This window comes from Corythoichthys intestinalis, chromosome 14 (genome assembly GCF_030265065.1).
Source record: "Corythoichthys intestinalis isolate RoL2023-P3 chromosome 14, ASM3026506v1, whole genome shotgun sequence".
Lineage (NCBI taxonomy): Eukaryota > Metazoa > Chordata > Actinopteri > Syngnathiformes > Syngnathidae > Corythoichthys > Corythoichthys intestinalis.
Window position 1 is genome coordinate 8,623,143 of NC_080408.1, and position 124,001 is coordinate 8,747,143.

General features: G+C 39.2%; 5 protein-coding genes across 7 annotated transcripts in view; 1 reads left to right on the forward strand and 4 right to left on the reverse strand.

Moving 5' to 3' along the window:
* Positions 1-12,961, reverse strand: part of LOC130929904 (E3 ubiquitin/ISG15 ligase TRIM25-like) — a 42,404-nt gene extending 29,443 nt beyond the window's left edge. The window contains exons 1-6 of the mRNA XM_057857523.1: positions 12,289-12,961; positions 9,284-9,379; positions 8,989-9,222; positions 5,991-6,153; positions 5,767-5,868; positions 2,363-2,461 (exon numbers count right to left, since the gene is read on the reverse strand). Coding sequence (XP_057713506.1) covers positions 2,363-2,461; positions 5,767-5,868; positions 5,991-6,153; positions 8,989-9,222; positions 9,284-9,379; positions 12,289-12,885 — 1,291 coding nt within the window. The 5' untranslated portion in view covers positions 12,886-12,961. The remainder of the gene's footprint in view (positions 1-2,362; positions 2,462-5,766; positions 5,869-5,990; positions 6,154-8,988; positions 9,223-9,283; positions 9,380-12,288) is intronic.
* Positions 12,962-14,534: 1,573 nt separating this feature from the next.
* si:ch73-52e5.2 (protein THEM6) lies at positions 14,535-24,563 on the reverse strand. Its single transcript, XM_057856854.1, has 3 exons — positions 24,415-24,563; positions 18,186-18,690; positions 14,535-15,675 (listed from the first exon to the last, which is right to left on the reverse strand). Exons 2-3 carry the CDS (start codon positions 18,684-18,686, stop codon positions 15,565-15,567), a joined length of 612 nt encoding a protein of 203 aa, XP_057712837.1. The 5' UTR covers positions 18,687-18,690; positions 24,415-24,563; the 3' UTR covers positions 14,535-15,564.
* A 500-nt stretch (positions 24,564-25,063) lies between these two features.
* Positions 25,064-32,456, reverse strand: LOC130929926 (protein THEM6-like). The gene is made up of 3 exons (XM_057857567.1): positions 32,012-32,456; positions 28,336-28,840; positions 25,064-28,270 (listed from the first exon to the last, which is right to left on the reverse strand). The coding sequence occupies exons 2-3, from the start codon at positions 28,834-28,836 to the stop codon at positions 28,163-28,165; spliced, it is 609 nt and encodes a 202-aa protein (XP_057713550.1). The 5' UTR covers positions 28,837-28,840; positions 32,012-32,456; the 3' UTR covers positions 25,064-28,162.
* Positions 32,457-39,122: 6,666 nt separating this feature from the next.
* Positions 39,123-113,391, reverse strand: ccdc24 (coiled-coil domain containing 24). 3 transcript variants are annotated; one of them, XM_057856591.1, is made up of 9 exons: positions 113,367-113,391; positions 105,849-106,016; positions 80,966-81,129; positions 64,964-65,059; positions 64,793-64,885; positions 52,897-52,951; positions 52,125-52,188; positions 47,190-47,286; positions 39,123-40,859 (listed from the first exon to the last, which is right to left on the reverse strand). In XM_057856591.1, exons 2-9 carry the CDS (start codon positions 105,996-105,998, stop codon positions 40,499-40,501), a joined length of 1,080 nt encoding a protein of 359 aa, XP_057712574.1. In that variant the 5' UTR covers positions 105,999-106,016; positions 113,367-113,391; the 3' UTR covers positions 39,123-40,498. The 3 variants fall into 3 exon arrangements, with proteins under 3 accessions (XP_057712574.1, XP_057712576.1, XP_057712575.1); XM_057856593.1 differs by lacking the exon at positions 113,367-113,391 and adding an exon at positions 84,401-84,441 and having other exon boundaries at positions 105,849-105,926; XM_057856592.1 differs by lacking the exons at positions 105,849-106,016; positions 113,367-113,391 and adding an exon at positions 83,359-83,439.
* A 251-nt stretch (positions 113,392-113,642) lies between these two features.
* zgc:113531 (uncharacterized protein LOC541359 homolog) lies at positions 113,643-118,467 on the forward strand. Its single transcript, XM_057858009.1, has 3 exons — positions 113,643-114,176; positions 115,259-115,388; positions 117,710-118,467. Exons 1-3 carry the CDS (start codon positions 113,832-113,834, stop codon positions 117,895-117,897), a joined length of 663 nt encoding a protein of 220 aa, XP_057713992.1. The 5' UTR covers positions 113,643-113,831; the 3' UTR covers positions 117,898-118,467.
* Positions 118,468-124,001: the final 5,534 nt, after the last annotated feature.

Consider the following 124,001-nt stretch of genomic DNA (forward strand, 5'->3'; position numbering starts at 1 on the left):
TAACAGAAAAGGTGTGACGATTGCAGGAGTGCCTAAATGTAAAAATTTATTGTTTTTCAGAAAGCCACAATCTGATAACCCTCTCTGGATTCTCAACGGAACAAAAGTAAATAGAATAAAATATATATAATATAATATAATCAGGGCTGTCAAACGATTAAAATTTTTAATCGAGTTAATTACAGCTTAAAAATAAATAAATCATAATTAATCGCAATTCAAACCATCTATAAAATATGCCATATTTTTCTGTAAATTATTGTCGGAATGGAACGATAAGACAAGATGGACATTCAACATACGCTACATAAGTACTGTATTTGTTTATTATAACAATAAATCAACAAGATGGCATTAACATTAACATTCTGTTAAAGCGATCCATGGATAGAAAGACTTGTAGTTCTTAAAAGATAAATGTTAGTACAAGTTATAGAAATTTTATATTAAAACCCCTCTTAATGTTTTCGTTTTAATAAAATTTGTAAAATTTACAATCAAAAAATAAACTAGTAGCCCGCCATTGTTGATGTCAATAATTACTTACACAATGCTCATGGGTGCCGAATCCTATAAAATCAGTCGCACCCAAGCGCCAGCAGAGGGCGACAAAACTCCCAAAAACACAATTAACAAGATGCCAGTTCACTGTGCTGTCATTTTAATCTGTTTGAGCAGGGCATGTGCATTAATTGCGTCAAATATTTTAACTAGGGCTGTCAAACGATTAAAATTTTTAATCGAGTTAATTACAGCTTAAAAATTAATTAATCGTAATTAATCGCAATTAATCGCAATTCAAACCATCTATAAAATATGCCATATTTTTCTGTAAATTATATATATATTCTGTAAAATAAATTGTTGGAATGGAAAGATAAGACACAAGATGGATATATACATTCAACATACGGTACATAAAGACTGTAGTGGGCATTTCACTCTACTGTCATTTAAATCTGTCTATGCTGTCCTCACTCCGAAGCGTCTACTTTTTCCAAAGCTAGACAGCTAGTGAACGACGCCTTAATAATTGGACTTCTTCCTTTTTCATCTGATTTATTAATAAAATGGCCTCAAACCATTGTCCTCTTTAGACCGTCGTAAAACTACAAAAAGTACACAAGCATTGCATTAGCAACAACGTTAGCTTAGCATGCTATACAGATTCACTAAACATAAACAAAAAGCGTCTCATACAAAAAATATAACATTTCGCTTACTAACATAATATGTACATTCTTTACAACAACCATACTTACGGACAAATCTTGTCCAAGGATCATATAAGCACAACATTATCAGCCCGAGACGTCGTGCAGCCATAATGAACTGACAAGAAAACAATAAACCATGTCGCAAAGCGACCACAAGAGTTCGCTATTGGACAGCACAAAAACCCTTGCTGTAAAACTTACCAAAAGGCAGAATACTTTCTGAGCGGGACATGTGCGTTAATTGCGTCAAATATTTTAACGTGATTAATTAAAAAAATTAATTACTGCGCGTTAACGCGATAATTTGACAGCCCTAATTTTAACGTGATTTATTAAAAAAATTTAATTGCCGCCCGTTAACACAATAATTTTGACAGCCCTAATTATTACAGGTATTATTATTATTATTATTATTATATTATTCAGATTTTTGTTTACAATTTATTTGTTTTGTTGTTTGTAATTGCCATCTGTAATAGTACCAGCAGTATTTATTAAGGATTCAGTGTAGGTTTTCGGGCTGTGGAATGAATTAATGGAATTATAATGTATTCTTATGGGAAAATCCTACTCGACATATGACCATTTCGACTTAAAATCAAGGTCCTGGAACAAATTAACTTAGTAGGTAGAAGTACCATTGTTCTACATCTTAAGGCCCATAACTTAGTATGTAGAAGTACCATTGTTCTACATCTTAAGGCCCATGTCCACATGTCTCTGTCTGTTGGCATGAAGAGCCTTTGTTCCCCATTAAAAGGAAGTATTTTTTTCAGGGACTTATAGAGCCACAGAGTGTAGCACACTTGGTCGAATAGGCCCAATTAGAAGATTCATTTTGGTTTTGAGTAAGGGCGTGGCTGCACAGCTCAGTAACGCCTCCTTTTTTGTAGGACCCTCTTCTATAGGGGGTTTTCCTCCTATGTGTGTGAGTGTATTTTTAATCCCCAAAAAGAGGCGAGTTTCTAGCATGTTAGGTTGTCATGAGATGATTAGAGGGGGACGATCGGTCACCACCCTGACCTGCCTGCCTTCCGAGTTTGCGTGATGTCTGAGGTGAGCCAAATTGCGAGGGCCCGTTCAGTCCTGCTTGCAGGCCTAGTTTAATATATAAGTCAAATCTCTGGAGCAAAACAGTTACCAACCAAGAGGCGAGAAGACAAATGTGGGGACAACAGGTCCTGGGCTCAGGAAAGGATTGAGGGGGCTCACGGGACTTTGGTCCAGGCCGGTTGACGGGATCCCTGTATCATGTACAGGAAGAGGATAGAAAGGAAGAGGATAGGACATGTGTTACCAGTTCAGTGTATGAGTGCTAAGTCTTCAAACTGTGGCAGTGAATTCAGAGGCAAAGTTAATGCAACAAAAAAACTGCTAAATATACCGTATTGGCCCGAATAAAAGACGGCCCTGATTATAAGACGACCCCCTCTTTTTCAAGACTCAAGTTTGAAAAACGACTTTTTGAACACAAATTAATTTTTATACAGAAAATAATTACAGTACATCTGAAACGATTATAACAATACATTTGAGAGAAAAAGCATGTTATTTTGCCTCATTCAAATCTTAATATCTGAAGATTTAAATATGTAAACTAAAGTGCAATCACATTTGTAAATGAATGGCTTCTGGTTTTTGAAATGTAAATAAACCAATCTATTGTGATAAAACAACAAAATTGCAATAACTGCATTCAATTAAGTCTAACTGTAACTGTAGTCTTGAAAAATCTGAATAAGGAAAAACATTGCAATTAAAGATGTCCTGATCGATCGGCGTCTCGATCGATCGCGTTCGATCACGTCATTTTCAAAGTATTGGAATCGGCAAAAAAATATCGGACATGCCTTTTTTTAATTTTTTTTTTTAAATTAAATCGTTTTCTAATTGTATTTAACGTTACAGACAAAATGTCTTAAACTCATCCAGAGTCTTTAGTTTTGGCTTAAAGTAGGGCTATCAAATTTATCGCGTTAACGGCAGTAATTAATTTTTTAAAATTAATCACGTTAAAATATTTAACGCAATTAACGCATGCGCTTCATGACCCACTCACGCATTGTCGCGTTCAATCTATAATGGCACCGTTTTACCTATATATAGAGCTAAAAGGCAGTGTGAAATGAGTAGAATGAATTTTGGCAGTCTTTGGAGCCTTTTTTTAAATGGCTAAAGCCTTACAATCCCTCCCTCAACAATTAGAAATATTGTGGGAAGCAATGTGGGAAGAAAGGTAGTAGTTGATCTTTTTCTTCACACCCTATGTTATTTCCCAACGCAGAGAAGATATATCAATTGGTGCCACTGCGCACAGTCATGGTTGCACTTCCCATCATGCATTTGGGCAGAACAGTTAAATGGCTACAGTATCATTTACTGAAAGCTCAACAAATACACTAGATGGCAATATTTAGTCACAATATACAAAGTCACATTTATCCTTTAAGAATTACAAGTCTTTCTATCCGTGGATCCCTCTCACAGAAAGAATGTTAATAATATAAATGCCATCTTGAGGATTTATTGTCATAATAAACAAATACAGTACTTATGTACTGTATGTTGAATGTATACCGTATATTCATCCGAGTTTTACTCATTTTTTTTCTTAAAGCATTGCCAAAATGTATATGATCGGGAAAAAATATCGGGAATGATTGGAATTGAATCGGGAGCAAAAAAAAAAAAGCAATCAGATCGGGAAATATCGGGATCGGCAGATACTCAAACTAAAACGAATCGGGAGCAGAAAAACATGATCAGAACAACACTAATAGCAATAAAATAATGCAAACTGGTTAAACTTGAGAGTAGCTTAGATCTGTCATGACAGACCATCGCTTCAATGATATCTGGCGCCATCTAGCGTCATGAATGGGTATAACATCTAGACCGCGAATATAAGACGACCAGTGGCGCCACCTGGGGGTGGCCAGGGGTGGCCACGGCCACCCCTATAAATTGGTTGGCCACCCCACTGGCCACCCCGCTTGCCAGTATATCGTTAGATTGTTGTAGCATCAGTTATGCATTTCTTCCCAAATGAATGAATTTATTTTGTTAAATGTAGGGCTGTCAAATTTATCACGTTAACGGGCGCTAATTAATTTTTTAAAATTAATCACGTGATAATATTTATCGCAATTAACGCATTCGCGGTACGACTCATTCACGCATTGCCGCAAACAGCCTATAATGGCGCCGTTTTACTTATATACAGAGATAAGAGGCAGAGTGGAGTAGATACAAGCATTCATTGGAGCCGTGCTTTTAATGAGCAAAAGCTTTGTCATCTCTCCCACAGCAACTATAAATATTGTGGGAAGCGACGTGGGGAAGAATGACAGGAGTTGATCTTTTTCTTAACACCCTGTAGTGTACCCAACGCAGAGAAGATATAGCATTTGCAGCCACCACACACAGTCATGGTTGCACCACTTCCCAATATGCATTTGGGCATAACAGTTATGTCGCTACAGTATCATTTACTGAAAGCTCAACAAATACACTAGATGGCAATATTTAGTCACAATATACAAAGTCACATTTATCCTTTAAGAATTACAAGTCTTTCTATCCGTGGATCCCTTTCACAGAAAGAATGTTAATAAAGTTAATGCTATCTTGTGGATTTATTGTTATAATAAACAAATACAGTACTTATGTACAGTATGTTGAATATATATATCCGTCTTGTCTTATCTTTCTATTCCAACAATAATTAACAGAAAAATATAGCATATTTTAGAGATGGTTTGAATTACGATTAATTAATTTTTAAGCTGTGATTAACTCGATTAAAAATTTTAATCGTTTGACAGCCCTAGTTAAATGTACACCTTATACCTAATGTATACATAACACAATAAAACAGAATTGTTGTGGAACTCAAAATGTTGACTGGACAGTTATGGACTATGCACATTAAATCATTAGTAACATCAAATATTACACACTACACCAAAGTATATCAGTAGCCGTGTCCTTAAGTCTTTCTTATAGTTTTCCCCTGACCTTTTTACTGCAATATAATAATGAAAACCTGAAATTATGGCTTTTAGTTTTGGCCACCCCAAGATTTTAAGTGGCCCCATCTGGCCACCCCAATGAAAAATTTCTGGAGGCGCCACTGAAGATGACCCCCACTTTTTCCAGTCTTATTTCAATACAAAAAACACTGTCTTATATTCGGGCCAATATGGTACTTCTAAACTAAATAAGGATTACATAAACATATGAGCTCAAACAAACTCGTACCTTATGTTGGTCTCAACTGGGAGCAGCTGGATTCAGCCATGTTGGACGCGTTATGGCATATTCACTGTTGCCACTAGAGGGTAGTGTATCCACCCAAATCAATAAAACTAAATGCAAAACACTTCCAAAACAAACCATTACAACGCCATTAAACGAATCTTCGAAGCAGCTAAATTTGATTCAAAGCTTTTTTCTGAACAAATTACTTGGGTTAATTGAATAATCGTTGCAGCACTAATTTCAACCTTATTTTTGTAGTTGAAAAGGTGAGGCGTTCATGGTGACCTACCTGTCTCCTCCAGTTGAACAGGAGGCTGGACGACGCTCATGGGTGTCGTTACGTCAGTGTGGACAGGTGTATTGGGAGGAGCAAGGATGGCCACTTCTCTCACTGATGGAAGAACATCGCAATTAAAGTCCATCATAGACACATTGGTCAACAGCGCAAAAATGCCAAATGTATCACCTGTGTACCATTCAGTCACGTATTGGCAGTCTAAAATAAATGTGCACCTTTCTCATAGATGCTAACGAATCCTCCCTGGCAGACCTCTTGCAGCACCGCTTTAAAGTCGCACACGGCTTTGGTTGCGGGGTCAAAGGTCAAGCCGGGGTCCACGGCGACGGCTGGCAGAATCGATGACACGGGCGCGACGGTGTTCAGCGTCTGACAACTCTGTCACCACAGAAGCAGCAAATGAAATGGCACCTCATTTTGGGCCGTTTGCTGTGCTAAATCTCAATCTTAAGACCTTGCAACCTTTATAGGGCATGTGCCAATTTTTGGTCATTATATATATATGTATATATATATATATATATATATATATATATATGTATATATAGTAAAATATCGAAATGACCAGACATTTCACGCGTTAGTTAAATTTTTCGAATGACCCCTCAAAATTTTCCGTTCGCCTGTAAATGCAGGTTTTTTAGAGAAAAAAATAAACAAACGCGACCTGTCCTACAATTTTTGACCGAATCACAAAATTTACGCATTAAAAATTCCGGGAAGGTAATAGGTATAAAAGTTGCATGCAGAATTTGGCAAAAACCCATAGTCCCCCAAAATTCGTCAAACACTTGCCCATTCATTTTTAATAGGCTGCAATTGACAGCCATGTACGTCCAAATTTTCAATTGCAGGAAAGCATACATTCTCGCAATTTTTGACCACTTACCACAACAGCCAACTGCCGCGCAAGTAAGTCGATGCCATTGAAAGCTATATACATCCAAATTTCCCGAACATTTTCAATGGCAGAAAAACCTGTGTGGTTGTGATTTTTGACCAAAAACTTACCATTATACCCCACTGATAACTGAAACCCAAGTGGATCGATGCCATTGACAGCCATATACAGTGATACCTCAGCTCACGAACATAATTGGTTCCCAGAAAGTGTGTGTAAGGCGAAAAGTTCATCTTCCGAACATTTATTTCCCATAAGAAACCATTAAAATGAGAATAATCCGTTCCCAGTTCCCCATAAAACATAATTTTCTATTAAATAAGCCTTAAAACGACACAAAAATATACAGTGCCTTGCAAAAGTATTCGGCCCCCTTGAACCTTGCAACCTTTCGCCACATTTCAGGCTTCAAACATAAAGATATAAAATTTTAATTTTTTGTCAAGAATCAACAACAAGTGGGACACAATCGTGAAGTGGAACAAAATTTATTGGATAATTTAAACTTTTTTAACAAATAAAAAACTGAAAAGTGGGGCGTGAAATATTATTCGGCCCCCTTGAGTTAATACTTTGTAGCGCCACCTTTTGCTCCAATTACAGCTGCAAGTCGCTTGGGGGATGTTTCTATCAGTTTTGCACATCGAGAGACTGACATTCTTGCCCATTCTTCCTTGGAGCTCAGTGAGGTTGGATGGAGAGTGTTTGTGAACAGCAGTCTTCAGCTCTTTCCACAGTTTCTCGATTGGATTCAGGTCTGGACTTTGACTTGGCCATTCTAACACCTGGATACGTTTATTTTTGAACCATTCCATTGTAGATTTGGCTTTATGTTTTGGATCATTGTCCTGTTGGAAGATAAATCTCCGTCCCAGTCTCAGGTCTTGTGCAGATACCAACAGGTTTTCTTCCAGAATGTTCCTGTATTTGGCTGCATCCATCTTCCCATCAATTTTAACCATCTTCCCTGTCCCTGCTGAAGAAAAGCAGGCCCAAACCATGATGCTGCCACCACCATGTTTGACAGTGGGGATGGTGTGTTCAGGGTGATGAGCTGTGTTGCTTTTACGCCAAACATATCGTTTTGCATTGTGGCCAAAAAGTTCAATTTTGGTTTCATCTGACCAGAGCACCTTCTTCCACATGTTTGGTGGCTTGTGGCAAACTTTAGACGAGACTTTTTATGGATATCTTTGAGAAATGGCTTTCTTCTTGCCACTCTTCCATAAAGGCCAGATTTGTGCAGTGTTCGACTGATTGTTGTCCTATGGACAGACTCTCCCACCTCAGCTGTAGATCTCTGCATTTCATCCAGAGTGATCATGGGCCTCTTGGCTGCATCTCTGATCAGTTTTCTCCTTGTTTGAGAAGAAAGTTTGGAAGGACGGCCGGGTCTTGGTAGAGTTGCAGTGGTCTGATGCTCCTTCCATTTCAATATGATGGCTTGCACAGTGCTCCTTGAGATGTTTAAAGCTTGGGAAATCTTTTTGTATCCAAATCCGGCTTTAAACTTCTCCACAACAGTATCTCGGACCTGCCTGGTGTGTTCCTTGGTTTTCATAATGCTCTCTGCACTTTAAACAGAACCCTGAGACTATCACAGAGCAGGTGCATTTATACGGAGACTTGATTACACACAGGTGGATTCTATTTATCATCATTGGTCATTTAGGACAACATTGGATCATTCAGAGATCCTCACTGAACTTCTGGAGTGAGTTTGCTGCACTGAAAGTAAAGGGGCCGAATAATATTGCACGCCCCACTTTTCAGTTTTTTATTTGTTAAAAAAGTTTAAATTATCCAATAAATGTTGTTCCACTTTACAATTGTGTCCCCCTTCTTGTTGATTCTTGACAAAAAAATTAAATTTCATATCTTTATGTTTGAAGCCTGAAATGTGGCGAAAGGTTGCAACATTCAAGGGGGCCGGATACTTTTGCAAGGCAATGTTTATATATATATATATTTTTAATAAGATCAAAACGTTTTTTGAGTGAAAGCAGTGAATTAGTCTTTTTTTTATTCTAGTTACATCTGAGATGCAATTGTTGGCTGTTTTCAACAATATACATCGAAAATAAAGACATTGATTGACTGAAAATGGTTCAAGATTAGATGAAATGTCTTGTTTTCTCATGTATATTTATAATTGCTCTTCACCTAAAAATATATTTGTTTGATCCGATTACTCGATTAATCGATAGAATTTTCAGTCGATTACTAAAATATTCGATAGCTGCAGCCCGAGTATGATGACAATCAAAGCATGAAAAAACACCAAAAATCCCTCTGAAGTGTGATGCTCTCACCTGGAGGAAATGCAGATGGTCGTCAGAGAGCACCAGCCGGTCCAGCTCGGTCTCACGCTTCTTATGCTCGGCGACCTCCTTATTGATACTCTCCAACAACTGCTGGCCCTGACTCACCGCCAGCTTCTGCTGGGCCTTGATCAGTTCGCGCAGTTCGAAGCGCTTCAGCTCCATGCCGCTAATTAGGTCCGCGAATACGCTGTCGCTCGTCTCCGCCGCCAGCCGAGCCGAACGCTAGGGGAGCGCAAGGGCGTGAGCCGCGATTTGTGACGATTGGCGAGCAAGTTTGACTCACGTTGAGGGAGAAGATGGTTTGTCTTAGCTCCTGAGATTCCTTCTCTAGTTTCTGGATGCTGCGCTGAAAGTTCAACTTCATCTCACCGAGTTGTCTCTTTGGACCATAACAATAAGACAAAAATATAAGGCCACATACCTAATATACAGTGAGGAGCACAGACATTTTATTATGTAGACCAAACTCTGATAAAAAGATGATGAATTAGTTCAAAAGTTCAACTCTTTAGCATTCAGAAACACTAAAAGAGATGAATAAAAACTAGGGCTGTCAAAATTATCGCGTTAACGGGCGGTAATTAATTTTTTAAATTAATCACATTAAAATATTTGACGCAATTAACGCACATGCCCCGCTCAAACACAATAAAATGACAGAACAGTGCAATGTACACTTCTTACTTGTGTTTTTGGGAGTTTTGTCGCCCTTGGTGCGACTGATTTCATGGGCTTCAGGACCCATGAGCATTGTGTAATTACTGACATCAACAATGGCGGGCTATTAGTTTATTTTTTGATTGAAAATTTTACAAATTTTATTAAAACGAAAACATTATGAGAGGTTTTAATATTACATTTCTATAACTTGTAGTTCATAAAAGACAAATGTTAGTACAAGTTTTTCTATCCACGGATCGCTTTAACGGAATGTTAATAATGTTAATGCCATCTTGTTGATTTATTGTTATAATAAACAAATACAGCACTTATGTACCGTATGTTGAATGTATATATCCATCTTGTGTCTTACCTTTCCATTCCAACAATAATTTACAGAAAAATATGGCATATTTTATAGATGGTTTGAATTGCGATTAATTACGATTAATTAATTTTTAAGCTGTAATTAACTCGATTAAAAATTTTAAACGTTTGACAGCCCTAATAAAAACCATTGTTGTGGTGTGGTTTTTGGATCGAAACAAGGTAAGTACACGATAATATCTCCTTAAAGATAGGGTTTTGCTGTTTATTTATTTATTTTTTTTTTTTTAAATGCCCTCCTGTTCAAAATTTTTCTTCCCCCAGAAAATAAGTTTCCAACGATATATCACACATGCGTATAGGACTATTTTGAAATTTGGCCAAATTGGGGGTCTCAGAGCGGAACTTAAAGTCACCTGAGTGTTTTCTGCCATATACAAATGATTAAAAAAATAGTCCCTTGCCCTTTATTGTTGCCTTTGATTTTTGTGAATACTACATGAACAAGACGAAATCCTAGTTTAGATCAAAATGACCCCATTTTAGGAGTTTTTCTTGTTCAAAATGCACATACCCTTGGATACATCATCTTTTAAATACTCACATTTCCTTCAGTATTTCTGTGAAAACTAGAGATGATGCCGATCGATCGGGTCCGATCACGTCATTTTCAAAGTATCGGAATCGGCAAAACAATATCGGACATGCCTTTTTTTTTAAATATATACTGTATATTTTTTATTAATATTGTTTTCTAATTGTATTTAACGTTACAGACATAATATGTTACACTCATCCAGAGTCTTTAGTTTAGGCATAAGGTAGGGTTATCAAATTAATCCCAATATCAGCGGTAATAAGTTTTTTTTAAAAAATGTATCACGTAAAAATATTTAACGCAATTAATGCATGCGTTGCACGAACCACTCACACATTGTCGCGCTCAATCTGTAATGGCGCCATTTTACCTATTTAAAGAGATATAAGGCAGCGTGAAATGAGTAGAGTGAATTTTGGCAGCTTTTGGAGCCTTTTTTTAATTGGCTAAAGCCTTACAATCCCTCTTCCTACGATTAGAAATATCGTGGTAAGCAATGTGGGGAAGCAAGGTAGTAATTGATCTTTTTCTTAACACCCTATGTTATTACCCAACACAGAGAAGATATAGACCCTACCCACCGACGTCACAAAATCACGTGATCGCTGTATTGTTCCGCCCCATTGTCCGTCATTTTGTGTGTATCAATGGTCTCAATTGATCGAGCAATTTATAATGCATTTCATGGAAGACCCGGTGCTTTCGGATGCCGTAAACTCACGGGATGTGTTGCATAAAAGGCGTTACGTGGAAAAGCTTCGTTCTATACAGTCGCTAGATCGATATTTGATGCCCAAATCGATATTTTTGCTACCCTGATATCTACAATTATCTTATCCACACAAAATCAGCATATTCTCACGAAAGTTTGAAAAACTTTAAGAGCTTGGAGGCTTATGAATACTTCGTTGCCGGTTGGGTGAAACAGGTCCTCGTCCACGAAAATTCGGCAGGAATCTATCTTGTGCTTGGACAGGTGAGTTAAGAAATTTTCAATTCAAAATCTTTTGTTCTTGCTAACATCCACTGTCAAGTCTAATGTATTTCATGTCATTTGTCAATGGAGCTAGGGCTTTTAATGTTTATATGGTTTAGCGATAGCACTCTCATTACATACATACGTGTATGTTGTCGGCGATTAGACTAGCAATGATCTTAATTGTGGTTGTCAGCCCAAAACCCTCTAAATATATATTAAATGCATCTTACCAGATATAAAATGACTACTACATAATCTGTGGTAGTCGTTTGGAGCCCAGTTTTCTCGTCGAATTGCCGCAGTCAATCTCGCTCTCCTCTCCGGGTCTCTCGGAATACGGTAAAACTTCAAGTCTCTCCGTCTATCTACTGTTTTCGCAACCGACCGCCACACACGACTTCACCATTTTGATTATTAATGTTAACGAGCAGAAAAACACGCCATAATAGGAGGAATTTACGAAGCGCTAATGCATTAACATGACGAGTATACGGACAACATGGCGCGGGGGCGTGGCTGTGACGTCACGTGAGTAGGGTCTATATGATCCGGAAAAATTATTGGGAAGGATTGGAATTGAATCGGGAGCAAAGAAAAAAAAAAAAAAAAAAAAGCAATCGGATCGGTAAGTATCGCGATCGGCAGATACTCAAACTAAAACGATCGGGATCGGATCGGGAGCAAAAAAAAAACATGATCGGAACAACCCTAGTGAAAACCATACCTGCTGCAGCTGTATCTCCACCTCTGTCAGTACAGTGTCGTGTCCCTTGTGTTCGTCTGTGAGACACATGGAGCAGATGCACTGCTTGTCCGTACGGCAGAAGACCTCGAGGAGCTTATCGTGGCGCGCGCAGAGGCTCTCCTGGAGCCTCTTGGAGGCCGAGACCAGTTTGTGCTTCATGAACACGGCCGAGTCGTGGTGCGGTCGGACGTGCAGTTCGCAGTATGACGCCAAGCAAACCAGGCAAGAGTTGACCGCCTTGTTCTTCCTACCGATGCATACGTCGCACTCGACGTCGTCGCCCTGCGCCAGCGCCGGGCTCGGTTGCTGCCCCCCCGACACCTCCTGTAGTCCGCTCCGCTTGAATCGGTCCACCACGTCGGCTAGCAAGGTGCTCCGGGCGAGGGCCGGCCTCGGGTTGAAGCTCTGCCGGCACTGAGGGCACATAAACACCCCGATGTAGTCGGCCTGGTCCCAGTAGTTGCGAATGCAGTCGGAGCAGTAGCTGTGGCCGCACGGGATGGTCACCGGGTCCCGCAGGACGTCCAGACATACCGAGCAGGTGAACTGGTCCTTGTCCAGGACTACCCCAGCCATTCTTTACTCTAGCTGGAACCTGACGTGGGTAGCAAAAACACGACGACCCTAGTGAAAGACGCTTTGTTTGGCGGAAATGGCCTCACACCATGAGCGGAAGTTGACACGGTTTTTAATGAAAACGTTTTTCTTTTTTTTTCTAAAGAGCGTGTAAAATTATTTTCTGTTGAAATGAATGCAAAAATAATCTGTTATATAACATTTAACTGTAAATAACGACAAATTTAGTGGAGACTAGAAAAAAAAAGAGGACTCTCATCTGGCAGGCGGAAACAGGTATCACACATAAACCTAGATGCAAAAAAGATGGAATACGCGGCGTTAGTAACTTGCGGCCATCTTGAAACAGTACTTTTTTTAAGTAGACGCTACTGCAGGGAATGTGAGTTTGATTTTTTGGGGGGGAGAGATTATGTCTATTTATTTAAGTGTGCAGTTAATTTCAGAGGTGGGTAGAGTAGCCAAAAATGTTACTCTAGTAAGTGTAGCTTTACTTCTGAATAATATTACTCAAGTAAAAGTCCCAAAATTTACTCAAGTAAAATGTATTTGTTGAAAAGAATACTCAAGTAATGAGTGACATTGTGAGTAACTGCTTACAATGTCATATATTTTTAAAGTAATAAAAAGTAATTTTTTTTTTTTTTCAGCACTTCATTTACAGGGGTTGGACAAAATAATGGAAACGTCTATCATTTTGGCATCATAATCATTGAACATAACTGTCAAAGAATGGCATGAGAGACATTCTAATGAAGTTGAGCATCTCATATGGCCAGCACAAACCCCAGACCTCAACATTATTGAAAATTTATGGTCAGTTTTAGAGAATCAATTAAGACGTCGATTTCCACCGCCATCGTCTCTTCAAAGAATTAGAAGGCACTCTAAATGAAGAATGGCTTAAAATTCCTTCAGAAACAATTCACATGTTGTATGAATCAATACCTCGAAGAATTGAGGCTGTAATTGCCGCAAAAGGCAGACCTACACTATATTAAATTAGTTTTTGTTGATTTTTTTAAGGTGTTTCCATTATTTTGTCCAACCCCAGTATATGAACTGTTATTATACTGTACCATAACCTATTACATGACCATATTAGGCCAAAAAGTTGATACAAAAATCATCAAATTCAGAGCACAACAACACTCAAACATCACCCGTCCAAAGAGCACACGTGCCCTCTAGTGGAGGAAAAGCATTGTTACCTTTAATTGGTATAATGGAGTCATGTGGTTATTGTTTCAACGTCTCATTAGTGAAACTGAGACAGCCACTGTCGGCATCGCTGGCAAAAATAAATATGTAGCATAAAGAGGAAAAATGTAACGACTCTAGTGTAGCCCAAAATAGCGAAGTAAGAGTTGTGTTTCTTCACAAATCTACTCAACTAAAAAGTATTGCGTGGTAAAGCTACCCTAAGAAGTATTTTTTTTCTCAAAAAACTTAGTAAATACTATAACGGCGTAAATGTAACATGTTACTACACACCTCTGGTTAATTTACCGCATTCGACGTTAATGAAAAACCAAGCCCTTTTTAAATAATTTCAAAGTTGTTTTTATTGAATACCACTGACACAATATAACCGAAAAGTGATGGCAGCATAAGTAACTAGCGGCCATCTTGAAGCAGTGGATTTTTTCAGCAGAAGCTGCTGCAGAGAATGTGAGATTGATTTTTTTTTTTTTGGAGAGGGCAGGGGTGGGGTTCTGTATTTACATATAGGTATGCAATGAATTTACTGCATTCGACATTAATAAAAAACCAAGCCGTTTTAAAATAATTTCAAAGTTAAAGTTGTGTTTATTGAATACCACTGACACAAAATCTCCAACAAGTGATGGCGGCTGCCCGGTTGGCTCATAGCGCGCATTTCGCATCTAGTTCTATATATATACATATATATATGTCATATCTATAGCTGGAAAGTGGTTGAGTGACAGTTGCCAAAACAATACATAAAAATGTCGACCATTCACGGATTGAAGGTGCATTCTATTTCTAATGGTATTAAATACAACCTATTGCTGTACATGATTCATTCCATAAATAATTTAAAAGAAGCCTACCAGTGTAATGACAACTAACCTCCCATGCCTGGACCACCATTCAATAAGTGCATTGATAACATTACATCAAACCCATACATCAAATCCCCCCCAAAAAATACATTAATTTGGTCATAATTAAATGCAAGGTTTCAAAATCATTCATATCTATCATTTATTGTTTCACAAAGTTGCCCGCAACATTATATTATACAAACCCCTTCACTCAAATCAGCCTTAACTCATTGGCTGCAACTGACGACAATATAAGTCAAATCTTCCCTCCCGGTTAAATGGCTTTGACTTCTCTCGCCGTTATCGAGATAAATAAATTGACAACAACAAAAATGTTTATCCCTTTGAGATAACACAAGAAAGCTGCTTTTGTGCACATTTTTTTTATCAAGTATTGTCAAACTAACATAAAAAAAATATAAAATCCAACATTGTCCTTTTTCAAACATACACAGATCTACATGCCTGTATGACCGCATCTTATGGTACGATCGCATCTCGTAAGTATGATATATACACAAATGAGGAGAAAAAAAAATACAGCAGTAATGAGGTGAATGTAATATCATCAGACCTAATGGGGGCTACAGTGTTGGTGATTTGAGCGCATTCACTGCTCTTTCTTCTGCTCCAGTCCGCTCTCAGCCCTCAGCGCTCGGCTGTTGGCTGAAATAAAGTTGATCCAGTGCTTCACGTCTTCGCCCAGCGGAGGACATTCAATCTGGTGACACACAAAACCCAAGTCTTTATTGACAAAAACATAACTTAGAGCAAAACTAGTTAACTTTTTAGTTTTGGTCGATTTTAGTCACTCAGGCAGGGGTGGACTGGTAATCTGTAGCTTCGGGAGGATCACAGAACGGCCGCTGGCTGTCCATCGGGCCGGCGGCTGCCATATACACTTGCCGGCCACTTTATTAGGTACACCAGTCCAACTGCTTGTTAACATTTAATTTCTAATCAGCCAATCACATGGCGGCAACTCAATGCATTTAGGCATGTAGACATGGTTTAAGACAATCTCCTGCAGTTCAAACCGAGCATCAGTATGGGGAAGAAAGGTGATTTGAGTGACTTTGAACGTGGCATGGTTGCTGGTGCCAGAAAGGCTGGTCTGACTATTTCAGAAACTGCTGATCTACTGGGATTTTCAGGGTTTCCAGAGAATGGTCCGAAAAAGAAAAAATATCCAGTGAGCGGCAGTTCTGTGGGCGGAAATGCCTTGTTGATGCCAGAGATCAGAGGAGACTGGCCAGACTGGTTCGAGCTGATAGAAAGGCAACAGTGACTCAAATAACCACACATTACAACCAAGGTAGGCAGAAGAGCATCTCTGAACGCACAGTACGGCGAACTTTGAGGCAGATGGGCTACAGCAGCAGAAGACCACGCCAGGTGCTACTCCTTTCAGCTAAGAACAGGAAACTGAGGCTACAATTTGCACGAGCTCATCAAAATTGGACATTAGAAGATTGGAAAAACGTTGCCTGGTCTGATGAGTCTCGATTTCTGCTGCGACGTTCGGATGGTAGGGTCAGAATTTGGCATCACAACATGAAACCATGGATCCATCCTGCCTTGTATCAAGGGTTCAGGCTGGTGGGGGTGGTGTAATGGTGTAGGGAATATTTTCTTGACACGCTTTGGGCCCCTTGGTACCAATTGAGCATCGTTGGAATGCCACAGCCTACCTGAGTATTGTTGCTGACCATGTCCATCCCCTTATGACCACAATGTACCCAACTTCTGATGGCTACATTCAGCAGGATAATGCGCCATGTCATAAAGCTGGAATCATCTCAGACTGGTTTCTTGAACATGTCAATGAGTTCACTGTACTCAAATGGCCTCCACAGTCATCAGATCTAAATCCAATAGAGCATCTTTGGGATGTGGTGGAACGGGAGATTCGCATCATGGATGTGCAGCCGACAAATCTGCACCAACTGTGTGATGCCATCATGTCAATATGGACCAAACTCTCTGAGGAATGCTTCCAGCACCTTGTTGAATCTATGCCACAAAGAATTGAGGCAGTTCTGAAGGCAAAAGGGGGTCCAACCCATTACTAGCATGTTGTACCTAATAAAGTGGCCGATGAGTGTATACACTATCCTCTATGATTATCTACAGTTCGCATCCAATCCGACAGGTGGCAGCAATGCGCCTGGCTGTTAACCGCCAATCTGATAGGAGAAGAACGAAGAAAGCACAGAGTAGCCTACTTTGGTAAAGCCTTACTCCTTGTGGAAGCAAAATAGCGACGAGCGTGGATAAACAATATGGATAAGGGTGGCGCGTAGAAGGTTAGAACAACCGAGAGGATGCCCGGGATGCCAGGCGCTGGACGACCGAGCAGAACAACCGAGAGGACGCCCGGGATGCCAGGCACTGGACAACCGGGCAGAACGACCGGGACCACCAGTGCAGCGGACGATGTCATTGAGTCTGTGCTGCTCGCCGAGCAGACCCCACAGAGGCTTAAAAAAAAATCCATCTTTATGAGACAGGCGGCAATGAGGGAAAAGTTTACCCGGCTGTCGCGGCCACAACAGCGCCATCTCAGTTAGTTATGTGTAAATAAATTGTTACTTTGCTATCCAAAGCTCTACTTGTCTTGTTGTTTCTTTTATTTTGTAAAAGGAAAACATTATTCAGATGTTTGGGATGTAACTAAAGCAAAAAAAATAGCTGTGTTAAAGCCAAAGTTATGTTTGAAATGTATGCTTTCACAAAAAGCTCAATTTCTCCGTTTTTTCATGAGAAATTGGAAAATTGCTCAAACTAAGCTATTTTCTAATGCTGATTTCTAAAGAATGGAAAAATATATGAACTAACTTTTTTCTCTGCTGAAAAACGCGAGTCTAATCTTTCTTTTGGTGGGTTCCATGTTTATATAGCAATAGAACAGAATTTTCTGTGGGCTTTGCAAAATCTGTCAAAATCCAGTAAAACGGGCCGGTGAAAATGGCTGGGAGTGAATGTGTTAACAGGCACTAAGCCAATATTTACAGGAAGTGAACCCGAAATGCCGCCAAATCGAAAGGAAGGGACCCCGAAATCCCACCATACCTACCGGAAGTGACCCAATGTGAACAGAAAGTGAACCCAAAATGCCTCAAAATCAACAGGATGTGACCCGATAGACTATCCTGTACATCGATGCTACGATTGCATGTTCTCCTCCTATCTAACAGTTCGTGTTTAACTCCAGCAGCAAATGACAATCACCTTCTTTTTGCAGACAAACTCGACGATCTTCTCAGGGCTGCTGTGCACCACGTTCTGCCGACAGAGCAACACGGCTGACACGAAGCCGTCCTTCTTGGACACGAAGCGCTGCTCCAAGTAAAAAGCCTTGTCGTCCCAGCCCAGCACTCTGGTGTGGATCTCGAACGTCTCGCCGAATGCTAAAGAGCGCCGGTAGCGGATGGTGGAGGCCCCCACCACCATCTTGGCCCCCATTCTACACAGGGCAATGAAGAGCCCGTTGCGCACGTAGTGGTGAAAGCGGGCAAAGTCACACTCGCGCAAGTATCGAGAGTTGTTCATATGGCCCTTGAAGTCCACGTCGTGCGGGAGGACCACGCCGTCCACTCGCTGCTCTGCCAGTACGTCCCCTATTCGCGGCTGGAACAGGGTCTGGATCAACACTTGCACCCCCCGAAGAAAGTACCACACGTCCACAGTGCAGAAGAGCACCAGGAGGCCTCCCAGCACCATCAGTAGCATGTCTCTGGAACAACAAAACAACAAGAAATTTCTAAATTATAATAACCTAGTAAGAGAGTTAACGGTAGGGTTGTTCCGATCATGTTTTTTTGCTCCCGATCCGATCGTTTTAGTTTGAGTATCTGCCGATCCCGATATTTCCCGATCCAATTGCTTTTCTTTTGCTCCCGATTCAATTCCAATCATTCCCGATAATTTTTCCCGATCATATACATTTTGGCAACGCATTAAGAAAAAAAATGAATAAAACTCGGACGACTATATACATCCAACATACAGTACATAAGTACTGTATTTGTTTATTATAACAATAAATCCTCAAGATGGCATTTACATGATTAACGTTCTTTCTGTGAGAGGGATCCACGGATAGAAAGACTTGTAATTCTTAAAGGATAAATGTGACTTTGTATATTGTGACTAAATATTGCCATCTAGTGTATTTGTTGAGATTTCAGTAAATGATACTGTAGCCATTTAACTATTCTGCCCAAATGCATGATGGGAAGTTGCAAGATGTGCTTGATATGCTTTTGCACACTAACAGTATTTACAATAATTAAACCAATTATGTGTGTTTAAAACTAGGTGTTATGATTATGTTTTCTCATGTAACAGTCTATTCGCTTGTGCTTTAGTGCTTACACAATGAAAAGAGTAAGGTTTTTGTTTTTAGTAAACGTCACCATAATGTTTCATTCTGGTTTCTGTTCTCAGTCAATGATACCATAACAGCTAAACGAAACTCACGCATGTGCATTGTCAATAAAACACGCGACCCCCAGGGAGGGGGCTGAGAGGGGCTTGTTTTGAGCAAGCGTGCTGCACTGTCAACCCTCTCCCTGGTGGCCACCGGTGAAACTCAGGATTCCGTCTCCTGTCTGATCCTTGTCTTTGTCCTCCTCTAGGTCTTTATTATTTTGCTAGATACAAGTAAGTTTAGACCTAACAGAAGTGCAACCATGACTGTGCGTAGTGGTACCAATTGATATATCTTCTCTGCGTTGGGAAATACATAGGGTGTTAAGAAAAGATCAATTACTACCTTTCTTCCCCACATTGCTTCCCACGATATTTCTAACCGTAGGGAGAGGGATTGTAAGGCTTTAGCCAATTAAGAAAAGGCTCCAAAGGCTGCCAAAATTCACTCTACTCATTTTACGCTGCCTTTTAGCTCTATATATTAGGTCAAATGGCGCCATTACAGATTGAACGCGACAATGCGTGAGTGGGTCGTGCAGCGCATGCGTTAATTGTGTTAAATAATTTAACGTGAATTTTTTTTTTTTAAATTAATTACCGCTGTTAACGGGATAAATTTGATAACCCTACCTTAAGCCTAAACTAAACTAAACTCTGGATGAGTGTAACATATGTCTGTAACGTTAAATACAATTAGAAAACGATTTAATTAAAAATATATATATATATGCGTTAAAAAAAGGCATGTCCGATATTTTTTTGCCGATTCCGATACTTTGAAAATGACGTGATCGGACCCGATCGATCATCTCTAGTTAACGGTATTTGTATTCAACCCATTACATCACGGTACGAGCATCTCGGTTCGGTGCAAGCAGTCAGTCTTTTATCATTACTAGAAAAGTTAAAGTGCCTATGACAGCAAAGAGCATGCTGTCAGGGAAATTCAATTTGAACTCCGAGACAAGTGTTAACTCGACAGCTCGATGAGAGAAATTAATCAGACCCAGCCGAGGATTGCCTGCTTCGAAGACTATATAAAAACTTGATATGCAGTGGGGCAAATAAGTATTTAGTCAACCACTAATTTGTCAAGTTCTCCCACTTGAAAATATTAGAGAGGCCTGTAATTGTCAACATGGGTAAACCTCAACGGGCTCGAAAGAGAATAGAAATGCTTCTGGGTAATTTATTTTTCAGATGGCTTACAGTGGGGAGAACAAGTATTTGATACACTGCCGATTTTGCTGGTTTTCCCACTTGCAAAGCATGTAGAGGTCTGTAATTTGTATCATAAGTTCTCTTCAACTGTGAGGGACGGAATCTAATACAAAAATCCAGAAAATCGCATTGTATAATTTTTAAATAATAAATTTGTATTTAACTGCATGAAGTATTTGATACATTACCAACTAGTAAATATTTCGGCTCTTAGTTCTTTTTTAAGAACCCCTCCTGTTCTCCACTCATTACCGGAAGTAACTGCACCTGTTTGAACTTGTTACCTGTATAAAAGACACCTGCTCACATGCTCAAACAAACAAACTCCAACCTCTCCACAATGGCCAAGACCAAAGAGCTGTGTAAGGACATCAGGGATAAAATAATAGACCTGCACAAGGCTGGGATGGGCTACAGGAAAATAAGCAAGCAGCTTGGTGAGAAGGTAACAACTGTTCGAGCGATTATTAGAAAAAACTTGTTCTCCCCACTGTACATGTTCATTCCATGTTAATAAATCATCAATTACTACTCCTTGTGTTCTCTAACTCGCTGGATTGTCACATGGTTTATTTGTATCCTTGAGACCTTTTTTTGCCAAATAGCATATATTTTGCTTTTTCAAGATTTAGAGATAATTTATTAGCATTGAACCATTGCTGCAGCGTATTTAGTTCCACGTTTATTTGCATATGTATCGTAATTTTTGCACTATTAGGCGCACCTGACTATAAGCCACCACCCAAGAAATTTGACATGAAAACAGCATTTGTTCATAGATAAGCTGCACTGGACTATAAGCCGCAGCTGTCCTCACTGTATTATGGGATATTTACACCAAAAGATGACGTTAACACTTTATTTGACAGTGGCATTGTAGGATGTCATAAGACCAAATGAACCACCATGAAGCTTTGAACATTGCTTCAAGAACCTGCATTTGGCCATCACTGCTCCCTTGGAGGAGACAGTCAACCTATGCTGCCACCTGCTGTCAACACTGTTGTTATCCAACATGCCTCTTAGCATGCATGCATTGCAGCGCTACACATGTAAATAACAATCAAAATTCATGTTCTGTTTTAATTATTTCTTCAGTTACTGTTCCAGTTTTATTAATTGCTAGTTATGGTATTTGGTAACACTTTATTTGACAGTGGTGCCTTAGGACTCATTATATAATTATAATTATGACACTGTCATAAGCATTAATAAATGCATATAACAGATGTCATTTAGTGTTATCCAGCAAATTATCTCACTTCTGAATGGTTGTAAAAGATCTGAACTGGACATAAATTGAGTTAGTGACATGATTTGCTGGGTGACACTTCATAAGCATTCAGCAATGCCCATGATAATGTCATGTCATAATTATGACGGTCTTGTGACGCCGTTGTCAAAAATGTTACCTATTAACACAAATAAATCAACAAATAAGCTGCACTGGACCATAAGGAGCAGGATTCGAAATGAAGGAAAAAAGTAGCGGCTTATAGTCCAAAAATTACGGAAGTTCCACATTTATTTGCATAGTCAGACCTTTCAGGTCATTCCCTGAACAAAAGATATTGGTGTCGTCCACAAAAAGTACCCTCTTTAGTCGTTCAGAGACCTCAGAGACCTTGTATATATCATTTATATATAGAATAAACAGTTTTGGTCCCAGGACAGAGCCTTGAGGTACGCCGCATGTGATTTCAAGAGTATTTGACCTGTAGCCATCAAATGTTACTAGAGATGTCGGGATGCCGATCGAACGGGTCCGATCACGTCATTTTCAAAGTATCGGAATCGGCAAAAAAATATCAGCCATGCCTTTTTTAAATTTATTTTTATTTTTTTCATTAAATCGTTTTCTAATTGTTCTTAACGTTACAGACATAATATGTTACACTCATCCAGAGTCTTTAGTTTAGGCTTAAGGTAGGGTTATCAAATTTATCCCGATAACGGCGGTAATTAATTATTTTTAAAAAATGTATCACGTTAAAATATTTAACACAATTAATGCATGCGCTGCACGATCCACTCACGCATTGCCGCGCTCAATCTGTAATGATGCCGTTTTACCTATATAGAGAGATAAAAGGCAGCGTAAAATGAGTAGAGTGAATTTTGGCAGCCTTGAGCCTTTTTTTTAATTGGCTAAAGCCTTACAATCCCTCTTCCCACGATTAGAAAATACCCTGGGAAGCAATGTGGGGAAGCAAGGTAGCAATCGATCTTTTTCTTAACACCTTATGTTATTTCCCAACGAAGATAAGATATATCAATTGGTAGCACTACGCAGTCATGGTTCCACTTCCCATCATGCATTTGGGCATGGCTACAGTATCATTTACTGAAAGCTCAACAAATACACTAGATGGCAATATTTAGTCACAATATACAAAGTCACATTTATCCTTTAAGAATTACAAGTCTTTCTATCCGTGGATCCCTCTCACAGAAAGAATGTTAATAATGTAAATGCCATCTTGAGGATTTATTGTCATAATAAACAAATACAGTACTTATGTACTGTATGTTGAATGTATATATTCGTCCGAGTTTTATTCATTTTTTTCTTAATGCATTGCCAAAATGTATATGATCGTGAAAATTATCGGGAATGATTGGAATTGAATCGGGAGCAAAAAATAAAAGCATTCAGTTCGGGAAATATCGGGATCGGCAGATACTCAAACTAAAACGATCGGGATCGGATGGGGAGCAAAAAAACATGATCGGAACAACCCTAAATGTTACATATTGAGATCGTGTCTCCCTTTGAGGTCATGGGTTTTCCAGCAGGACCTTGACCCATAACACACTTCAAAAAGCACTAGAAAATGGTTTGAGAGAAAGCACGTAAGACTTCTAAAGTAGCCAGCAATGAGTCCAGACCTGAATCCCATTCATTCATTCATTCTGAAAATGGCAGTTTGGAGAAGGCACCCTTCAAATCTCAGAGACCTGGAACAGTTGGCCAAAGAATGGTTAAAAATTCCAGCAGAGCATTGCAAAAAACTCATTGATGGATACCGGAAGCGGTTGTTCGCAGTTATTTTGTCTAAAAGTTGTCCTACCAAGTATTAGGCTTAGGGCGCCAATACTTTTGTCTGTCCCATTTTTAAAGTTTTGTGTAAAATGATCTCTTTTTTGTGTGTGTTTTTTCATTGCAAGCAAAGAAATGATGATATTACTACCAAAGCATTTGTAATTGCAATCATTTTCTGGGAGAAATTGAGCATTATCTGACAGAATTGCATTGGGCACTGTCAGGATAAAGATATCTGGCCAATACATCATATTTGTGGAAAACTGGGCCACTATTAAAACCTTTAAATAGCTTCTTTGTAGTGTCCTTTTCGCGCATCTCATATGAACTGTTTGTATACGACTATGTATTGTATACTTTGAATGATGTGTGAATAAACCGAAACTGAAACATTAGCTATACATAAACATACATTGAAAACAATTAATATATTTTTTTTTAAACCAAAGCTACAGGAAATGCATCGTAATGGACTGCCTGTGTACTTGAGTCCTGTAGACAACTTTTTGACCTAATAATGTCTCGAAAACATTTTTTTTAAGTGTATTATCAACGTAAGGTTTAACACATATTCGCTCTAAACCTTGGGCATGGACCACCAGCACGATGCGGCTGGCTTCAGCTAGTTTGCAGCAACCTTCACAGGCGGAATACCGGCCCGTCCTTTGTAAAGCCAACCATGCATGCTCTACCAAATGAATCATTTTGGTTTTTACACTCCAAATGGTTATCGTGGTCTTTTTAGGCCGTCACGAAACTCACCATGCGTTGAGAAGGGAGCGCTAACATCGACTGCGACAGTGCAGAGACGAGAGAAGCCGGTTCAGCCTTGACAGCCAACCTATCGGCATTACTTCCGGGTATGTATGCGTCAGCACCAGGGTTGCCAGATTGGAAAGACAGTGACAGTATTTGCTAATCACATCGGAAAACCTGCCCGGGTCAATAAAAACCACACGTAAATTCAAGAGAATAAAAAAATACGCTTCAAAACAAACAAAAGACACATTGCATGTAGCGCCTTTAAACGTTGTCAGTTTTAGAAGTATTTTGTTGAATACGTCAAAAATGACATGCAGTTCACAACTCATACGTTCCGAGGCGCTAAAATGCCAGTTCAGCTCATCAAAATGAAGACGCTGCTGTAAGCAATAAATATATTTTAAAATCATGTAGGCATACGAGTTTGTTTTCGCTAATCAAAACGGTTGATTTTGATAGCGTCATATTTTGTGAAGAAAAAAAAAAAAGTATATCAATAAATTTATCTCCCGCCCAGTCTTTGAAAATAGCCAACGCCTGTCATTACCTCGAGTAAAGGAAACTAAAGCGGTACTGTAAATGAAAATAAAATTTCCCTTTCTTTTGGTCAGTGTTTCTTAATTGTTGTATTTATTCATTTAATGTTTGCCCTTTAATGGTGACATTTTTCGTTTTCGGGGCTCTGTGTTCACGGCTCATTTGGCTGTAAAACATACGCCAACAACAATTTGCATTACTCAGCAGTCATATTACAATTCACTTCCGCATTCTCGACCAATCATACAGGTGTAATAATCTTCACGGAACCCCGAAATTCCAAAACACCACATCATAGATCAATTTAACGTACCTTTATAGACATGGCTGAACCGCGCTTAAAAAGTCCGTTACACTATTATTGTGACACGATAATTTTAAACTTTACGCTCTTTCTTATTACTTACACTTCAGACCCTTCAACAATATTAATTCTCTCCGCGCCCATTACACGTGAACAAGTCCTCAGGTGTCATTTACATGCGCCTTTTGGGACAAACTAGTGATTACATTTTTATCACGCAACGTTTAGCTATAATAAGAAACGCACGACTTTGAATTGTTTGGTCGTTTTGTCACTTCTTCGAGTTGTGATGACAGACCAGTTGGATGATTACATGTTCTTACAAAGAAAACAATGATGTCATTCGTTTGGGCTACAAATTCATTCCATGGCAAATTTCTTGGCTGTGTTAACATTACGGTTGATGATTTAGGGAGCTTGTGTTCCGTTACGTTTTTATATACTTACGGCAATACAAAAATGAAATGACAAAAACAAATGGCAGAAATTGGGAGTAAATCCCGTGTAGTTTAACAATCAAATTTTAACATTCAAATGTTACAGAGTCCCAACATAAATTAAAGAAAAACAGTTCCCCTCTAAAATTCAAGCATACTTTCGGTACAACATATATAAAAAAGCCCAAAATTATTATTTTTTTAAATTCATAAACTCTTTCATTGCCATGGACTAAACTAAAACAACACTAGGTAACTTTTCAACCTTTATAAAATGTTTTCATATACAGTGGTATGAAAAAGGATCAACCTTTTGGAATTTCTCACATTTCTGCATAAAATCACCAACAAATGTAATATGATCTTTGTCAAAATCACACAGATGAAAATACAGTATTTCCTTTAACTAAAACAACCCAAACATGAATAGGTTTTCATATTTTAATGGGGATAGCATGCAAACAATGACAGAAGGGGGAAAATAAGTAAGTGAACCCTCTGCCTAAGGAGACTTAAGAGCAATTGAAACCAATTTTTACCAAACATTTTAAGTCAGGTGTGTGCTCAATCACTGATGAGTGGTTTAACCCTTCAATGCCTGCAATATGAAGCAATTGTCAGAGAATCACAACATTTGAAAAATAAGGTCTTCATGAAACCTTTTTTTCAAATTTGTAAAAAGTCAAAATGAATATGTGTAATAAGCGCTCTAATATCTATAACCCTTGCTAAATCTGGTTTCTTTTTCTCATGGAACCTGCAGTTGCATATGTTGACTTGCATTCATCATTTTTTTTCTACAAAAAGAAACGTCAAAATTCTTAACTAGTCTCAAAAATTTTGAAATTTTAGGTGTATCAAATGTGATACATTTGGGAATAAAGGGTTAAAGCTGCCTTGCCCACTATAAAACACACACCTGGTAAGACTAGTCTTGATCATAAGCATTGTCTGATGTGCATTATGGCTCGGTCAAAAGAGTTGTCTAAAGACTTGCGATCAAGGATTGTTGATTTGTATAAAGCTGGGATACAAAACCATCTCTAAAAGTCTGGATGTTCAACAATCGACAGTCAGAGAAGTTGTCTACAAATGGAAAGAGTTTGGCACTGTTGCTTCTCTCTCAAGGAGTGGCCGTCCACCAAAGATAACGTCAAGAGTTCAGCGCAGAATACTCAGACATAAAAAAGAACCCTAGAGTGTCTGCTAAAGACTTACAGAAATCACTGGCACAGTCTAATACCTCTGTGCACACATCAGCTACATGTAAAACTATTGCCAAGAATGGTGTTCATGAGAGGACTCCACGGAGGAAGCCATTGGGTTCTAAAAAAATATTGTTGCTCGGTTAATGTTTGCAAAAAGGCACTTGGAACTCTACAGAAGTTTGGGCAAATATTTTGTGGACTGATGAAGCCAAAGTTGAATTGTTTGGGAGTAACACACAACGTCATGTGTGGAGGAAAAATGGAACAGCTCACCAACATCAACACCTCATCTCCACCGTGAAGCATGGTGGAGGGAGCATCATGATTTGGGGCTGTTTTGCTACCTCAGGGCCTGGACAACTTGCAATCATTAATAAAAGAATGAATTCCAAAGTTCATCAGGATGTTTCGCTGGAAAACCTGAGGCCGTCTGTCAGACAGTTGAAACTAAAAATTAGATGGATGCTGCAACAAGACAATGATCCAAAACACAGAAGTAAATCAACTTCAGAATGGTTCCAGAAGAACAAAATACACGTTCTAGAGTGGCCAAGTCAAAGTCCAGACTTGAACCCAATTGAGATGCTGTGGCATGACCTAAATACAGTGATTCATGCCAGACATACCTAGAATCTGATTGAACTACAGCAGTTTTGTAGAGAAGAATGGGCCAAGATTAGTCCTGATCGATGTTCAGCTACAGGAAGCGTCTGGTTAAAGTTATTGCCGCCAAATGGGGGAGCACAAAATACTAAATGTGACGGTTAACTTATTTTTCCCCTTTTGTCGTTGTTTGCATACTATCCTCATTACAAAATGAAAAGCTATAAATGTTTGGGTGGTTTTAGTTAACCGTTTTTTCATCTGTGTGATTTTGACAAAGACCAGCTCACATCTGATGGTGATTTTATGCAGAAATGTGAGAAATTCCAAGGGTTCAGATACTTTTTCATACCTCTGTAACATTTATGATATGTCGACTGATCATTATTTGAATGAAAAACAGGCCAAATCTGGTGCATTTTTCATATTAGCTTGAATTAATTCATTGTTTTTGAGATTTACATTATGCCAAATGCACCTTATAATGAAGTCTTTATGAAACAACATGGATTCATGATTGTTTGCCTTAGGTGCCTTTATTACGATCCTGTCCATTTAAAGTATTTTGCCACCATCATGTAGCATCTATATGCAATTATAATCCTCTTTGTTGATCTCATTTATCGAGGTGTCACTGTAAGAAAAAATAAAGTCCTTTCTTATTTGTCCTTCTCCGGGAGGCCGCTTTCTGCTCTTAGGCTCTGACTGCTGGCTGAGATGAAGCTGATCCAGTGCTGAAGGTCCTCTGGGAATTCGGGACATTCCACCTGCATAGATGGAACCCTCAAGTTAACGTTTTCTTGGCGAATAAGCAACCCTGATGTCATCTTACCTTCCGCTTGCAGAGATACTGCATGATACTGTCCGGGCTGCTACGGAGGACAGTCTGCTTACAGTACATGATGGCGCACACCAGTCCGTCCTTGCTCGACACGAACCTCTGCTCCAGGAAGAAGGCTTTGTCGTCCCACGTCACTACCCGACTCCGAAGCTCATACGCTTCACCGATGTAAAGTGGCCTGCGGAAGCGGATGGTGGTCGCCCCGACCACCATGGAGGCCTTGAGGGCCCGCAGCGCCTTGAACATGCCGTTCCGAATGTACAGCGAGAAGCGGGCAAAGTCACACTCGCGCAGGTAGCGGGCGTTGTTCATGTGACACATGTCGATGTCGCGGGGGGCCACCCGGCCCGTCATGACCAGTTCGCCCGTCACGTCGCGCATCGGAGGCTGCAGCCAGGCGCGGACCACCACGACGGCTGCCCGCAAAAAGTACCACGCGTCCAAGCTGCAGAAGAGAGCCAGGAGGCCGGCGAGCAGCAGCAACAGCCACATCTCTCTGGAGATCAAATTAGGTAATGAGTGCAAGTCATGGGTGTCCAAAATACGGTCCATGGGCCAACTGTGGCCCAGTGCCCAGTTTTTATTGGCCGTCGACAAATTATCAAAATATCATTGAAAATAGTCCGCACAAGAAGCTTGACTTCGGACGACATTCTGTTGCACTTCTCAGCTTCAACAGTAGATGGAGCGAGTCACTTAACCAGTGCCTCTCCGTTAGCTCAAGGCTGAAAATCTGACATGTTGAAAACAATGTAGGAAAACTAGAATTTCAGTATTTTGTTTTACATAAATAATTCCATGTGATAAATTGAGCTTTCTTGGTGGTAATTTAATTCTCTTTGTTCTGCAGTTTCAATAATGTTTTTTTTTTTTCTTCAATATCCTTTAGGGCTTCAGCTATTGATTATTTTAGTAGTCAATTAATCGATGAACTAGTTAGTTCGAATAATCGGATAAGGAACATAAAAAATTAAAATACTGTTTGATACGTGGCAGTGTATCAAATACTTGTTCTCCCCACTGTACACACACACACACACACACATATACATACATACATACATACATATACATATTAGGGCTGTCAAACGATTAAAATTTTTAATCGAGTTAATTACAGCTTAAAAAATTAATTAATCGTAATTAATCACAATTCAAACCATCTATAAAATATGCCATATTTTTCTATAAATTATTGTTGGAATGGAAAGATAAGACACAAGACATTCAACATACAATACATAAGGACTGTATTTGTTTATTATAACAAGATGGCATTAACATTAGTAACATTATGTTAAAGCGATCCATGGATAGAAAGACTTGTAGTTCTAAAAGATAAATGTTAGGACAAGTTATAGAAATTTTATATTAAAACCCCTCTTAATGTTTTCGTTTTAATAAAATTTGTAAAATTTTCAATCAAAAAATAAACTAGTAGCCCGCCATTGTTGATGTCAATAATTACTTACACAATGCTCATGGGTGCTGAAGCCTATAAAATCAGTTGCACCCAAGCGCCAGCAGAGGGCGGCAAAACTCCATAAAACACAATTAACAAGTGGGCATTTCACTATACTGTCATTTAAATCTGTCTGAGCGGGACATGTGCGTTAATTGTGTCAAATATTTTAACGTGATTAATTTAAAAAATTAATTACCGGCCGTTAACGCGATAATTTTGACAGCCCTAATACATATATATACACATACACACATTTATATATACATGTGTATATATATATATATATATATATACATGTGTATATATATATATATATATACATATATATATATACACATACATATATATATACATATACATATATATATACACAGTGCCCTCCATAATTATTGGCACCCCTGAAAAAGATGTGTTTTTTAGCTTCTAATATATGTATATTTTTATTCAAATAATATGGGACTTTAATGGAAAAAAAGGAAAAAAATCCAACCTTCAATACAAGTGCATTCATTCAGTGGGGAGAAAAAATCCCACATAAAGAAAAAAATATTTGACATCAAATAATGTGTATTAGAAGCTAAAAAAACATCTTTTTCAGGGGTGCCAATAATTATGGAGGGCACTGTATGTACATATATATATATATATATACACACACACATAGACGTAACGCAATAAAACTGCAACAAAAATAAATGACATGAACAAAAATATATATTTTAATAATGGGTCAAAATTATTTTTCGAGCACCTTAGACGGTCATTTGCTTTGCATATGATTAAAAAAAATATTTTAAAAATATTTTAAAAAATGATTTTTTTCTTTGATTGAAAATATTTTTTTTTTTTGATTGAAGCAACTTTTTTGGGATTGAATTATTTAGACACAAATGTCCTAATGATAACATGGCCCCAACACAAAAAGGATTGCTTCAATCAAAAAAACTTTTTCAATGAAAAATTAAGTGTTCAAATGCAAAATTTTCAATATCAAATATTTTATCGCATTCCAAAACTTTTTTTTTAATTAAAATTTTTCATTTTTTGATTGAAGTGATTTTCTTTTTGAAAATCTATATTTTTTGAAGCCACTTATTTTTCGATTGAATAATAAAGACAAAAATGTCCTTGCCAAAATGTGGCCCAAACACAGATCAACATTACTTCCAAAAAAAAAAAAAAAAAAAAAAAAAATCAATCAAAAATAGCTTTCACATGCATTTTTTGAGTTTCAAACTTATTTTTGCATTCAAACAATTTTTTTCTTGATTGAAGCGACATTTTTTCGGTTAAAAATATATATTTTGATTGAAGCAACTCTTTTTTTTTTTTTTTTAATTAAAGCAACTTTTGTAAACTTTTTGATTGAATAATAAAGACACAAATCTACCTCCGAATGGCTCCGCCCAGGGGATACAATTTTTGACTGGGGTAACTACATTGGCACGTCACCGGCGGTCGTACCATATTCAATGGATGACGATCTTGGCGAAAATTTAAAATTCCCCTCAAGAATGATGGGAAACAAAAAACGCTCATTGTCAACTTATTATTATAAATATTTTCTTGTAAGTTAATTTTATTGCTGACACTGCGTTTCGGGGTCATCAACATGCCCCAAAATTCAAACTCTGCCTGTGCCCAAATGCCTAAGTTTTTTTGTTTGTATTGCAAGCCTCTTTCAATTTGCATTGGGATAAATATTGGAAACTGTTTCGAAGAGTCTCACTGAAAAATTGCGGAATCTTCTTCAAATCATTTCTTTTTAATGGGGAAATATTAGGGATTTTTTTTTTTTTTTTGACATAATGACTCGAACACTAATAGCTTTTCCCATGATATAGGCAACTCATGCGGAACTACTTCAAAACAGGTCTTGCAAGACGAACAAGCTATAATGTGATGTGAACACACCTCAACACGGCACACATATTCTACAACATTATAAATGACGTTTCTTGATAAACAGTTTGACTGGTTCGCTGATTGACGGCGCCACTATAGAGTACTAGAAATGCACTTCCACATGATTATGAGATGAGATCGTCATGTGGATTGGCTGTGGCTTTGGCAAACGATACTAATGCGGTAACCCATTACAACAATTTAGGAAATGTTTACCTATCCCAAAAGTTGCTCGCTCTGCGAATAACCCGAGTGCACAACATAAAACGTCATTGGTTGCATGAAGCATGAACTCACCAAACAAGTGTCTTTTGCGTAGTAAACTTCAGAAAGCCATACTTTTAAGTGAGGTGTCAGGATAGGGGGTCCGCTGGCAAAAACTACTTCCGTTGCTACCCTTCAACAAAATGCCGTGGAGAATAAGACGATGACGTTCATTATCATATTTAAGCGTCGAGCAACTCCACATAGAGAAGAAAACTGAATATAGTGTGGTTAAACGTGTTAATTCTTATTAGTTATTAGTACGGCAGCGCCATTTTTTATGTGTAAAGACCACTTATTTGACCTAAAACCACACTTCCGGTGTTCGGCCATTCCTTACTACGCGGCGAAACGTCCAACACAATGCTCAGCGCGCATGCGCACATCGGTTAGAAGCGGGGAGTACTCACTATTTTTGTTTTTATTTAGTTATTTAGAACCTTATCACTGCGTCAAAGATACTTTTTGCATGTATTACTCTCTCATACTTTTAACTATTGTGTTTTTTTTTTGTGTTAGCTTTGAAGGAGTTGACCACATTAGTCACGTAGCGTTTTTAAACCGTCCTTATTTGATATAACTTTTTCTGCAGGCATTTTTTTAGTACGTTAATCCTGTATGCATCTAAACAAAGCAAGTTTAGAGCGCACGGTAGTAATTTGGGTGTCAAATTCGACTAATATGTAGTTGGACGTTTTGCCGATGTAAGAGATTTTGGCAGAACACCGGTCTTACCAACCCCGGGTATGATGCCAGAGAATGGCAAGGAAGTTAATTGGCAAAAAATGTCAAGTCATTAAAATGAATGCACTAATGCAATTTTACTTTCGGAAAACAAATAGGGCACTCACATCTCGCTGTCAATTAACATTTCATAATTATCCCATTCAAAACAATGTAAAGTACAAGGGAACGTCCGTTTTTTTTTTCCCCCAGCTATTCTGGGTGTGACATGACAACCGCAAGTGATGATCATGCAGAGTTTTCAAATACTGCACGAGTTAGAGCATGTTGACACATGACATGGCAACAAAGAAAATCTATGGATAACATGCAGGGCCGGCCCAGCCTATACGCAAACTATGCAGCTGCGTAGGGCCCCTGACCACTAGGGGCCCCCCAATCTGGCAATTGTTTAATTTATATTCTATTTTGTTTACTGCAGTTTGCTTTATTTGACTTTTGTGAGTTTTGATACTTGATTACAAGCTTAAAAAACAAGTTCTTCCTTAACTTCTTTCTTTCCTCTTTTAGAAAAAGGTTTGGCGCTGTCTACTGTAAGTACTGACAATCATTTGGGGTGAGAAGTTTGAAGTATGCAGTGCAACAAAATCTGATTAATATACAAAATATGGACGTATGGGTTGGATTGCATGTATGGGTTTCACAGTACACTGTGACGAAATGATGGGCCAAAAATATGGGCCCCTTTGCATTTTTTTTGCTTAGGGCCCCCAAACGGCCTGGGCCGGCCCTGATAACATGCTAGCACCATAGGCGGAATTTGACTTTTGGGCCAGGGGGGCACAACCAAGGACGTAGGTTTGCATAGGGACGGTAGGGACAAAACACTAGCAACGTTTTAGGATGCTGACATTGTCCCCTCCAACTTCCACCACTTCCCATATGTTTTAATTGACCCCATCATTATTAAGTGAATTATTTTCATTATGTTCAGACTTACATGTACCTCTTTTCACTTGCTGAATGTGCCGGTCCATTTTTTTCCTCCAAAACGCACATTTGAATGGCTAATGAATTGGACCCCACAGACACCACACATTAGATATTAAAGGGATCCTCTATTTTTAAGACAAGTAATTCTTAAAAGATAAATGTTAGTATGAGTTATAATAATTTGATATTAAAACCCCTCTTAATGTTTTTGTTTTAATACAGTTTGTAAAATTATTTTAAGTGATAGGTCGCCATTCTTGTTACGTCGCAGTGCGTGACGTCACTGGTCCCGTTGCCGAAATTCCAGCGTGTCACTCGTTAGCTTTCCCAACATGCCGTCAGTTCTACCCTTCCTATTTGAACCAGATCTGAAAAGTAAAGAGCAGGACAGCACTGTCGGTCGTTCACAAGACGAGCTTCAGGGAAAAATGCGTGCAGCAAATACCTGATAAGACAAAAGTTGGGCAAAACTGGTGATGCGAGAGACTGCGGTTGGGAGCGAGAACGCTGTACGCTGTCCAGTTTTATTAGCAGATATTCAAGGTAAGCATATTGCGTTTTCAAACTTATCCCAATATAATTATGTAGATTGTTAGCATCCAGAGCTGTCGTGTGCTTTACATACAGTACAGGCCAAAGAGCACACCTTGTGTAATCCATGTCTTGTACATTGTAACACGTGATAGCTAGGATACGTGTATAAAAGTACCAAAAAGGGGAGAAGCTTCCACTATGCACATTTATTCACAAAAAATAATATTTACATCTTGACCACTCTTCACTCGGGAGCTCAGCAGTAATCAAACACGCGTTCCCTGACGAACTCCAACATTGTTGTGAGGTCCACGTCAGAGTCACTGTCGTCACTGTAGCGTGCCATAGTGCTTTAATTATTTAGTATGATTTGGGGAAAACTCCCACGAAGAATAGTCAACATAAAAGATAGCAATAGTAATCCAAATCCGTGTGAATCTCTTATGAATGTAAGCCCATTGGTGACCATTGATAGCCCTAGAAAAAAATACAATTAAGCGATGGTTATGAGTTACGTATTTATCCGTGACTTTTTTACAGACCCCATTTTTTTTATTGTGATGTCATTTGTTTGAACGTTTAAAATATGCGGGTGAATTTTTTAAAGTCGTTTTTTTCCCTAAACGAAATATTAGACATCAATTAATGATTCTAAGCTAAAAATGACAGACCTTTTGAATGATAAATATAATTAATTACCTTCGTTTTATGCCCGGGTTGAAACAAAAGCGGTTGTGCGACATCTGTAAACGGGGGTTTCCAGTGTAAAATGGACAAATTAAAAATAGTTCGGGGGCTTAATGCGCCATGAATCTGCTATGGCAGCATAAAGACATTGTTCTATCAAACACAACAGTTGTTTTGGCTTTAAATACAGCACTTTCTTTTAAACAGGAGTGCAAGAGCTGCTTATTGCTTATTAACTGCTTTTTCAGCCTTGTCTGTGTTTTCCGCCATATGCATTCGCTGCTATTGTGAAGAAGTGGCTCCACTATGCCCCAGACATAGACAGCGAATCATGCCAGACAGCCCAGGAATCTACAGATCTACAGCAGTTTTGTAGAGAGGTATGGGCCAAGACCAGTCCTGATCGATGTGCCAGACTGATCTGCAGCTACAGGAAGCATCTGGTTGAAGTTATTGCTGCCAAAGGGGGGGGGAGGGTGCACAAAATATTAAATGTGATGGTTCACTTACATATTTTTCCTCCTTTTGTCATCGTTTGCATACTATCCTCATTAAAATATGAAAACCTATAAATGTTTGGGTGGTTTTAGTGAAAGCAGACACTGTTTTTTCATCTGTGTGATTTGGACAAAGTTAAGCTCACATTTGATGGTGATTTTATGCAGAAACGTGAGAAATTCCAAAAGGTTCAGTTACTGTTTCATACCACTGTAGTGATGCCTAGCCCCACCTCCCCTCGAAAGACAATTACCTGAAAAAAATGGATTCTAGGTTGAGAATAACGATAGATTACTTCTACGGAAATGCAAAATACCGAATTGGCCCGAATATAAGACGCCCCTGATTATAAGACGACCACTTCTTTTTCAAGACTCAAGTAGTGATGCACGATAATGCATTTTTCAACCGATACCGATAACCCATAATTTCCTCATCGTTCCAACCGATAATGTCAAGCCATAATTCTATTAAAAGTCACAAGCCCCATAGTTTAGCTTAGTTCATGTGTGTTTAGCTTCAGCATTCGCGCGAGCAGCAGCCTCGTATTCGTTCCAAAAATATTTGTGATGCAATTTTAAATGGCTGATCGGGTTAGTGGTCTTGAATGAGGACGCTTTCTTTCCGCCTCGTGGAACATCTGCAGTGCATGTTTTGCAGATGGTGAGAGCATCGTTTTTTTCACACACGGAAAAAAGTCAACCCACGCTAGTGACAGAGGCGCCATGATATCACCTCAACCCTGTAGTGTGACGCCGCCTCATCTATGACGCCATACTCCTCAACCCCTCCTCAATCAGGGGCTTTAGAGAGAGGAGGGGTTGAGGAGGCGGCGGTGGAGAAGTGGACAAAACTGCTTCGGATGCGCACATTTGGAGGCTAAATCGAGTATATAATTATTGGATTGCATTATCGGTTGATTTTTTTTAATTTATCTGGATTATCTGTGTGAAGTCATGATTGCCATTATCAGCCGATAATTATCAGTAACCGATATTATCGTGCATCTATAGACTCAAGTTTGAAAAAAACTTTTTGAACACCAAATACAGAAAATAATTACAGTACATCCGAAGCAAATGATAAAACAATATATTTGAGAGAAAAAGCATGTTTTTTTGCCTCATTCAAATCTCAATATCTGAACATTTATAAATACGTAAACTAAAGTGCAATCACATTCGTAAATGAATGACTTCTGGTTTTTGAAATGTAAATAAACCAATCTATTGTGATAAAACAACAAAATTGCAATAACTGCATTAACCATCAAAGTGAAGTCTAACTGTAACTGTAGTCTTGAAACAAATCTGAATTTGAAAAACATTGCAATAAAATAATGCAAACTGGTTAAACTTGAGAGTAGTTGAGATCTGTCATGACAGAACATCGCTTCAATGATATCTGGCGCCATCTAGCGTCGTGAATGGGTATAATGTCTAGACCGCGAATATAAGACGACCCCCTCTTTTTCAGTCTTATTGCTATGCAAAAAAACACTGTCTTATATTCGGGCCAATACGATATGTCAAATATGTCAGTTTCCTCTGGATCATTATCAATGTTCCAGAACAGGAATATCTCAATTTGGCAATTAAAGGGTATGTAGTGCCCTGGGAAAATGTTAATATTCCATCATTTATCCATAAACGCATGCCTTTTGTATTCATATCATGCCACTTCGTGTAATTACAAGAAAATGAGAGAAATTTGGCTCGATTGTCAAGCTAAAACGACCGGCGCCCGAGATCTGGCAGATTGTGTGCGTGACGTCACGACAAGTGAAGAGGTGGGCAGCGCCTGTCTGCATCAATAGAATTCCTTCTAGTGAGGGGAGAATTACGGGTGTTTTGAGCTGTTTATGCTGATGCATTGTGTTCGTCCTGCACATATTCCAGGTTCCCTCATGAAGAAACACCCCTCGTTGTCAATAAAAGAGAATTCAGAATTGACAGTGAGGGGTGTTTCTTCAACAAGAAAAAGGCTCAGTGCTTTAATACTGAATGGCGGCGATGATGGCAGACAATTTCGTTTCTAGTTTCAGCGACGAATCCGACGTAGAAGGACGTAACGAATGTTCATCTAATGGTGACGAGGAGAGTTACGAAGCTTTAATCGGTGTTTTAGGTTACCAATTTGAGCCCAAACGAACGCCAATGCAGCGTAATGAAACGGTCATTGAGGGGAGCAATGACACTGATGAAACATCGGCAGCAGATCGTGTGGGAAACACCAATGATTTGTTTTGCATTTCTTTTTGTGAAGCTGATACACCGTGACTGCAAAATAAAGGAATGCATAGAATAATGATCATTTATTGCGCTATCATACAGTGCCTTGCAAAAGTATTCGGCCCCCTTGAATCTTGCAACCTTTCGCCACATTTCAGGCTTCAAACATAAAGATATGAAATTTAATTTCTTTGTCAAGAATCAACAACAAGTGGGACACAATCGTGAAGTGGAACAACATTTATTGGATAATTTAAACTTTTTTAACAAATAAAAAACAAAAAAGTGGGGCGTGCAATATTATTCGGCCCCTTTACTTTCAGTGCAGCAAACTCACTCCAGAAGTTCAGTGAGGATCTCTGAATGATCCAATGTTGTCCTAAATGACCGATGATGATAAATAGAATCCACCTGTGTGTAATCAAGTCTCCGTATAAATGCACCTGCTCTGTGACAGTCTCAGGATTCTGTTTAAAGTGCAGAGAGCATTATGAAAACCAAGGAACACACCAGGCAGGTCCAAGATACTGTTGTGGAGAAGTTTAAAGCCGGATTTGGATACAAAAAGATTTCCCAAGCTTTAAACATCTCAAGGAGCACTGTGCAAGCCATCATATTGAAATGGAAGGAGCATCAGACCACTGCAAATCTACCAAGACCCGGCCGTCCTTCCAAACTTTCTTCTTAAACAAGGAGAAAACTGATCAGAGATGCAGCCAAGAGGCCCATGATCACTCTGGATGAACTGCAGAGATCTACAGCTGAGGTGGGAGAGTCTGTCCACAGGACAACAATCAGTCGTACACTGCACAAATCTGGCCTTTATGGAAGAGTGGCAAGAAAAAAAGCCATTTCTCAAAGATATCCATAAAAAGTCTCGTTTAAAGTTTGCCACAAGCCACCTGGGAGACGCACCAAACATGTGGAAGAAGGTGCTCTGGTCAGATGAAACCAAAATTGAACTTTTTGGCCACAATGCAAAACGATATGTTTGGCGTAAAAGCAACACAGCTCATCACCCTGAACACACCATCGCCACTGTCAAACATGGTGGTGGCAGAATCATGGTTTGGGCCTGCTTTTCTTCAGCAGGGACAGGGAAGATGGTTAAAATTGACGGGAAGATGGATGCAGCCAAATACAGGAACATTCTGGAAGAAAACCTGTTGGTATCTGCACAAGACCTGAGACTGAGACGGAGATTCATCTTCCAGCAGGACAATGATCCAAAACATAAAGCCAAATCTACAATGGAATGTTTCAAAAATAAACGTATCTAGGTGTTACAATGGCCAAGTCAAAGTCCAGACCTGAATCCAATCGAGAATCTGTGGAAAGAGCTGTTCACAAACACTCTCAAAATTTTGTTCCACTTCACGATTGTGTCCCACTTGTTGTTGATTCTTGACAAAAAATTAAAATTTTATATCTTTATGTTTGAAGCCTGAAACGTGGCGAAAGGTTGCAAGGTTCAAGGGGGCCGAATACTTTTGGAAGGCACTGTAGCTTTTCGCTCTGCCAACAGACACAAATATGAATGGGATCAGAGGATTTGTTCTATATATTTTCTGAACGATAATTTATACATGTGTCCAGTCCTGTATCCAATGCGTGACATTTTTCTATTATAAAAGAGTACTCACTCTGGCCATTTCGAGCTTGGCTGCTCCCCTCCTTTGCTTAGCTTTAGCCTCCTTTACCAGTCATCGTCCTCTTTCTTGATATCTCGGGACATTTAGGTGGCTGCGCCTGTATGGTTGGCACCGCATCTCCTTTGAGCAGCAATCTTTTAGCAAAACCCGATTTCTCTTGTCCATAGTTCGAGAAGCTTTCAGGTGGAAAATGCGCACCACAGAAAAGCGTGCCGGAGGCTGTGTCTAGAAAATTAGTACTCTTTGCACCGACGGACTTTACCCATTATCTGTGTAGTCCAGCTTTTTTTTTCGCGTTCAGGAACTCATGGATACTATATTCCTATAAATAACTATTTGTACACCACATAGCACAGCAGTTTTGAACCATTTTTGTGATGTTTTGGTCAAACAAACCCCAACGCTACTCTCTCGTCGTTAAAAAACAACGGCACCTGGCTCCGCCTCGACTGTCAATCGCTTGTCGTGACGTTACCGCCCCATTCGGCTGTTTCCGGAACACTTTCGGAAATGTTCGTCATTTTCCATCTATTTTCGATAATTGCTCATTAATGTGATTGATTTTTTTGTTAACTTTATCAATATTTGTTATCTTGGCACATAACGGTTCTATTGATGTCTCACACCCCCTTTGCCGCTACATACCCTTTAATATAACATAAAATTTGGTAAACTCTCAGAGGACCTGTTTATCAACATTGTAAACTCAAGAGTTAGCCAAGCTTCTTCAGTTGTTTTCCTCTTTTACTCGTCTGGATGCCCCAGTCTTGGGACTATAGCAGGCAACTAATTTGGTAGAGGAGAATCATAATTGTTAGTTTATGCATCTTTTTTTTTTTGGGACTGAAAATACTATTTATTGTAGATTATTCCTTAAATAAGAATGTTTGTATGTGTCTCCCTTGAAAAAAATGTGATAAAACAGTAATAAAACAGTAATAATCTAGTAATAAAGTAGTAATAGAAATACAATAATTTATGTTCTTCAGAACAATCACACCTTTAGTAAAAATCTAAAGAAAATTCTTAGTTGACATCAGTCTAGTGGCTGATTTATCAATCTTAGGGGAGTAACTTTGCTGTAAACACTTGAGATGTCCACATTTGCTGTTGAGTACACAAGGAAACCAACACTGTTGATTTCGACTTCGCCACTGGTTCCCATCTGTTCTGTGATAAGCCCGTTTTGACTGTAGCTGCAATTTTACCTTTGATTTTTTAAAGTCCATAAATCACTCTTGCTACCCTGGTTGGAGATACTGTGAGGGGAAGAAAGGTGAGCTATCAGGGGTTGTGAGGAGCTGCCAGAAGAAATCCGAGTCATCTTCCACTGGGAGCGAAGGCTCCGTTACAACCGACTCGTTGGATACGAGTTTAAGACGGACTTTCCTGTGACGGGAAGCCGACGAGGCATTTCTGTGCTGATGAGAAGTCCTTGAGGTGGTCTCCGAGTCGTCGATCAGGTTTAGAGGGCCGCAAATGTTCGTGTGAGGGGGAGTGGAGGGAGGACGCGGCCTTCGGAGGGATGTGGAAGTTAACGTGGACAAGGATTTATCAGAGCTTCTTTGTGCTGTTGAGAGACTGTGATTGGAGAAAGCAGTTCTTTGGAAGGAAAGACAAACAGACATAAATAAAACAGCAATTAATATACAGAAAAAGGATAACAACACTGGGATTCCGTTTTTTTTTTTTGTCTTTATTTGACAGCGGCGTCACAAGACTGCAGTAATAAGACCCTCATAATTATGACATGACACTGTCATGGGCATTATGAATGCTAATGACTGATGTCATTTAGTGGCGCCACTGTCAAATAAAGTGTCACCAAATATCATGACTAGCAATTAATGAAACAACTGGAACAGTAACTGAAGAAATAATTAGCCCAGAGCATGAATTTTGATTGTAATTTACATCTGTAGCGCTGCAATGCATGCTAGGAGGCATGTTGGACGATAACAGTGTTAACAGCAGGTGGCAGCAGTGGTTGACTTTCTCCCCCAAAGGAGCAGTGATGGCCAAATGAAGCTTCTTGAAACAATGAAGCTTTGCAGCTAATTGGTTCAAAGCTTCATGGGGTTCATTTGGTCTCATGACAGTCTTACGATGCCGCTGTCAAATAAAGTGTTACTGGTTAATATCTTTTGGTGTAAATACAGTGGGGCAAATAAGTATTTAGTCAACCACTAATTGAAAATATTAGAGAGGCCTGTAATTGTCACCATGGGTAAACCTCAACCATGAGAGACAGAATGTGGAAAAAAAAACAGAAAATACCATTGCTTGATTTTTAAAGAATTTATTTGCAAATAAAATAACAATTAAATGTTAACATGGAAGATGGTTGGCCCTCTGGGTGGGGAATTCAATTTAAAAAAGGATATAGATGGAACAACTCTTCACTTCAGTGTTGCAACTGTTCAACTGTTCAGATATTTGTTTTAAAGAAAAAGTCTTAGCCAAAGTTATTTTTATTTTGTTTTTCAAAATATCTACATTTCAGAATAATGTATTTTCTATTTTTGAGCAGAATTCTAGCTTTGTGTAGGCTAATGTTCCTATTGTTGAAAGAACAAAAGTCTGTAATAAACAACTTGCACATTTATATTTTGCATTTTGTTTTGTCACTGTACCGAAAATGAACCGAACCGTGACCTCAAAACCGAGGTACGTACCGAACCGAGATTTTTGTGTACCATTTCACTCCTTATACATACAGTGGGGAGAACAAGTATTTGATACACAGTCAATGGGAAAACCCATTGGCAGTGTATCAAATACTTGTTCTCCCCACTGTGTATGTATATACTGGACTGTCTCAGGAAATTAGAATACACAATATTCTAATTTTTTGAGACAGTCCTGTGTATATATACAGGACTGTCTCAGGAAATTAGAATACACAATATTCTAATTTCCTGACTGTCTCAGGAAATTAGAATATTGTGTATTCTAATTTCCTGAGACAGTCCTGTATATATACACAGGACTGTCTCAAAAAATTAGAATATTGTGTATTCTAATTTTCTGAGACAGTCCAGTATATATATATATATATATATATATATATATATATATATATATATATATATATATATATATATATATATACATATATATACAGTGCCTTGCAAAAGTATTCGGCCCCCTTGAATCTTGCAACCTTTCGCCACATTTCAGGCTTCAAACATAAAGATATGAAATTTAATTTTTTTGTCAAGAATCAACAACAAGTGGGACACAATCGTGAAGTGGAACAACATTTATTGGATAATTTAAACTTTTTTAACAAATAAAAAACAAAAAATATTATCCGGCCCCCTTCCGTTAATACTTTGTAGCGCCACCTTTAGCTCCAATTACAGCTGCAAGTCGCTTGGGGTATGTTTCTATCAGTTTTGCACATCGAGAGACTGACATTCTTGCCCATTCTCCCTTGCAAAACAGCTCGAGCTCAGAGGTTGTTTGTGAACAGCAGTCTTCAGCTCTTTCCACAGATTCTCGATTGGATTCAGGTCTGGACTTTGACTTGGCCATTCTAACACCTGGATACTTTTATTTTTGAACCATTCCATTGTAGATTTGGCTTTATGTTTTGGATCATTGTCCTGTTGACAAATCTCCGTCCCAGTCTCAGGTCTTGTGCAGATACCAACAGGTTTTCTTCCAGAATGTTCCTGTATTTGGCTGCATCCATCTTCCCGTCAATTTTAACCATCTGCCCTGTCCCTGCTGAAGAAAAGCAGGCCCAAACCATGATGCTGCCACCACCATGTTTGACAGTGGGGATGGTGTGTTCAGGGTGATGAGCTGTGTTGCTTTTACGCCAAACATATCGTTTTGCATTGTGGCCAAAAAGTTCCAATTTTGGTTTCATCTGACCAGAGCACCTTCTTCCACATGTTTGGTGTGTCTCCCAGGTGGCTTGTGGCACTCTTTAAACCAGACTTTTTATGGATATCTTTGAGAAATGGCTTTCTTCTTGCCACTCTTCCATAAAGGCCAGATTTGTGCAGTGTACGACTGATTGTTGTCCTATGGACAGACTCTCCCACCTCAGCTATAGATCTCTGCAGTTCATCCAGAGTGATCATGGGCCTCTTGGCTGCATCTCTGATCAGTTTTCTCCTTGTTTGAGAAGAAAGTTTGGAAGGACGGCCGGGTCTTGGTAGATTTGCAGTGGTCTGATGCTCCTTCCATTCAATATGATGGCTTGCACAGTGCTCCTTGAGATGTTTAAAGCTTGGGAAATCTTTTTGTATCCAAATCCTTTAAACTTCTCCACAACAGTATCTCGGACCTGCCTGGTGTGTACCTTGGTTTTCATAATGCTCTCTGCACTTTAAACAGAACCCTGAGACTATCACAGAGCAGGTGCATTTATACGGAGACTTGATTACACACAGGTGGATTTTATTTATCATCATCGGTCATTTAGGACAACACTGGATCATTCAGAGATCCTCACTGAACTTCTGGAGTGAGTTTGCTGCACTGAAAGTAAAGGGGCCGAATAATATTGCACGCCACACTTTTCAGTTTTTTATTTGTTAAAAACGTTTAAATTATCCAATAAATGTTGTTCCACTTCACGATTGTGTCCCACTTGTTGTTGATTCTTGACAAAAAAATTAAATTTCATATCTTTATGTTTGAAGCCTGAAATGTGGCGAAAGGTTGCAACATTCAAGGGGGTCGAATACTTTTGCAAGGCACTGTATATATATATATATATATATATACATTTTTTTCATAAGAGCTAAAGGTTTTTTGAGTGAAAGCAGTGAATTAGTCTTTTTTATTTTATTTTAGTTACATCTGAGATTGTTGGCTGTTTTCAACAATGTATATCGAAAATAAAGACATTGATTGACTGAAAATGGTTAAATATTAAATGAAATGTCTTGTTTTCTCATGTATATTTATAATTGCTCTTCACCTAAAAAAATCGATAGAATTTTCAGTCAATTACTTGACTACTAAAATATTCGATAGCTGCAGCCCTACAATAATCTTAAACAAACACACACTTCTTCCTGCCCAAGGTCCGCTCAGCGAAAGCCTTCAAAAGACTGAATGTTTAACTAAGCGTTGTCATTTTTTTCTTGGGAACCTTTTGTTGACGTGTGACAGGGTGACCTTGCCTCCTTGCCTGAGTGTTTATGTTTCGCCTTGCCGTTTTGATCGTTGTCGACCTGAATAAATTGTCTTTTTGTTTTTGGTGAGACTTCTTTAAACCTTTCAAAATGGGGTCAGTAAAAAAGGTTAAGACCAAAGCGAATGTGCGGAGTTTGGCATTCTGGCCAGATTGCCAGAATCTCGCCGGCCCGGTTCGTTGGAGCTGCGCCAACGCGGGTCCGGCTGTTCGGTTGGCGCGATTCCGGCAGTCTGGCTAGAAGGTCATATTCCTTCACTATTTCAAAATGTGTTTGTCTTCATTTAGTTTTAGTCAACAGAAAACTCAGACAAATGTCAGCTATTTTTAGTCGACAATTCTCAAAATGTTTTCGTCTATAAACTTCAAAAGTTTTAGTCCATGAATAAATAAGTAAAAGGTTTCCAACAATTTCGAATGAACATTGACAGAAGAGCACATAATTGTAGAGTCTACAAGGACAATAACATCTTCATGATGATAATACACACTCAGCTGGAAAACAACACATTATTTGCAATTAATTAAACTTACCTGGACACAAAAACTGTATGTAAAAAGTTTTCCAAGAACTTTAAGAAGACACTCACCGAGTCACTGCGCTAAATGCTAATGCTAACACGAACGCTAGGCTAACGTGAAGCAACATGGCACAGCCAAGATAAGAAAACAAATCTTACCAAGCAGCCCCTGACACATGTGTTTCACAAAAGGAGCCTGGAATGGGCACATGCTTAAGCCCGAGGGGAGGCGCAGCACGTCACATGTGTGACACCACCAAACTCTGCGTAAATGCGTGCTAACTAGGGTTGCCACCTTTCAGAAATAGAAATAAGGGACGCCCCCCTCGCGCCCACAGCTGGACGGGTGAAAAAAAGTATCAACCCCAAAACTCCTAAAATGCATAGAAATGTATCTATTTTTAGATGAGAAAACTGTATTGTGCACTATTTAGGCATGGCGGTTTCCTTGCAGCAGATAGTTTTGTTTTTTCCTGCAGGTTAGCGAAAACGAAGTTGTGAATATTGTAATTAACATTTGTGTTGTCGGCACTGAATCTGGTCACGTGATCCATTGACAAGCCAGATTTCTTAGGGGAATGTTGCAGCAGAGCTACAATTCCAGCAGCTGGCTCGTCTGCATTCTCAATGAAGTCCAGCATTTTGTTGGTGACCCCAGACTCTGGACTGAAGTACTGGACAGCAAGGGGAAACATCTTCTCGCTCAGTTTATTCGAGGCACCGTTCTGTACGGAGAATGGGATGGGTGACGTTAAGATCTTGAGCACATCACCCACTGCCTTTGAACCCAGGACTTGTTTCAACAATGCCTCTTGCTTTGTTCTCCCCAAAGTCATTTTCTTCACCATTTTGGAATCACATAAAAATCTTCTGATTGAGCCTGTGTCCACAGTCAGCACTATTGTAGCTCTGGCTGGCTACGTTTTACTGTGTGGTATACCAGTGTCACCTCAGCTGCAGTAATTTAGAGGGTAGGAGTGGAATGATGTCAAATTCATAATAATTCCAAATGAGGAGCATTAGTTAGCGTAACAAAATAAGCTGTTCTTTATGGGTACATAAATTCCTTCCATATTGATTGATAATAAATGCATGTTTCCCCCCCCAAAAAAAGAGAAAAAAAAAATCAACATTCCTGAAAATAATCAACCATAGTGGCTACTGAAATAGCCTAGCGATGCTCCTATCAATGCAAGATGTATTAAGGTTAATAGAAATATAGCCTATATGTTATCCATATACAAGAGCATAATAACATACCAAATCAAGCTCAGGGGATGTTTCAGGGACAAAGAATTGTGACGAAGGCTCTTCTGGGATCTTATATTCCATTTGTGGAGGTCCCCTGCAGCATGCTGTTTTACACCTCCGTGAGACACAGCAAAAACTTTCCTGCTTGCCTTTAGTTCGCTTTATAATCATCATCAGTGACTATCGAGGCAGGGGAGACTGTCTTCCCACTCCAGTCTATTTTTTGGAGATGTTTCCCCTTTTGAGGATGAGGTGGGGTGTCCTGAGCTTCTGCTGTAGAAGAAGACATCTTTGTTTTGAAAACGGCCGGGCGGTGCACTGAGCAGAGCGAGCGACATAACTAGGCAACGAACCCGGAAGTGGAGCACAGTGCTGGGCAGACAGCAGCGGGAAGGCAGATAACTATCTTGCTGTCTATAATATCTCCTGCCCTTTTTGTTCATTATTGTTGGCTCAGTGGTCACTCATGAGCGCAGGTGTGTGTTTGTGTGTGACAGACGTGCATGGGCTGGGCGCACCGCCGCCCACCACTCCCCGCCGCCGGAGCAGCGGGTCGCGCGGGGTCGCCCCATGGGACAATTGTGAAATACGGAATGAACAGCGTTCCGTATTGGTTCAATACGGAACGCAACTTTTAATTCCCAATTACGGAACGATTCCGTATTTCAAGGGACGGGTGGCAAGCCTAGTGCTAACTACACATAAGATAAGCAAATATAACATGTTGTGAACTTATGATGGAAACTATGGCGAATTTTCGTCTCCTTCTCGTCTCATCAGATCACAAATGGCATCCATGTAGTTATGTTTTAGTCTCGTTTTTTGCTCGTCATCATGACGTCATTGTCATGAAAAAAAATTGTTCGTTGACAAAATATTTTCGTTATCGTCATGGTTGACAAAAACAACACTGATTGCTGAATCAATAATACAGTATTATGAAGTGGTGAGATTTAGAAACATATACACCATGGATGTTTTAACTTCCAATATTGCTGTCCTTACCTGAATGGTGGCTTCACTGCTTTTTCTCTGACATGCAACGGAGGCGAGGGGAAAAGCTGAAAATCTTTTTGAATGGCTCCTCTCAATTCTTTCAACTCTAAAAAGGTCATTTAAAAACAATACAGAAGACCGTGTCAATTGGAGCGGCAATATTAAAATCATTTTCCAGTACTGTATAGTCGAGAGCGTAGGTTTGCGTAGGGACATAACACTACCAACTTTTCAAGATGCTCAAATTGTCCCTACCAACTTTTAAGCAACCTTATTTGTAATATATAATGACTTCAGTTTTTTAGGTCATTTAGAATGCCTTCCCATATGATGTAAGAATAGAATTGACCCTTCCATTAATAAGTGAATTTACAGTACTTTCATTATGTTCAGACTTACATTGACCCCTATTCCCTCGCTAAATTTGCCAGCCCATTTTTTCCCCTCAAACGCACGTTTGATTGGCTGATGACTTGAACCCCCCCCAACACACACGGATTCACACCAAGACAGAAATACAACATGTCGCCTCCTCCACCCCCTTCGAAGCTGAGGGATATTACAAGTTTTTTTCTCGCCAGCAGCAGCCACTGTAAGTAATGTAAAAAGACCTCAATGTTGTGGAGGTGGGGAACACACCATTAATTTTGTTACTGCTACACTGCTTCAGGTCAATTTTACTCACTTAGATTTCTTGAAACTAGGGCTGTCGAACGATTAAAATTTTTAATCGAGTTAATCACAGCTTAAAAATTAATCGTAATTATTCGAAATTCAAACTATCTATAAAATATTCCATATTTTTCTGTATATACTGTATACATTGAACATACTGTACTTAAGTACTGTATTTGTTTATTATAACAATAAATCAACAAGATGGCATTAACATTAACATTCTTTTAAAGCGATCCATGAATAGAAAGACTTGTAGTTCTTAAAAGATAAATGTTAGTACAAGTTATGGAAATTTTATATTAAAACCCCTCTTAATGTTTTCGTTTTAATAAAATTTGTAAAATTTTCAATCAAAAAATAAACTAGTAGCTCGCCATCGTTGATGTCAATAATTACACAATGCTCATTGTGCTGAAACTCATAAAATCAGTCGCACCCAAGTGCCAGCAGAGGGCGACAAAAAAACAAAAAACACACTAGTGTGCCGTGAGAGATCGTCAGGTGTGCCGCGAGAAATTATCTAATGTCGCATTTTTATTTTGTTTATTATTTTCCATTGTTGACACAATAAAGTGGGAAAGTTATCACCGAGACCTCTCCTTTCTATTTCCCCATTCGGGGCTATTACAATATTTTTTTAAGTCGTCGGGCGGAGTTGCAGTAGGAAGGAAGGAGTAGGTAGAAAGTTCTCGGTCGTGTGCAGATGACCGTTTTCTCATGTCACGTTCAAAAACTGCTTGGATTTATAGCCATCAACGACCTTGCTGTGTGGACCCCAGCACGTCTACTGCACTTTATTTGGTTAGACTCGTCATGTGTCGATATACTCGAAAGTGTCCTTCCTATTTTATCCATATGTGACGACCGTCAATCCTCCCCCAGTGTTATATTACAACACATTGTTGGGAACAGCAAGGTGGCTAATGGCTAAAAATCCGAGCAGTTCTTGAACGCGACTCGAGCAGCACAGCGGCATGGTGCCAAGCAAGTTTAAACGTCATCTCCAAACAAAACAGTCGCTGCTTCAAAACAAGTCGATGGACTATTTTGTTTGCCTTTGTGAAAACACAGAGAAACAGGCAACTTTTTTTTTTGTAATATAAAAACTACGAAGGAAAATGAGAAAGCCCTCAAAGCCAGTTACCTTGTTGCTAAATCCAAAAAGTCAGACACTGTGACAGAGACATTAATACTACCTGCCTACAAAGCTATTGTCTACGAGATGCTCAGCCCTGATGTGGTTAAAGACATTGAATATACTGTACAGAAAATAATTTTAGAACATTTTTGGTTTGTGGTGTGCCGCGAGATTTTTTCCAATGTAAAAACGTGCCGTGAGTCAAAAAAGGTTGAAAAACACTGATTTAGCCTATCAATTAATTAGGTTCATATTGGTGCGAAATTTAGCCCTGACCCCTTTTCACCCAATCTGTTTGGTCTTAGTAATGTACCATCCCCAGGAAAAAATCTACATGCAAATTATGCTGTTATATCGTTTTCGTCCCTACCAATATTGAAACCAAACCTACGCCCTTGAATAGTGAATAGTTCATTATGCACATTATACGCAACCCCAGTCATTAGTGTCAACGGACTCTAGATGGCAGCATTGGCCTAAATGTTCCTTTAGTTATTCGATCGACAGTGGGCCAGACATGTATATATATATTAATGGCTTAATATTATTCCACATTTACCCCCTATAGTTTTAAAATAAATACATACAAGAACTTATGACAAATCTTCACCTTTTTTTTTTTCACAACCTTCTCTTACCCATCACAACATACTTCATTTGTTATCATTTGAAAACCTACCTTGTAAATGTACACAAAACATATGCATACATTATATGCAAGTTGTGGTAATGCATAAAAACATAAAAGTTCCCTCAAACATTCATCTGGTGATGGAACTATTCACTGCTCTCAAATATTTTGACAATGGGTATTAATTTTAACATTTTTTTTTTCTATTTCACAGTGCAAAGATGGCACCAGTTTTGGTCTTAAAAATGTTGACTTTACTCCATTTTAATTGCATCAATATCTGGTGTCCAGGGCCATCCGGCAGTTGCCTAGATCGGCGTCTAAATTGCTTTGCGGGGGAAAAAAATACCCTGAAAAAAATTCTCATGACCAGCTTCCCGAATATTTTCTAACATAGGAAGTCCAGTTCAATGAGTTACATCAGGGGTGGCCGAGTCTGGTCCTCAAGAGGCCCTATCCAGCTTATTTTTCATGTCTCCCTCCTCCAACACACCTGAATCAAATAATCAGGATCATTATCAGGCTCCTGCTGAGCTTGCTGATGAGCTGATGATTTGATTCAGGTGTCATAAAGAAGGGAAACATGGAAAACACGTTGCGTAAGGGCTCTCGAGGACCGGACATGGGCACCCCTGTGTTACATGTTAAAAAATATTTGCTGTATCCGACCTGGATTGGAATAGCCACCTGCTATTTTGTGGCACTCACCAGGCAGGGGGGGGAACAGTTCGTGCTTACAGCATGTAAGCAGAGCCACGTCACGCACAATGCCGAATAATGGCAGGTGATTAAATCAAGGTTTAAGAACGAAACTAAAAGGATCACTTAACAACAAACCATGTAGCATAATTAGCAATTAATGAAACAACTGGAGCAGTAACTGAAGAAATATTTTTGCACAAAACATGAACTTTGAATTATATTTACAGTGCCGCGTTGCATGCTGGGAGGCATGTGGCACGAGTGGCACTACGTTGTACGACAACAGTGTTGACAGCAGGTGGCTGCAGAGCTCGTCTCTCCCAAGGGAAGTGAGAGTTTACATTGAGCACTGATGGCCAAATGAAGCTTCTTGATGAATGAAGGTCGGTATGAAGCTTTGCACCGAGTTGATTCGAAGTTTTATAGTGGTTCATTTGCTATATACGGGTATCAAATAGTCTTGAAGCCCAAGAGGTGAACAGTGTTTAGAATGAATGAATGAATGAATGAATGAATGAATGAATGTTTATTGTCATCATCATCGGTATCATTGACAGTTAAGATATGTGGAATAATTTTCGATTCTTTGTTAACACACTGCGCAATTAAATTCTTAACCTCAACGACCTGAACTGGTTCCAAGAACATGGATTTTAGTATAGGCTCAGTGTGCCTGTAGTCTGCTACTGAGGGGAGTTTTTCAGCTAATTTAGGCCCAACCATCACAAAGAATTCATTAAATTTATTTGCAATCTCTTCTTTGTTCCTCAACTCAATGGTGCTTGAGTTTCTCGTTTTCAGTACGCATTAGCTGGAGTTCTTTCATGACTTCTCGATTCTGGCTTTGAATCAGGTCAGTCAAAGAGACCTCCAATTTCTGGATGGAGTATTTTATTTCATCCAAGTCATCAGGTTTCAGACTTTTTGGAGCCATACTGCAGTCGTGCTTCAGGCTTGGTCTCACATCTTGGACCGTGTGCTTTGGTCAGATGACACCAATATTGAGCTTTTTGGCAACAAACACTCTAAGTGGGTCTGGCGTGCCACAAAAGATGCGCATACTGAAAAGCACCTCATACCCTCTGTGAAGTATGGGGGTGGGTCAGTGATGCCGTGGGGCTGTTTCGCTTCCTAAGGCCCTGGGAACCTTGTTAGGGTGCATGGCATCATGAATGCTTTGAAATACCAGGACATTTTAAATCAAAATCTGTTGCCCTCTGCCCGAAAGCTGAAGATGGGTCGTCACTGGGTCTTTCAGCAAGACAATGACCCTAAACATATGGCCAAATCTACACAGAAATGGTTCACCAGACACAAAATCAAGCTCCTCCCATGGCCATCTCAGTCCCCAGACCTTGTTTGGGGGTTGTACAACGTATTAACACCAGGGGTGCTAATAATTGTGACACACATTATTTGATGTCAAATAATTATTTCTTTATGTGGGATTTTTTCCCCACTGAATAAATGCACTTGTATTGAAGGTTGGATTTTTCTTTTTTTCCGTTAAGGTCTCATATTATTTGAATAAAAAAATATTAGAAGCTAAAAAACACATCTTAACAAGGGGTGCTAATAATTATGGAGGGCACTGTATATATAAAATATATTATTAAAAAAAAGAAGACATCAACATCATCAATTGACTTCCTATCTATTTAAATAGGATTTTAAAACAGTTCAAATGAATTGGACGTCTATCACTATTAATGTCATTGAAACATGATCTTTCACGTCTTCTCTATCCACTTAGGCTGGGTGGAACCCTCCTACATTTCGACATCCCTGCACTTACCTGCAAGGGTCGGTTCACTATCGAAACTTTCACTTTGAATCCTGCACTGCTTTTTGATCATTTCCTGCAGATCACAAAGCACAAAAGGCCACTTAAGACGACTGAAGCCAAAGCGGTAAAATAGATGGCAGATGTACTACATTGATCAGAGAAGGTCTTTGTAAAGAGCAGAGGAAGCAAATGGGCTAAAAATAACAAACGGAGAGAGAGGAGTGGAATTTATGCGTGACCGCTAAATGCTTAAACAGAAGTGTTCCATCATAATTTGCCCTCAAATATTCACATACATCACAGAGGAAATGACAGCCAGTCTGCGTACGTTTGTGTTTATGTATTGGTGTTCAGGTTAGCAAGTTGATTAACAGTGTATTAGTTATTTCAACCCAATGTTATATGAAAACAACAAAGCTTTTTTCCACACATAAACAGTTGAAAAAACGTTTTTCCCTAGTGGGACTTAACTATGGCAACATCTGGCCTCAATAAGTCATAACCCTGACAAGTAAGACAACGTTACAGGCGTGTGTTGCCTTTACCCAGTGGGGATTGGTACATGTACGAATGCAGTTTGTGTATGAAAAGGAGGAAAGAACATGCTTTTTGCACGTGTTTGTGTAGCATTTTTTACTTTAAATGTAGACAGGGAAAAAAAGCTGGATTCCCATAGGTTTCACATACAGAAAATATGACTCTTATCCACGCATAGTTGAAGGCTTTAGGGATTAAAACAAAAGAGGATTAAAGATTAATTCACAACTTCATCCTTTCTTACCTGTATGTGCTTCACTTGGGTTTTTAGCGTGGCACATTCTTCAGTCAGAATCGACCTGCAAGTGATTGCATTGGTAGGTAAGGAGGTTGCCAGGAAGGTTGCATTAGGGCGCGTTCACATTAAGCTAGAGCTGAAACGATCACTCGAATAATTCGAGTCACTCCATTTTAAAAATTGATCGAGGAATCTTTTAATTACGAAGCATGACGTTCTGCCCGAACTACCGTAATTTTCGGACGATAAGCCACAAATTTTTTCCTTCATTTTGAATCCTGCGGCTTATTCGGGTTAATAGGTAACACTTTATTTGACAGCGGTGTCGTAAGACTGTCATAAGACCGTCATAATTACGACCTTACAATATCATGGTCATTACTGAATGCTTATGACAGATGTCAATAAGTGTCATCCATTTATGTCCAGCTCGGATCTTTTGCATCCATTTAAAAGCGAGATCATTTGTCGTATGACACTAAGGCTACGTTCATACTACAGGTCTTAATGCACGAATCCGATTTTTTCGTGTTTTTCCGACTCGAGTGAGGCATTAAGTTGACGGTCTGAACGTGACAAGTCGCATAGAACGGGACCATTTCAAATCCGATCTGGGTCACTTTCGTATGTGGTCTAAATCCGATCTGGGCCACATTTTTCCAGACTGTCGCGGCGGTCTGTGCTGTCCAGTCCCGCAAATCGGATTTAATGCAGCAATTACGTCATCAAATAGCGAGAGAGTTGTTACCGTAGCGATGCACCTGTGCGTTATTAGCGCCTAGCTTGCAGTGAACACGGCTTTTGAGGAAGAGCTGAGCTTGACAACAGTCATAAAAAAATAAAAATGGGTTGAGGATAAGCCTGAGAATGCTCAGTTTTCTCTCTGTTCCAAGTGAGCAATATTTCAACATTGCCTCCACGGCCGAGAGTCGGGACAAACTATGTGTGTGTGACGTGCACGGACAGTGCGTGCATGCTATCGATCCATATAAACTTTGAATATTTGCCTAAACGGGGATTATTTATGTCTGTTATTTGTGTCCACCTTTTGAAAAGCAAAATATGATATCCCTGGAATGACGGATGACGTCTGTCATTTGTTTTGATGGTTCTGCGCATGCGGGTCTTCTTGCTTAGCGGGTGTCGGACTGCGAATTAGTGCACATGCGTAATACTTGAACGGTCTCAATGGATAAAGGCAGTCTGAACGGGCACGCCAAAAAAACGGATATGACAAAAAATCGGATTCGTGCATTAAGACCTGTAGTATGAACGTAGCCTAAATGACAGCTGTCATAAGTAGAGATGTCCCGATCGATCAGCATCGATCGGGTCCGATCACGTCATTTTCAAAGTATCGGAATCGGCAAAAAAATATCGGCCATGCCTTTTTTTAACATATATACTGTATATTTTTTAATTAAATCATTTTCTAATTGTATTTAACGTTACAAACATAATATGTTACACTCATCCAGAGTCTTTAGTTTAGGCTTAAGGTAGGGTTATCAAATTTATCCCGACAACAGCGGTAATTGATTTTTTAAATAATGTATCACATTAAAATATTTAACGCAATTAATGCATGCACTGCACGATGCACTCACGCATTGTCGCGCTCAAACGGTAATGGCGCTGTTTTACCTATATAGAGAGATAACAGGCAACGTATAATGAGTAGAGTGAATTTTGGCAGCCTTTAGAGCCTTTTTTTAATTGGCTAAAGCCTTACAATCCCTCTCCCTATGATTAGAAATATCAAGGGAAGCAATGTGGGGAAGCAAGGTAGCAACTGATCTTTTTCTTAACACCTTATGTTATTTCCCAAAGCAGAGAAGATATATCAATTGGTAGCACTACGCACAGTCATGGTTCCACTTCCCATCATGCATTTGGCCATGGCTACAGTATCATTTACTGAAAGCTCAACAAATACACTAGATGGCAATATTTAGTCACAATGTACAAAGTCACAAGTCTTTCTATCCTTGGATCCCTCTCACAGAAAGAATTAATAATGTAAATGCCATCTTGAGGATTTATTGTCATAATAAACAAATACAGTACTTATGTACTGTATGTTGAATGTATATATTCGTCCGAGTTTTATCCATTTTTTTCTTAATGCATTGCCAAAATGTATATGATCGGGAAAAATTATCGGGAATGATTGGAATTGAATCGGGAGGGGAAAAAAGCAATCGGATCGGGAAATATCGGAATCGGCAGATACTCAAACTAAAACGATCGGGAGCAAAAAAAACATGATCGGAACAACCCTAGTCATAAGCATTCATTAATGCTCATGACAGTGTCATATCAAAATTATGATTATTTAATGACAGTCTTATGGCGCCTCTGTCGAATAAAGTTGTACCAAATAACATAACTAGCAATTAATAAAACAACTGGCACAGTAACTGAAGAAATAATTAGCATACAACATTAATTTTGATTGTTATTTGCATCTGTAGCGCTGCAATGCATGCTAGAAGCATGTTCGAAAACAACAGTGTTGACAGTAGGTGGCAGCAGAGGTTGACTGTCTCCCCCAAAGGAGCAGTAAAGGCCAAATGAAGCTTCTTGAAGCAATGAAGCTTTGCATCCTATTGGTTCAAAGCGTCATAGTGGTTAGATTTGGTCTTTTGACAGGCGTATGATGTCACTGTCAAATAAAGTGTTATTGATTAATATAGTTTGGTGTAAATATCTTGTAATAAAGTGAGGACAGATCTTATAGTCCAGTGCTGCTTATCGATGAACAGCCCGGAGCATCACAGCTGCAGGCTGTGACGCTGCACATAAAGTAGCAAAAGCACACTCTGCTCCAGTAGCACTGACAAGCGGAGCAGGGTGCGCTTAAAGCGGACCGAGACACACGATTTTTGAGCAGACCAGAGTTCGTTTGTTTGGTTGGAACTGGAATCCGGATGTGCGTTCACATTTACAAAACAAAGCGGACTATCTGAGAAAAAGAACTCTGGTCCGTTTAAAATGGACCAAAAAGTGCTTCCTGAATAATATACACAAAATAAATAATGCACGTTGAGAACCAAACTTTAAGGCCCACCCTATCAAATAAGTCCATCCCTACCATCCTCAGAGCGACCTTCGTTTCAGGGCGCCAAATTTAAATAAGCAAGTTGCCCTGCCACACCCTGTATAATTGAGCCTTGGTGTCCACATATCTTTGTTTTTTTCCAAATTAACAAAAAAAGTCATTTATATTTTCTTATTTATTTATTTTATTTTGATTAAATACATACTGGAGTGCCACATCAAATTTTGTTGTTCACAATGTTCATTTCGTTGCTGACAATGACAATAAAGATTTCTATACTATTCTGTTAAGGATTAAAAAAGTTCTTTTGATGGGAAAAAAACCATCCCAAAATGTACTTATACACTGGCCAAAAACCATAAAAACAGGCCGTACCGCAGTTACAGTGTATCACAAAAGTGAGTACACCCCTCGCATTTCTGCAGATATTTAAGTATATCTTTTCATGGGACAACACTGACAAAATGGCACTTTGACACAATGAAAAGTATTCTGTGTGCAGCTTATATAATAGAGTTAATTTATTTTCCCCTCAAAATAACTCAAAATATAGCCATAAATATCTAAACCCCTGGCAACAAAAGCGAGTACACCCCTTAGAAACTACGTACATCCCTAAAAGTCCAAATTGAGTACTGCTTGTCATCCCTCCGAAATGTGACTCGTCACAGCAGTGCTGTCAGCATTGCTGCAGAGATCGAAGAGGTGGGGGGGTCAGCCTGTTAGTGCTTAAACCATGCGCCGCAATCTACATCAAATTGGAGTGCATTAGAGGTGTGCTAAGTTTCAAATTCTTAGATTATTTGCGATTCGGCCGTGGAAGATTCGAGAACAAAAACATCCAAATTCCGATTACTGAAATATGTCAAGTAAAGCGGAACTAAAACACAATCAGCGCGGTCTTCGGGACGCAATGAGGAACGGACCGCATTGCATCCCGAGAGTAAACATTATGCTTGTCATTAACCGGGTAATGACAATGCTAAACTCACGGCTCTGGCTCAACTCATGCCGCTAGATAAAAAAAACAATATTTCCTGACTGCTGTCGACAGCCACTACAAACTACGTCCACATAATGCTACGGTAGATAATAGATATCATATGTATATAGAACTAGATGCAAGATGACAGACTTGACGGCATTAGCAGCACATGTATGGAATACTAGATGCGAAATGACAGACTTGCCGGCGTTAGTAAACAGCCGCCATCTTAAAGCAGAAGACTTCCCTACAAGGCTTTTGTAGCGAACCTTCCAAGCGAACCTAATTAACTTTTTATCCAAAATAATCATAAATCGGCAAACTCTTGACTTGAATTTATCTTTAAACAGTTTTAAAACTTTCCCATGTCGCATGTAGACAGAAGGGAAATTATGGATTAGCAGGAGCAATTTTAACAACTTTAACAGTTGATTCACAACATTAAATTAATTGAATGCAGTTTAAAGCTGCTGATACAGAATGGGGACTTGAGTATTTTATTTACTGTTTTGAACTGTTAACTTGATAATGAAATAGTCGTTTCTTTAAGCCTGAGACGATTTTTGTACAATTTTTGTAACTAATGTACGAAATATTAAAAGCAACTAACAGCTTGGGGGGTTGGTGGGTGTCATCAATTATCGATTTATAATCGAATCGTAGCCTCCGAATCGTAATCGTAATCGAATCGTTAGGTGCCCAAAGATTCCCACCTTTTGTCTGCATGGCAGTCACCCCAGGAGGAAGTCTCTTCCGAAGACGGTACACAAGAAAGCCCGCCCGTCTCATCAGACTATACGACATGGTTCCAGTAATCCATGTGCCTTGTTGACGTGTCTTCAGCAAACTCTTTAGGGGTTTTCTTGTGTACCGTCTTCAGAAGAGGCTTCCTCCTGGGGTGACAGCCATGCACACCAATTTGATGTAGAGTGCAGCGTATGGTCTGAGCACTAACAGGCTGACCGCCCCCCACCAACTCTTCAATCTCTGCAGCAATGCTGACAGCACTCCTGTAATGTCTAGTGCTGCAACGATTAATCGATTAACTTGAGTATTCGATTACAAAAAAAGATTCGATTTAAAATTTGCTGCTTCGAGTATTCGTTTAATTAAAGTGGCATTGTAATGGTTTGTTTTGAAAGTGTTTGCATTTAGTTTTATTGATTAGGGTTGATACACTGCCCTCTGGTCTGCCTCATTTCACATGGCTGAATCCAACTGCTCCTTTTAAGACCAATATTGTTAGGCCTCCTGCTCCTCCCTCCTGAGCCCTGGCCCACCTCCTGCAGGTGTGCCTGTTTTTATTTTGATTACAGCTTGCACGACAGACGGGTGGAGCGGCCACAGGTGATGGTGATGATTATCAGCCTTTTAAAAGCACTGGACGCCGCCACCTCGTCGCCCGATCAACGTGTCTGTTTGCTAAGTCAGTTGTATCTCGCATTCTTTACTTATTTCTCTGATCACCGGCTCACGACATTTTTTGCTCTTGTCCCAGGTCCTGTTTTTTGCGCGCCCCTCGTCGGATTTCATGCCTGCCTCCTTCCCGAGCTTCATCGCCTCTCGCCCACTCGACTACTCCGATCAGGAAGTTCCACGGCTTTTGTGTTGGACACAAATAAAACATTTTTATTCATTGCCACACCGTGCCGGTTTCTGCATAAGGATCCTCTCCAACCCACGAATCCTAACAAATATATGCAATGTCTTTGTTTGACCTAATGTTTTCAATGCATTCATAATTTAGTTTATAGGTATATTTAGCTGTTTTTGTGGGAATATGTGTCTGAACCATTTGTTAAGAGAATTGTAGAGAATTGTAAAAAAAAAAAAAAAAAAAAAAAGTTAGCATTTTATAGCATTTAAGCTAGTGGACTTTTGCTATGTAAGTTAGCCAACTGTTCTTTTGTTGTACATAGATTCCTTTTTTTTTTTTTTTTTTTTTTTTTTTTTAAATACCGTTTGAGGCTCAGCTTAGGTATTTGAATTTTTCATGTTCCTTGTCCGATTCCTCGATTATTCGGACTAACTAGTTCATCGATTATACCGTTTGAGGTTCAGCTCAGGTATTTGAATTTTTCATGTTCCTTATCCGATTACTCGATTATTCGAACTAACTAGTTCATCGATTAATCGCTTACTAAAATAATCGATAGCTGCAGCCCTAAGTGAGTCACATGACATTTTGGAGGGAAAATGACAAGCAGTACTCAATTTGGACATTTAGGGATGTACGTAGTATCTAAGGGGTGTACTCACTTTTGTTGGCAGGGGTTTAAATATTCATGGCTACAGTATATTTAGAGTTATTTTGAGGGGAAAATAAATCAACTCTATTATATAAGCTGCACACAGAATACTTTTCATTGTGTCAAAGTGTCATTTTGTCAGTGTTGTCCCATGAAAAGGAAAACTTAAATATCTTCAGAAATGCGAGGGGTGTACTCACTTTTGTGATACACTGTACCTGTACTGTCCCACCCCAAATAGGTAGATAGGTAGGTTAGCTCAAGAATGCAATTAGTGGGGAAGGACTGCGGAGGTATGCAAAAAGATTATAAGGAATCGTTGAAAGATATTTCTGCAGTAAGATATTGAGGTGTAGGTAGTGGTGATGAAACGCAAGTCTTTTCAAAGCAGACATTTATTCTGCAGTTGTTTTTCATTTGAAATCCATGGAGACAAAAGCTACAATCTAGGTCATGTCGAAAACTGCAGGTCCCCAGTCACAGTATAAATGAGTCTCTATTAAAAAGTTGAACACAGGCAGAGGGAGACGGCTTAACAAAGCAAGGACAAATAAGTCGGAAGGGGTCGTCGCTCACTGGTTACATAAGCGCGTTCAAGTCATCTGCCGACTCGCGTCCGGCTCTGGACGCCCTGTTTCACAATGGACCCCTTTGTTCTATTCAAGCAGGAAATGGAATGGGAAAAAAGAGTGGGAGGGAGAATTGCAGAAAAGAGAGAGAGGACAGGCTCTCTTCCAAGGTAGCCTCATTGACCGCATTGCCACACCAGCCATGGAGCGAGGGATGGAGAGTGAAGGAGGCGAGAAAGGGGGAAAGCTGTCTGGAAGAGCAGTGGGGAAAATCAGGCAAGAAAATGTGGGTTGACACAAAGCTCATTGTGTTTAACAACCAATTAAATCCGATACAGTAAAAATCCCAGACTACACTTCCATTTACAATCCGTGCAGTTTAAAGCTAGTGTTTAGAGTTGTCCATTTTCCAGATGCACAGCTATTTACGGCTAAAGTGCAACAGTATACGTGGAAAAAGAAATAGACTTGTGTCTACTCAAACAAAATAAACAACTCTACAAAGTCATTAGTCTCTGGGACTGTGGGAATAAAGTGAAACTTTAGTTATCTAACTATTTTCATGAAGAAACAGTAGCTAACCATAAAAATAGCTTGCGATTCCAGGTTTGTAACTTATTTGTGAAAAGTGACGAGGCATCATTTGGACAATTTATGAATTTCGAGGGTGTCAAATTTTTTTTGACTCTATATTTAATTTAGGGTCAAACGATTAAAATTTTTAATCGAGTTAATCACAGCTTAAAAATTAATCGAAATTCAAACCATCTCTAAAATATGCCATATTTTTCTGTAAATTATTGTTGGAATGGAAAGATAAGACACAAGACGGCCATAAACATTCAATATACTATGCATAAGTACTGTATTTGTTTATTATAACAATAAATCCACAAGATGGCATTAACATTATTAACATTCTTTCTGTTAAAGGGATCCACGGATAGAAGACTTGTAATTCTTAAAAGATAAATTTGAGTCCAAGTTATGGTAATTTTTTAAAAACTCCTCTTAATGTTTTTGTTTTATCAAATTTTGTATCAAATTTCAATCAAAAAAATAAACTAATAGCTCGACATTGTTGACGTCGCCGAGCGGGACGTCACATGGGCTCTTCTACTTCTTTCTTCCACAGTGTCTTTAACTACGTAAGTTAGAGATTGAAATACACTACAAGGTGTCAATGGCGAGTTTTAAATTAATTAGAGATCTAGCCAAGGCAAAGTCTGAGTAAATTTTATGTGTATTTTGCAAAGCTATTTTGAAGTTTTATGTGTATTTTGCATAGCTATTTTGATTGGGAATGCTAGTTCTCTTTGCATTGAGTGCTTTTCTTTTTGTGAACATTATTTTTTTGAGAAATAGGAATATTATTTTTGTTGTGCTTTCACAGCATGATACTGTAGCAACTTAACTGTTCTGCCCAAATGCATGACAGGAAGATTGGCAACCATGACTGGCAGTGGTGGCTGCAAATGGTAAACAGTATGTTCTGCAATGTGTTCAATTAAGCGTGTTAAGAAAAAGAGGGGAAAAGTTTACAGCAGCAAGCCTGCGCACAGGTTTGTTGCTTGTGAAGCATCCACAGAGGCAAAAGCTGTATATAACACCTTTTGTATTGTTTATTGTGCGTTTTCAATTGTGATCATATTTGTTTTTGATGATGTTCAGAGGCTAACTGATACAAGCAAATCTTTTGTGTGGACTGTTATTGCTGTATCAGAAGCTCGTTATAAACGTGATTTGAGTCGGTTATTGAAGATGAAATGGATTTCATTCCATTTTTATTTTTGTTGCATTCTGCAAGTGTTGACTTTCATATGGTTTTCCATAGCCAGTTAAAACCTTGAAGTTGTTACATTTATCATTATTAAAGCATCATAATACAATTAGCCATTATATGTTAAGTTCACGACTGCATATATTCGTATTGGTTTGATATCGGTATCGGATTTTGGAGTTGGACAGTATCAGGATTTCGGTAAAAAAGTCATAATTGGAAAATGCACAAGGAAAGAATGAATGGGGCCATGTATCGAGAGATTTTGAGTGAAAATCTCCTTCCATCAGCAAGGGCATTGAAGATGAGACGTGGCTAGGTCTTTCAGCATGACAATGATCCCAAACACACAGCCAGGGCAACAAAGGAGTGGCTTCGTAAGAAGTATTTCAAGGTCCTGGAGTGGCCTAGCCAGTCTCCAGATCTTAACCCCATAGAAAATCTGTGGAGGGAGTTGAAAGTCCGTGTTGCCCAACGACAGCCCCAAAACATCACTGCTCTAGAGGAGATCTGCATGGAAGAATGGGCCAAAATACCAGCAACAGTGTGTGAAAAGCTTGTGAAGAGTTACAGAAAACGTTTGCCCTCCGTTATTCTCAACAAAGGGTACATAACAAAGTACTGAGATGAACTTTTGGTATTGACCAAATACTTATTTTCCACCATGATTTGAAAATAAATTCTTTAAAAATCAAACAATGTGATTTTCTGTTTTTTTTTTTTTCCACATTCTGTTCCTCATGGTTGAGGTTTACCCATGTTGACAATTACAGGCCTCTCTAATATTTTCAAGTGGGAGAACTTGCACAATTAGTGGTTGACTAAATACTTATTTGCCCCACTGTAAGCGGAGACTAAAATCAAATGCTGTTCCAAATATTTTACCTCACAAGAAGCCTCAACACGCTCGGATGCGAGTGAAGCACACGTAGATATCCAGGTGCTAAGCACCGCCCTCTGGCGGTCAGGAGGAATGAAATAGAAGCGCGTAATAAAGCAACAAAGACAGGAAACTGCTGGCTGCTCTCTTAAGCAGGCAAGCTGCTCCTGTTGCTACAGCGGTAGGCGAACCATCAGGCGTACCTCTAGTCACAGAGGAAGCTAATAATTCACCTCTACTGTCAGTTCATCAGGCAGTATGTGAGTCTGTTCAGTATTCACCTAATATGAGTGATGCTGCCACTCAAACTGATCCAGAATCGTCCGATGCAGCTGTACAGTGGCCAGCTGATGCGTGCCGAGCACTTAATATGGACGACGTAGCTAAACGTGAGTTAGATGTACAAGACATGGAGGACACTCGATCCCAGGATTTGTGAATTTAATGAGGACAGTCAGCAACGACACGACTCCGATCCTGACTATCACACGTGTGCAGTCATAGTTTTATTACCTTCAGTGAGAGTTTATAATGTCAATAGTCATGAAAATAAAAAATGCACGAATGACAAGGTGTGTTCAAACTTTTGGCCTGTACTGCATGTAAAGCATAAGACAGCTCTGGATGCTAACAATCTACATTATTATATTGGAATAAGTTTGATCACGCAATAGCTCACCTTGTAGATCTGCTAACAAAAACCGGACTTCTCAACAGCATACGCTCTCTCGCTCCGTTGTCATTGAGACGCACCTGCCGCAAGTACATCACCAGTTTTGCCCAACTCTTGTCTTATCATGTATTTCCTGCTCTGCATTTTGCCTTTGCTACTTGTCTTGTGAATGACCAACAGTGCTGTCCTGCTCTTCACTTTTCCGCTCTGGTTCAAATTGGAAAGGCAGGACCGATGACATGTTGGGGTAGCTAACGAGTGACACGCTGGAAGTTCGGCAGCGGGCCATGTGACGTCACCGCACTGCGACGTCAACAAGAATGGCGACCTATCAGTTAAAATAATTTCACAAATTTTATTAAAACGAAAACATTAAGAGGGATTTTGATATCACATTATTGTAACTAGGGTTGTTCCAATCATGTTTTTTTGCTAGTTTGAGTGTCTGCCGATCCCGATATTTCCCGATCCGATTGCTTTTTTTTGCTCCCGATTCAATTCCAATCATTCCCCATAATTTTTCCCGATCATATACATTTTGACAATGCATTAAGAAAAAAATGAATAAAACTCGGACGAACATATACATTCAACATACAGTACATATGTACTGTATTTGGTCATTATGACAATAAATCCTCAAGATGGCATTTACATTATTAACATTCTTTCTGTGAGAGGGATCCACGGATAGAAAGACTTGTGACTTTGTATATTGTGACTAAATATTGCCATCTAGTGTATTTGTTGAGCTTTCAGTAAATGATACTGTGGCCATCCCAAATGTATGATGGGAAGTGGAACCATGACTGTGCGCCGTGCTACCAATTGATATATCTTCTCTGCTTTGGGAAATGACTTAAGGTGTTGAGAAAAAGATCAATTGCCACCTTGCTTCCCCACATTGCTTCATGTGATATTTCTAATAATAGGGAGAGGGACTGCAAGGCTTTAGCCAATTAAAAAAAAGGCTCCAAAGGCTGCCAAAATTCACTCTACTCATTTTGCGCTGCCTTTTGTCCCTCTATATAGGTAAAACGGCGTCATTACAGATTGAGCACGACAATGAGTGAGAGGGTCGTGCAGCGCATACATTAATTGCGTTAAATATTTTAACGTGACACATTTTTAAATAAATTAATTGCCGCCGTTATCGGGATATTTTTGATAACCCTACCTTAAGCCTAAACTAAAGACTCTGGATGAGTGTAACATATTAAGTTTGTAACGTTAAATACAATTAGAAAACGATTTAATTAAAATATATACAGTATAGATATTAAAAATGGCATGGCCGATATTTTTTTGCCGATTCCGATACTTTGAAAATGACGTGATCGGACCCGATCGATCGGAATGCCGTTCGATCGGGACAGCTCTAATTATAACTCATACTAACATTTATCCTTTAAGAATTACTTGTCTTTAAGATCGAGGATCCCTTTAAAACTCTTCTAAATTGTAATGAGAATGTAAATGAATGAATAAATAATCGGGCTTCAAAGGTACTTCAGACTTGTTAGGTTTGGTTGTCTGTGACAGGCGATTTACTCGAACAGTTTAAAATGGAAAGTTAAAGTGTTTTTTCCGCTTAAGTCATTAGGTGAATAAATTACCGAGCAAACTTGAAGCATTCAAATTGACTTCAGTCAAATAACTCAAATTAAATATCGCTTTCTTAAGTGTTCTCTACTTTACAACTCACTTAAGATGTTGCACCACTTTGTCGATGTCAGTGATATTTAGCTTGTCCTTCAAAGCCTCAATCTCTCCTTCAGCATTTGAGTTCATGGAAGACCTTCAGGAAAGAAGACGAATGCTACGTTAAGCAATTACATCCTGAGAGGCGCTGTATGTCAGCGTCGCTTGCCAACACCTGAGTTTATCTTCGGGCTCGGCACGAATTTCAAGGCGACCCAGGGCAAAGTTGACAGTCTTCTCGTTGTAACGACTTAAAAACTCCTCATCGTGCCTGTAACGACAAGACAACATCTGCTCCATCATAGTGCGATAAGACACTCTAAACAAAAATAAGAGAGGAGCCCAGTCATCATTATGAGACCTATAAACACAGACTTTAAAATGGAAACGTGAGCAGCAGTATCATATATTCTGGAAAGACCCTAAGGGGGAAAACAAAGTAACTAAAGCAGGCAGCCGCAAGCGAGCCAACAGCCTGCTTGGTTTTATTGTCCCTGCATTAGAGAAAATGAGTGGCTTTTTCTTTTACCCGTAGACAAATCAAACAGATACTGACTGGTTTGTGTGTGCATGAGAATGGATGGCCGGCTCGGGCATCAGGACCACACAGGACGAGTCCAATAAGATAAATCAGCTGACTTTTACAAGGTACACAGACCCACACAACCTCATACAAATGGCTCAAATCACAATGAAAACAAAAACTCACTTTTGTTTCCCTGTGACGTGAAATGACTTAATGGCCTTAGGTTTTTGCCTCAACTGCTATTGGAAACTAACGCTGGTAATTAGATTGCCCAAGTATAAATCGTTTAATTAAATTGGCATTGTAATGGTTTGTTTTCGAAAGTGTTTGCATTTAGTTTGATTGATTTGGGTGGATACACTGCCCTCTAGTCTGCCTCATTTTACATGGCTAAATCCAGCTGCTCCCTGTTAAGACCAACATAAGCTAGGTTAAAGGTATATTTAGCCAATTTTTGTGGGAATGTGTGTCTAAACCATTTGTTAAGAGCACTGTAAAAAAACTAACAAAAAAAAAAAAACGTTAGTATTTTATAGCATTTAAGCTAGTGGACTTTTGCTATGTAAGTTGGCCAATTGCTCTTTTGTTGTAAATATGTATATCCATATTATTATTACTTTTTTAAATACCGTTTGAGGCCCAGCTCAGGTGTTTTAATTTTTCATGTTTATCCGATTACTCGATTATTCGAACAAACTAGTTCATCGATTAATCGACTACTACAATAATTGATAGCTGCAACCCTATAATGTGTTATCAAGCGTAATGAAAATTTTAGGTAAGAAATAAGATTTAAAAAATTTTTTTTTATAAGATATAAAGTTTTTGAGTGAAAGCAGTAAAAAAGTTTTTTTTTTTTTGTCACTTCTGAGATGCAATTGTTGGCTGTTGGTTCAATATTAGATGAAATGTCTTGTTTTCTCATGTATATTTATAATTGCTCCTTACCTAAAAAAAATAAAAAGAAGTTATCCGATTACTCGATTAATCGATAGAATTTTCAGTCGAATACTCGATTACTACACTATTCGATAGCTGCAACCCTAAATTATAATATATATTAAAATTCTTCAATTGTTTTTCGGTGCGCCGCAAAGCCCAAACCGACCGTAATTTTCGCGCGACGCAGGGAAATTTTAAAATGTCCCCTCCCCCCAAAAATTCCATTCACCCGTTAAAAAAAAAAAAAAGAAGAAAAAAAAAAGTATGTTTCAAAATGTATCTAATTTTTTAGGAAATCACATAATTTGCGCATCAAAAATTTCGGGACGGTCAGGGGCATAGAAGTTCTATACAGAATTTGGCAAAAACCTACTGTTCCCCCCAAAATTTACCAAAAACTTTACCATTCATTTCTAATGGGATGCCATTGACAACCATTTATGTCGAAATTTCTCATTCATTTTCAATGGCAGGAAAACAACGTCCTTTTGATTTTTGACCATTTACAGTGGTATTAAAACATATCTGAACCTTTTGGAGTTTTTCACATTTCTGCATAAATCACCATCAAGTGTGAGCTGATCTTTGTCAAAATCACACAGATGAAAAAACTGTCTGCTTGAACTAAAACCACCTAAACATTTATAGGTTTTCATATTTTAAAGAGGATAGTATGCGAACAATGACCGAAGGGGGAAAATAAGTACGTGAACCATCAAATTTTATATTTTGTGCCTCCCCTTTGGCAGCAATAACTTCAACCAGACCCTTCTGTAGCTACAGATCAGTCCGGCACATCGATCAGGACTAAGCTGGGCCCATTCTTCTCTACAAAACTGCTGTAGTTCAGTCAAATTCCTGGGATGTCTGGCATGAATCACTGTCTTTAGGTCATGCCACAGCATCTCGATAGGGTTCAAGTCTGGACTTTAACTTGCCCACTCCAGAACAAGTATTTTGTTCTCCTGAAAACATTCTGAAGTTGATTTACTGTACTTCTGTGTTTTGGATTACTGTCTTGTTGCACCATCTATCCCAGTAGTTTATAATAGAGATGTCCCGATCAATATCGGCCATGCCTTTTTTAAAGATATATATATAGATGGCAGTATTTAGTCACAATACACAAAGTCCCAAGTCTTTCTATCCGTGGATCCCTCTCACAGAAAGAATGTTAATAATGTAAATGCCATCTTGAGGATTTATTGTCATAATAAACAAATACAGTACTTATGTACTGTATGTTGAATGTATATATTCGTCCGAGTTTTATTCATTTTTTTCTTCATGCATTGCCAAAATGTATATGATCGGGAAAAATTATCGGGAATGATTGGAATTGAATCGCGAGCCAAAAAAGCTATCGGATCGGGAAATATCGGGATCGGCAGATACTCAAACTAAAACGATCGGATCGGGAGCAAAAAAACATGATCGGAACAACCCTAGTTTATAACATTGCTAATGGTACCGAACCCCACAAGTTTCACATGTGGATTCACGGAACCCTTCGGAGTCAGACAATAAAGCATTTTTTTTTTTTTTTTCAAATTCAAAGCCGATATATCTCAGCTAGCAAGGTATAATTTAGCAAATTCCAGTTCAAAATTTTGACAGCATGTTTTATAAACAGGTCAAAATTTGAAACCACGCTGCCCAATGGTCTGTTGTATTCCCCCATACCGAATGCGAGGCAACCTTCCACGGAGCAAACCAGTTCCTCCTCCCATCAGATCGAGGACCAGCAGTTAAAAGAAATGGATTCAGCTTGTAAATTGGGAGCAAACCAGTCCAAAATCAGTGTATGAAAACAGGGCTCTGCATTTCTTTACCTTCGCCGAACCTCTAAGACTTACTCACCGAACCCCTGAGGTTCGACTGAACCCAGGTTAAGAACCACTGATGTATCCTCTTTTTAGCTTCAACTGTCTGACAGACCGCCTCAGGTTTTTCTGCAAAATATCCTGATAAACTTTTGAATTCATTCTTCCATTAATGATCGCAAATTGTCTAGGCCCCGAGGTAGCAAAACAGCCCCAAATATGACGCTCCCTCCACCGTGCTTCACGGTGAGGATGAGGTGTTGAAGTTGGTGAGCTGTTGCTTTTTTCCTCCACACATGACGTTGTGTGTTACTCCCAAACAATTCAGTTTTGGTTTCATCAGTCAACAAAATATTTTGCCAAAACTTCTGTGGAGTGTCCAAGTGCCTTTTTGCGAACATTAAACGAGCGACAAAGTTTTTTTTAGACACCAGTGGCTTCCTCCGTCAGGGTCCCCCCAGGATTGATATATCTAAATTCAAGACTTTTAAGACCTTTTTAATGCCATTTCAACTGAAAATTAATACTTTTCTCGCACCCATTATTTAGATAATATTGAATCATATTAAAAAAATAAAGCACTGAACATCAAATTTAACCTCAATTACTAAGTGTTTTTGACAAAAGAATACACATTTACTGAAGATACAATTAAAACACATTTAAATATAAGGTCTTTCAGGTTTTTTTTTTCCCAGGATAAAATGGATTTTACACTATTTTTGTAAAGCAGCTTCAGAAATTACATTTGCAATACAACAAGTTTCCCTTTTAAGAGGACCTAGTCAAGGTGGTAGGTTGGTGATTGTCAAGTTGGTCACCTTAACTGTAAAGTGCTTGGGAAAATCTTGCAATTGGCAGTGAAAGTTTAAAAAACAGCCATTAAATGGCAGTAGTTTACCATTAATTACCACAAAATAAAAAAGCTACACATGACCATTTCCCTTGGTAATTGTTTTTTTCTAATCACATTACAAGAAGTATACAAAACATGTTAATCCTTTGTTAGCTATTGAAGACATTTCTTTTAATCAGATAGAGAAAATCCATACTCTTATTCAGTCAAGAAAACCATTTAAATATACCAGGAGGTGTTTTACTATCACCTACATTATAATTTGTCTATCACCATGCCATGTTATTCAGATCAACGTTACCCTGCACTCGTTCCAGTAATAGTGTCACGGTGAAAAAATTCCAGACTTACGACAGCTAATTTAATACTTTTAATACCGTTAATAATGGAAAATTAAATTCAATGCTTTTTTAATACTTTTAATAACCCGTGGGTACCCTGTCCGTGGAGTCCTCCTATGAGCACCATTCTTGGCCATAGTTTTACATATACTGTAGTTGATGTGTGCACAGAGATATTGGACTGTGCCAGTGATTTCTGTAAGTCTTTAGCAGACATTCTAGGGTTCTTTTTTTTACCTTTCTGAGTATTCTGTGCTGAACTCTTGGCGTCATTTTTGGTGGACGGCCACTCCTTGGGAGAGAAGCAACAGCTCCATTTGAAGACAACTTCTCTGAGTGCCGATTTCAGTATTCTTCATCCTCCAAACACGAGAACCTGTGTTTTACCAAAAAGTTCTATTTTGGTTTCATCTGACCATAACCCATTCTCCCAGTCCTCTTCTGGATCATCCAAATGCTCTCTAGCGAACCGCAGACAGGCCTGGACGTGTACTGGCTTCAGCAGGGGGACACGTCTGGCAGTGCAGGATTTGAGTCCCTGGGGGCGCATTGTGTTACTTATAGTATCCTTTGTTACTGTGGTACCTAGCTCTCTGTAGGTCATTCACTAGGCCCCCCGTGTGGTTCAGGGATTTTTGCTCACCGTTCTTGTGATCATTTTGACGCCACGGGGTGAGATCTTGCATGGAGCCTCAGATCGAGGGAGATTATCAGTGGTCTTGTATGGCTTCCATTTTCTAATAATTGCTCCCACACTCGATTTCTTTACACCAAGCGTTTTACCTATTGCAGATTCCGTCTTCCCGGCCTGGTGCAGGTCTACAATTTTGTCTCTTGGCCATAGTGGAGTTTGGAGTGGGACTGACTGAGGTTGCGGACATGTGTCTTTTATACCAATAATGAGTTAAAACAGGTGCCTTTAATACAGGTAACGAGTGGAGCCTCTTCAGAAGAAGTTAGACCTCTTGGACAGCCAGAAATCTTGCTTGTTTGTAGGTGACCAAATACTTATTTTCCACTCCAATTTGGTAATAAATTCTTTAAAAATCAAACAATGTGATTTTCTGTTTTTTTCCCCACATTCTGTCTCTCATGGTTGAGGTTTACCCATGTTGACAATTACAGGCCTCTCTAATCGTTTCAAGTAGGAGAACTTGCACAATTGGTGGTTGACTAAATACTTATTTGCCCCACTGTACAGTATTCCCATAAAAACTGCGAAATAACGATTGCAAACCAAAAAACTTACCTTATATTGGTTTTAACAGCGAACAGCTTGATTCAGCCATTAGATGAGTTCTGTCATATTCGCTGTTGCCCTTGAGAGGGCAGCATATCCACCCAAATCAATAAAACTAAATGCAAACGCTTTTCAAACAAAATATTGTATTACAATACCACTCTAATTGAACCAATCCACGAGCGGCAAAATTTGATTCGAAGCTTTTTTTCCCAAATCAAATTGCTTGAGTTAATCGATTAATCGTTACGGCACAAATGGCAGGCAATGAGTTAAATGAATGCCCTATAAAGGGTTAATACTATGTCTGCGTAATGCTTTTGTCAAAATACTTATATTTAAAGTATGTTTTTAGTTTGTAAACAGATAAAATGACTTGCACTGAAGTTACTTACTAATTAAAGGTTCGGCAGCTTTTATTGCACTTGGAGAAGTTACTTTAGAAATTGTCTTTGTTCCAGTCACAAATGTTAAGATTTACAAGTCCACATACTCCTCCAGTCAGTCTTGTGCAGTGCCTTGCTTGAAATGTAATGTATTATATAAAGTCCCCACTGACCGGGGAAAATGTAGTCCATTGTTATTTACTGTGGGAGCAGTGCCAGAATGTATTGTTGCCCCACAGGCTGTGCCAGCACAGATCTCGTCTCTTCTTTTTTACCTGTTTGAGAGCTTCTGTGTGCTTACGTATAGATACCCTATACACGTACACATCGTTTTATGGAATGAATAATATTCATAATTAGGAGTGTGACAATATATATCGAAATACTCTGTTGCCCAAAAGGTTATCGATATTCTACCGCCAAGAACTGGTATATCGTTTTAAAAAGGTGTGACTGTGTAAAGTATATAAAAGAGACAACAAGTTGCGGGCAAAATCTTCCACGAGAATAGTGTCTCTGTTAACTCAATGGTTGCCAATGACGGTGGAAGACGCCCAACTGGGAGGGCGAATGAACATTCATTTATTCGAAACCAAAGCATTCGCAGCCAGTCGTTCCAATTTTCGGTGCATTTACAGGCCACTTTCTGTTTATTTTAGTGCATTTACAGGTCACTTCCAGCTGAGTTTGTGTTACTGAACAGGAAATGACCAAGGAATATCCCCAAATGAATAGGCAGGGACTCAAAACAAACAGTAAGTGAACTGTAAATACCCAAAAATGAACTGGAAGTTACCTAAGTGGTATGAAAAATTATCTGAACCTTTTGGAATTTCTCACATTTTTGCATAAAATCACCATCAAATGTGATCTGATCTTTGTAAAAATCGCACAGATGAAAATACAGTGTCTGCTTTATTTAAAACCAGCCAAACATTAATAGGTTTTCATATTTTAATGAGGATAGCATGCAAACAATGACAGAAGGGGGAAAATTAAGTATGTGAACCATCTGCCTAAGGAGACTTAAACAGCAACTGAAAACAATTTTTACCAAAAATTTTAAGGTGTGTGCCCAATCACTGATGAGGGGTTTAAAACTGCCCAGCCCATTATATGAAACACACCTGGTAAAAATTGTCTTGATCAGAAGCATTGTCTGGTGTGTATCATGGCTCGGTCAAAAGAGTTGTCTGAAGACCTGCGATCAAGGATAGTTGATTTTTATAAAGCTGGGAAATGATACAAAACCATCTCTAAAAGTCTGGATTGTTCATCAATTGACAGTCAGAGGAAGTTGTCTACAAATCGAGAGAGTTTGGCACTGTTGCTTCTCTCCCAAGGAGTGGCCGTACACCAAGATGATGCCAAGAGTTCAGCGCAGAATACTCAGAGAGGTAAAAAAGAACCCTAAAGTATCTGCTAAGACTTACAGAAATCCCTAGCGCAGTCCAATATCTCTGTGCACACATCAACTATATGTAAAACTATGACCAATAATGGTGTTCATGGGAGGACTCCACGGAGGAAGCCACTGCTGTCTAAAAAAATATTGTTGCTCGTTTAATGTTTGCAAAAAGGCACTTGGACACTCCACAGAAGTTTGGGCAAAATATTTTGAGGACTGTTGAAACCAAAGTTGAATTGTTTGGGAGTAACACACAATGTCATGAGTGGAGGAAAAATGGAACAGCTCACCAACATCAACACCTTATCACCACTGTGAAGCATGTTGGAGGGAGCATCATGATTTGGGACTGTTTTGCTAACTCGGGGCCTGGACAACTTGCAATCGTTAATGGAAGAATGAATTCAAAAGTTTATCGGGATGTTTTGCCGGAAAACCTGAGGCCGTCTGTCAGACTGTTGAAGCTAAAAAGAGGATGGATGCTGCAACAAGATAATGATCCAAAACATAGAAGTAAATCAACTTCAGAATGGTTTAGGCCAAGTCAAAGTCCAGACTTGAACCCCATTGAGATGAGGTGGCATGACCTAAAGACCGCGATTCATGCAAGACATCCCAGGAATCTTCCTGAACTACCTCAGTTTTGTAGAGAAGAATGGGCCCAGATTAGTCCTGATCGATGTGCCAGACTGATCTGCAGCTACAGGAAGCGTCTGGTTGAAGTTATTGCTGTCAAAAGGGGGGGCCGCAAAATATTAAATGTGATGGTTCACTTACTTATTTGTCTCCCTTCTGTCATTGTTTGCATACTATCCTCATTAAAATATGAAAACCTGTTAATGTTTGGCTGGTTTTAGTTAAAGTCGACACTGTTTTTTCATCTGTGTGATTTTGACAAAGATCAGATCACATTTGATGGTGATTTATGCAGAAATGTGAGAAATTCCAAAAGGTTCAGATACTTTTTCATAGCACTGTATATATGCCTACAAAGTACAAAACCGATAAAACTGGCTGTGAATGCTCTGGTTTCAGTGCCATTGACAGCACTACACGTTCAATTCATTTTGACTGAGAGAGGGGAATGACCCTTAATTTTGACGGAGAGGGGGCGAATTCGTTCATTCGCCTCTCCCAGTCAAAATGAATTGGACGTCTAGTGACGTCAATAGCAGTCAATGAGTAAAAATAGTTACTATTCTGATGGAAATTTTTGCTAGCAAGTACCAACCTGTTGGTTCAATGAATTAAACAAGTGCCTTCTATATCTCTCAGCTGCAAAGCTGAATGGAAACAGTTTAAATAAAAGAAAAAAAGCAATAGGAAGGAAGTCAGCAAACTGACAAGCAATAAATAGCCACAAAACAAAAAAAGAGAGGTGAGAGAATAATACAATAGGATACTGTTGGGAGGTTGCACTGGGCAACATTCCTGGCAGCAGAACTTAGTTGCCGGGAGAATTACTAGCCGTGGCAAACACCCACGCGCGCACACAGCAGGTTTATGACTCTCTTCTCCACTTTTCAATAAAAGTCATTTAATTGCCAAGTACTGGTTGCCCGTCGAAGCCCTGACATTAGCGCGAGATATTAAAAAGCAAACAGCAATTAGAATGTTTTATAACTGCTCCTTCAATTTTTATAGCACTGATAACTTTCCTTCATTAAAAAAAAAGAAGGAAAAATTGGCCCGGAGTATGTCACTGCGAGGTGTTAAGAGCTGCACAAAACAGCGTGATTACTCAATGTTTCTTCACTTATCACAACAGGACACCAAGATGTGCATTTAGTCGTCCACTTAGCGCCGGCACATATATTTGATTCAATAGCTTAACATAGCGGGGAAAGGGCCAGTAAAATTGAACCCAATGTTTACTTCCATTGGGTGCCCCTTAAGTGACTTATTGTATTGCAACAGCTCTACTCCTAGAAACCTAAGTTCTAACAGTGTTTGTATTCGTCCCGTATCATCACGGTACAGGCATCACAGCTCGGTTCGGTGCACGCAGTCAGACTGTGAATGTGTTTGAGTAAAAAAAAGATATAAAAATATACTGTATAAGTTAGGGGTATAACGGTACACAAAAATCTCGGTTCGGTACGTACCCCGGTTTTGAGGTCACGGTTCGGTTCATTTTCGGTACAGTGACAAAACAAAATGCAAAATATAAATGTGATAGTTGTTTATTACACACCTTTGTACTTTCAACAATAGGAACATTAGCCTATACAAAGCTGGAATTCTGGGCCCTGTCCTGCCTTGGGCTTGGTGGGCCGCTGGGGGTCCCAAGGCGTGCCGTGCTGGTTGGGGGGCTGCGGCTGTGGCCCTGGTGGGGGTAGACGTGGGGTTGGTGGTTCGTCCCTTCCTGCCATCCCTGAAGGCCGGTTGATGTGGGTGCGCGGGTGGCCCAAGGGACCACCCTGGATCCGGGGGGGATGGCTTCTTTGCTGGGCTGCGGGAGGTGGGATAAACTGCGCTTGAACCGACCCCCCCGGGCTGGCTGAGTGGGGGCCGTGGCCCCCGCGTTGGGCTCGCGTGCTGCTGGATGTGGTAGGGCATGCTCGGGTTGGGAGTCCTGGTGCCGGGATTGGCAATGGGGCGGCGTAGGGTTGGTCGCCGACAGGCTTACATTCATAACAGATTCACACGATTACTGGGTTCTAGATCACAGAACTGATTTGTGTACACTCTACCCCTTTCAATCACTTAGCTTATAGACACCCCCACCCCGGTCCCCCTCTTTCACTGGCCAATAGGCCCCCACATGGTGTAAACCGGAAATACATCTCGCTGACGATGGCACCAGCATATTAGTAATTAGTCTAGATATTCAATGTATTTCTTGTTGTTGTTTGTGTATGTGTTTTCTTTTCTTTCTTCTCTTGTGTTTCTTTTCTTCTGTCCCCCCATAATCCCTTCCTGTTCGCTGCTTTGTCATAATAAAAAGGTATTTTGAATGATCACAATGGGAGTATGTCAGACTCTCAATGTGAAACATTAAAACTGTTCAGACTATCCGGGCACTTTGACTTCCATTCTCTGTGTCAAACAGCTGAACAGGACAGGTAAAAAAAAAACAAAAAAACAAAGCTAGAATTCTGCTCAAAAAGTAGCGGGTATTTAAAGATAATAATCCAACAACAATTTGCCTTTCAGACCCCGGGTATTGGTCAGAAAAAAGAAGTCCTGTGCTAAAGAGAAAAGCAATCCCAATGACAAAGATTTTAACATGTATTTTACAAATGAAATGCCTCAATGAATCATTTTTTTTTTCTTATGAACGGTTTTCAAAGCTTTATTTGTGGATTTTCTCAAGTTAACGCGCCACACAGAAATTAATACATTTAATTGTGTAAGCAGGATCTGTGTATTATTCTTACTATTTAATTACAGGTGTTATAGCTCATTTCAATTTATTCTATTTAAATGGGCAATTATTTATTTTATTATGTGTTTATATTTTACAAATGTGATGTAGTATTCATTTTTTATTGTATATTTTATGTTGTATAACTTTAGTTCCGATGTGAATATTAGTTCCTACTTGTTTTGTTGTGGTAGGAGAGTTTTGTATTGAACACGGGGCCGTGTTGGTTATTATTATAGAAGAGAAGACAGCAGTAAATCAACAAGCACAAGTCAACTGTTCCCTGATCTACCACTCAAGAGATCTGATGGACTCAAAAAGTGAGTTACGATTGCATATTAGTTTGAAAATTGACCTGATCCACCGTATTTTTACACGAGTGACTTCCGGTCTGCCTGATCCTAGCTACCCATAGTAGTATTGACGCAGGAGGGTCGCGTCTCGCGTCAAATAATAAACTCTGCCGTTCTTTTCGCGTGCGTCGTGTTGAGCCGCTTCTGGGATGCATCTAACACGCGGCCGTTCTGCGACTGGTGTGAATTGGCTGATTGACTGTAACGCCTGCCTTTCACTGCTTTCTCGCGGCGGCCACGTTGTCGCGCCGTTGACGTTTCTGGGTTACACTGTCGTACCATGTTGGTCCTCATTATAGTAGAGAAGACGGAGTAAATATAATCTACACAAAGAAACTAACCCGATCGACCCTACAGCTTCGAAAAGCCAGGGTTACATTAATAAGTCAGAAATTCATTCGGTACGCCTCCGTTCCAAACCGAGCACCACGTAACGAAACGGTTCAATACAAATACATGTACCGTTACACCCTTAGTTTCTATTAACATATTTGAGTAAAATAGAACAATTGTGGCTTATTAGAGGCTCCAAGAGCATATGACACGAGAAAAAAAGTCTAAAATGTCATTATTATGTGAATTAGAATCATATTTTGAGACGATTCGACTATATACAACAATTTAGCAAAGCACAGATGACGAGAAATTAGTCTTTTAATCTGCTGGTTAGCCACGCCGACCATTATAGGGCTTTAGCGTCCCCAACAGGTGGATGACGTCAGCGGTAGACTTGGCTCATCGATTTTACTATTCAGCCCATTGAGGGGAAATTATTCAGAACGAGGAAAACGCGACGAAGAAAGCCGCAAAATGTCATTGTTTCAGTCTCTCTACTCCAATATTTTTACAGGATATTCTTTTTACCCAAGTATTTTTCCCCAATAGCTAAATAAATGGCTTGAGAAGGACCAGTTAGCCTGTTGAGGGGGAACTATTCACAACGAGGAAAACGCGACGAAGAGAGCAGCAAAATGTCATTGTTTCTGTCTCTTTACTTCAATATTTTTACAGGATACTCTTTTTATCCAAGTATTTTCCCCAATTGCTAAATAAATGGCATGGTCATGACAAATAACAGTCTTGTGCTGAATGGAATATGAAATCATAAAAATGCATTTATTCAGGACGACATGGCAAAATTACTCCATAATGGTCAAAACTGTCGACTTCACCTTTACTGTCGCACCTCCCGAACGATATTTTATGACACCTAAATTGGACATATGTCATTTCCCTTCCCCGGCTTCGGAGAATGTAAACAAACCAGAAGGCGTGACAGCTAGCCGGCATGCTAACCCGAACCGAGTGATGTTTCAAAGCGGAAAATCACACATAGCTATCCTGGATTATTTGACATGACGACCTGGTTGTCGAATGTCTTAGCGGATCGGCAAACCGCCCGGCGGAGAGCAAGTTACAGTTCGTTCCCCTGAGGAGGGTGGCTGGAGCTAACGCAGCTAACGTGCTGCTGCTAATGCCTTAGGAGAGCTTTTTACATGCCTATCAATGATCAAACGTAAGTAGTCCTTCATTTAAAGGAAGTTTGTAGTGTTTACTTTGTAATCGCTGTATTCGTATTTGACATAATACAAAACAAGATGTTTACTCACTTCATCGTAAGTCCAATGGTCCCACAGTAAATATCCAAATATCCTTTTGAAACCCCAAAAAGGCGCATACGCCTCTCCCTCATACTGAATGATTTTTCCGCAGCCGTTTGGCTGGCGTGATGCGAAAAATAAAAGTATTAATCCGCAAAATCAGCTGAATCCTTCGTCCTCATACACAACAGTACACTGTAGCGTGAAGAGGACCTCTTCTACCGTACACGTCACAGCGCCCTCCTCCTTAATGCAAGACCGAAGCCGGAAGTCACTCATTTTCCTGGCGCGGGATTCAAAAAACTAAATAAAAATAGCGATCGCTTCCACACACATCCAAGTGGTCCATATCATTCAGGAGCATAAAATACCGCGTGTATTATGAAATAAACATGCTCTTTCGTGTCACAGGCACTTTAAGTCTGAAGTTCCCTTAAAGGGTTCATTCCGACTTACGCGGAAATTTGGGATACGTCGCCTGCGTAGGAACGGAAATCGTTCGTGACCTGGGGACTACTTATACTGTAAAATGTTTAGAACTTTTGTTCAAATAAAAACAAAATTGCGACTTGGTATCTGCAGATTTTTGCACTCAGGTGCAAAATATGCGATCTGGACATTCTGATAGTCACGAACCATGACTTGTGTGTAGCGTTACACCCTTAATACGTTCCTATACGTTTGGTCTCATTTGTAAGTGACAGGGAAGCAAAGTATAGCGTTTTATGGGTGCCTTTGTTGGAGGGAAAATGTGTGTAAAGAAAAGGAGTGAAGGGCGTCTTATCGTCCTCTTGCATCCCAGCTGTTGAGACAAAGCAAGACTTGAGGAGAATTACAAGTAAACAGCCAAATAAAGAGGATGGCTGGCCTTCACTTTCTGTGCAGCTTTACTTGATAATGGAGTTGCTATCTCTCAGCTGTCCTTAGATTTAACTTATGCTCACGGAAAGTTTTTTTTTCCCTTACAAGGGCCATTCGCACTTAGATAAAACTGTTTGAAAAAAAAAAAATCCCTGCGGTTTTCTGAAATAACTACTGGCGAGAATGAAATCTGCCAAAATAAATATTGACCTGTTAAAAATGGAGAACACCTTTTGAACTGGACTTTTTTTTGGCAAGCTTCTCAATTTCTCAACTCTATGTTGACTGTCACAAAAATGTAGAATACAAGAGACCAGTTATCTACTGTGAAACACTGATAAAGCTTGGTTATAGTTTGAGGATGCTTGCTACAGCTAAAATGGGGTGTCTTGAAATGTGCAGGTCACAATGAATTGTCAAAAATTATGGCTAGACAAGTGTGGAGCAATTTCGTTAGATGTCAAGTCATCTGTTTTCCTTTTCACGATTCAATCAGTATAGCCGTCCAAACCCACTGTTCGAAGAGTACCCACGCTAATTGTTAGCAAAGGTAATCCACCGACCATGATGGCAGTGTGTTTTGCAGCCACACATCATGGGTTCTAAAAACAGGATAAGAACCTAAAACTAGGGTTGTTCCGATCATGTTTTTTTGCTCCCAATCCGATCCCGATCGTTTTAGTTTGAGTATCTGCCGATCCCGATATTTCAAGACCCGATTGCTTATTTTTTGCTCCCGATTCAATTCCAATCATTCCCGATAATTTTTCCCGATCATATACATTTTGACAATGCATTAAGAAAAAAATGAAAACAACTCGGACGAATATATACATTCAACATACAGTACATAAGTACTGTATTTGTTTATTATGACAATAAATCTTCAAGATGGCATTTACGTTATTAACATTCTTTCTGTGAGAGGGATCCACGGATAGAAAGACTTGTAATTCTCAAAGGACAAATGTGACTTTGTATATTGTGACTAAATATTGCCATCTGGTGGATTTTTATGAGCTTTCAGTAAATGATACTGTAGTCATTTAACTTCTGCCCAAATGCATGATGGGAAGTGCAACCATGACTGTGCGTAATGGTACCAATTCATATATCTTCTCAGCGTTGGGAATTAATAGGGTGTTAAGAAAAATATCAACTACTACCTTTCTTCCTCACAATACTTCCCACGATATTTCTGATCGTTGAGAGAGGGATTGTAAGGCTTTAGACAATTAAAAAAGGCTTCAAAGGCTGCCAAAATTCTCTCTACTAATTTAATGTTGCCTTTTAGTTCTATGTATACGTAATACGATGCCATTATAGATTGAACGCGACAATGCGTGAGTGGGTAGTGCAGCGCATGCGCCAATTGCGTTAAATATTTTAATATTATTACCACCGTTGACACGATAAATTTGACAGCCCCACTTTAAGCCAAAACTAAAGACTCTGGATGAGGGTAAGACATTTTCTCTGTAACGTTAAATACAATTACAAAACGATTTAATAAAAAAAAAAAAAATATATATATATATATATATATATATATATATATATATTAGGGCTGTCAAAATTATCGCGTTAACGGGCGTTAATTAATTTTTTAAATTAATCACGTTAAAATATTTGACGCAATGAACGCAGATGTCCCGCTCAGACAGATTTAAATGACAGTAGAGTGAAACGCTCACTTGTGTTTTATGGAGTTTTGCTGCCCTCTGCTGGCGCTTGGGTGCGACTGATTTTATAGGCTTCAGCACCCATTACATTGTGTAAGTAATTATTGACATCAACAATGGCGGGCTACTAGTTTATTTTTTGATTGAAAATTTTAAAAACATTTATTAAAAAACATTAATAGGGGTTTTAATATAAAAGTTCTATAACTTGTACTAACATTTTTTCTTTTAAGAACTACAAGTCCCTCTATCCATGGATCGCTTTAACAGAATGTTAATAATGTTAATGCCATCTTGTTGATTTATTGTTATAATAAACAAATACAGTCCTTATGTACCGTATGTTGAATGTATATCTTTCCATTCCAACAATAATTTACAGAAAAATATGGCATATTTTATAGATGGTTGGAATTGCGATTAATTGCGATTAATTACGATTAATTAATTTTTAAGCTGTAATTAACTTGACTAAAAATTTTAATCGTTTGACAGCCCTATTATATATTATATATACATATATATGTATACATATATATATATATATATATACATACACATATATACATATACATATATATATACATATATATATAGATGCATATTAAAAAAGGCATGTTCGATATTTTTTTTGCCGATTCAGATACTTTGAAAATGACGTGATCGGACCCGATCGATCTCTACCTAAAACCACCCAAACTTGTACAGTTGAATTTATGAATTGATTTTTTTTCTTTCAAGAATTCTTTGCGGAAACAAGAGGAAGCTTATATGTATCAACATGAACCAACCTTCCCTCCCGAATGAATTTTTCTTGGAGATTTTCCAGCAGCATCTTAACCTCGGCCCTCACCAGCTCCTTAATAACCGGCGGGTCGGCCAAGGAGCTTCTCGGTCGGGGGAGCGGAGCCGCAACCTGCTGGCCATCCTGCCATATTTTGTGCCACATGATTGCCTGCAAAACCACATAGTGAAGATGAGCACAGGGAGAAGAAATACATGGTGGCAAGTTGACATCCATCAATTAGCACAATAGAAAACCCAAATCTAATAAAGTTGGTACGATGTGTAAACATTTGTTCCGCCACTGAGGCCAACGGTTTTGGCTGGGCGGCGCACTGATGAAATACCCTAAAAAATATATACAGTCCCTGACAAAAGTCTTGTCACTTATCCATTTTGTGAGAAACAATTGCTAATAACCTGACTTTTAATTATTCGATTGGTTTCAGAAATGGCTCAAATGACAGCTAAGACTCTCTCAAATGATGTTGAATGTACAAAAATATATTTGTTTCACTGAAAAAAGATTTATCATTCGATGAAGACATAAAGGTCAAATTTTGGCAAGACAAAAGTTTTGTCGCCTACAGAAAGTAGTGTGAAAATTGAACAAAAAATGGACTTCAAATACAAAAATATGTTACATAACATAAGCGAATTAAGTAGTGGTGCTGTGAGATCCAAATTTAATATTTCGTCTGACTTCCATGGGCTACGGCAAGGATTCATACAATTTATTGATGAAGTCATCAGGAACATCAAAGAAAGCAGCCTTGCATGCCTCCCAGAGTTCATCCACATTCTTGGGTTTCGTCTTCCATGCTTCCTCTTTCATCCTACCCCAGACATGCTCAATGATGTTCATTTCTGGTGACTGGGCTGGCCAGTCCTGAAGGATCTTGATCTTCTTTGCCTTGAGGAACTTCGAGGTAGAGATTGAAATATGCGATGGCGCACCATCCTGCTGCAGAATTTGTCCCTTTTTATGGTTAGGAATGTAAGACGCAGCTAAGATTTGTTGATATTTCAGACTATTTATGTTGCCTTCCACCCTGCAGATGTGGACGACTGTGGTGTAATTCAATGGAAGATTCATCTGAAAAATCCACCTTTTGCCACAAAACAGTGAAGTTTGGTGGTGGCAAAATCATGGTCTGGGGTTACATCCAGTATGGGGGTGTGCGAGAGATCTGCAGGGTGGCAGGCAACATAAATAGTCTGAAATATCAACAAATCTTAGCTGCCTCTTACATTCCTAACCATAAAAAGGGACAAATTCTGCAGCAGGATGGTGCTCCATCGCATACTTCAATCTCTACCTCAAAGTTCCTCAAGGCAAGGAAGATCAAGATCCTCCAGGACTGGCCAGCTCAGTCACCAGACATGAACATCATTGAGCATGTCTGGGATAGGATGAAAGAGGAAGCATGGAAGACGAAACCCAAGAATGTTGATGAACTCTGAGAGGCATGCAAAACTGCTTTCTTTGATGTTCCTGAGGACTTGTATGAATCCTTGCCGAACCGCATGGATGCAGTCCTTCAAGCACATGGAAGTCATACAAAGTATTAAATTTGGATCTCACAGCACCACTATTTAATTCGCTTATGTTATGTAACATATTTTCATATTTGAAGTACATTTTTTGTTCAATTTTCACACTATTTTCTGTAGGCGACAAAACTTTTGTCTTGGCAAAATTTGACCTTTATGTCTTCATTAAATGATAAAATCTTTTTTCAGTGAAACAAATATAAGTTTATACTAGGGCTGTCAAATGATTAAAAATTTTAATCGAGTTAATTACAGCTTAAAAATTAATTAATCGTAATTAATCGCAATTAATCGCAATTCAAACCACCATAAAATAAGCCATATTTTTCTGTAAATTATATATATTCTGTAAAATAAATTGTTGGAATGGAAAGATAAGACACAAGATGGATATATACAGTGGGGAGAACAAGTATTTTGATACACTGCCAATGGGAAAATCCATTGGCAGTGTATCAAATACTTGTTCTCCCCACTGTACATTCAACATACGGTACAGAAGGACTGTAGTGGGCATTTCACTCTACTGTCATTTAAATCTGTCTATACTGTCCTCACTCCGAAGCGTCTACTTTTTCCAAAGCTAGACAGCTAGTGAACGACGCCTTAATAATCAGACTTCTCCCTTTTTCATCTGATTGATTAATAAAATAGCCTCAAACCATTGTCCTCTTTAGACCATCATAAAACTACAAAAAAAAAAGTACACAAGCATTGCATTAGCAACAACGTTAGCTTAGCACGCTATACAGGTTCACTAAACATAAACAAAAAGCGTCTCATACAAAAAATAGAACATTTCGCTTACTAACATAATATGTACATTCTTTACAACAACCATACTTACGGACAAATCTTGTCCAAGGATCATATAAGCACAACATTACAACGTAGGCGTCAGCCCGAGACGTTGTGCAGCCATATGAACTGGCAAGAAAAACTAAACCATGTCGCAAAGCGACCACAAGAGTTCGCTGTTGTGCTGCAGCACAAAGAGCCTAGATGTAAAACTTACCAAAAGGCAGAATACTTACTGTCTGAGCGGGACATGTGCGTTAACTGCGTCAAATATTTTAACGTGATTAATTTAAAAAATTAATTACCGCGCGTTAACGCGATAATTTTGACAGCCCTAGTTTATACATTCAACATCATTTGGGAGGGTCTTAGCTTTCATATGAGCCATTTCTGAAACCAATTGAATAATTAAAAGTCAGGTTATTCGCAATTGTTTCTACCAAATGGATAAGCGAAAAAAATTTTGCCAGGGACTGTATATTATAGATGGTAGCTTTTGCATTACATGCAAAGCTACCATCAATGATTGAGGTGCGCTTTGTAAAGAAGATAAAGATAAATATTTAGAGTGGTTAAGAAAACACATGCATATTTGTCTGGCTACCATTTACACCTCCACACCTGCTGCTTGTCAGCCATGTCTGACCCCTTTCGGTAACAACTTTTCTTCAAAGGAATATCCTGAAGGAACTGGAAACACATGTTTTCAATGCAGGCATGTGCGTGTGTGCAGCATGGACAAAGCACGCAAATCTACACAGGGCCAGTTTATGCAACTTCCTTTGTGGGGCCTCAACTTTCAACTCAAGTGGCTTCATGGCTCAGCGGCTGACAAGCAGATTTTTCTTTCTTTCCTCTCCTTACTTCCGTCTGCAGTAAAACACTTGATATCGTGCAGGAGCAATTTCAAGGGGAGCGCAGCGAAAACCTAAATTATTACACCTGGTTTTTGAATATATGGAGAATTTATTTTTGTTCCCTGTAAAAAGATTTCAGAGGAGCCTCGCCCAGGCTAATCTAACCACATAAGACAATGCAGACCTTGATAGAGGGGAGGGTGGGTGTTGAGAAATGGAAGTGCTGGCTTATACCTTTCATATTGGTGCATGGAGGCATGGGATTCATTACAAGGCTGCAAAAGAAAAAGTCAGGGACAGAGCATCCATCAATCCATTTTTACTGCTAGTCCTCATTATACTGTAGTTGCAGGTGAGCTGGAGTCTACTACATTTGAATTAAAGCAGAAATGTGAAGTAATTTCATAACATGCCAAATAGGGTCACAATTAAAGTAATTAAACATTGTCCAACAAATAAAGCATGAAAAAATAATTTATATGTTGTATATTTGACAAAATAATTGTGTTTCCGAAGTTCGAGCCTGAAAGGGGACGAACCCGAAAGTGATACGTCACACCGAGAACAGCGCTCCATACGGCCGCCATACAAAGCCCTTCAAACAATGATTCAAACAGCGATATAAGCGACAGATCGAGCGCAAGGGAGGAGATCCAAGTTTTTGAAGAGTTGGAGGAAGAAGAGGAGGTTGGAATTTTATGTTGGACCTAACATGTATTAGCCAGACACTAATCAGGATGCAAACAATGTGCCGAGCTTACCTGACATGGAATGGAGACAAGACCCATCGAGATTACAAGATTGGTAAGATATAGGCTGTTATTATTTTCATGATTTGAACATGCAGGCATTTGCACATCATTTTATGTTTATGTCTATCTGATGACATTGTTTAAAAAAATAATAATCAGACCGCATGTCCATTTTGGCAGATCCGGCAGCTCTCGTGCATATAAAATAATAATATAAAAACGTTGGGGGGAAAGAAAGAGATGAGTCGTTGATGGCTTTCTCCACTTTATTGTGGCAACAATAAGAAAACAAAATAATAGCGGACTGCCGCAAAGTTTTGTTCTTGCTAATCTCCTCCAACTACTCCGGCATCTCTTAAACGGATCGTGCATAATGTCTTGTTATGAGCTTTTTGTTTACAAAGGTATCGAACACACGACGTGCTGACAACTTTGTTTCTTTATTGACAGATGGAGCTAACAGTAGCTGGGGCTCTCTGCAGGAAGTGGCGTCTAATGGCGTGAGGAAATGTAGTTTTTTCACACAAACGAACAGATTACAAAGCACCACTTCAGTGTTGTCCTGAGACTACATTTCCCATGATTCACTGCGTGAATCGCCGCTGATTCGCTGCGAGATTGACTCAATGCCAACACGCAAACAAACCTGCCGCTGTCAACGCCCTGGGAAGTCGCATTTGACAGCATTCTGCCGCGGTCCTCCTCGCCAGCTGTTTGCTCGCCATTCACGCTCGTTTGCATTTGATCGCCAGTCTGATACGCTCGCGCTTTTTCGGTGAGGTCTTTTGTGTTTATTTGTTATTGGATCGTTTCTGTTCACCACTGCAAATTAGTGCACTGAAGCTAGTAGGGGTAAGTCGCCATTTCTGTTCAACCCGTTTTCTCCTGTTTCGTTTAGCCTAAGAAGCTAGGTTAGTGGCTGTCTTTTCTTTGTTATTTTTCATGATCAGGGTTTAGTTAGCGGGGTGGGTTCAAGTGTAGATTCCTTTTGTTTGTTGTTTTGGCCTGGGCTTACCCTGAAGCTGCGCTTCATCCACATTTTGTACATATTCATTGAGAGTTTGATTGTTGTGTAAATAAATTTGTGCCACTTGTGAAATTGTGTGGCTCATTTTATGTTACGCCCTTCGCGAGCCGTCCTTGGGACGTAACACTAGCAAACACAACAACAACTATGCCACGACTATTGCCACGAGTTGGCTTTCGGCTAACGTCGCTAGCTTCTACTGTACATTCCACAACAGTTGGCAGCTCTGCTTTGACAAAGTCATCAGTCATCTATCAAAAAAATCACACTTACTTTTTGGCAAATCCTTGATCATAAGCAGACCAGTTAAGGAAGCAGGCATCTTCAAAGTGTTTGCAGCAGAGAACACTACTCGATGATGGCGTGAAATTCATCCGCTTCGTGCGAACGAAAGATGTCCGTTTACGTGCCCTGCTATCCTTTGGCCACTCATACAACTTTTCGTTTGCGTGAGAACAAAACACCGCCACACACCGCCGTGGCATCTTAACGAAAAGCAATGGAACAAACAATACTGTTCTATGGCGGACTTCCCTCGCACTTCCCGGTGTGACGTAATTTCCGAAGATTGCCGAAGAAAAGCATTTTCGTTGTCAAGGGCGTTGCTATGGGTTAAACAAAGAATCTGGAAGGGTTGCGTTAAAAAAAATAACAAAGATATGCTTTTAACTGTTTAGCCATTGATATTATTCAAAAACATGGTTGGCCAACCTTACTTCACATTACTGCTTTAAGGCAACAGGTGTGGTACTAGTCGCTGTCAATCATGGGGCACATATACAGACAGACAGAATTACATTTACCCCTGAGGATCAATTTACTCAATCACCGCCATTGAAGGCCACAGACATCCAATACAGGTCAACTTGTAGGCTGGCAGCGATCATGTGTGCGTACAATAGGGTTGTAAGAATACAGTCATGTGAAAAAATTCGGACACCCTATGTGTTTTCGAACATATTCGGTCATATGGATATTTAATATCAATTTTAACAATCTTGAGAGATTCAAGTAATAGAACTAAACAATTAAACTGAAAACAATATTTTTTATAACTTTCTGTAAAATGTAATTTTAGAGAAATGTAATTTATGTTGAGGAATAAATTAGGACACCCCCACATTCAATCCCATTGAAATTGGCTAAAATCACACACATGTGTATCACATCAGGTGCACATGATTAGAACATCATTACCCATAGTTTTGAAGGAGGCCAGCCTTATTTAAACCTCACATTTAGTTTGGTGTGCCCCTGACTGTTGAAGTGAGAGAAAACACCATGGTGAGATCAAATAAGCTGTCTGAAGCCTTCAGAAAGAAGATTGTAGACGCTTATGAGTCTGGTAAGAGATTTCAAAAGATCTCAAAAGAATATAAAATCTGCCATGCCACTGTCCGGAAAATACAGTGGTACCTCTACATACGAAGTTAATTCGTTCCAGGACCTTTTTTGTAAGTCTAAATGGTCGTATGTCGGGCAGGATTTTCCCATAGGAATACATTATAATTCCATTCGTTCGTTCCACAGCCCAAAAACCTACACTAAATCCTTAATAACCTAACCCTAAACCCTATTACAAATGGCAACTAAACATAGCAAAACATTATGAATAAAAATCGGGAAAAATATCATAATAATAATAATAATGATAATTAATAATGATTCCTGTAAATAATGGAACGAATCGGATTCTAATGTGGCGGACACTTTTTGCTGTACCTGAACGCACCGCGGGGCTGACGTCACAGTGAGATAGGTCAGTGCGGTAGAAATGATACTTTCGTTTTCTTGAGAGAACAGTCAACTGCGGAAGGAAATGGGCGTTTTGTGTTGAATAAGTTCTTAAATAAATGATAAAAACGTGACAAAGCTGGCGATTTCCTTGGCGATGTTACCACAATAATAATTGTCACCTTAAAGAGCATACGACAGGAGAAAAAAAAAGTCTTAAATAACATTATTATGTGAATTAGAATCATATTTTGAGACGATTCGACTATATACAACAATTTAGCAAAGTGCAGATGACGAGAAATTAGTCTTTTAATCTGCCGGTTAGCCACGCCTACCATTATAGGGCTCTAGCGTCCCCAACAGGTGGATGATGTCAGCGGGTGACTGGGCTCATCGGTTTTACTATTAAGCCCATTGAAGGGGAATTATTCTGAACGAGGAAAACGCGACAAAGAGAGCTGCAAAATGTCATTGTTTCTGACTCTTTACTTCAATATTTTTACAGGATATTCTTTTTATCCAAGTGTTTTCCCCAATAGCTAAATAAATGGCATGGTCATGAAAAATAACAGTCTTGTGCTAAATGGAATATGAAATCATAAAAATGCACTTATTCAGGACGACATGGCAAAATTACTCCATCATGGTCAAAACTGTCGACTTCACCTTTACTGTCGCACCTCCCGAACGATATTTTATGACACCTAAATCGGACATATGTCATTTCCCTTCCCCGGCTTCGGAGAATGTAAACAAACCAAGAGGCGTGACAGCTAGCCGACATGCTAACCCGAACCGAGTGATGTTTCAAAGTCTTCGAAGCAGAAAATCACACATAGCTAGCCCGGATTATTTGACACGACGACTGGGTTGTCGATTGTCTTCGCGGATCGGCAAACCGCCCGGCGGAGAGCAATTTACAGTTCGTTCCCCGGAGAAGGGCGGCTGCAGTTGTTGAGCAGCTAACGTGCAGCTAATTTGCATGAGGAGAGCTTTTTATATGCCTATCAATGATCAAACGTAAGTAGTCCTTTATTTAAAGAAAGTTTGTAGTGTTTATTTTGTAATCGCTGTATTCATATTTTACATAATACAAAACAAGATGTTTACTCACTTCCTCATAAGTCCAATGGTCCCACAGTAGTAGGGCTTGTTTTGGCCAATATCTACGGTGAATGGTAACCTTTTGAAACTCCAAAAAGGCGAACACGCCTCTCCCTCATAAAGCAAGATTTTTCTGCAGCCGTTTGGCTGGCGTGATGCGAAATATAAACGTATTAATCCACAAAATCAGCTGAATCCTTAGTCCTCATACACAACAGTACCGCTGTTTAGTGAAGAGGACGCCTTCACCCGTACACGTCACAGCGCCCTCCTCCTCAATGCAAGACCGAAGCCGGAGTCACTCATTTTCAGGGCGCGGGATTCAAAAAACGAAATAAATATAGCGATCGCTTCCACACACATCCAAGCGGTCCATATCATTCAGGAGCATAAAATACCGCGTGTATTATGAAATAAACATGTTTTTCGTGTCACATGCACTTTAACTTATAAAGACTGGCGAACGGTGGTCGGAAGAGGACCGTGGAGCTGTATTGTTGAGCCAGCTCATGGATGAGCACCCCACGCTCATATTTTTCTAAAATTTGCATCTTCATTTCAAAGGTAAACATTGCTTTTTTCCCTTGTTTCACTAACTGTAGCAACTTTTTGGAAACCTGTGTTGATTTCTCACACAAGAAAATCCGACGTGCGTTCGTTTGCTGTGCTGTCATGTCGTCGTATTTCGAGCATGTCGTCGGATGTAGAAACAAATGGCGAATCAAATTTTAGGTCGGATGTCGAAAAGATCGTGTGTCAAAGCGATCGTATGTCGAGGTACTACTGTAGTCTACAAGTGGAGGACATTCAAAACAACTGCCGACATACCCAGGTCTGGCGAGCCAAGCCAGTTCACCCCGAGAGCAGACTGCAAGATGCTAAAAGAAGTCTCCAAAAACCCTAAAATGTCATCCAAGGAACTCTTGCTACTGTTGATGTTAAAGCGCATGCCTCTACAATCAGAAAGCAACTTCACAAGTTTAACCTTCAAGGGAGCTGTGCAAGGAGGAAACCTTTGCTCTCCAAGAAGAACATGAAGGCCAGACTGAAGTTTGCCAGAGTGAATGTAGACAAAGACCAGGACTTCTGGAATAATGTTCATTGGACAAATGAATCTTAAAATTGAAACATTTGGACACCAGAACAGAGGACATGTTTGGCGGAAACCCAATAAAGCATTCCAGGAAAATAACCTCATGCCAACTGTGAAGCATAGAGGTGGAAGTGTCATGGTTTGGGGATGCTTTGCTTCAGCAGGACCTGGTACGCTCACCATCATAGAATCCAACATGAATTCTATCGTGTATCAGAGGGTGCTTGAGGAACATGAGAGATCATCTGTGAAAAAAATCAAGCTGAAGCGAAACTGGACCCTGTAACATGACAATGACCCAGAACCAGTGTTGTCAGTAATGCGTTAGTTAGTAACGCGTTACTGTAATCTGATTACTTTTTTCAGTAACGAGTAATCTAACGCGTTCATTTTTCTACACCAGTAATCTGATTAAAGTTAGTTTCCTTAGTCTCTCTGCGTTACTATTTTTACATTGCCTCTTAACGTATGTAGAATGAAGAATATTGTAGTCATGTATGAAGAGCATTTTGAATGGAAAATGCCAAAATAAAAGGTTCCCGGTACGTGTTTCCAGGACAACCTCTTAGCTACTTCCTGTTTTGGTCTCGTGTCACGTGTTGTGGGACTGAGGCGGGTGGACATTCGCGCCAAATGTTGAGACGTTGCGAGGGAGTGTTGATCTGTGGATATCCAAGAATGAAGGTGAGTATTTTTCCTTCATTCTGGAGGGAATCAGCAAAAGGCTGGACCCCCTACATGCGCGGCCGTTTCGTAGCTTTGCCGTAGCAACGACGGGCAGTCATCGCTCCAAGTTGGCAAGCTTTGTTTACATCATATGCATGTTGCACATTTATGCCGTGAGGTGATGTGTCCGTTTAGCATCTGTGGGATGTGTGTAAATCCGATTGAGTGTAAAGTGCTTAGTTGCTGCCACGTTTTGTGGCCAAATTGACCGCGTGTGTGTTGAGAGGAGTACTTCCAGTTTGTTAATGTGCACGGCTGCACGCGCATCCGCGCCCGTCACCACCTTTGTGTTTATTGCACTGTACAATCCACTTGCGTGTTGTTGATTATTGTGCCGTCAGTTTGCATTGTTTTACATTGGCACTGATATGCTGTTAACCATAACCCGAAATTCAGAAGTTTTGACATTAGGCTTAATCTTAGAGTTAGCGGGGTTTAATTGGTCGGTGGAGTTGATTTCAACAAATCCCAAGCAGTTTGTCAGATATTTGTTAGTTTCAGGGCTCCGGAGTGGCTAAGCTAGCACGATATTCTGATATTCCCCTTTAAATTCAATCATCGGAAAGTGAATTACATGTGGTGACATTTTTCTGTTGTCATTCTTATGTTGAAGCGGCAAAGAGAGAAAAATGGGTAAAAAGTAACTGATAGATTACTTTTAAAGTAACTTGGTTACTTTGATAATGAAGTAATCAGTAAAGTAACTAGATTACTTTTTTGAGGCGTCATCGGTAATCAGTGATTAAATTACTATTTCAAGTAATCTGTGACAATACTGCCCAGAACATACCAGTAAGTCCGCCAAGGACTGGCTGAAAAGGAAGAAATGGAGAGTCCTGGAGTGGCCGAGTCAAAGCCAAGATCTTAATTACATTGAGATGCTGTGGGGTGACTTTAAACAGGCTGTACATGTGAGAAAACCCTCAAACATCTCACAGCTGAAAGTATTTCGCATTGAGGAGTGGAGTAAACTTTCTTCAGACCGATGTCAAAGACTGGTAGATGGCTACAAAAAGCGTCTGACTGAAGTTATTTCAGCCAAAGGGGGTAACACTAGCTTTTTGGTGGTAGGGTGTCCTAACTTTTTCCTCAGTTAGAATATGCATTTTTGTTGATATATTTGGTTTAATGTGTAAAACAATGATTTTGTTGTTGTTGTTTACCTGCAATTAAATCACTTTCTTTTCCAGAGATAAAGAAAAACAAGACCAGACTGATTTGTGAACATTTCTTAATAAAGAACTGAATATCTAATGAGGTGTCCTAATTTTTTCACATGACCGTATGCCTAAGGGAGGTGCCTGTTTCTGTTTTAGGTTGCTAGCGGCTTTTGTTTTGAAAATATTTTAATTTCAAGTTTTTGAAAATAGGCTCCCTGCGGAGTGGCCCCGCGCCTTGTTTACCGTCAACTGATAGCGAAGTCTATGTATTTATTGAACCTTTTATTCAACTTTATAAGAGATGTTTTTGAGTCTAGGAAATTCAGGCGCTTCTGGAGCTATTATTTTCGATTTGTGAGATTCAAAAAACATGCTTTAGGCATTTCAATGAAGTTCAGTGTTGGCATTATTCCACTTTTTACGCCAATGTTTATACGTTTACTGCAAATGGATATTTGGCTCCAAAATCGGTTATCGGCACCTCTAACTACTAATAATCTGTATCGGTCCTGAAAAACCCATATCGGTTGAGCTCTACAACATGCACGCAAATGCCCACACGCTTATCTGTAATGAGGTATTTTAGCAATAGAATTCACGTAACAAACAGTCTTATCAAGCCGTAAGATTAGTGTCTTTAACATGGTTATGCCGACCCCCCGTGACTGCCTTTTCAGCATGTGTGTGTGTGCGCACAATTTGCATATGAACTGATTTACTCTGCATCATTCTAATTTGATTTCCCATCTCCAGGCCTTTAATCATTGCCAATTATCTTCTTTTGCATTTGAAAGGCCATTAAAGTTGATTATATAATTGAAGACCTAATATGCCCTCATTCATGTGAAGCGTCTGCATAGTTATGCCTCACTATGGATGAAATGTAGCTTCTGGGTGTGATTTTTTTTTTTTTATATATATTTTGAGAATCTCACCAGAGGTGTCGGAAACACACAACTGCATGCACATGCCACTTTCAGTCTGTTTTATTGAACTATTTATTTATTTGTTGTTTATTTGTCAGGAGTTGTTTTTCAGGCTAGTTGGTGTGCTGATAGCCGAGATAACATTAATCAACAGATGGAGGCGAGCGGGAAGCGCAAAAGTAGAAAAATAAACAAAAGATACCCAGAGACGCGAACGACGTGACTGGCGTTTTCAATGAGGGATTAATATGCTGGACAAAAAGATGATACCGTTGAGGGGGAGTCCATCAAAATCTACAATATCCAGGGTTCGTACACCTTTTTCATGTCCAAATTCAAGCACGTTTTTCGAGACCAATTTTCAACTTTCAAACGTAATCCCAAAATTTAGCATTTTTTTATTATAGGGCTGTCAAAATTATCGCGTTAACGGGCGGTAATTATTTTTTAAAAATAATCACGTCAAAATATTTGAGATAATTAACGCACATGCTCCACTCAAACAGATTAAAATGACAGCACAGTTTTCGGCAAAAAAATATCGGCCATGCCTTTTTTTAATATACTGTATATATATATATATTTCTTTTAATTAAATCGTTTTCTAATTGTATTTAGCGTTACAGACATAATATGTTACACTCACCCAGAGTCTTTAGTTTAGGCTTAAGGTAGGGTTATCAAATTTATCCCAATAACGGCAGTAATTAATTTTTTAAAAAATGTATCACGTTAAAATATTTAACGCAATTAATGCATGCACTGCACGACCCACTCACGCATTGTCGCGCTCAATCTGTAATGGCGCCGTTTTACCTATATTGAGAGATAAAAGGCAGCGTAAATAAGTAGAGTGAAATTTGGCAGCCTTTGGAGCCTTTTTTTGAATTGGCCTTACAATCCCTCTCCCTACGATAAGAAATATCATGGGAGGCAATGGGGGAAGCAAGGTAGCACTTGATCTTTTTCTTAACACCTTATGTTATTTCCCAACACAGAGAAGATATATGAATTGGTAGCACTACGCACAGTCATGGTTCCACTTCCCATCATGCATTTGGGGATGGCCTTCAGTATCATTTACTGAAAGCTCAACAAATACACTAGATGGCAATATTTAGTCACAATATACAAAGTCACAAGTCTTTCTATCCGTGGATCCCTCTCACAGAAAGAATGTTAATAATGTAAATGCCATCTTGAGGATTTATTGTCATAATAAACAAATACAGTACTTACGTACTGTATGTTGAATGTATATATTCGTCCAAGTTTTATTCATTTTTTTCTTAATGCATTGCCAAAATGTATATGATCGGGAAAAATTATCGGGAATGATTGGAATTGAATCGGGAGCAAAAAAAAAGCAATCGGATCGGGAACTATCGGGATGGGCAGATACTCAAACTAAAACGATCGGGATCGGATCGGGAGCAAAAAAACATGATCGGAACAACCCTAAACAAATACATTACTTATGTACCGTATGTTGAATGCATATATCCGTCTTGTGTCTTATCTTTCCATTCCAACAATAATTTACAGAAAAATATGGCATATTTTATAGATGGTTTGAATTGCGATTAATTACTTAATTAATTTTTAAGCTGTAATTAACTCGATTAAAAATTTTAATCGTTTGACAGCCCTAATTTATTACAATGAGGCAGAAATAAAATATGGTGCCTTCTCATAAGTACGCAAACATCTTTCAAAATGTTCACCACTGGAGGCTGGAGAAATTTAGTTTGATAGGAGCCGATTCTGAACAGAGGTGATAGCTCTAAGAGCATAGGCGGAGTTTGACTTTTGGGCTAGGGGGGGGCACTGCATGTTGATGACCTCAAAACCAGTGTTGTTAATCCTACTTTAAAAAAGTAATTAATTACAGTTATAATTTACTTCTCCCAAAAAGTAATTACGTTTGTAACTCAGTTACCTGAATGTAAGAGTAATTAGTTACTTGGCAAAGTAACTGGTGATAATTTTCATGTTTTTTTTCAAGAAAAAAATAAAAAATAAAAAAATAAAAAAGCAGGTCACACAATGTGAAGTTTAAAGGGTTTTAGGGACAATTGGCCTGAGCCTAAATCTTTAAACTTAACCAGACACAGGGGTATTATGGATATTGTGATAACTAGATAGTAACTATGTGTGGAAATCATTTAATGTTGTGAATCAGCCGTTAAAGTTGTTAAAATTGCTCCCGTTATTGCATTAGTTCCTTTCTGTTTACTTTCGACATGTGTAAGTTTTAAAACTGTTTCGTCATTTAAGTCAAGATTTTGCCAATTTAGGAGCATTTTAGATAAAAAGTTACTTAGGTTCGCTAGGAAGGTTCTCTACAATAGAGCCTTCCTGAAAAGTCGACTGCTTTAAGATATTGACTGTTTACGAACGCGTCTAGTTCTTTATACAATGTTGTAATGCCGCCGTGTCTGTCATTTGCATCTAGTTCTATATATACGTGATATCTACAGTAGCATCATGTGGGCGTAGTATGTAGGCTATTGGCTACGGGTGTTATTTGGAGCCACCTAGCATCGCGTTTGCAACGGCGTCACAGCTCCCTTGCCTCCTCCCCACTCCTGTTCTGCTCTCTCGTCTCCGTGAGTCCATCTCTCTCAGACTTTTCTCATGTCATTCAACCAACATTGTAACGCATGCCTTTCCCGCCTCAGTAACGGTAACGGCGTTGCCAAGATGAGAAAAGTAATTAATTAGATTACTCACTACTGAAAAAAATAACGCCGTTAGTAACGCTGTTAAATTCCAACGCTGTTAGTAACGCTGTTATATTCCAACGCTGTTATTAACAACACTGCTCAAAACGCAGTGTCAACAATAAAATTAACTTACAAGAATATTTAGAATAAAAAGTTGAAAATGAGCGTTTTTTTGTTTCCCATCATTCTTGTGGGGAATTCTAAATCAGGCTGCTTAGGACAGCTATACTTTTCGCCAAGATCGTTATCCATTAAATATGGTACGCCCGCCGGTGTCGTGCCAGCGTAGTTACCCCAGTCAAAAATTGTATCCCCTGGGTGGAGGTAGATTTTTGTCTTCATTATTCGATCAAAAATATGTGTTTGAATGCAAAAATAAATTTGAAACAAAAAAAAAATGCATTTGAAAGCATTTCTTTTGATTGAAGTTAAATTTTTGTTTTGATTGAAGCAATTTTTTTATCGAAGTAATGTTGTTTTGCGTTTGGGCCACATTTTGGCTAGGACATTTGTGTCTTTGTTATTCAATCAAAAAATAAGTTTCTTCAAACAAAAAATATATATTTTCAAATGAAAAATCACTTCACTGAAAAAATGAAAAATTTCAATCATAGAAAAAAGTTTTTGAATGCGAAAAAAATATTTGAGACTCAAATATTTGTATTTGAACACTTAATTTTTATTTCAAAAAGTTTTCTTTTTAGCAATCCTTTTTGTGTTTGGGCCATATTATGGGTAGGACATTTGTGTATAAATCATTCAATCCCCCAAAAAGTTGCTTCAATCAAAAAAAAAAAAAAAAAAAAAAATTCAAACAAAGAAAAAAAATCATTTCAAAAATAAGCTAAGTGATTGAGAGGGGTAGAGTGTACACAAATCAGCTCTGTGATCTAGAAACCAGTAATCGTGTGAATCCCTTGTGAGTGTAAGCCCGTTGGCAACCGACCCTATGCCGCCCCATCGCCAATCCCGGCACTGGGACCCCTCACCCGAGCGCGCCCAATCACATCCAACCGCCTGCGAGCCCCACCAAACACGATCACCAGCCACGCAGACGAGGGGACACGCCAACACAGGGCCACGCGGGGGGGCAGCACAGCCCATCCCTCCCCCCGCAGCCCAGCAAAGGAGCCATCATCTAAAGGTTTCCAATTTACAACAATAATGATGAAACAATTGGAATCACTTAGCAAAACGTTCAGGTTGTGTTTTCTGAAACTATTTCTACTGATTATTGTTGTTGTGTGTTAAACCGTTACCGAGAGGTGCAATTTGGTTTTACGCTTTCGATCGTATGCTTTCATAAGTACCCCATCCCTGATCTTGCTTTTTTTCCCCTTGAAACCTTTGTCGTCTCCTTTGATCCCCCCTCCTTAAGTGCTCCCAATCCCATTTATATCAGGACTTGTCATCAGTACAGCAAATCTGTCTTGAGTGGGGTCAATAAGTCAAAGCAGAGAGAGTTCAGTGTGCCCTTGTGTAAATATTGATGTCTGGCTGCCTTAGATTTGGACGGCAGTGCCACTTTTAACCGACTATGGCTTTTATTAAGCAGTCTGGGAGTTGTAATTGCTGAGTACAACGAAGCTACTTGAAATACTTAAGTTCTCTTCTTTTCCTCCAACTGCCAGGACTGCTGAGGTAAGTAAAAGTTGATTCACCCTGAGAGCGAATCCTATTAAAACAGACATATATTCTCAAAGGTCGATGAATAATTTGGCTATTTCAGAGGCATAGACTTTACTGTGACTTAGAAAAGAATCTGACTGTTTAGTATAATAGAAGCCATCCATCCACTATGACTAAGCTACACGGCTTAACCTCACTATGTCGTGAGTGAGCAATTTATCCAAGGTGACTTCGGACAGGTAAGGTACACCCGGGATTGGTCGCCAGCCAATCAGTAGCTCACGATACAATTTGCGATACTATGGTCTAGAGCTGAAACGAATAATCGAGCAACTCGAGTAACTAGAGTTTAAAAACTGATCCGAATAATTTTATTCACCTCGAGTAATCGTTTAGTTTGACAGCTCTAAGCATCACGTTTTGCTCGGACTACTTTTAATGCGGGACAACGCGCTGATGCCACGTGCGTAGAAGAAGAAGCAAAAAAAAAAATTTTTACTGCAACCGACAGCCGCTACAAACGACACCGACGTTGCTAAATACTAGCCCGCACGATGCTACGTTGGTAGCAGGTAGCGCCTGATGAGTCTCATAGAGATCATATGTATGTTGAACTAGATGCAAAATGACAGACTCGGCCGCGTCTGGGCAGCGTTAGTAAACAGCCGCCACCTTAAAGCAGTAGAGCGCTAAGCGCTAATAAAGAGCGCTAAGCGCTAATAAATAAGATTAACATTACTGTCACTAGCTCACGTAACGTTAGCCCTGCGGAGGGCTAGGTTTCTATTAATTATGACCACTGTCGATGCGTGGCTAACATGTCTTACATACAGGTTTTAACATAACATAGCGTTGTGGAGTGATGAGGGGGTAAAATAAAAACTCAATAATGCTAACTATCAATTTTAGCTCATTAGTCATTGCTGGATAAAACACCAAGTAGCACTGGTCCCTAATGTGCTCCAATACAGCCTGTATCATACATTTATTTTGAACACTGCAAAAACTCAAAATGCTATCAGGACTTTCAGTTTAGACTAACTTAAAACTTAACTAGAACTTAAAAATGGCTTGACACAAATAGAAATTCAATTGAAACACGTGGGAAAAAATCCTAACTTTTAAGTGATGTGTGTTATCAAGCGTAACGGCATTTTTAGATGTATATATATATATATTTTTTTTTTTTAAAAAAATAAGATCTAAAGATTATTATTCTAGTTACATCTGAGATACAATTGTTGGCTATTTTCAACAATATACATCGAAAATAAAGACATTGATTGACTGAAAATGGTTCAAGATTAGATGAAATGTCTTGTTTTCTCATGTATATTTATAATTGCTCTTCACCTAAAAATATATTTGTTTTATCCGATTACTCGATTAATCGATAGAATTTTCAGTCGATTACTCGATTACTAAAATATTCGATAGCTGCAGCACTACTATGGTCACGATAAAAAAGCTCTCACCATATGGCAATGCAACAGTTATCGATTCATGGGTCAGGAAATCATTCGAGAATATTCTACAAAACACCTAATTAATGAAAAAAAAAGCTCTTTTCATGCTTCTGCTGTGAATTGGAATGAGTTTATCACAAGTAGACGTCTAATCCGTTTGAACTTCAAACGTTTGGATGTCAATGGCCGTCATGGGTAGCCGATGCCAGGAAATGATTTAATTTTTGGGCGTTTCACATATTTTCCCATTGATATTAGGTCACTTCCTTCTCGTTTTGGGGCATTTACAAGTCACTCCCTGTTGCTTTTGGGTTACTGAAAAGGAGGCGACTCAAGAATGTGTCACATAAGCGGAGGTGAGGTGGCAGGCAATGACATGGGATTGAACCCAAATGCAGGGGAAACGGGGAGGCAAGCGAGGGTGTCGGTGAACTCAAAATTGTCTTAATGGTAATTGACAAAAAACAAAGTACAGTGGTAGGAAAAAGTATCTGACCTTTTTGGAATTTCTCACATTTCTGCATAAAAACACCATCAAATGTGATCTGATCTTTGTCAAAATCACACAGATGGAAAAAACAGTGTCTGCTTTATTTATAACCACCCCAAAATTTATAGGTTTTCATATATAAATGAGGATAGTATACAAACAATGACAGAAGGGGGGAAAATAAGTAAGTGAACCCACTTCCTAAGCAGACTTATACCCCTTTCCCACTGGCCAAAAAACCCGTGTCAACCCGCTAACAATCGGCTTTTGGTGACAGTGGGAAAGGTGCAACGACCCGCATCGACCCGTGTCAATCAACCCGCCAAGCGACCCGCGTTAAAATCACCTCGGCTCTGATCGCCGTGCAGTGTGAAAGCAAAACCCCGGGTCAACAGTCAACAAATCTACGTGGTGACGTTAGTGGTGTCAACAATAATCGATGCGGCGATGCATCCCGATGCGGGGCATGAACGATTCGATTCGATGCGGGCAACAAGCCGAATCGATTCAGCGCATTTTAAAATATATAAGTGTGTTCAAAAATCTTCCCTGCGCAATTCCGGTGATGCAATGGATTTGGTTTCCCCATTTGTATTATTATTGTCATGTTTCATTTTTTACACACTGCATAACTCTGGTCAAGTTTCCCACCAACCTCATAGAAGCCAAAATGTCTCCAGATGTCAGCTTTCAATGTCTTAGGTGCATCAATAATCTTTCTTGCTCCCTCTTTCTCCTCTTTTCTTCTCTTTTCACCTCAAACCTGTTTCAGGGGAGCCTCAAGACATGTGTCCAGGTGCCTGATGAAAAACATTGAGGTTTCGCTGAAGCGGAGAGGTCCAAACTGGAAGTGAAAATGACCGTCAACAATTTGTCTCGCCAAAAACTTTGAACAGTCATAACTCGGCAGATATACAACATATCTGCGCCAAACTTCCCGTGTTTGTTGAGAGTCATACCCTGAAGGTTTTTGTAGGGGTCATTTGCATCAACTCTACAGTGCCAACTAGTGGCGACAGAAAGAAGTTTTTAAAAAAGGCCTCTCCTATTGGGTTTTTTCAACGTAGAGCGATGAAATTTGGGGAGTAGATACCTTATGCCTAACTGCTCCAAAAAGCCTCTTGCATCCATATTCCAAATCCAACAGGAAATCGGGTATTTTGGATCGCATGTGAAATTTTTATCGGTTCACAGTAGGAGTTTACATTTGGAGGCTTGAACATGCACGAAAACTCACCAAAATTTGCACATACATGCAGCTTTGCGTAACGTTCAATAATCTTGCAACATTACGAAAACATGTAACAAAATGGCTCAGTGGCGCCCCCTTAAATTTTTCAAAAAGGCCTCTCCATTTAGGTTTTTTCAACGTAGAGGGATGAAATTCGGAGAGTCGATACCTTGTACAAAACTGCTCCAAAAAGTCTCTTGCACGCGAATTCCAAACCCAACAGGAAATTGGGTATTTTGGATTGAATGTGAAATTTTTATCGATTTACAGTGTGCACATTTGAGACCTTGGCACCTAGGGAATTTGTTTGATCATCCTCAAAATTGGCGAGAATGTTCATGAGGCATATGAAATCTTAAGTTATCAAAATGGTGTGTTTTCATTCACGGGCCTGACCTGGGCGGGGTGCCAAAGTCGGCCATTTTTTCGGCAAAACAGCGAATTCGGAAAATGACTGATACCTCCCTCATACAACGTTCAACCTATTTTAAATCTGGCATGTGTGTGAGGTATCCCAGCCTGAGCAGGACTGGATTGAAAATTTACCATTTGTGCATGGCGCCTCCTAGTGGGAACAGGAAATGCCCTTTTTTACGGGACACATTCCTCCTCTAAAGGGAAAAAATCAATCTACCTCAAACCTGCATAAGGGGAGCCTTAAGACATGTGTTTAGATGCCTGATGAAAATGATTGAGGTTTGGTTGAAGCTGAAGGGTCCAACAGGAAAGTGATAACGACTGTCACCATTCTGTCTCTCCACACATTTTGAACAGTCATAACTTGGCAGATATACATGATATCTGCTCCAAACTTCTCATGCTTGGTGAGAGTCTTACCCTGAAGAGTCCAGTAGTGGTCATTTGCATCGACTCTGTACCGCCAACTAGTGGCAGCAGAATTTGTGGCCATTGCATGCTCGAAAACTCAAAACAATTTCTCATCCCAAAAAAGAAGAGAGTTTAAAGCATGTTAGGTTCTCATTAGATGATAAGAGGGGGGCTGTCTGCCACCATCCCAACCTGCGTCACGTCCGAGTTGCGCCAAAGTGCGAGGGCCCGTTCAGTCCTGCTTGCAGGCCTAGTTATTATTAAACTTTCCCAGCGTTATTTCGTTGTGTAAATGATTTTATAATGATCACAAAAATATGTAGACTATTTAAACATTAAGAAAACTTGCGTTTTTTTTCTGCCAACTGAGAATTCGTTACGAAAGACACTTTTTTATGCACACAAAGGCAACACAAATGTGATCCTTTTGAATCTTCTCCTCTGTGTGTCTGCAAAATCGCATGCTTTTTTTTTATATTACACTTTCCCAGTGTTATTTCGTTGTGTAAATGCTTCTATAATTATCACAAAAATATGTAGACTATTTAAACATTAAGAAACATGCGTTTTTTTCTGTCATCTCAAAGAAATGAAAATAAATTGCTGCTGCTGCGTTTTTTTTTCCGCGTCACTCCAAGCAGGGTTGGGCTTCAATACCAGCTCGGGCTGGATTTTTTAGGCCCCATCTAATCTCTACTATCTCTCTGCTCTCTCAATTGTAAAAATCTGATATTTCCTCATGTTGAAACAGATTGTTATGGCTGCTAAAATGCTGCTGCCCTTCATTTTAATGAATCATTTTTTATTGTTATGTGGTAGTTACTGATTGCATTTCTAAGTTAATTGCACATATATAGTGGGCTAGGCCTACATTTTACTTTTGTTCTACATTGCAATTTAGTTGGATGTTTTGTTTGCAACTGAACTGATCCCTGGATTGATATTGCGATAAAGATGCTGCTGCACTACAATATTTTCTTTGTCGCTTTCTTTAATATTTACTTGAATATTTTTATCGATGGGTTGTTGTGACTAAAATACAGTGACTATTATTACTGATTTTGCACAGGAGTTCAGATGTTGCACTGTGTGAAAGGCTGCTACTGTGTGTAAAAAAAAAAAGAGAAAGCCCTGGTCTCATTCAAAGCACCAATTAAATGCTGTGATCTGTTTTTTTTTAAATATATATCTAAAAGTATTTTCATTTGACTTCAACCAGGAGTGACACAAGAGCCAATAAAAAGTTGCTTAATGTCTGACCGCTTGTGTTGCTTCATGATTCACAAAAAATATGCTTTGCTTTAGAATTTTAATGCATCCCAGGCTTTAAGGCATCGCGATGCATTGCCGAATCGAACCGAATCGAATCGTGACCCTCTGAATCGAATCGAATCGTAATCAAATCGAATCGTGAGGGCAGTACCGATGCACACCTGTAGGTGACGTAGGCTAGTACGTGATACCTCATAACAAAAAACTAAAACCATGTGCTCTAGCCCGGATCCACATAAGGCGAAGTCGGTGTAGCAGCGTTAGCAATAGCCATAACAGATGAAACAAAGGCTCTTCTCCTCCTTCTGTGACGTACACGACTCCTTTCAATTTCAAGCCAAAATTCACGTCGCCTACGTTGCCTCAGCACAAGCAGAGTGTTGATCCTTTGCTGCATTTCGACCATTTTGAGGGCAGTAAAAAGCATGAAAACAGAGAACACAAACGGAAAGGAGGCTTCTATGTTGCTTTGCATTGTTTACTTCCTTGAACTGAATGAATTCGGTCGAAGCGCATCGTAGCGTGGTGACGTCACGAACCTTACGCACGGCTGAGGAGGGGTGGGGGGGTTAGACGGGTGAAGAAAAAAAAAAAAGACACGGCTTTTTTTTGTCAATGGGAAATGTGCCAAATGCCAATTGCTAGTGGGTTGCATCGGCTTGGAAAAACGCGCGTTGACCCACTAGTTTCAGTGGGAAAGGGGCATTAAAGAGCAATTGAAACCAATTTTTACCAAACAATTTAAGTCAGGTGTGTGCCCAATCACTGATAAGTGGTTAAAGCTGCCCTGCTAACTATGAAACACACAGCTGGGAAGAATTTTCCTGAGAAGCGTTGTCTGATGTGCATCATGGCTCGGTAAAAAGAGCTGTCCAAAAACCTTCGATCAAGGATTGTTGATTTGTATAAAGCTGGGAAAGGATACAAAACCATTTCTAAAAGTCTGGATGTTGATCAATCGACAGTCAGAGAAGTTGTCTACAAATGGAGAGAGTTTGGAACTAATTCTCTCCCAAGGAGTGGCCGTCCACCAAGGATGACGCCAAGAATTCAGCGCAGAAAACTCAGGGAGGTAAAAAAAGAACCCTACAGTGTCTCCTAAAGACTTACAGAAATCACTGGCACAGTCCAATATCTCTGTGCACACATCAACTATATGTAAACCTATGGCCAAAAATGGTGTTCATGGGAGGACTCCACAGAGGAAGCCACTGCTGTCTAAAAAAACATTGTTGCTTGTTTAATGTTCGCAAAAAGGCACTTGGACACTCCACAGAAGTTTTGGCAAAATACTTTTGTGGACTGATGAAACCAAAGTTGAACTGTTTGGGAATAACACACAACGTCATGTGTGGAGGATAAATGGAATAGCTCACCAACATCAACACCTCATCTCCACGGTGAAGCATGGTGGGGTGGCATCATGATTTGGGGCTGTTTTGCTAACTCAGGGCCTGGCCAACTTACAATCATTAATGGAAGAATGAATTCAAAAGTTTATCGGGATATTTTGCTGGAAAACCTGAGGCCGTCTGTTAGACGGTTGATGCTAAACCGAGGATGGATGCTGCAACAAGATAATGATCCAAAACACAGAAGTAAATCAACTTCAGAATGGTTTCAAAAGAAGAAAAATACACGTTCTGGAGTGGCCAAGTCAAAGTCGAGATTTGAACCCCATTGAGATGGTGTGGCATGACATAAACACAGCGATTCAAGCCAGATATCCCAGAAATCTGACTGAACTACAGCAGTTTTGTAGAGAAGAATGGGCCAACATTAGTCCTGATCGAAGTTATTGCTGCCAAAGGATGGGAGGGACACAAAATATTAAATGTGATGGTTCACTTACCGTAATTTTCACACTATAAGGCGCACCGGACTATAAGCCGCCACCCACCAAATTTGACACGAAAACGGCATTTGTTCATAGATAAGCCACACTGCACTATAAGCCGCAGCTGTCCTCACTGTATTATGGGATATTTAGACCAAAAGATATCAACTGGTAGCACTTTATTGGACAATCGGCATCATACGACTGTCATAAGACCAAATGAACCACCATGAAGCTTTGAATCAATTGGCTGCAAAGCTTCATTGCTTCAATAAGCTTCTTTTGGCCATTACTGCTCCCTTGGGGGAGACATTCAACCTCTGCTGCCACCTGCTGTCAACCTGGTTGCTGTCCAACATGCCTCTTAGCATGTATTGCAGTGCTCCAGATGAAAATAACAATCAAAATTCACGTTATGTGCTAATTATTTATAACTGTTACAGTTCCAGTTGTTTCATTTATTCCTAGTTATGCTATTTGGTGACACACTATTTGACAGTGGTGCCATAAAACTGTCATTACACAATCATAATCATGACATGACACTGTCACGAGCATTAGTGAATGTTTATAACAGATGTCATTCGTGTTATCCGGCAAATGATCTCACTTTTGAATGGATGCAAAAGATCCAAGCTGGATATAAATGGCGTTATTAACATGACTTGTCGAATGACACTTGACATCTGTTATAAGCATTGATAAATGCCCATGATAGTGTCATGTCATAATTATGACAGTCTTATGACGCTGCTGTTAAATAAAGTGTTCCCAAATATCATAACTAGCAATTAATGAAATAACTGGAACAGTAACTGAATAAAAAAAAAATAGCACAGAACATGAATTTTGATTAGTGTTTACATTGTTGGCGCTGCAATGCATGCTAGGAGGCATGTGTTACCTATTAACCCGAAAAAATCAACAAATAGGCCGCACTGGACTATAAGCCGCAGGATTCAAAATGAAGGAAAAAAGTAGCGGCTTATAGTCCGAAAATTACGGTACTTATTTTTCCCCGTTCTGTGATTATTTGCATACTATCCCCATTAAAATATGAAAACCTATATATGCTTGGGTGGTTTTAGTTAAGGCAGACCCTGTATTTTCATCTGTGTGATTTTGACAAAGATCAGATCACATTTCATGGTGATTTTATGCAGAAATGTGAGAAATTCCAAAAGGTTCAGACTTTTTCCTACCACTGAATCGATTCTTGGTGGAAGGATATCGATAACCTTTAGGGCCTCAAAGTACCGCGATATTTCACCTTTTTGAACAATTGTCACACCCCTACTTGTGATATGAAAGAGGTACCGATAGAAAACTCACGAGAGCCCAAGAAAATGAAAAGGAATGCTATGGATAGAAAATACAGTGTGGATTTTTAAAAAATGGTCTGAAAGTGTATTTCAAAAGACTTCCACTTCTATGCAGATAGGAATGTTATTGTTAATAGATGGATAGGGATCTCATTGAGGGTTTGAGCTTGCAACGGGCAGATTCACTGCACATTTTTTCCCCTTATGAGAAGAAATAGTTGGAGAAAACTAGGGCTTAAGTCAGCCAGAGGTCACTGAACAACTTGTTGGTGACATTTAAACCTTATCCTGGAACTGAAAAAAGGGTCTGTCGACTTTAGAGTGAAAATACGTAGTTGGAAAAATGTCATCCTTACCTCTGCGTGGAGCTCTGTGTATGTGTCAACCAGCAAGCAGCCCAGCGTTGCGTGGATCTTGGGCATCTCAGACCGTGGGACATGCTCAACAATCAAGCTCCACAGAGATGGACCCGGGCACCAAGTCTCATTTTCGCTGGTAGACTGCATATGCGTAGCAGTCTTTGTCTAAAGAAAAAAGAAACCTACACAATTAAGCTAAGCTATAGTGGGTAAGAGTAGGATCCTCTGGGTACCTCACGATATGTTACGATTTGCGATACAAGGTTCACGATAACGATCTCATGACATGGCGATACAACAATTATCGATACATGGGTCAGGAAATCATTCTAGGATATTCTACAAAACAAGTAATAAACAGAAAAACAAGCGTTTTCATCTTTCTGCTGTGAATTGGAATGAGTTTATTACGTGTAGACATCCAATCCATTTGAAATGGGAGGGTGAACATTCGTTCATACGCTGCCATCCCTCCCACTTCAAACGGACTGGACATCAATGGCCATCAGTGGTAGCCAACGCCAGACAATGAGTTCTTTTTTGGGCATTTATGGGTCACTTCCTGTTGATTTTATGGCATTTACAAGCCACTTTCTGTTGATTGTGGGTTACTGAAAAAGAAGGGACTCAAGAATTTCCCCAAATGAATAGGAAGTGACTCAAAATCAACAGGAATTTACCTGTGATTGCCCGCAAAAGACTGGCTGTGAATGCTCTAGTTTCAGTGGTATTGACAGTGCTAGATGTCTCATTTGCTCTTTGTGTCAGGGACGCAGGCAGGTAGGTTGTGTGGACCCAAAAGCAGGGAAACGAAAAAGGCAGCGAGGCAGGTGGCAGTGAACTCAAAAAACGTTTTAATAATGACTAACAAAAATCACAAAGTACAAACAAAAGGACTGGTGATCAAAAAGGCAATGTTCAAACCAAAACTTACTTAATCAGAGGGACTGGAACACGAGGGCTTGGAACGGACTTGAAGTTTGCAAAGACGGACATAGACATAGACAATGACGCAACAAGGAGTGACAAGAAACTGGGTCATTATATACGCAGACAAGGGGTAACGAGACGAGGAACAGCTGGGTAACACAGGTGGATGTAGATTGCAGGATACACTGGGAGAACACACACAGGTGAGAGCAATGGGTAATCACAGGGACAAGTCACACTAGGAGAAACCAACACAAAACCTAACACTTTGCTGCAACGATTATTTGATTAACTCGAGTAACTCAATTAGAAAAAAGATTGGAATTAAATGGTGCTGCTTCGAGTATTCGTTAAATTAAAGTGGCGTTGTCATGGTATGTTTTGAAAGTGTTTCTATTGAGTTTTATTTGGTTTGGGTGGATACACTGCCCTCTAGTGGCAACAGTGAATATGACACTTATTTCACATGGCTGAATCAAGCTGCTCCCTGTTAAGACCAACATAAGCTAAGGTTTTATTTGAGCTCATGTTTTTTAACTCATTTACTGCCAAAAACGTATACCGTAATTTCCCGATTATAACACGCACCTTTTCCCCCCAAAATCAACTTGTAAAATCATGGTGTGCATTATACACGGGTACTGGGATGGAGACAGAAATATATATATTAGGGCTGTCAAAATTATCGCGTTAACGAGCGGTAATTAATTTTTTTAATGAATCCCGTTAAAATATTTGACGCAATTAACGCACAAATGCCCCGCTCAAACAGATTAAAGATAATGAAGATAAAGATATGAGAGCACAGTAAAAGGTGTACTTGTTGTGTTTTTCGGAGTTTTGCCACCCTCTGCTGGCGCTTGGGTGCGACTGATTTTATAGGTTTCATTACCCATGAGCATTGTGTAAGTAATTATTGACATTTAACAATGGTGGGCTACTAGTTTATTTTTTGACTGAAAATTTTACAAATTTTATTAAAACGAAAACATGAGGAGGGGTTTTGATATAAAACTTCTATAACTTGTACTAACATTTATCTTTTAAGAACTACAAGTCTTTCTATCCATGGATCGCTTTAACAGAATGTTAATAATGGTAATGCCATCTTGTTGATTTATTGTTATAATAAAGAAATACAGTACTTATGTACCGTATGTTGAATGTATATATCCATCTTGTGTCTTATCTTTCCATTCCAACAATAATTTACAGAAAAATATGGCATATTTTATAGATGGTTTGAATTGCGATTAATTGCGATTAATTACGATTAATTAATTTTTAAGCTGTAATTAACTCGATTAAAAATTTTAATCGTTTGACACCCCTAACATATATATATATATATATGTATATATATATATATATATATATATATATATATATATATATATATATATAAAACAGTTTTTTTTATTGACACGGCCATGTTGTGTTGAAGAAGCGTATGCGGCGATCCGTTGCCGACCATTACGGTACGTGACGTCACCATTTTGTTTCGGTAATACTTCACTTTGATCGGTCGAATGATTTTGTCTGTGTTAAATTCTGCTTTTTTCACTCTTAATAAAGCACAGAATTTTGTTTCTTGAACTCATCTGAGTCAACGTTTATTGCAGCTCCGCAACTCGGACCATAACAAACGTAACACAACACAGACTTCCTGTGTCCGTCAACTATTTCTGTCCCTCGGGAAACTCAAACCCAAATAACAAAAGTTCCTATTGTTACATTCTAGTCCACAGCGATGCGCTCTTTAGGATTTCCGGCTTAAATTCTCACTTTTATTTTACCGTATCAATCCATGGAAGAAACTTTTATTCATCATGATGAAACGAGCAAGTTATACAGCAGCCTTTAAAAGAAAAGTCACATGTTTTGTTTTCTCCTGGATTCTGGTAAGTTAAAGAAGTTATCAGGTCATATTATTCCCGTACATATTGTCAGTTTACGGTAATGTTTTGAACTACCATCGGGGCTATGCTTGTGCTGTGTTTCACCAGTCAGTAAAATTACATTTCTGTATCTGTACACGAGCTCTGTTTTCTTATATTTTTCTATTTATTGGTGCTAAAATTTCCCCTAGATTTTACAAGTTATATTTTACCACGTTATACACGGGTGCGCCTTATATTCGGGAAATTACGGTAAATACATTCTATCTTTAATTGTTTCGGTGTCTCAAAAACGTATTTATTTGTCTTTTATGTTTTTTTTTTTTTTTTTTTTTTTTTTTTTTTTAACAATAGGCATCTCTCGGTTCTGTTGCACCTAAACTGCAATGCACAATGCTCAAAACTCATTTTAAAGCAATAAAACTGGCCACTGGAGGGCAGTAGCGCATTTTGTAAAAACTCATCTCGGGCCAAGAAAGGAAGTGAAGAAAAATAGTCAGGAAACGGAAGTTGGCGGAATCTTGTGAAGACGCGTGAGAATTTGAGAAAAATGTGAAGAACGATCAGAAAAAAAGGCAACGACACTGGAGGAGTGTTTTGAAAAGATACGAAACCATCGTCAAGGAAGGATTCAAAAAAATCTATCTTAATGAGACAGACGGTGACGGCCACAACAGTGTCAGGTTCCACACGCGTTCTGCGGAGCTCACGTTGCGTTGAAACTAACGATTTGAAGATGATGAAAAAAGTGAGACCGATCTTGATCCGGACTCATCAGATTACTGGGAGCCACCTCATTCAACCGGGAGCAGCCGAGCGCCTTCCCCGTTGTTATGTGCGCAAATAGTTTAACAGTTCAATAGTTTAGTTATGTGTAAATAAATTGTTACTTTGCGATAAAACCTCTATTTGTTTAGTTGTTTATGTTATTTTTTAGAACGGAAACAATATTCAGATGTTTGGGATGTCAAAAAAGCGAAAAATAGCTGTGTTAAAGTCAAAGTTATGTTTGAAATGTATGCTTTTACAAAAAGCTCAATTTCTCTGTTTTTTCATCAGAAATTGGAAAATTGCTCAAAATAAGCTTTTTTCTAATACTGATTTCAAAAGAATGGAAAAAGATATGAACTAACTTTTTTTTGGCTGAAAGAAGAGAGTCTAGTCTTTCTTTTGGTGGGTTCCATGTTTATATAGCAATAGAACAGAATTTTCTGTGGGCCTTGCAAAATCAGTCAAAATCCAGTAAAACGGCCGGGAGCGAAGGGCCTTGCTCTGGTGAAAATGGCTGGGAGTGAATGAGTTAATGCATTCGAAATTTAGTTTATAGGTATATTTGACCGTTTTTTATGGGAATATCTGTTTGAACCATTTATTAAGAGCATTGTTTAAAAAAAAAAAAAAAAAAACATTTTATAGCATTTAAGCTAGCGAACGTTTGCTATATAAGTTAGCCAATTATTATTTTGTTGTACTTAACTCCGCATATATACAGGTATATACAGTGCTGCTCGAAAGTTTGTGAACCCCACAGCGATGGTCAGATTTTTTGTAAAAAAAACTAAAATAACCTTATTAAATGTTAAGTTATACCCAAATCCACAATACTGACATTCCAAATAATGGACTGAAACAAAAGAAATAGTTATATTGTCATTCTTTATTTAACAAAAGTGGTTGATTTAAGAAAAACTCAGATATCATGTGTGCAAAAGTATGTGAACCCCTTCAGTTAATAGGATATTGCGCCTCCTTTTGCAGAGATTACCTCAACCAAACGGTTTCTGTAGTGACTAATCACCCTCTCATATCTACTTTGGGGGATTTTTGCCCATTCTTCCTTGCAGAACGCAGTCAGTTGAGAGAGGTTTGATGGGCGTCTGGCATGAACTGCTCGCTTCAGGTCCCGCCACAGCATTTCAATGGGATTTAGGTCAGGACTTTGACTGGGCCAGTCCAGAACACGAATCTTCTTCTTTTTCAGCCATTCCTTGGTTGTATTGCTGGAATGCTTTGGATCATTATCATGTTGCATGATCCACCTTCTGCCAAGCTTTAACTTCAAAACAGATGGCGTCAGGTTATGTTCTAGGATTTGACAATATTCCTCAGAATTCATGATTCCCTGGACTATGTGGAGTTGTCCAGGTCCTGAGGATGAAAAGCAAGCCCAGATCTTGACATTCCCACCTCCATGCTTCACTGTTGGGAGAAGGTTCTTTTGGTGGTATGCAGTGTTGACTTTTCGCCAGACATGGCGGTTTTGGTTGTGACCAAACAGTTCAATTTTGCACCTACATCAGTTGATGAAAACTCTTTTTAATTTAGTCTCGACAACACAACTGTTAAAAAAACAAAAAAAAACTACTGAATTGATTGATTAGGAAATCAGGTTGAAATAATAGAAAATTCCAAAATGTTGAGGGGGTTCACAAACTTTTGAGCAGCACTGTATATATATATTATACAGCTTGAGGCTCAGCTCAGCTATTTTACTTTTTAATTTGTGCGATTACTCGATTAGTCGAACTAAGTAGTTCATCGATTAATCGACTACTAAGATAATCGATAGATGCAGCTCTTAATCTAGTCAAAACTCTAGCACCGTCAATAGCAGCCAGTGAGCTAACATAGACAGTATTCTAATGGAAGATTTTCGTAGCCACCTGTTGGTTGTTTTTTTTTTTTTTGTAAAACAGTGAAACGTTTTTAAAACGATATATCAATTATTGGTGGGAGCATATCGATAACCTTTTGGGCGACAAAGCATTACCTTTCCGATATATTGCCACACCCCGAATAGAAGTTCAAATCATATAAATGGCACAGAATTTGATGAATACGTTTTCTATCAAATGATTGCCTAAATGATTGCCGACAGTCAGTGAGTGATCTCTTAGCAACAATGAAATGACAATTGAGTGTCTTCCACTTAGCAGAGCCTGAGTACCCAGAGAAAAATTCTTGTAATCACAGATTGAAAAAGTGATGACTAATCCAGAAATTGCGAGGCATACATGCTTCCAGTGAACTTAACGTAACAATACTTAATGAATAATTTACTCGAGATAACAATGCAAGACCTTTAAAAGATCACTGAGAGACTATTTGGGTTTCAATGTCACCTGGATGGACTTCCTCCTTAATGTTTAAAATGTTAGGGAGCTGACTAAATAAAATTATTAATATAAATTTCAGGATAGTATTGAAGTTAATTCAGCGATCTAGCAAATATCCGTGGTTTTAATTTCTAAGTTAATGAGTGTTATATGAGTGTTTTTTAGGCTTAGGTACAGGTATGCTGCCTTCAAATGTCGTCGTAATTATGGTAAATATCGCTTGTTGAGTCGACAATTGCACATGAATGCTGCTTCAAGTCGTATTTTCTACTTGAGAACTGGGATTTTATATGGACCTTTTACTTTTCTAAATGGCAGATCGCGTAAAACAAGTTGTGAATGCGAAGAAACTATAAGTTATATAAAGCAACACTAGGTAACTTTTCAACCTTTAAAAATTATTTTTTATAATATTTGTGATGATACGTCGACTAGTTGAATGACACCTCTTTTATATCTTGAAGGGTCTGTATCGCTTTCACCGGCACTAATTAACTTTGAGGAGAGTGGCAGGAACCCTGCCACACAAAAAAACTACAAACGTGCTGACTGCTTCCCGGCATACCTGACTTACCCCTTTCATTATAAAGACTAAATTCGATGCGAACGCTTTCACGCGAATTCTGCAAAGATGGCAGAGTGACAAAAGAGACAAAAAGTTTTGTCTGAGGAAGAAAAAAAAGGGGCGGCTACCAGGGATAAAAGAACACTCAAGAATAAATATTGGCCCTGCTGTCATTCGCTGGCGTGACGTCCCCTGCCCTCAAATGAATTCGTCAGAGCTGACGAGCTCCAGTGGGGTGAAGTTAGCCACACTAAGCCACATGGTTGCTAACCATCATATGGTATTGTTTAGCCACTACTGGATCCATTACCTTATTACTATTCATCCGTCTCACAGCCGCTGGAAACAGAAATACAGCTTAATTCATCTACAGGCAACCGGGAGATCATGATTTCACGAAACTGTGTGGAAAACAAAGTCAAAACACAACGGCATTTGTCCACTGGCGTCGCTAAAATCGACTAAAACCGAAAAGTTACCTAGTGTTGCTTTAAGAATATTTACCGTCAAGAAGTACGTTTTTTTTACGCCAGCATGATAAAGTAGTGCACACATTTATAAACTCTTATTTTGTAACACAGTGTTAGCTAAATTTACCGTTTAAATAAAAAAACTTACCGTTTACATTTTGATTCATTCTCTTGTTGTAGTAAATAAATTAAAAAGTCTTAAAACATTTTGCCCACGCAATAAACACAAACGAAGTCAGTGTCTTTTGTATTCTCGGCAAGACAACAAAAGCACCAGAACAGGACGTACTCATAATTACCAATTAGCAAGGCGTAAGCATCATCTTTCCCAGAGTATGTGAAGGCAGCATACTGTCGTATTCAAAATAGTTAGCTCTAATGCTAACGATAACTGGGTATCAATTAACGTGTTGTACGGGCGAAAAGCACAGTTGGCAATTTAATATCATTAAAATATAGACGTTTTAATACTTAAAGGCACAATGTGCTTCCTTTTCAAAAAGTGCAAACGTATGGAATAAAGAAGAGGCACTCACCGTCAAACTGTACTTAGCATGCCTCCGGTGGTATCCAAGGCCAACATGCCAGTTGCTAGGGGGAGGAATTACCGTGAAATCTCGCGCGACTTCCTTTTTCAGGTGAATGAATTCACGTCGCGCGTTGAACTTGTAGTACTTTCATGTCACGTCAGGTGCCGTCGTCACTCTAATTATGTCACGAAACAATACTGTGAAGGATGAAGATGCAAAAAACGTGTCTCAAAATGTTCACAAATCTCCAATAAAACTAATGGACCACTTAGGGGAGGATACAGTGCTTCTACCCCAATGCCTCCACCCACTTTTCCACCAAAGCTCCAGACAGTATTAAGCGGGGAAAAGAGTTGGAAGAAAGTCAACAAGTTTTAGCAACAATGTGACAAATATTCCGTCTTGGGGGAAAAAAAACATCCAACGAACTTTCAAGGAATACTTTGACCATATTCAGTTGTGCTTTAAACCATGTCGTGGCGCCAGCTCATCTTAGCGGTGCTGCTGTCCTCCCAAGCCGCCTTCGGCTTCTCGGTGGCCGGCCAGCAGCCACCACAGCAGCAGCCTCCGACGGAAAGCACCTGCGAGGCCAACGGGAGCGTCTACTACCTGGGGGAGTGGTACTTCCTGGACTCGGACCACTGCACCCAGTGCGAGTGCACCGCCGAGGGTTCGGCGTGTGCCCGCACCGAGTGCACCAGCTTGCCGGCGGCGTGCATCCATGTGAGCCACTACCCCAGCGACTGCTGCCCCCGCTGCGAAAGAATCGGCTGCGAGTACCGGGGGGTGGTCTACGAGCTGGGGCACAACTTCCAGGTAAATACCTGGTGGGACCTCCACCGCGTAGGTCATAAAAGAAAATATATAATTATAGAAAATTTCGAATTTCTGATTTGACAGTTTGGAAATATATAATTACACTGAGCGAAACATTAATAAACATTCATCACAACAAATAAACGCGACTTGAAAAAGGGATACCATTCAGTCTGTTATGAAATAAATTATAATGGAATAATAACGCTATACATGCACAAATCTAAGAAACTTTTCAAAAATATTACCTAATTTTTTTTTTTTAAGTCAACTTTAAAAACAAATGTCTTATGAAGTCACGTAAGACTTACGAAGGTAATACCATTGTCAAAATGAGAAAAATATATTAAATATGTTAAAAATGTTTATAAAATAATATTATTTGTACAAATTAAGTCCTGCAAATGAATACGATGACATTAAATTACGTTTGAAAGTATTCTTAAAAATGTCACATTTAAATAATCCAAATAAATAGATAAAATTTGATAATGAAGCCAAATAATTGTGGAACTTTGTAATGGGAAAAACAGACGTATTTAAAAACTTGAGTACGGATACCTATTAGTGCTTAAAAACGATAGTAGCTGCGCTACCTATGGGCGAATTGTGTAATTACATGTTCCCAAACAATCTCCTTGCAGTCATAATGTTTTTATTTTGTCATATTTTATTGATTGAAAGAAATCATTTGGATCAGATTTCATACTATGTGAAAAAAAACGATTAAAAAAAAAAAGTCAACAGGTTTAATGCACGTTGTATATATCTCACACCTATCAACAAATGGTAACCCCAATTCAAATCAGAGTCCACCTCATTGTAGGCTATACACCTATTAGGACGTACTGTAGTTATTCAATAGCTGTGTCAAAAAAAAAAATACTACTTGACAACCATAATATGAAAAAAAAAAAAAAAACTACCAAAGAGAATATTATATTTAAATGTAATGCGATACTGTTTGGTAATAATTCCAGGCAGTATGTACGCCTCTCATATAATGTTACAACCAATCAGAACCAGGCATATCTAATGATGTGTCTTATTCTGATACTGTTTCACATGCTTTTGTTTCTTAGCCAACCGAATGTGAGCAGTGCACGTGCGACAGCGATGGCATCGCCCGATGTTTGGTAGCCGACTGCGCGCCCCCACCTTGCGTCAACCCTGTGTACCAGCCTGGCAAGTGCTGTCCTGAGTGCCAAGAGGGTGAGAGTCCACGCCACGTGTGTACTTACTGTATTATCATGCGCGGTAGACTCAAAAGCTGCAACAATTAATTGATTAATGAACAACTAATCGGTTAGCAAATTCATCGTTTAGGAAATTCTTCACCTTAAATGTCTCTAAGTTGTTGAAATTCTACCATATATGTAACTTCTCAGTTGTAAATATCAGATTTCATTATATTTATGTTTAGTGGAAAAAAAAAAAAAACAATTCACAATTTTGCCAATTTTCAGAAGTAAACTGTGAAGGTACAGTGGTATGAAAAAGTATCTGAACCGTTTGGGATTTCTCAAATTTCTACATAAAATCACCATCAAATTTGATCTGATCTTTGTCAAAATCAAACAGATGAAAAAAACAGTGTTTGCTTGAACTAAAACCGCCCAAACATTTACAGGTTTTCATATTTTAATGAGAATAGTATGCAAACAATGACAGAAGGGGGAAAAATAACCATTATATTTAATATTTTGCCCCCCTCCCCTGGCAGCAATAACTTCAACCAGATGCTTCCTGTAACTGCAGATCAGTCTGGCACATCGATCACGACTATTCCTCTCTACAAAACTGCTGTAGTTAAGATTCCTGGGATGTCTGACATGAATCGCTGTCTTTAGGTCATGCCACAGCATCTCAATGGGGTTCAAGTCTACACTTTGACTCTGCCACTCCAGAATGTGTATTTTGTTCTCCTGAAACCATTCTGAAGTTGATTTACTTCTGTGTTTTGGATCATTGTCTTGTTCCAACATCCATCCTCTTTTTAGCTTCAACTGTCTGAAAGACGACCTCAGGTTTTCCTGCAAAAAATCCTGATAAACTTTTGAATTCATTCTTCTATTAATGATTGCAAGTTGTCCAGGCCATGAGTTAGCAAAACAGCCCCAAATCATGATGCGCCCTCCACCATGCTTCCCGGTGGGGATGAGGTGTTGATGTCGGTGAGCTGTACCATTTTCCTCCACTCATGGCCTTGTGTGTTGCTCCCAAACAATTCAACTTTGGTTTCATCAGTCCACAAAATATACTTTGCCAAATATTCTGTGGCGTGTCCAAGTGCCTTTTTACAAATATTAAACGAGCAACAATTTTTTTAGACAGCAATGGCTTCCTCCGTGGAGTCCTCCCATGAACACCATTCTTGGTGTTTTTTTTTTTTTTTTACATAAACTGTAGTTGATGTGTGCACAGAGATATTGGACTGTGCCAGTGATTTCTGTAGGTCTTTAGCAGAAACTCTAGGGTTCTTTTTTACCTCTCTGAGTATTCTGCGCTGAACTCTTGGCGTCATTTTTGGTGGACGGCCACTCCTTGGGAGAGAAGCAACAGTGCCAAACTCTTTCCATTTGTAGAAAACTTCTCCGACTGGCGATTGATGAACATCCAGACATTTAGAGATGGTTTTGTATCCTTTCCTAGCGTTATACAAATCAACAATCCTTGATCGCGGGTCTTCAGACAGATGTTTTGATCGAGTCATGATGCACATCAGACAATGCTTCTCATGAAGACAATTCTCACCAGGTGTGTGTTTTATAATGGGCAGGGCAGCTTTAAACCACTCATAAGTGATTGGGCACACACCTGACTTTTGTTTGGTAAAAATTGGTTTCAATTGCTCTTTAGGTCTCCTTAGGCAGAGGGTTCACTTACTTATTTTTCCCCCTTCTGTCATTGTTTGCATGCTATCATAATTAAAATATGAAAACCTACAAATATTTGGGTGGTTTTAGTTAAAGCAGAGGCTGTTTTTTCATCTGTGTGATTTTGACAAATATCACATCACATTTGATGGTGATTTTATGCAGAAATGTGAGAAATCCCAAAAGGTTCATACTTTTTTATACCACTGTAATTGGAAAAAGTGTCATTTATCCATTTAATCGATTAATCGTTTAATTAATTGGCCGATTAATTGATAATAAAAGTAATCATTAGTTGCAGCCCTAGACTCAAGCACATAACTTGACAAAGTGAGTAGTACCGAGACTGACTTGTGAGGTGGCTAATTGTCACGAGGCATTCGGACAGACTACAAAAAAAAAAAAAAAATGAAGTGCAAGAACCTGGGAAAAAACAATTTTGAGTCGATACAAAAATATTCACTGGAAAGTACATATCTATAAAAAGTTATCAAAACCGGCCTAACAAAATTCACTTTACTAAAAATAGATGTTTTTGTGGGAAAATATGGTAAACAAAAGTGAGGAAAAAACACTGAATTATTTATGATGTGTGTACCCTGCTCAAGTGCTCCAACGAGGTCATGCATGAACAATTGAGCGTTTTCCTCCCTCCAGGTCCAAACTGCTATGTGGACTCGTCGCATAGCCGAGTGATCCCCGCCGGCGAGCCAGTATGGGTGGACTCTTGTACTAAGTGTCGCTGCCACGACGGCCAGGACGCCGGCTACTGGGAAGGAAACCGCCTGGCCTCTTGCTCTCGCCTGAAGAACTGCGCGCCCGGGCAGTCCGACACGCAAAACTGAACCTGCCCACAAGTCGTCCATCTAAAATGATGCACCAAAGATTTAGGGAAAAAGACACTATTAAAAAACGATGGCAGCGACCTTCACCAAGGCCCAAAAAAAAGTTAGTGAAACGCTGTTCTGTTAGTTATTAGCTGGTTATTTCATGGAGTGTGAACAGGAAAGATCGGAACCTATGGGTACCTCATGATACGATACGATTTGCGATACAAGGCTCATGATAACGATGATCTCACAATATGGCGATACGATTATCGATACATGGGTCAGGAGATCGTTCTATAAAATGACTAATAAACAGAAATTCAAACTGTTTTCATCCTTCTGCTGTAAATTGGAATAAGTTTATCACTAGTAGACGCCCAAAATAAAGATGCACGATAATATCGGTTACTGATAATTATCTGCCGATAATGGCAATTATGACGTCACACAGATAATCCAGATTTTTAAAAAATTCAACCGATAATCCAATCCAATAATCATATACTTCAGGGGTCCCCAAACTATGGCCCGCGGGCCGGATACAGCCCGCCTCCACATTTGGTCCGGCCCACTGAACAATTTATTTTTTATTTTTTACTTGTGTTATTTATTTTATGGCTTTTTCTGTGTAGAACCCAGAGAGGGTTATTTGGTTATTAATTATTTGATTAATAGTATTATATATATTATATTTAAGGGCTGTCAAACGATTACAATTTTTAATCGAGTTGATCACAGCTTAAAAACTAATTAATCGTAATTAATCGCAATTCAAACCATCTATAAAATATGCCATATTTTTCTGTAAATTATTGTTGAAATGGAAAGACAAGACACAAGATGGATGTATACATTCAACTGACGTTACATAAGTACTGTATTTGTTTATTATAACAATAAATCAACAAGATGGCATTAACATTATTAACATTCTGTTAAAGCGATCCATGGATAGAAAGACTTGTAGTTCTAAAAAGATAAATGTTAGTACAAGTTATAGAAATTTTATATTAAAAACCCTCTTAATTTTTTCGTTTTAATGAAATTTGTAAAATTTTCAAACAAAAAATAAACTAGTAGCTCGCCATTGTTGATGTCAATAATTAGACAATGCTCATGGTGCTGAAACCCATAAAATCAGTCACACCCAAGCGCCAGCAGAGGGCGACAAAACACCAAAAAACAAAGTAACAAATGGACATGACACTGTGCTGTCATTTTAATGTTTGAACGGGGCATGTGCGTTAAATGCGTCAAATATTTTACGTGATTAATTTAAAAAATTAATTACCGCCCGTTAATGCGATAATTTTGACAGCCCTAGTTATATTATGTTATATATTTTTTTAGTATTATTTTTATTTTATTTAATTTTGTTCCGTGAGGAATCCAGCAAGGGTTATTTGATTGTGGCTTCCTGAAAAACAATAAATTTTTACATTTAGGCACTCCTGCAATCGTCACACTTTTTTTTGTTAAAAACTGACCCCGGCACCTCATTAGAGAAGGGAAAGGTTATGTGGCCCTCACAGGAAAAAGTTTGGGGAGCTCTGATATACTTGATTTAGTCTCCAAATGTGCGCAGTCAATGTAGTTTTGTCCAATTCTGCATCGCCGCCTTGACCCCTCACTCTTCTGAAGCCCATCATATGAGTGACGTCACATGAAATGCTTGAAATCATGGCGGCTCCATTTCAAGTGTGCAATTACCTTTTCGTGTGTGAAGCTGAAGTTCCACGAGGCGGAAAGAAAGCATCCTCAATCAACACCACTAACCTGATCAGCCATTTAAAGCTTCATCACAATGATTTGTGGAACAAATACAAGGCTACCACTAGCACGAAGGCTAAAGCTAATAGTAAACAAATCCATACTACAGGGTTTGTGACGATCGGAAACGGTTCATCTCCGGTTCAACTCATTAAGCACCTAAATCAGGAAAAATTTACTTTCAGATAATGTTTTGAACCATATACATTTTTGAATAAAGAATATTTCTGACAAACACATTTTTTAAGAATTAAATGTCATAATCTATCGCTTAAAATAAGGCTGTTAAAATTATTTTCAGAGAGCTATTTTTCTTATTTCAAGAAATCTAAGAGTGAAATTTAGTTTAGACACTGGCAGATAATTTCACATATTTCCAATAGATTTACACCTAAAACAAGGGAATTTTAACTAGTTTTAAGGAGGTGTGTTTTTGCAGTGTAGTAACGATACAGTGGGGCAAATAAGTATTTAGTCAACCACTAATTGTGCAAGTTCTCCCACTTGAAAATATTAGAGGCCTGTAATTGTCAACATGGTTAAACTTCAACCATGAGAGACAGAATGTGGAGAAAAAAAAAAAAAGGAAAATCACATTGTCTGATTTTTAAAGAATTTATTTGCAAATCATGGTGGAAAATAAGTATTTGGTCAATACCAAAAGTTCATCTGAATACTTTGTTATGTACCCTTTGTTGGCAATAACGGAGGCCAAATGTTTTCTGTAACTCTTCACAAGCTTTTCACACACTGTTGCTGGTATTTTGGCCCATTCCTCCATGCAGATCTCCTCTAGAGCAGTGATGTTTTGGGGCTGTCGTTGGGCAACACGGACTTTCAACTCCCTCCGCAGATTTTCTATGGGGTTGAGACCTGGAGACTGGCCATGCCACTCCAGGACCTTGAAATGCTTCTTACAAAGCCACTCCTGTGTTGCCCTGGCTGTGTGTTTGGGATCATTGTCATGCTGAAAGACCCAGCCACGTCTCATCTTCAATGCCCTTGCTGATGGAAGGAGATTTTCACTCAAAATCTCTCGATACATGGCCAAATTCATTCTTTCCTATACACAGATCAGTCGTCCTGGTCCCTTTGCAGAAAAACAGCCCCAAAACATGATGTTTCCACCCCCATGCTTCACAGTGGGTATAGTGCAATTCAGTATTCTTTTCCCTCCAAATAAGACAACCTGTGTTTCGACCAAAAAGTTCTATTTTGTTTTCATCTGACCATAACACATTCTCCCAATCCTCTTCTGGATCATCCAAACGCTCTCTAGCGAAGCGCAGACGGGCCTGGACGTGTACTTTCTTCAGCAGGGGGACACGTCTGGCAGTGCAGGATTTGAGTCCCTGGCGGCGCATTGTGTTACTGATTGACCTTTGTTACTGTGGTCCCAGCTCTCTGTAGGTCATTCACTAGGTCCCCCATGCGGTTCTGGGATTTTTGCTCACCGTTCTTGTTATCATTTTGACGCCACGGGGTGAGGAGGGATTTGAAAGTCTGTGTTGCCCAACAACAGCCCCAAAACATCACTGCTCTAGAGGAGATCTGCATGGAGAAATGGGCCTAAATAACAGCAACAGTGTGAGAAAAGCTTGTGAAGAGTTACAAAAAAAGTTTGGCCTCCGTTATTGCCAACAAAGGGTACATAACAAAGTATTGCGATGTACTTTTGGTATTGACCAAATACTTATTTTTCACCATGATTTGCAAATAGATCCTTTAAAAATCAAACAGTTTTTTTCCCCACATTCTGTCTCTCATGGTTGAGGTTTACCCATGTTGACAATTACAGGCCTCTCTAATATTTTCAAGTGGGAGAACTTGCACAATTAGAGGTTGACTAAATACTTATTTGCCCCACTGTATATATGTTAGGAATTACTTAGTTTTAAAGGCATTTTTGTGCAACTTAGCTATTCACTCAGTAAGTAATCGTTGCCAAAAGTTTACCATTACACAATGTCAGACACTGTCATTGTTTAGATGTTGGAATTCACTACTTGTTCACATTTGATGTGGAAAAAAGAGCAATAAATTCTATGCTTGCACAGTAACATTTGCTCTTGTGTATACTTTAAAATTTTACGTATATCTTTTAATTGAATTATCAGCTTGACATTATCGGTTATCGGCTGGAACGAGGAGGCAATTATCAGTTATCGGTTGAAAAACGTATTATCGTGCATCACGAGCCCAAACCATTTGAACTGGGATTTATGACTCGGATCTTAGTGGCTCATGCCGTTGTCTGCCTTTTTGATATATTTTCACACCCCTACTGAACAGACATGCCATTTTAATTAGCCCCAAAGTGGACTACCATTCCAACCAAATCTCTATAATGCACTTCAACAATTGTTAAATGATTTTAATTCACTTTAAAATGGATGTGTTATAGGTGTAACGTAGCAAGGCTGTCTAGACGACAGCCGGATGATAAGGACGTGTAATTGACCTGTCACAGGTTGCCGCTGTGATACAATTTAGATTAGAAAATAGCTTAGCAAAGCAATATATATCTGTTTTAAAGTCTTCTGCTTCTCTCGCGTCAGCACATGAATGTCAAGTGGCCTCATTGAATACAAAATATTAAGGAATTGACTGCCTTTGTAATCGCACCACGTGGAAGTATTCACTTTGCAAAAATCAATGATGCTGTAGCATGAAAGTATGGACTTATAGTATGAAATGAGTAGCTCCTATGCAATAAAGACTTCAAATGACTGTTGATAGATTAGACTGACAAAGGAATTGCAATACTGGACTGAAATTTCTACACAAGTCCCACAATAAGGCCTACTGTCATAGTGTGTATGTACCATACAATTGAAATAAAGGTGTTCTATTGTAGTTTGATGCTGTTATTGTTCTTACTATGCATCAGGCTGGAGACTGGAAGGTAGCAAGCCTCTGTAAATGCAGAAAAGTCTAAGTGGAAAAAACAGGAGACATGGACATATGGAAGGTTTTGGCCCAACAACAGTGAATACAATGACTACCGTATTTTTCGGACTATAAGTCGCAGCAGCCATAAAATGCCCAACAAAGAGGGGAAAAAAACATAAGTCGCACCGGAGTATAAGTCACATTTTGGGGGGAAATTTACTCGATAAAATCCAACACATAGAACAGATATGTCATCTTCTAAGACAATTTAAAAGATAAAATACAAGAGAACAACATGCTGAATAAGTGTACAGTATGATAATGTTACATGATGCATGAACAAGGAAATGCGAACGTGGCCGGTATGTTAACGTAACATACGGTGGGGCAAATAAGTATTTAGTCAACTACCAATTGTGCAAGTTCTCCTACTTGAAAAGATTTAGAGAGGTAATTGTCAGATGGGTAAACCTCAACCATGAGAGACAGAATGTGGGAAAACAAAAAAACAAAACAGAAAATCACATTGTTTGATTTTTAAAGAATTTATTTGCAAATTAGAGTGGAAAATAAGTATTTGGTCACCTACAAACAAGCAAGATTTCTGGCTGTCAAAGAGGTCTCACTTCTTCTAACGAGGTCTAACGAGGCCCCACTCGTTACCTGTATTAATGGCACCTGTTTTAACTCATTATCGGTATAAAAGACACCTGTCCACAACCTCAGTCAGTCACACTCCAAACTCCACTATGGCCAAGACCAAAGAGCTGTCGAAGGACACCAGAGACAAAATTGTAGACCTCCACATGGCTGGGAAGACTGAATCTGCAATAGGTAAAACGCTTGGTGTAAAGAAATCAACTGTGGAAGCAATTATTAGAAAATGGAAGACATACAAGACCACTGATAATCTCCCTCGATCTGGGGCTCCATGCAAAATCTCACCCCGTTGTGTCAAAATGATAACAAGAATGGGGAGCAAAAATCACAGAACCACATGGGGGGACCTAGTGAATGACCTACAGAGAGCTGGGACCACAGTTACAAAGGCTACTATCAGTAACACAATGCGCCGCCAGGGACTCAAATCCTGCACTGTCAGACGTGTCCCCCTGCTGAAGAAAGTACACGTCCAGGCCCGTCTGCGCTTCGCTAGAGAGCATTTGGATGATCCAGAAGAGGACTGGGAGAATGTGTTACGGTCAGATGAAACCAAAATAGAACTTTTTGGTAGAAACACAGGTTCTCGTGTTTGGAGGAGAAAGAATACTCAGTTGCATCCGAAGAACACCATACCCACTGTGAAGCATGGGGGTGGAAACATCATGCTTTGGGGCTGTTTTTCTGCGAAGGGACCAGGACGACTGATCTGTGTCAAGGAAAAAAAAATGAATGGGGCCATGTATCGAGACATTTTGAGTGAAAATCTCCTTCCATCAGCAAAGGCATTGAAGATG

Excerpts from the sequence above, each read along its gene's own strand:
- si:ch73-52e5.2 (XM_057856854.1), bottom strand. The coding sequence starts at position 18,686 with ATGCTACTGATGGTGCTGGGAGGCCTCCTGGTGCTCTTCTGCACTGTG. Across the intron at positions 15,676-18,185 it reads AGTTTGTCTGCAAAAAGAAG|ATTGAATGTCCTCCGCTGGG; the intron begins GTGATTGTCATT and ends GTGTGTCACCAG.
- LOC130929926 (XM_057857567.1), bottom strand. The coding sequence starts at position 28,836 with ATGTGGCTGTTGCTGCTGCTCGCCGGCCTCCTGGCTCTCTTCTGCAGC. Across the intron at positions 28,271-28,335 it reads AGTATCTCTGCAAGCGGAAG|GTGGAATGTCCCGAATTCCC; the intron begins GTAAGATGACAT and ends CCATCTATGCAG.
- ccdc24 (XM_057856591.1), bottom strand. The coding sequence starts at position 105,998 with ATGCAGTCTACCAGCGAAAATGAGACTTGGTGCCCGGGTCCATCTCTG. Across the intron at positions 81,130-105,848 it reads ACACAGAGCTCCACGCAGAG|GCAATCATGTGGCACAAAAT; the intron begins GTAAGGATGACA and ends GTGGTTTTGCAG. Across the intron at positions 52,952-64,792 it reads AAAGTGGTGCAACATCTTAA|GTCGATTCTGACTGAAGAAT; the intron begins GTGAGTTGTAAA and ends AATCACTTGCAG.
- zgc:113531 (XM_057858009.1), top strand. The coding sequence starts at position 113,832 with ATGTCGTGGCGCCAGCTCATCTTAGCGGTGCTGCTGTCCTCCCAAGCC. Across the intron at positions 114,177-115,258 it reads AGCTGGGGCACAACTTCCAG|CCAACCGAATGTGAGCAGTG; the intron begins GTAAATACCTGG and ends TTTGTTTCTTAG. Across the intron at positions 115,389-117,709 it reads CTGTCCTGAGTGCCAAGAGG|GTCCAAACTGCTATGTGGAC; the intron begins GTGAGAGTCCAC and ends TCCTCCCTCCAG.